Source organism: Salvelinus alpinus, chromosome 12 (assembly GCF_045679555.1).
Source record: "Salvelinus alpinus chromosome 12, SLU_Salpinus.1, whole genome shotgun sequence".
Classification (NCBI taxonomy): Eukaryota; Metazoa; Chordata; class Actinopteri; order Salmoniformes; family Salmonidae; genus Salvelinus; species Salvelinus alpinus.
This window is the reverse complement of record NC_092097.1, coordinates 3,949,897-4,084,434: the sequence shown is the minus strand read 5'-3', so window position 1 is coordinate 4,084,434 and position 134,538 is coordinate 3,949,897. Positions and strand designations below refer to the sequence as shown.

The window sequence follows — 134,538 nt, the reverse complement described above, 5'->3', positions numbered from 1 at the left end:
TGAGATGAACTCTGCCTTGACACCACCTGCGTCACTACCTGTTGACTACCTGTTGAGTCTGCAGACGTGTTGCTGTGCGTTTTGCTGCCAACTTTACTTTACTTTGCTAGCTGACAACTTTACGTTTTTTTTGTTTTGTTTTTAATTACCGTTTATATTTTTAGTTTTTCCATCGCAACTTTCTTCCCTCATTCAACTTTTTCACTCCGGACGCTTTATCTGGACATGGTTCGTCAACACCTTCAACAGCCGAAGCTAAGTACTAACATTAACATGATGTCTTTTAATTGCAGTCGCTGTACTCATAATATACAGGAGAACGATCGCCTTACGGCGAGAATAGCTGTGCTACAAGCCCAGCTTCAGACGCAATCGTTAGGCAAGGGTAATTTCAGTGTAGGAAAGGAAGAAACAGCGTCTGTGCCACCAGTAAGTACAGATAGTAACGTTAGTATAAATCCCCCCGCACAGTCCCCGCAGCCGGACAACTTTCTCATGGCTTCTGGAGGGAAATGCTGTTGGAATGCTCAACCGGTGTCGCTCATTCAGCCGACAGAAACTTTCAACCGGTTCTCCCCATTATGTAGCGAGTCGGAGTCTGAGTCTGAGTTTTCTCTTGTCTCTACTCCTCCCGTTACGGGGTCTGAGACGCCGAAGGCTCCCACCATTAGCTCTGACAAATTGAAAACCCTAGTCATTGGCGACTCCATTACCCGCAGTATTAGACTTAAAGCGAATCACCCAGCGATCATACACTGTTTACCAGGGGGCAGGGCTACCGACGTTAAGGCTAATCTAAAGATGGTGCTGGCTAAAGCTAAATCTGGCGAGTGTAGAGAGTATAGAGATATTGTTATCCACGTCGGCACCAACAATGTTAGGATGAAACAGTCAGAGGTCACCAAGTGCAACATAGCTTCAGCGTGTAAATCAGCTAGAAAGATGTGTCGGCATCGAGTAATTGTCTCTGGCCCCCTCCCAGTTAGGGGGAGTGACGAGCTCTACAGCAGAGTCTCAGCACTCAATCGCTGGTTGAAAACTGTTTTCTGCCCCTCCCAAAAGATAGAATTTGTAGATAATTGGCCCTCTTTCTGGGACTCACCCACAAACAGGACCAAGCCTGACCTGCTGAGGAGTGACGGACTCCATCCTAGCTGGAGGGGTGCTCTCATCTTATCTACCAACATAGATAGGGCTCTAACTCCTCTAGCCCCACAATGAAATAGGGTGCAGGCCAGGCAGCAGGCTGTTAGCCAACCTGCCAGCTTAGTGGAGTCTGCCAATAGCACAGTCAGTGTAGTCAGCTCAGCCATACCCATTGAGACTGTGTCTGTGCCTCGACCTAGGTTGGGCAAAACTAAACATGGCGGTGTTCGCCTTAGCAATCTTATTAGGATAAAGACCTCCTCCATTCCTGCCATTATTGAAAGAGATCGTGATACCTCACATCTCAAAATAGGGTTACTTAATGTTAGATCCCTCACTTCAAAGGCAGTCATAGTCAATGAACTAATCACTGATCATAATCTTGATGTGATTGGCCTGACTGAAACATGGCTTAAGCCTGATGAATTTACTGTGTTAAATGAGGCCTCACCTCCTGGTTACACTAGTGACCATATCCCCCGTGCATCCCGCAAAGGCGGAGGTGTTGCTAACATTTACGATAGCAAATTTCAATTTACAAAAAAAAAAATGGCGTTTTCGTCTTTTGAGCTTCTAGTCATGAAATCTATGCAGCCTACTCAATCACTTTTTATAGCTACTGTTTACAGGCCTCCTGGGCCATATACAGCGTTCCTCTCTGAGTTTCCTGAATTCCTATCAGACCTTGTAGTCATAGCAGATCATATTCTAATTTTTGGTGATTTTAATATTCACATGGAGAAGTCCACAGACCCACTCCAAAAGTCTTTCGGAGCCATCATCGACTCAGTGGGTTTTGTCCAACATGTCTCTGGACCTACTCACTGCCACAGTCATACTCTGGACCTAGTTTTGTCCCATGGAATAAATGTTGTAGATCTTAATGTTTTTCCACATAATCCTGGACTATCGGACCACCATTTTATTACGTTTGCAATCGCAACAAATAATCTGCTCAGACCCCAACCAAGGAGCATCAAAAGTCGTGCTATAAATTCTCAGACAACACAAAAATTCCTTGATGCCCTTCCAGACTCCTTCTGCCTACCCAAGGACATCAGAGGACAAAAATCAGTTAACCACCTAACTGAGGAACTCAATTTAACCTTGCGCAATACCCTAGATGCAGTTGCACCCCTAAAAACGAAAAACATTTGTCATAAGAAACTAGCTCCCTGGTATACAGAAAATACCCGAGCTTTGAAGCAAGCTTCCAGGAAATTGGAACGGAAATGGCGCCACACCAAACTGGAAGTCTTCCGACTAGCTTGGAAAGACAGTACCGTGCAGTACCGAAGAGCCCTCACTGCTGCTCGATCATCCTACTTTTCCAACTTAATCGAGGAAAATAAGAACAATCCAAAATTTCTTTTTGATACTGTTGCGAAACTAACTAAAAAGCAGCATTCCCCAAGAGAGGATGGCTTTCACTTCAGCAGTAATAAATTCATGAACTTCTTTGAGGAAAAGATCATGACCATTAGAAAGCAAATTACGGACTCCTCTTTGAATCTGCGTATTCCTCCAGGGCTTAGCTGTCCTGGATCCGCACAGCTCTGCGAGGGCCTGGGATCGGGAGAGACACTTAAGTGTTTTAGTACTATATCTCTTGACACAATGATGAAAATAATCATGGCCTCTAAACCTTCAAGCTGCATACTGGATCCTATTCCTACTAAACTGCTGAAGGAGCTGCTTCCTGTGCTTGGCCCTCCTATGTTGAACATAATAAACAGCTCTCTATCCACCGGATGTGTACCAGACTCACTAAAAGTGGCAGTGATAAAGCCTCTCTTGAAAAAGCCGAACCTTGACCCGGAAAATATAAAAAACTATCGGCCTATATCGAATCTTCCATTCCTCTCAAAAATTTTAGAAAAAGCTGTTGCGCAGCAACTCACTGCCTTTCTGAAGACAAACAATGTATACGAAATGCTTCAGTCTGGTTTTAGACCCCATCATAGCACTGAGACTGCACTTGTGAAGGTGGTAAATGACCTTTTAATGGCGTCAGACCGAGGCTCTGCATCTGTCCTCGTGCTACTAGACCTTAGTGCTGCCTTTGACACCATCGATCACCATATTCTTTTGGAGAGACTGGAAACCCAAATTGGTCTACAGGGACAAGTTTTGGCCTGGTTTAGATCTTACCTGTCGGAAAGATATCAGTTTGTCTCTGTGAATGGTCTGTCCTCTGACAAATCAACTGTACATTTCGGTGTTCCTCAAGGTTCCGTTTTAGGACCACTATTGTTTTCACTATATATTTTACCTCTTGGGGATGTTATTCGAAAACATAATGTTAACTTTCACTGCTATGCGGATGACACACAGCTGTACATTTCAATGAAACATGGTGAAGCCCCAAAATTGCCCTCGCTAGAAGCCTGTGTTTCAGACATAAGGAAGTGGATGGCTGACAACTTTCTACTTTTAAACTCGGACAAAACAGAGATGCTTGTTCTAGGTCCCAAGAAACAAAGAGATCTTCTGTTAAATCTGACAATTCATCTTGATGGTTGTAAAGTCGTCTCAAATAAAACTGTGAAGGACCTCGGCGTTACTCTTGACCCTGATCTCTCTTTTGACGAACACATCAAGACTGTTTCAAGGACAGCTTTTTTCCATCTACGTAACATTGCAAAAATCAGAAATTTTCTGTCCAAAAATGATGCAGAAAAATTAATCCATGCATTTGTTACTTCTAGGTTAGACTACTGCAATGCTCTACTTTCCGGCTACCCGGATAAAGCACTAAATAAACTTCAGTTAGTGCTAAATACGGCTGCTAGAATCCTGACTAGAACCAAGAAATTTGATCATATTACTCCAGTGCTAGCTTCCCTACACTGGCTTCCTGTTAAGGCAAGGGCTGATTTCAAGGTTTTACTGTTAACCTATAAAGCGTTACATGGGCTTGCTCCTACCTATCTTTCCGAGTTGGTCCTGCCGTACATACCAATACGTACGCTACGGTCACAAGACGCAGGCCTCCTAATTGTCCCTAGAATTTCTAAGCAAACAGCGGGAGGCAGGGCTTTCTCCTATAGATCTCCATTTTTATGGAACAGTCTGCCTACCCATGTGAGAGACGCAGACTCGGTCTCAACCTTTAAGTCTTTACTGAAGACTTATCTCTTCAGTAGGTCATATGGTTGAGTGTAGTCTGGCCCAGGAGTGTGAAGGTGAACGGAAAGGCTCTGGAGCAACGAACCGCCCTTGCTGTCTCTGCCAGGCCGGTTCCCCTCTCTCCACTGGGATTCTCTGCCTCTAACCCTGTTACAGGGGCTGAGTCACTGGCTTGCTGGTGCTCTTTCATGCCGTCCCTAGGAGGGGTGCGTCACTTGAGTGGGTTGAGTTACTGACGTGATCTTCCTGTCTGGGTTGGCGCCCCCCCTTGGTTTGTGCTGTGGTGGAGACCTTTGTGGGTTATACTCGGCCTTGTCTCCGGATTGTAATGTTGGTGGTTGAGGATTTCCCTCTAGTGGTGCGGGGGCTGTGCTTTGGCAAAGTGGGTGGGGTTATATCCTTCCTGTTTGGCCCTGTCCGGGGGTTTCTTCGGATGGGGCCACAGTGTCTCCTGACCGCTCCTGTCTCAGCCTCCAGTATTTATGCTGCAGTAGTTTATGTGTCGGGGGGCTAGGGTCAGTTGGTTACCTGGAGTACTTCTCCTGTCTTATCCAGTGTCCTGTGTGAATTTAAGTATGCTCTCTCTAATTCTTTCGTTCTCTCTTTCTCTCTGAGAACCTGAGCCCTAGGACCATATGTCAGGACTACCGGGCATGATGACACCTTGCTGTCCCCAGTCCGCCTGGCCTTGCTGCTATTCCAGTTTCAACTGTTCTGCCTGCGGTTACGGAACCCCTACCTGTCCCAGACCTGCTGTTTTCAACTCTTAATGATCGGCTATGAAAAGCCAACTGAGATTTATTCCTGATTATTATTTGACCATGCTTGTCATTTATGAACATTTTGAAAATCTTGGCGCTCTCTAATTTTCTCCTTCTCTCTTTCTTTCTCTCGGAGGACCTGAGCCCTAGGACCATACGTCGGGACTACCGGCCGTGGTGACTCCTTGCTGTCCCCAGTCCGCCTGGCCTTGCTGCTATTCCAGTTTCAACTGTTCTGCCTGCGGTTATGGAACCCCTACCTGTCCCAGACCTGCTGTTTTCAACTCTTAATGATCGGCTATGAAAAGCCAACTGAGATTTATTCCTGATTATTATTTGACCATGCTTGTCATTTATGAACATTTTGAAAATCTTGGCTCTCTCTAATTTTCTCCTTCTCTCTTTCTTTCTCTCGGAGGACCTGGGCCCTAGGACCATGCGTCGGGACTGCCGCCCGTGGTGACTCCTTGCTGTCCCCAGTCCGCCTGGCCTTGCTGCTATTCCAGTTTCAGCTGTTCTGCCTGCGGTTATGGAACCGCCACCTGTCCCAGACCTGTTGTTTTTCAACTCTTGATGATCGGCTATGAAAAGCCAACTGAAAATTATTCATGATTATTATTTGACCATGCTTGTCACTTATGAACATTTTTGAACATCTTGGCATAGTTCTGTTATAATCTCCACCCGGCACAGCCAGAAGAGGACTGGCCACCCCTCATAGCCTGGTTCCTCTCTAGGTTTCTTCCTAGGTTTTGGCCTTTCTAGGGAGTTTTTCCTAGCCACCGTGCTTCTACACCTGCATTACTAGCTGTTTGGGGTTTTAGGCTGGGTGTCTGTACAGCACTTCGAGATATTAGCTGATGTACGAAGGGCTATATAAAATAAAATTGAATTGAATTGAATTGAATTGTTGGTATATACAGAGAAAAGAGTCGACCCGAGAATTGAACCCTGTGGCACCCCCATAGAGACTGCCAGAGGTCCGGACAACAGGCCCTGCGATTTGACACACTGAACTCTATCTGAGAAGTAGTTGGTGAACCAGGTGAGGCAGTCATTTGAGAAACCAAGGCTGTTGAGTCTGCCGATAAGAATACGGTGATTGATAGAGTCGAAAGCCTTGGCCAGGTCGATGAAGACGTCTGCACAGTACTGTCTTTTATCGATGGCGGTTATGATATCGTTTAGTATCTTGAGCATGGCTGAGGTGCACCCGTGACCAGCTCGGAAACCGGACTGCACAGCGAAGAAGGTACGGTGGGATTCGAAATGGTCAGTGATCTGTTTGTTAACTTGGCTTTCGAAGACTTTAGAAAGGCAGTGCAGGATAGATATAGGTCTGTAACAGTTTGGGTCTAGAGTGTCACCCCCTTTGAAGAGGGTGATCACCGCGGCAGCTTTCCAATCTTTAGGGATCTCGGACGATACGAAAGAGAGGTTGAACAGACTGGTAATAGTGGTTGCAACAATGGCGGTGGATCATTTTAAAAAGAGAGGGTCCAGGTTGTCTAGCCCAGCTGATTTGTACAGGTCCAGGTTTTGCAGCTCTTTCAGAACATCTGCTATCTGGATTTGGGTGAAGGAGAAGCTGGGGAGGCTTGGGCAAGTAGCTGCGGGTGTGTGGAGCTGTTGGCCGGGGTTGGGGTAGCCAGAAGGAAAGCATGGCCAGCCGTAGAGAAATGGTTATTGAAATTCTCGATTATCATTGATTTATCATTGGTGACAGTGTTTCCTAGCCTCATTGCAGTGGGCAGCTGGGAGGAGGTGCTCTTATTCTCCATGGACTTTACAGTGTTACCAAACCTTTTGGAGTTAGAGCTACAGGATGCAAATTTCTGTTTGGCAAAACTAGCCTTTGCTTTCCTAACTGACTGTGTGTATTGGTTCCTGACTTCCCTGAAAAGTTGCATTTCACAGGGACTATTTGATGCTAGTGCAGTCCGCCACAGGATGTTTTTGTGCTGGTCGAGGGCAGTCAGGTCTGGAGTGAACCAAGGGCTATATCTGTTCTTAGTTCTACATTTTTTGAATGGGGCATGCTTATTTAAGATGGTGAGGAAAACACTTTTAAGAATACTCAGGCATCCTCTACTGACAGAATGAGGTCAATATCCTTCCAGGATACCCGGGCCAGGTTGATTAGAAAGGCCTGCTCGCAGAAGTGTTTTAGGGAGCGTTTGACAGTGATGAGGGGTGGTCGTTTGACCGCAGACCCATTACGGATGCAGGCAATGAGGCAGTGATCGCTGAGATCCTGGTTGAAGACAGCAGATGTGTATTTAGAGGGCAGGTTGGTCAGGATGATATCTATGAGGGTGCCCATGTTTAAAGATTTAGGGTTGTACCTGGTAGGTTCATTGATAATTTGTGTGAGATTGAGGGCATCTAGCTTAGATTGCAGTACGGCCAGGGTGTTAAGCATGTCCCAGTTTAGGTCACCTAACAGTACGAGCTCTGAAGCTAGATGGGGGGCAATCAATTAACAGCGCACAGCTGGGGGCAGAAGGTGGTCTATAACAAGCGGCAACGGTGAGAGACTTGTTTCTGGAAAGGTGGATTTTTAGAAGTAGAAGCTTGAATTGTTTGAGCACAGACCTGGATAGTATGAAAGAACTCTGCAGGCTATCTCTGCAGTAGATTGCAACTCCGCCTCCTTTGGCAGTTCTTTCTTGTCAGAAAATGTTATAGTTAGGGATGGACATTTCTGGATTTTTGGTGGCCTTCCTAAGCCGGGATTCAGACACGGCTAGGACATCCGGGTTGGCAGACTGTGCTAAAGCAGTGAGTAAAACAAACTTAGGGAAGAGGCTTCTAATGTTAACATGCATGAAAAAAAGGCTTTTACGGTTACAGAAGTCAACAAATGAGAGCGCATGGGGAATCCAGGGCCTGGATTAACCTCTACATCACCAGAGGAACAGAGGAGGAGTACGATAAGGGTTCGGCTAAAGGCTATAAGAACTGGTCGTCTAGTGCGTTTTGAACAGAGAGTAAAAGGAGCAGGTTTCTGGGCGCGGAAGAATAGATTCAAGGTATAATGTACAGACAAGGGTATGGTAAGATGTGAATACAGTGAAGGTAAACCTAGGCATTGAGTGACAATGAGAGAGGTTTTGTCTCTAGAGACATAATTTAGACCAGGTGAGGTCACCACATGTGTGGGAGGTGAAACAAAAGGGCTAGCTAAGGCATATTGAGCAGGGCTGGAGGCTCTAAAGTGAAATAAGACAATAATCACTAACCAAAACAGCAATGGACAAGACATATTGACATTAGGGAGAGGCATGCGTAGCCGAGTGATCATAGGGACCAGTGGGAAGCTAGGCGAGCTGGAGACACGGCGATTCAGATAGCTAGCGGGCCGGGGCTTGCAGGCTAGCAGAAGGGCCTTAGGGGGACATCGCGACTGAGGAGCCTGTTGAAACCCTTCGGGCGGATTACGTCGGTAGACCAGTCGTGATGGAATCAGCCGGGCTTCGTGTCGGCAGTAACAGGGGTCCAGGCCAATTGGCAAAATATGTATTGTAACCCAAGGAGTGGCTGATGGACCTCTTCAGCTAGACGGAAGATGGGCCAAGCACGAGGCTAGTTCCAGGCTCACTGGTGCTTGCTTTGGGACAGAGACGTTAGCTAGGGGGTAGCCACTCGGATAGCAGCTAGCTAGCTGCAATGATCCACGTGAAACGGTTCAGAGCTTGCGGTAGGAAACCGGAGATGTGGAGAAAAAGCAGTCCAGTATGCTCTGGGTTGAATCGCGCTGTGCAGACTGGCAGGAGTTGACCGGGTTAAGGTTAGCTGATGTAGTCAGCTAGCAGTGGCTAACTGACTACTAGCTAGTAGCTAGTTAGCTGACTAGCTTCTGTTGGGTTCCGGTTCTAAAGTATAGAAAATAGCAGATCCATACCACAATGGATGAGGCGGGTTGCAGGAGAGTACATTGAAACTGAGGTTAAAAACAAAATAAATATATACGAAATAAATACGAAGGAAAAAAAAGATATATACACGGGACACGACAAGACAAAGACTAAGACGTCTGAACTGCTACGCCATCTTGGAATATCCACTATAAAATGTTATGGTTAAACTCGAATATACTGATTAATAAAAAAACATTCTTTATGGATTTTCTTTTACAAATTGTATTATAATTATTAATGATATTATGAATAGAAACGGAGGAGTTATGCCACATATGCAGTTATCGAAAATAAATAGGGGAATATTTGCCCAATCCAAATTTTCAACCAACTGATTAAAGCACTACCACAAAAATGAGGAGGCAAGTGGAAAATGGAGAAGGTCGGGAACTTGTTAACCTGCCATATATTAAAGATACAAATTGGCTGTAAGGAACTGGCATAATAGAAAAATATACCAGTTTAATTTGAGGACAAAAATGTTGACAGCTGCACCATACAGGTTGCAAAATAAATGGGAAGAGATTTTCGATGTACCAATTCCTGTCACGATCGTCTTGACGTGAATGAATGGACCAAGGCGCAGCGTGATATGAATACATCTTCTTTTATTTTACGACGAAGATGAACATGAAACGAAACACTTATACAAACTATACAAAACAACAAACGACCGTGAAGCTACAAACGAAAGTGCACACACAAGCTACTTACGTTCAACATAGACAATTACCCACATTAACCTAATGCCTATGGCTGCCTTAAATATGGCTCCCAATCAGAGACAATGAATGACAGCTGTCTCTGATTGAGAACCATTCAGGCAACCATAGACTTACCTAGACAACTACACTAGACACTGCCCCATACACATACAACACCCCTAGACACTAGAAAAACACATACATTCCCCATGTCACACCCTGACCTAACTAAAATAATAAAGAAAACAAAGATAACTAAGGCCAGGGCGTGACAATTCCATGGCATATGGTTTATGAACTGGTACAAAAAACTACACTTGTTTCAACACAGAGTTTTTCAATTTAAATTATTATATACAATTATTGCCTCCAACAGAATGCTATATAGTTGGGGCATACAACAATCTCAGCTCTGTAGATTTTGCTGAGAAGAGACATAATCAACAGATCATTTATTCTGGTATTGCCCCTATGTAGCTTGTTTCTGGTCACAGGTTCAGGAATGGTTAAAAAATCACAACATGCACTTAAATTTAACCTTACAAATAGCAGTGTTGGGCAATTTGGAAAGCCATAGTCAGTCAATAAATAATATAATACTCATTGGAAAGGTTTTCATCTTTAGGTTACAATCTGTCGATATTATATACGATTACAAAGGTAAAAATAATTGTGTAAAACATCACAGCATAATTGAAAAATATATGGCACATGGAAAGCAAATGAGGGTGGTCTATGGTGATAGGTGGGATGGGCTGAGAGTGGCTGAGGGTTGGGATTTGAGAGCTTATGTTTGGTAAAGTATTATTGTTATGTGACCGCTTTATATAAAAGTACCATGTATGTAAAATGTATATTTAAAATGTATGTATATGTCGGGAAAAAGCTGTAAAAACAAAAAATATGTGTCCTCCGAAGAGGAGGAATAAATAAAATAAAATAAAATAATAAAAAATTAAATTTAAAAAAAGCTATGATGTTGAAATGCCTATTTACTCTATTCCATCTCACTGTCTCATCAGCCCAGCTAGGCAATTTATAAACTTGATCTCCACTATAAAAAGCATCTAGACATTATCTCCCATTTCCTTTAGACTAGCATTTGATTTTCAATGCCTGGCGAAATCGCACCTCATTAGCTCATTGTTATGGATATATCCAAATAAATGTGACTAGAAAACAGCTTAAACAAACGCAAATGTAGCTACTTTGCTTTTATTCTGGCTGCACTGTTTGACGTGACTGTAAGTTAGCGGTAGTTGGCTAGCTAGCAAGCAAGGAATAAGAACGTTGCCAGACAGTATGGCAATAGAACATTCAGAACGAACAACTGGGTCGCATCCATAGATACAGAACAAAAAGACGACTGTGTCGCATCTCTGGCAACCGAACAGATAGAACGAATGACCAGCTGGATTGGGAAGCAACCCTAGATTTGTATTCAGGACTATATCTTGTGGAAGGATGAAATAGTATGAAAATATGTCAATCATTATTTGAATATGTTTGTAACCCGTTGTATAAAAGGGATAATGCCTTTGAAGCCAGGGTGTTTGGAGGATATATTGGCACAGTTTGTCGGCCCTCGACTTTGTCGTGCCAATCTATCCTCCAAACACTGGCTTCTCAGGATTATCACTTGATTGGCTGATCCCTCCTGATGACATTTGTCTCCATTATCTCCTGTGTATTTATACTTCCGTTTTCTGTTTGTCTGTTGCCAATTCGTCTTGTCCCGTCAAGTCCTGCCAGCTTGTTCCCGTGTTTCCTGTGCTCTAGATTTTGTTTATCTAGTCTTCCCAGTTTTGAACATTCTGCCTGCCCTAGGCCAGCCTGCCATTCTGTACCTTTCTGACACTGCCCTGGATTACTGACCTCTGCTTGGCCTGACCCTGAGCCTGCCTGCCGTTCTGTACCTTACTGACTCTGCCCTGCATTATTGACCGCTGTCTGCCTTTGACCTGCCGTTTGCCTGCCCCCTATTTTGTAATAAACATATGTGATTTGAACTCTCTGCGTCTGGGTCTTATCCTGATAGTATGAACTGGCCATGACTGACCCAACAGGCTCAGCTCAGTGAAACCGTCTCCTCCCACAGAGCCACCATTGGAAGACAAGAGGAGTTACTTCACAACCTTATGGAAGGATTCCAGACCATGGCGCAACCCAATGATGGTGCTTTCCATACATTGCTTGAACAAGTTTGCGGATTGTCTATTAGACAGCCAGCCACTACCGTAACCTCCCAGTAGTGTGTGTGTGTCCCAGCCCATCATGGCTTCCCGAGAACCCTGCTTACCTACTCCGGAACGAGATTCAGGAACATGTTGGACGTTTCTCTCCCATCTTTGAGCTACAGCCCTCTTCTTTTCCCTCGGACTGCTCGAAGGTAGCATACCTTATAACACTGATGTCCAGGAGGGTTCTCACCTGGGCTACGGCAGTGTGAGAGCAACAAGTCACCGTGTATTTCAGTCTAGTGGAGCTCATGGCGGAGGTGAAGAAAGTGTTTGATTCTCCGTTGTCCAAGAGAGAGGCTGCTTGGAAGCTACTCCGGCAACGCCAAGACTCCCGTAGTGTGGCAGACTATGTGGTCGATTTCCGTACGTTGTCGGCCGAAAGTGCCTGGAACCCGGAAGCCCTGTTCATCACATTCCTTCATGGGTTATCGGAGGAGGTGAAAGACGAGCTTGCAGCCCGGGAGCTGCCCATCGATCTCAAATCTCTTATCGCCTTCACCATCCGGATCAATGGGCGACTTCGGGGAACGTAGGAGGGAGAGGAGGTCTGCCGACTCTTCTCTGGAGGCTATAGGGAGAGCTAGACTGTTTCCCGCCGAATGGTTACACAGACTGAACACCAAGAGCTATCTGTATTGTGGGACTACAGCTCTTACATTGCTACCTGTCCTGTAAAAAACCTGGCTCGTCAGGAGGTATGAGTACACTGGTGGGCATTACGGATAATGTCCAGTCACCCCTTACTCATACCCCTCTCCATGCCATATTGCTGTGGGGTGACCGGTCCAAATCTCTCCGAGTAATCATTGACTCTGGGGCAGACAAGAGTTTTATGGACGCTACCCTGGTGTCTGAGCTGGGAATCCCCACTCAACCCCTCTCCATTCCCATGGATGTCAGAGCGCTGGACGGGCATTTGATTGACAGAGTCACCCACAACACCCATCAACCTGTGAGTGTCAGGCAATCACAGCGAGTCGATCCAGTTTCTACTCACCGAATCCCCTCAGCTACCCATTGTGTTGGGGTTTTCATGGCTCCAGAGACACAATCCCCTTGTTGATTGGACTGTTGGTTCGATCAAGGGTTGGCGCCCGTTCGGCCACACTCTTTGCCTGAAGTTGGCACAGTCTACCCCAGAATGTCTTCCTGCGGGCTCAGGAAAAGCCCCGGATCTCCACGTCATCCCGCAGAATACCAGGACCTCCGGAAGGTTTTCAGCAAGACCCGTGCCACCTCGCTTCCTCCACATCGGCCCTATGACTGCGCCATCGACCTTCTCTCAGGCACTACTTCACCTCAGGGACGGCTTTATTCCCTGTCAGGTCCGGAGAACAAGGCAATGGAGACATACATTGAGGACTCCCTGGCTGCAGGGGGTATCCGTCCTTCTGCCTCCCCCGCGGCCGCAGGGTTCTTCTTTGTGGAGAAGGACAAAACCCTGCGCTCGTGTATCAACTACTGGGGCCTGAATGACATCACGGTTAAAGGTTGTTACCCGCTTCCACTCATCGCCTTGGCTTTCAAGCCTCTCCAAGGGGCTGCCATCTTCTCCAGGTTGGACCTCCGGAACGCCTACCATCTGGTATGGATACGGGAAGGGGACGGGTGGAATATCGCTATTAACACGGCTAGCGGGCACTACAAATATCTGGTGATGCCATTCGGATTGCCCAATGCTCCTGCTGTGTTCCAGGCCCTGGTTAACTACATTCTCCGTGACATGTTGAACCGGTTTGTGATTGTCAACCATTTCTCGACTGGCCTGCCAACCTGGCCTTTGCACGACAATGTTTTTGGTGGCCCACCTTGGTTCCTCCGCGCCTGCACCGTGTGTGCCCAGAATAAAACTCTGCTCCGGCTGGCCTCCTTCAACCGTTTCCCATTCCCTAGACTTCATCACGGGTCTCCCTCCATCAGATGGCAACACCACTATCCTCACGGTGGTGGATAGGCTTTCCAAAACTGCCAATTTCATTCCCCTTCCCAAGTTACCTTCAGCCAAGGAAACGGCCCAGCAATGGTGCAGCACCTCTTCCGGATCCATGGACTTCCAGTGGACAACGCGGTCCTCAGTTCTCATCCCGGTTCTGGAAGGCATTCTGCACCTTCATTGTGGCATCAGCCAGCCTGTTTTCCGGTTTTCACCCCCAATCTAACGGCCATTTGGAGCGAGCCAATCAGGACCTGGAGACGATTCTTCGTTGCCTCATCTCCGCCAACCCCACCACCTGGAGCCAGCAACTCGTGTGGGTGGAATACGCCCACAACACCCTTACCTGCTCGGCCGCTGGTCTCTCGCCGTTCGAGTGTTCCATGGGTTATCAGCCTCCGCTCTTCCCTGAGCAGGAGGAAGAGGTCAGCATACCCTCTGTCCAGATGTTAGTCTGCCGCTGTCGCCGTACCTGGAAGAGAGCCCAGTCCGCCCTCCTCAAGACCACCTCCAAGTATCGGCGACAGGCGGTCTGCCACCGGACCCCTGCTCCCTGCTATCGTCTCGGGCAGAGGGTATGGCTGTCCACCCGGGATCTGCCCCTCCGGGTGGAGTTCCGCAAACTTTCCCTCCGTTTAATCGGTCCTTTCCCCATCTCTAAGGTCCTTAGCCCCTCTGCTGTTCACCTTCTGTTGCCCCGCACTCTCCATATACAGTGGGGAGAACAAGTATTTGATACACTGCCGATTTTGCAGGTTTTCCTACTTACAAAGCATGTAGAGGTCTGTAATTTTTATCATAGGTACACTTCAACTGTAAGAGACGGAATCTAAAACAAAAATCCAGAAAATCACATTGTATGATTTTTAAGTAATTAATTTGCATTTTATTGCATGACATAAGTATTTGATCACCTACCAACCAGTAAGAATTCCGGCTCTCACAGACCTGTTAGTTTTTCTTTAAGAAGCCCTCCTGTTCTCCACTCATTACCTGTATTAACTGCACCTGTTTGAACTCGTTACCTGTATAAAAGACACCTGTCCACACACTCAATCAAACAGACTCCAACCTCTCCACAATGGCCAAGACCAGAGAGCTGTGTAAGGACATCAGGGATAAAATTGTAGACCTGCACAAGGCTGGGATGGGCTACAGGACAATAGGCAAGCAGCTTGGTGAGAAGGCAACAACTGTTGGCGCAATTATTAGAAAATAGAAGAAAATAGAAGAAGTTCAAGATGATGGTCAATCACCCTCGGTCTGGGGCTCCATGCAAGATCTCACCTCGTGGGGCATCAATGATCATGAGGAAGGTGAGGGATCAGCCCAGAACTACACGGCAGGACCTGGTCAATGACCTGAAGAGAGCTGGGACCACAGTCTCAAAGAAAACCATTAGTAACACACTACGCCGTCATGGATTAAAATCCTGCAGCGCACACAAGGTCCCCCTGCTCAAGCAGGCGCATGTCCAGGCCCGTCTGAAGTTTGTCAATGACCATCTGGATGATCCAGAGGAGGAATGGGAGAAGGTCATGTGGTCTGATGATTCAAAAATAGAGCTTTTTGGTCTAAACTCCACTCGCCGTGTTTGGAGGAAGAAGAAGGATGAGTACAACCCCAAGAACACCATCCCAACCGTGAAGCATGGAGGTGGAAACATCATTCTTTGGGGATGCTTTTCTGCAAAGGGGACAGGACGACTGCACCGTATTGAGGGGAGGATGGATGGGGCCATGTATTGCGAGATCTTAGCCAACAACCTCCTTCCCTCAGTAAGAGCATTGATGATGGGTCGTGGCTGGGTCTTCCAGCATGACAACGACCCGAAACACACAGCCAGGGCAACTAAGGAGTGGCTCCGTAAGAAGTATCTCAAGGTCCTGGAGTGGCCTAGCCAGTCTCCAGACCTGAACCCAATAAAAAATCTTTGGAGGGAGCTGAAAGTCCGTATTGCCCAGCGACAGCCCCGAAACCTGAAGGATCTGGAGAAGGTCTGTATGGAGGAGTGGGCCAAAATCCCTGCTGCAGTGTGTGCAAACCTGGTCAAGAACTACAGGAAACGTATGATCTCTGTAATTGCAAACAAAGGATTCTGTACCAAATATTAAGTTCTGCTTTTCTGATGTATCAAATACTTATGTCATGCAATAAAATGCTAATTAATTACTTAAAAATCATACAATGTGATTTTCGGGATTTTTGTTTTAGATTCCGTCTCTCACAGTTGAAGTGTACCTATGATAAAAATTACAGACCTCTACATGCTTTGTAAGTAGGAAAACCTGCAAAATCGGCAGTGTATCAAATACTTGTTCTCCCCACTGTACATCCCGCTTTCCATGTATCTAGAATTAAACCCCTGTCTCACAGCACTTTCTCTCCTGTTGCCAGTTCGTCTTGTCCTGTCAAGTCCTACCAGCGTGTTCCTGTGCTCTAGTTTTTGTTTTTCCTAGTCGTCCCAGTTTTGACCATTCTGCCTGCCCTGATCCTGAGCCTGCCTGCCGTTCTGTACCTTACTGACTCTTCCCTGGATTACTGACCTCTCCCTGCTCTTGATCTGTCATTTACCTGCCCCATGTTTTCTAATAAATATCTGTGATTCGAACTGTCTGCATCTGGATCTTGTCCTGATACACGGAGTCACCCACAACCTGCCCAAGGTTCCTAAAAACAAAATGGGCTCATTTATGGTGCCTTTGGTGAATCTCTTTAGTTCACCCAGTTTAACTCAGCCTAAGGACAGAGCTCTCAGAACAGTTTTCTATTCATGGTTAGGCTATGAATGGTTAGGCTAGTAGGTTATGTAGAAAGTATTATTGAGCAATATGGGAGTTTCTATGGGAATAATTGAGTTTGGAGTGTTGGTATGGAATTACTTTTAAGCAGAACAATTGTTTTTTTAAGGTAATAAAACTGAACTGGGTCTATTCCTTCCAAACTAAATGTTTTCTCTCTGTTTTATTCCCTCTATCTTCCTGACCTCACTGACCGATCAGTCTTGTTGTGGTTTGGAGAGGTCAGTTCCCCCTTTTCCGTTCCCCTCTTTCCCCTCTCTCTCAGGTCTTATCTTGTTTTTAACTATAGCCTGGTTGCCTAGCCTACCGTCAACATTCTCCTCCCTCTCTCCCCCTCCAGCCATCACTCCTCCCTTTCTCCCTCTCTCCCCAGCCTCCAGCCCTGTTGATAGACCCTAGTCACACCTGCAGACACCTGTGCCTTTGTCCTGTGTTTAAAACCCCCGGCCCTCTTACACCCAGGGGCTGGGGAGGCTTGGGGAAGCTCTGCTCCACAAGTTCCCATCAGCTTTGTCTGTAAACTCCATTGTTTCAGCAGCTATTCAGCCATGCTAAGATAAAGGCAGGAAAGACTGTGTCATTAACATACGCTGAGACATTCTAACAATCTATATGTCTTTTTAAAAGGAAAACATTGCCACAGGGACAAATCTGAGTGGTGATGATGGTTCATAAAGCTTGGTGAGGTTATTGAACTGTATCTCAGTCCATGTTATTCTTCCATGTTCTATCTTCTTAACTCCTCAACTAAACATGGTTTGATTGAATGTTTGAAATGAGGCCACGCAATGAGTTGGGTGGGGGAATAGACAGTGTTGATGGTTTTAACAGGTTGGTTAGGCGTCATTTGGATATTTTGGACACCCTGTATCCTAGTTGAATCAGGAAATAGAGAATCCATGTTATACGGTTGTGAGTCTGGGGTAGGGGGTAGTAGGAGAGAGAGACATATGGTACAATTTGACCAGATTGTCAGTTTTTCACTTGCTATATATTTATCTTTTTTATGACCGTATTTTAAGCTTCCTAAAAATAAAGTTAAGGTTACCAGCTACCACCACTGCTGCTGTGCTAACCGGCTGGGGTAGCTATATTAAACAGGGAGAAAAATACCAGTTGTACAAGACTACTTAAAAGCCACTGACCCTCCTCTACCCCCTGTCTCCACTCTGCCTTGCCTGACACACCCTACCCTCCCTACCCATTCCCCCACTACAGGCCTTTTATATGTTGTGGACTGGACAGCATAGAGCAGTGCAGCAGGAGCAGTGCACCCACTTCAGACCACTATAAACATGTCACTCCCTGATGACAGACTGGGCCTGGGGATGTTTTATAGAAATGGACCTCAACTACAGCTCATTAGAAGAGTTAAATTGGAACCATGAGGCATGGGAAGGGAAGTGTAAATGGAAGAGCAGGACAGGGGGATCTGTATGGGGGTTGGGAGTTGGGGGTGGGGGTAAGGACAGCTTTGAAGTGCTTGAGGAAAGCTGTCCTTTAATGTGACATGTTCTGAAATGTAATGTTGAAATTGTGTCACTGTGCAAACACATATTTTCTCACTAATAAAATGTGAATTGAATCTCAAATATATCATTCTAAATGATAAGAAAAATTGTTTGGACTCAAATAAGCAATTTTTGTAATCCCATAAACTGCGTTGTGCTGCCTTCCATCCACCAACCACATTACCCTTCCTTTCCTCTCAAAAGAAAATGTATTTAGTACCTTGTCATTGACAACACAAATGTCCATGTTCCTCAGTCTTCTCCCTCAACACCTGTTGTACATAACCTCTCTTGACAATCACTTAATTCTAACTTAACCTCAGTAATCCATACCTTCAGGTAGGTCCTCTCCTATGCAGAAACTATTCCCTCCAGTCCACATCCTCATGTTTTTCGTCCTTTATCTCTCTCTAACTTTAATTTTAGCCTTTTGTTTAGACACCTCCCTCCATAAACCGTGCAATTACTTTCCTCCTCCGCCTCCCTTCTTCCTCCCATTCCCTCCCTCCTTCCCTCACTTAACTGGACCGTTGCTAGGTCTAATTGACTCTGTGAGGCTGAAGAGAGACCTGATTGTCTCCGTGGTAACTATAGTGGTGCAACTACAGTGGCGCTGTCAAAGGGGTTATTGTGTCGACCAGAGAGTAAATCTCAGTCGACCGCTTTGTTTGTGGCGCCTGCAAGAAGATAATGAAGGTATTTTGGTTAAGAGGTGGAGGCAAGGAGATCAAGGTGGAGGGGAATACATGCAGTAAGATTATGGCAATAGAAAGAGGGATTTAGAGGTCAGAGGGATGGAAAGATGAAGGAATGGACAGGAGAGTTTAACGTGTGATTTCTATGCAGCATTTGACCTTAAGACTTTTATTAATACTTGATACCGCTGCAATATAAACCGTCATGGAACTAAGCGTTGAGAGGAGACTTAGGGGGTTGGAAACATGTAAATAACACCAATGGAAGTAAATTGCATCGTTTTTTACTAAAGAACCTTTCCATGTCATGCCTTCCAAACCATGACACTCATACATACTCCTCTACCAAGATCATGCTGAATTATTATGTACGTAATATAATTATTTAGCTCATATCACATTCTGCAAACATTCAAACTGCTAAAGTCTTCTTGACGTTCATGCACAAAATATCCATAGTTGAATATACAAAATATCCATCATGCATTAGTGTGATAAATGTAGGATATGAATATATACCATCTGATCACTATCTAACTTAAGTGTTTTAATATTGTTGTTGCAAGTGTCATTTTCATTACAGTTAACAAAACAGAAAAGGGTAGAAAAATAACACTGCTCTAGAATCAGCCGAGCACAATACACTAAAGGCTTTCATCAACTATCAACGTGGCAGGTGTGCAGACTTCACAATAGAAAGGTCATGTAGAAATAGTCGTTTTCAGAAACAACTAAACCGTCAAACACTACAGCACCAACAACAGCATCTTAGTTATAAATCAATAAATAAAAGAAACAACAAAAATCTTAATTACTAAATTATCAATGGCCAGCTTTAACTTGCCATTTATTAGGCAATTATACGCTGTCTGCACAATGCAAGATCATCTTTAATTCTTAGAATATAAGACATAAATTAGATTATTTGTGTAAATAGAAAATTAAATAATACAGAGGAAGCATACATACACACATTTACAAACCCAAAAACAAAATGTATGCAGCATCAGATTAAACCACTATTTGTCTGTTTCTTACTGAAGTAATAAAGTACAAAATGAAACGTTATGGAGTAAGCAGTACCCCATAAACTCCCTCATACTATCTACACTTATTTTCTTCTTTGGCTTCCTCGTAATTTTACCTCTGCTCTTGCAGAAAATGAAGAAATGTTGTGTATGGTGGTTGTGTGTACATGTGTGTGTGGTCCACAGAATGTGTATTTTCAACCTGCCTGCCCGGTTATCTTGATCTATGTCAAATGCATCCTTTGACAAACAATGTCAGAGTGTGGGAAGCATGTACTAATACAAAAGAATGATGTTTGTTTTTAGATACATAGTTAACTTTGCAGCACAACAACAGTGCCACAACTAACTCTACAAGACAACACATATAATGAAGTTAGATCTCCAGCAGTCCACTGCTTGTTTCCACCCCATTGCCTGAACCAGTTTTCTCTCCTTTGTTAGTAGGGTCACTAGGGACTCCTCCATTATTCTGCACGGCCGTGTTGGGTTTATTGGGGTCTGCCATCTCCTCATTCCTGGGGTCCTGGGCCTCTCCCTCCCCGGTCTTTCCCGGCTGCAGGGCAGACTCTGCGTGCGTCTTCTGGTGCTTGCTGAGGTGGTCACTGCGGGTGAATCTCTTGTTACACAGCAGGCAGGTGAACTTCTTCTCCCGCGTATGTGTACGGACGTGCCTCTCCAGTTCGTCGGAGCGTGTGAAGCGCTTCCCACAGAACAGCCAGTTGCAGACGAAGGGTCTCTCCCCAGTGTGCCAGCGGAGGTGGGCCTTGAGATGCGAGGCCTTCCCATAGACTTTCCCACAACCTGGGATGTGGCAGCTATGGACAGGCTTCTTCCTCAGGGATGCAGCTGAGGCCCCCATCCGCTCCAACTCCTGGCAGTTGGGACAGTCACAGGAGGACCTGCCAGTGGTGGTTCCTCCATACCCGCGTGATCCAGCTGCAGGCTTCAGGCCCATCTGACTCTCCATCAGCCCCCCGCCGGACACGTGCTTGGGCTTGTACATGTCCTGAGGCAGCATGTGCTGGGAGGACTGGAGGAGGTGTGATGAGGAGCCCAGGCTCACTGAGGGGTACTGAGCTGCGTTGATGGAGGTGAAGTCAGAGGCGTAGCTGGGCAGCTGGGGGCTGAGGGAGGCTTGGGGAGGGATGGGCTGGAGGGAGCCCTGGAGGCTGTCGGTCTGGGGCTGGGCAGCACTTAACCAGTTGGTGTTGGGGTGGACTTCCCACCAGGAGGATGTGGCATTGGAGGGGGCGGCGGTGATGCCGGGGTGGATGCCAGCCTTGTACCAGGAGCCGTAGGGGTGGGTCATGTCCAGGGAGGTGTAGACGCTGGTCAGACAGTCGGCTGTGCCGTGGGCCTTGGACACCAGCAAGGACTGCTCCTGGGACATGGAGGTCTGAAGGGAGTGGGAGAAGGGGTTGTACTCAGATGTGTACCCCCCAGAAGACGGTGGTGGACTCTCGGTGGGCGTGAGTAGCCCCCCTCCGGAGCTGAACAACCCAGTGTAGGAGTTCTCAATGCTCTCCCCTCCTCTGCCGTTCTTCTGGAGGTCTAAGGTCATGCTGTACTGCTTCTTGCCTGGAGCGGTGCTGCCGGGGCCGGCCTTTCCAGGTGTGGCTGAGTCCCTCACAGGGCTTCCAAACTTGTTGCAGGTGGCGGTTAGCATAGCAAAAGAACTGGAGCCATAACGAGCTTCCTCCTAGAGAGATGAGGAGACAGGAGGGAATAGACACAGGAAATGGCTGCTACTACTTCTGCTTCTGTCAGTGTCAACACTAATCAAAACAGTATGGCAGGCTGTTTTTTCTGCTTTCCCCTCTCATTCGTTTTTCAGCTGAATTGAAATGAAATGACTGTCTTGATATAGGCTGCTTGTTTTGGCAAAGTGACTGAAGAATGAAAGAAAGTGGAAAATAGGAATTAAATGTGATAAGAATGTGAATTTAAATATCGATTTTTTGCTACTTTGCAACAACTTAGCATGCTAGCTAACCCAAGGTTTCCCAAACTCGGTCCTCGGAACCCCAAGGGGTGCACGTTTTGGTTTTTGCCCTAGAACTACACAGCTGATTCAAATAATCAACTAATCATCAAGCTTTGATAATTTGAATCAGCTGTGTAGTGTTAGGACAAAAAATCTAAATGTGCAACTCTTGGGGTCCAGAGGGCCGAGTTTGGGAAACTCTGCTCTAACCTAACGTAGCATATCATACTAAAGCGGTCGAACGTAGAATATCACACTAAAGCAGTCGAGCGGTCAAGATGTAGGATACTATACGTCCTACAATTCGTATTTTATGATACGACCTCTATTACATTGGTAGTAGGCCAATGTAATGTAATCTAACGTATAGTGACATATCATACTAAATGGAGTGGCACACATTTTAGTAAAATATAATATGTTTTGATCTGAGACCAGGTTGCTCAAGAAACCTCTAGCATGTATAGTGTACATCAAGTCTTAGGACTTTTAGGCTGATGCAGTGCCTTCACAAAGTATTCATACACCTTGATTTATTCCACATTTTGTTGTGTTACAGCCTGAATTCAAATGGATTACATGTATTTTTTCTCACCCATCGACACACAATAACCCATAATGACAAAGTGAAAACATATTTTTAGAAATGTTTGCAAATTTATTGAAAATTAAATACAGAAATATCTAATTAACATATGTATTCACACTCCTGAGGAAATACTTTGTAGAAGCACCTTTGGCGGGAATTATGGCTGTGAGATCAAAGAGCTTTCCACATCATCGATTGTGTAACATTTTCCCGTCATTCTTTTCAAAAATCTTCAAGCTCTGTCAAATTGGTTGTTTGTAATTGCTGGACAGCCATTTTCATGTCTTGCATTAAATGTTCAATTTGCCAGTAGATTGTCAACTTGATTCATGATGATGACTGCTAGCTTGCTAGCTAAGATGTTGAAAGTATGATGTTGACATGATCAGTTCTCATCAAAGCTACTGTAGATATAACGTGATTTGATGTAATTTTATCTGTGGCCAATGACCTTAAGCATTCCTGGATGGGCACTTCTAATGTAACTCTATGGCAGCACCCAAGGGGCTTGAATTTTCGCGCTCCACCCTTCGATTTTGCAGTGATGTAGTGTCGACATGAGTGGCAGAACACCGAGCCAATCACAGCGCTAGACTAATGTTCTATAATAACTAGAGAACGTTACCAAGAGAACGTTACCAACCCCTACACCGCTGGCTACCCCACCACCACAGAAAGCACTAAGCTAGGCTGAAATTTGGAGTTGCCTTACTCAAGAAAGCAAAAAAGAGACTAAGTTTGTATGAGGCTTTATTAACTCAATGATGATTGTATTTACATTGTTTTTTGCAAACTGATATGTGACACGTATTAATGCCCGCCAAAAATGTGGGGCCTGTTTTGCATGTTATTTTGGCATTAATATGTTTCACACATCAGTTTGCAAACAATTTACTATATATATATATATATACAGTATATATATATACACATATATATACACACATACATACATACTGTATATATATATATATATACTGTATATATATATACTGTGTGTATATATATATATATATACATATATATATACATATATATATACACATATATATACACACATACATACATACTGTATATATATATATATATTGCTAAACAGGTGGGGCTCAAAACAGGTGGGGCAGCCTGAATGACGGGTCGCACTGTCCACAAAACTAACCTAATTTACAGTAAAAAGAAGGATGCCTGTACAGAATAAAACATATTCTACAATGTTAATCCCGTTTACAACAAAACAGTAAAGTAGTAATGCAGAACATTAACTTTTTGTCCTAAATACAAAGTGTTATGTCTAGGGCAAATCCAATACAACCCATTACTGAATACCACTCTCCTTATTTTCAAGCATAGTGGTGGCTGCATCATGTTATAGGTATGCTTGTAATCGTTTAAGGACTGCAGAGTTTTTAAGGATACAACATTTATGGAATAGAGTTAAGCACAGACAAAATCCTAGAGGAAAACCTGGTTTAGTCTGCTTTCCACCAGGCACTGGGAGAGGAATTCACCTTTCAGCAGGACAATAACCTAATGCACAAGGGCACATCTACACTGGAGTTGCTTACCAAGAAGACAGTGAATGGTCCTGAGGACTGAGTTACATTTTTTACATTTCAGATAAAGAATGAAGAGAAGTTATAGATAAAATATATCGGTGCTCATTGGCCATTGGACATAAACATTACACAACAAGTTGGAAATCACAAATTCAACAATGAGTGGTTTGAAAGGAATCAGTGGCTAACTGCAAGCACTGCAAAGCAATCAATAGCCTGCTATTCGGTGGAGTGGGTATGTGGTCCCAACTCTGGGTTTAAGAGTCTCTTAAATGGCTAAACATTCAACATTGGCCATGCTGTCAATCCAGCATTACCTCTTCCGCGCTCAAAACAACTGGAAACTTAGAACTGGGAAATCTGACTATAGTGCGTTCAAGACAACTGGGAACTCAGAAAAAAACTAGCTCCGACTAGGAAAATACGTTTTGAACGGTCATCCAACAATGGGAATTGCAAGTCAGGAACTCTGGCCTCTTTCTAGAGCTCCGACCTGAAGATCACTACTGACGTCATCATGATTCAACCTTGTTCTTTTCCGAGTTCCCAGGTGTCTTGAAAGCACCATAAATCCAGAGAATGCCAGACTTTAATGACAAAGTTCGATGACAAAATTTGCCCACGTAGTAAGCTGTTAGCTGTTGGTGGTGCACATGTAGCCTATAGCCTGTTTTAGAGAAATGTCATCTTCGAAAATTGACTATGTCCGTCCTAGCTCGCTCGTTAATGTCTTAATCGAAAATACGGACTGCCTCTCATCCGCTCGTCATCCCCTTATGCCATAGTTTGTACGTGTCAATTGTCAGTAGAAACCACATCTGTTGAAGCAAGTTAGCCATATCATATATATATTTTTTTAAAGGCAGTAAATGAGGCTGAATGAATTGTTTCGCTGCCAGACAAGACTCCGCTGATAGCCAGGTGTAGTAGTGGTAAGGTGTTGGGAGAGCTTTATGTAGGCCCTAACAGTTTGTGGGCACCGTTTGTCACTGTTATAGTGCAATTAATGTATTGTTTAGTGTTGTGTTGTGGCTTTGCTGGCATGCATAATTATTACTTTTTGTTTGCCCAACCAAAATATACAGTTGAAGTCTGAAGTTTATATACACCTTAACCAAATACATTTAAACTCAGTTTTTCCACAATTCCTGACATTTAATCCGAGTACAAATGCCCTGTCTTAGGTCAGTTAGGATCAACAAAACATTTTAAGAATGGGAAATGTCAGAATAATAGTAGAGAGAATGATTTATTCCAGCTTTTATTTCTTTCATCACATTCCCAGTGGGTCAGAAGTTTACATACACTCAATTAGTATTTGGTACCGTTGCCCTTAAATTGTTTAACTTGGTTCAAACATTTCGGGTAGCCTTCCACAAGCTTCCCACAATAAGTTGGGCGAATTGTGGCCCATTCCTCCTGACAGAGCTGTTGTAAATGAGTCAGGTTTTATAGGCCTCCTTGCTCGCACACGCTTTTCAGTTCTGCCTACAAATTTTATTTAGGAATTAGTTCAGGGCTAAGTGATGGCCTCTTCAATTCCTTGACTTTGTTGTCCTTATTAAGCCATTTTGCCACAACTTTGGAAGTATGTTTGGGGTCATTGTCCATTTGGAAGACCCATTTGCCACCAAGCTTTAACTTCCTGACTGATGTCTTGAGATGTTGCTTCAATATATCCACATAATTTTCCTCCCTCATGATGCCATCTATTTTGTGAAGTGCACCAGTCCCTCCTGCAGCAAAGCAACCCCACAACATGATGCTGCCACCAACGTGCTTCACGGTTGGGATGGTGTTCTTCGGCTTGCAAGCCTCCCCCTTTTTCCTCCAAACATAACGATGGTCATTATGGCCAAACAGTTATATTTTTGTTTCATCAGACCAGAGGACATTTCTCCAAAAAGTATGATCTTCGTCCCCATGTGCAGTTGCAAACCATAGTCTGGCTTTTTTTATGGTGGTTTTGGAGCAGTGGATTCTTCCTTGCCGAGCGGCCTTTCAGGTTATGTCAATATAGGACGTCGTTTACTGTGGATATAGATACTTTTGTACCTGTTTCCTTCAGCATCTTCACAAGGTCCTTTGCTGTTGTTCTGGTATTGATTTGCACTTTTCGCACCAAAGTACATTCATCTCTACGAGACAGAACGCGTCTCCTTCCTGAGAGGTATGGTGGCTGCATGGTGTTTATACTTGCATACTATTGTTTGTACAGATGAACGTGGTACCTTCAGGCATTTGGAATTTGCTCCCAAGGATGAACCAGACTTGTGGAGGTCTACAATATTCTGAGGTCTTGGCTGATTTCTTTTGACTTTCCCATGATGTCAAGCAAAGAGGCACTGAGTTTGAAGGTAGGCCTTGAAATACATCCACAGGTACACCTCCACTTGACTCAAATTGTGTCAATTAGCCTATCAGAAACTTCTAAAGCCATGACATCATTTTCTGGAATTTTCCAAGCTGTTTAAAGGCACAGTCAACTTAGTATATGTAAACTTCTGACCCACTGGAATTGTGATACAGTGAATTATAAGTGAAATAATCTATCTGTAAACAATTGTTGGAAAAATTACATGTGTCATGCACAAAGTCGATGTCCTAACCGACTTGCCAAAACTATAGTATGTTAACAAGAAATTTGTGGAGTGGCTGAAAAACGAGTTTTAATGACTCCAACCTAAGTGTATGTAAACTTCCAACTTCAACTGTACATGCTAAAATTGTCACTGATTGTGGAGTAACAACAATGTTGTTGATCCATCCTCAGTTTTCTCCTATAACAGCCATTAAACTCTGTAACTTTTTTAAAGTCAACATTGGCCTCATGGTGAAATCCCTGAGCGGTTTCCTTCCTCTCCGGCAACTGAGTTAGGAAGGACGTCTGTATGATTGTAGTGACTGAGTGTATTGATACAGCATCCAAAGTGTAATTCATAATTTCACCATGCTCAAAGGGATAATCAATGTCTGCTCTTTTTTATCCACCTATCAATAGGTGCCCTTTGCGAAACATTGGTCTTTGTGGTTGAATCTGTGTTTGAAATCCACTGTTTGACTGAGGGACCTTACAGATGATTGTATGTGTGGGCTACAGAGATGAGGTAGTAATTCAAAAATCATATTAAAATCACTATTATTGCACAGAATCACTGCAACTTATTATGTGACTTGTTAGCACATTTTTACTCCTGAACTTATGAAGGATTGGCATAACAAAGGTGTTGAATACTTATTGACTTCAGACATTTCAGCTTTCATGTTTAATTACTTTGACATTATGGGGTACTATGTGTAGGCCAGTGACCAAAAACATCTCAGTTGAATCAATTTTAAATTCAGGCTGTAACACAACAAAATGTTGAAAACGTCAAGGGGTGTGAATACTTTAAGCAACCAGTCTTGCGAGGGCCGTGGGCTTAAATAAACATAAGGTTGACCAGTTTTGTATGGCCTACAGGGAGGTTTTAAACAGCATCAGGGACATCAGGCCAAAAAAGATTTGGACAATAGATGAGACTGGAATACAAAATGTCCAGAAACCATTGCCTGTGGTGGCAACAAGGGAGCAAAATAGGTTGCACGGATGACCAGCACAGAGAGGGGCTTCACAGTAATTTGTGCTATCAGTGTAGCGGAGCAGTACGTACCGCCCCTCTTCCACCGGAAGAAGATGAATGAACAGCTGCTGGTTAGAGCACCTCCAGGGTCCGTTGGAAGGGTAAGTGGCTCAGGCTGTGTCGACAGTACTATCTTTGACGACTTTGCCCACAGTGTTGGTCGCACCCCTGAGGAACCCCACATCCTTATCATCGATGGGCACCACTCCCATAAGACCATGGAGGCTTTCTTGACAGCAAGAGGCCAGGGAGTTATTCTCATCACTCTGCCACCCCCACTGCAGCCAGAAGATGACCGTACCGTCTTCAAGGGTCTGAAGGACTTTTACAACAGGGCAGGAGATCAGTGGATGATGACGCTTCCTGGGAAAAAGATAGTTATAAACCAAATGGCTGGCCTCTTCGCAAAGGCCTATACCAAGGTGGCCAGTGTGGAGAGAGGAGTAGAGGCTTCCGGGCCAGTGGGCTGTGGCCTTTGAAAAGGACATCTTCACAGAGGCGGACTTCTTGGCCACTGAGGTTATAGAGCAGCCTGAGCCCATTGCCGGTAAGAAAAAGTAATCTAAATGAATGAAGAATAGCAGAAGCAGCATGTACGTGGTAGAACGTGTTTATTGTACTAACACCGATGTATTGTTTTTGTTGTTTATTTTCAATGCATAGTCTCCATTCAACCACAGTGCTCTACCGCCACCGCTGCCACCTCTACCGCCACCATCACTAGCTCTACAGTGCCTCCACCAGCTCTAACACCAAAATCTCTACCTCCACCACATCTACCTCTGCCACAACCTCCACCCTGCAGCCTACCCTTGTTCCAAATGTTGTTAACAAAAAATAAAGTCAGCACTCATTCTAGGGAATATATATATTTCTATATAGTGATTAGAAGTGTTTAATGTACCAATCCTCATGTGTTCTTGTTTGTTTTTTGTTTTTTTGCTTAAACCAATAGCTGCAGCAGTTCTATTGGAGTTGTCCCTGAGGAGGCCGAAGCTCCAGGAGGAGAAGCCGAAGAAGAGGAAGGCAGAGTCTGTGGCTGTGCTGACAGCCTCGCCTTACAAAAGGTTGATGGAGGAAAACGCTCGACAGAAACATCAACAAGAAGAAAAGAGAGAGAGTAAGAAAACGGATCAGGTTCTTTAAAAAAGGGTTGTCTCAAAGAAGGTTGTTGCAACACAACAAGCCACATCAGCCACTAAAGAAGGGGATGCAGAGTGTATTTTCTGTGAGGAGCTGTTTTCAGTCACAGGTCGGGGACTGGATTAGGTGTGAGCAGTGCAGGAGATGGTTTCATGAGTAGTGCTCCAATTTTACTGGGCATAGCTTAATTTGTGACCTACGTACAAATTAGCATTGTGCAATAGCAGAGCATGAGAGATGCGACATCAATGTTACACTGAATTAGTTGAGATATGATTTATTGTTATTAAATGTTATATTCCAATGTTATTAGTTATATTCTATTCTAATATTATATATATTTTTTTTTTAGGAATTCAAAACAAGTATTGAAAACCTTTTGCTCCTGAATGTCATTTTAAAGACTGCTAGGATTTAAAATCTTGCATTATTTCAATAATATTTAGTGCAATTGTACATAATGGATTACATGGGAAAAGAACAACAAAGAAAAAACAAAGAAAATTAATGTGCAGGTGAGTTAAAACCTTTTAAGGATCTACCACTTTTTTTCATTTTTCGCCTAAAATGACATACCCAAATTGAACTGCCTGTAGCTCAGGCATTAAAGCAAGGATATGCATATTCTTGATACCATTTGAAAGGGAACACGTTGAAGTTTGTGGAAATTTGAATGTAGGAGAATATAACACAATAGATCTGGTGAAAAGAAAATACAAAGAAAAAACAACTGTTTTTTGTATTTTTTTTTGTACCATCATCTTTGAAATGCAAGAGAAAGGCCATAATGTATTATTCCAGCCATGGCACAATTTTGATTTTGGCCACTAGATGGCAGCAGTGTATGTGCAACGTTTTAGACTGATCCAATGAACCGTTGCATTTCTGTTCAACATTTTGTATCAAGACTGCCCAGATGTGCCTAATTGGTTAATTAATAACTTTTCATGTTTATAACTGTGCACTCTCCTCAAACAATAGTATGGTATTATTTCACTGTAATAGCTACTGTAAATTGGACAGTGCAGTTAGATTAACAAGAATGTATTATTTCTGCCAATATCAGATATGTCTATGTCCTGGGAAATGTTCTTGTTACTTACAACCGCATGCTAATCGCATTAGCCTACGTTAGCCCAACCGTCCCGTGGGGGACCCACTGATCCTGAAGAAGAATTTCTAAATAAAATGTATTAAATGGATTAACCCTATGCCATAATCTTCTGCAATAACCACCATACTTTAAAAACGCCCCTTTTCAAAAACAACAATTAATGACATTCTTCTTAGTGGAGGCTAGTTACCCCCTAGTACCATATAGCCTACTCGATTATTGGGCAGATTCAAGTTATTACACTTAAGACCATTTAGGTCTCTAGTCTCCTCCTTACAGAAGCAACAAAGTCCCCAGGGCTGGTGAGGGTGGATTTACCCGTCTCCCTAATAAACGCCTACTGTCGACTTGGCGTATCCTGTTGCCTTAGCTCCCGTTTCCAGGTTAATTGCTGTCAATCTATTTTCAATCCCCTCCCCGTTGAGTCTTAACTTTTTATGTCCCCTGCTTTAGTTTTGATGACCGGCAGAGATGTAGGCTAATACTTTAATTGCAGCGGAATCTTTTTGGAAGGGTTGGAGAGAGATTACGTAGCGTGTAACTGAATGTAGCGTTTCTTGTTGATTTTGTTGTTGACTGATTTGCCAAGCATGTGGGCTCCAAGCTGTCGTCCAAGCAGTAGGCCTAACCAAACTTTTCAGTAAGAATCTTCGGTCATATAGAGCTTTATGTTGGCCGTGTTTTCCTATGTCTGCGATATCATCCAACGTGCCTAACGGTAACATTATCAGTTTGGATAGGCTAAACCTAAATATTACAGCATTGGCCTATGACTGACATTTATAACACGCATTCCAAATGGTAATTATACTACCTACACTTTAATGCTGTTGTGGACCATCAAAAGAAAGTCCCTTCAAAAAAAAGTCCCTGCTTTTGACCGAATTTTAGTCAGAGAATGCAGTTACGCACACCAATTCTGACAGATGGAGAGTCAACCGTTATATTTAGGCCATTGCCTATAGGTTTCACAATCTAATATTGTCTTATAAAAGCCTATTTGTCGAATGTCAACAGTGCAAAGTTCTTTCTCATTTTCTCCATTACCTCAAGAACATACGCTAACGACATGACTGATCGTTCAAGGAGCGCACCGAACAGACAGATATAGTAGCCTACCAGTGCGCATTAAGTTGACCTCGACACTCAGTTCATGAAAAATACAGCAGCAATTGGCGCCTAACTGTAAAACAACTTAAAAGTTCATTCAAAAACACATTCAAGTATATTCCATACCTCCAGGATAGATGCAGCCATCCCTGAGAAACAAAGTCCAAAGAGTCGAGAGGGAAGTTGGATAGACTGTTCTCTTCTCTGCTCGTGGTCCCAGGACAGTTTGGGAGAACTCCGGCACGAGCGCACAGACCTCTTTGGAAAGAGAGAGCCCGCCCCTTAATTATAGGGTCCGCGCGCTTTGAAGATTCGCTGAGAGGCAATAAAGGAGAGAGGGAAGGAAAAAGGACGGAGGGCATTGGAGGAGAAGAGAAGACATCCCACCTCCCAAAATTCAGATTGACAAATCCAGATTAATCTTGGGGATATGGGTGGTTGGCTATTAGGGGGGCTATTATGAAATAATAGATAAAGACTTCAATTGTCAGGTCATTTACACCCTGCTTGCATCAAAGCCACCACCATGCTCATTCAGGTTCACAATATAGTAACGCATGCGTTCTGTCAGCGTCAACATTATATAGGTAGCCTATTTATAGCCTACCTGCTAATATTAAGCCTAATAATGTTGAACATCTTTGGCACTAATGATGCATTGATAGAAAATATGTTTAGTGGCAAAAGCATGCGTTATGGTCTCCATATAGGCCGAATCTTCAAATATAACACAATAATACCATAATAGTAAAACTCCTACTACTTCAACTGTAGCCTACCCCGAACAATGAATAATACATTTGGGTCTAAGCTACTATGGTCAATAATAATAATGTTGTTATTAATAGCAGTAAAGCTGCTTGCTTTCGATATTGTTGTTGTGACACTCATCCAGAAAGCAAAGGAACATGCAGGCCATGAATAAATCAATAAATTAAGCCGGTCGGGTTTACGATTTCCTTCACAGGTTTTATTGTTGGGTTTTTAACCCGCTTTCTGTTTTCAATATTCTGAAACGCAGTTAAATGCTTTTGTAGGCATGATCTCTAATGATTGAAAGGATTCAACTGCTCGAAATTACAACAACAAAATAAATACTGCCATCAAATAAAATACATTCAGAACACGGCTTTTAAGCTAGTGGTTGGAGTAAAAACAAGAGTTTGTTTCCTCGTTTAGGCCCAAGTCTCCAGAAAGAAAATGCCTGACGATTTTAATAGATAGACCTACATGCGGAAATATTTACTATACTCCAACACAGCTGTAGGCCTACTTAAATCCATCTCCAGATCTGTTACGACATTATTTCTCCATTATTTTATTTTTCAAATAGCTGTGATTAGTAGGCTACCTCATACAAACCCTGTGTCTTTCTTGAAAGGTATATTTTATAGAGCATAATTTTCACCACCTGTCCTCCTTTATTAGTGGCTCTATTAAATCACATCCGCTCTTGCCGACATCTGCAGAGTGGTTGGGTGTCGGAGGTGGAACTGCGTTATAGCTAGCTGTCAAATCCACAAGCCGCTCCTGCCATCAAAGAGGACACTGCATTGCATTAAGAGAAATCCAACATCACCAAAATATCCGCTGTGTGGTTGTCTGATATCGCCGGTTAACGCTTGATCTGAGGTCCAACTTCGATTTCTATTCATACTTGAATGTAATGATTTACGGTTTCAGGCATACAAATAACGATAGCGACAGAATTATGTAGGCTGTAGAAGATTGAGAATATGTTTTCAGATTAGCACATTTGCATTTGAAATGTAGGCCAATCACCAGTACAGGTCACTCAGAGTGCAATGGCCTACATAACTTAAATTGTTCCTAGCAAGGGAGAAATTGTGTAGTTATTGGGTGGATGAACACTAGACAGTGTGTCCGGGGTCCTCACCTGATATAAATATATATATATATTACATTTTAAAACGCATTTCCTGCAATTCTACACAGTTTGACTACTTATTATGCCTCTCTTGAGGGGTATTTGAGTAGTATTTTGAAAATACAGTATAAGTGGAAGGATAAGTGGAAGAATAAGTCATCACCATCATTAATTAATGTATTTCAAGGCAAATATTAAGACAAAATATGAAGACTGATTTGTATTATAGTTGGAGTTTGCCTACCTTATGTCCAGTCCACTTTTTTTTAAATATAGTAATTGAGTGTAAACATACCATGGACAAGGACTGACACTCAGTGACAGAAGTATAGACGACGTGGTACTGTTTTGGTTCCTTCGTTTTAGGGGTGCCGGGTCAGTGCCAGTGGCGTATTCATCTGGCTAACCGCCTCTCTCCATATACAGAACGTCAGAGTGGAGGAGACGGTGCATGCGAACAGAGCCGGACTATCGTCCCCCAACCCCACCAACATTTTTTTTAACAATATTTTGTAGGAAAACCGCTAACTTTCTGCATTTCACTTTTTTTGCAATGGGCAGAGAGCAAAATGTGCTGTTTTATAATGCTATTCTACAAATTTTGTCATTGAGAATTGTTTTAGCCGTTTTTAAGCAAATTTCCTGCAAATCTACACATTTTGCCATTGATTATGAAGTGTCCATATGCTATCTGCGGCCCCCCGACCACCAGGGGACCCCAAACTCACAAATATACACAATAATATTGTATATATTTTCGCCTATGGTTAATAGTATTTTATACCCATCAGAAAAGTGTTTTAACTCAACCCCCTTGTGCTCCCTCCATTCCTCAGTGCACGTGCTGTGTTGCTGCAGGTTGTAACTCTACACTAGATATCCAACATGTCTTTATCATTCTCCGACCAGTGTAGTTGGTCAAATGCAATGTCATTTTTTCATTCGAGATGACCACTTTGTCAACATAAGCATTCCTTTTTTTCAAAATGAATTAATATGAATATAAGAAAAAAACATGCATCACTTAAATCAGAAAGCAGTGCAATGCGGACAGCATATAACAGTGCCGTCAGAAATGATTCAATACCAGAGCAAGTGAGCAGAGTTCAGCGGTTGCAAAGCCTGCTCATCGCTCATGGAGCAGTCTTTGCACACCGCCCCGGCGCTCCATGTGCTTTTCTACTGCATTCCTACAATCCGCTCTGTGCTCACAAGGGGAAAAAAACTGCCGCTCCAAATTCGCTCTATACATTAAAATCACAATTTAACCAACACCCATCTATATTTGTGACTACCTGGACTTAACAATTGTTTTTTAAGTATTGAAACCAAACGGATTTGAATGCAAGGTATTTGAACAAACATGAAAAGGTGAATGTAAGAAGCGAACATATGTCATACTAAATATGTCATACCATGTCATACTAAAAAGCATATAAGCACTAAATATGTCAGGAGCCAGACAGGGAGCGTAAGAAGGAACGGAAATGAATTATTTAGGCTATATTATTTCAAGGTCTAAAAGAAATACATTGTGAAGCATTGCTAGTGCGACACAATAGGCTGGTAGGGACATAAAGAGCTCAGTATTTAAACATCATTTTGTTGTATTAAATCATTATAGTCTATAAATTGCGCATATAGGCTGTGACTTGCTTAGAATTAAATACACATTAAACGAAAAATGACTTATTAGTGCCTTTGATACATTTTTAGAAACAATGAGTTTGGCCAGTCTGTGGCTTCAGGCTCTTGCAATGGTGCCTGGAGAGCCGGCCAGCAGCGGAGAATATGCCTCAGAGTTTTTACAATTTAATTTTTATAGGTAGGCCAATAGGTTTTTAGGGAAAATAACCCAATCAAAAACGGGAAGTGGGAATATGCCAGGCCTATTCGGCTAAAACCGATTATTGCCTATTATATATAGACTAATATATAGACTAAAATATACATATAGACTAAAATAAACGAAACATTTAAGAGATCTGATTTTTAGTTTATAAATACTTTGCTACAATGACACGCGTACTTATCTACCCACCTCCTTCCTTTATTTTAGCATGTGCACATAGTATAAGTACACCATCATGCTTTTGGGATACGTGTCTTTTCTGATTCCACAATGATTATTTAGTTGTGGACACTACATTACTGCCCTCTCTTGCTCTTGGTCTACATCTTTGTAAGTCACCTAGATTTAGCAACTGTGTGTTTTATCAGTTTTTTTTATGAAAATATTTTGCGAACTTCATGACAGTAGCTAAAGCAAAGGGCTATAGCAGCACATAAGTAGACTACAAATGCATCCTGTGGCGGGCAAGCCCTGAGCTCGTGAAGTGAGTGCTACTGGAGCGAAATTAGAGCGGGGCGAGAAGGCCGACGCTCCAGCCTTTGGGAATCTCGCTCCACGCTCCAGTAAAAATGGGCAAGCTCCGCTCCAGCACATACTCTGATTTATATACCTTGACTTATTCCACATTGTGTTGTGCTACAGCCTGAACTCAAAATGGGTTGAATATATTTTTCTCTCTCACCCATCTACACACACACAATAATACACCATAATGACAAAGGGAAAATATGTTTTTAGAAATTTTTGCAAATACATTGAACAAGAAATACAGAAATATATAATTTACATAAGTATTCACAACCCTGAGTCAATACGTGTTAGAATCACCTTTGACAGCGATTACAGCTTTGAGTCTCTAAGAGCTTTCCACATCTCGATTGTGTAACATTTGCCCATTATTCTTTTCAAAAGTCTTCAAGCTCTGTCAAATTGGTTGTTGATCATTGCTAGACAACCATTTTCAGGTCTTGCCATACATTTTCAAGCCGATTTAATTCAAAACTAACTCGGCCACTCAGGAACATTCACGGACTTCGTGATTAGCAACTGTAGATTTTGCCTTGTGTTTTAGGTTATTGTCCTGCTGAAAGGTGAATTCATCTCCCAGTGCCTCGTGGAAAGCAGACTGAACCATGTTTTCCTATAGGATTTTGCCTGTGCTTAGCTCCAATCCATACATTTATCCTGAAAAACTCCCCATTCCTTAAAACCTCTTATGGCTGCAATCCCGTTAACAGGATCGATATGACAACAGCCAGTGAAAGTGCAGGGCGCCAAATTCAAACAACAGAAATCTCAATTAAAATTCCTCAAACATACATGTATCTTATACCATTTTAAAGGTAATCTTGTTGTTAATCCCACCAAAGTGTCCGATTTCAAATAGACTTTACAGCGAAAGCACCACAAACGATTATGTTAGGTCACCGCCAAGTCACAGAAAAATTCAGCCATTTTTCCAGCCAAAGAGAGGAGTCACAAAAAGAACAAATAGAGATAAAATGAATCACTAACCTTTGATGATCTTCATCAGATGACACTCATAGGACTTCATGTTGCACAATACATATGTTCTGTTCGATAAAGTGCATATTTATATAAAATAAAAAAATCTCAGTATACATTGGCGCGTTATGTTCACTAGTTACAAACCATCCGGTGATATTGCAGAGAGCCACATCATTTTACAGAAATACTCATTATAAATGTAGATGAAAATACAATTGTTAGACATGGAAATATAGATACACTTCTCCTTAATGCAACCGCTGTGTCAGATTTTTTAAAAACTTTACAGAAAAAGCAAACCATGCAATAATCTGAGTACAGCTTTCAGACAACAAAGCAGCCAAAAAGATATCCGCCATATTGGGTAGTCAACAGAAGTCAGAAATTGCATTATGAATATTCACTTACTTTTGATGATCTTCATCAGAATGCACTCCCAGGAATCCCAGTTCCACATGAAATGTTTGATTTAGTTCGATAATGTCCATAATTTATGTCCAAAGAGCTACTTTTGTTAGCACGTTTGGTAAACAAATCCAAAGTCATGAAGCGCGTTACCTAGTTGCAGACGAAATGTCAAAAAGTTCCGTTACTGTCCGTAGAAACATGTCAAACGATGTATGGAATCAATCTTTAGGATGTTTTTAACATAAAACGTCAATAATGTTCCAACCGGAGAATTCCTATGTCTGTAGAAAAGCAATGGAACGAGAGCTAACTCTCTCGTGACCACGCCTCAGAGCCTGTGGCAATCTGCCAAACACCTGGCTCAGTCCTCTCTCATTCGCCCCCACTTCACAGTAGAAGTCTCAAACAAGTTTCTAAAGACGATTGACATCTAGTGGAAGCCATGGGAAGTGCAACGTAACCCATATCCCACTGTTTATTCAATAGGGGCTGGGTTGAAAATCGACCAACCTCAGATTTGCCACTTTCTGTTTGGATTTCTTCTCAGGTTTTTGCCTGCCATATGAGTTCTGTTATACTCACAGACATCATTCAAACAGTTTTAGAAACGTCAGAGTGTTTTCTATCCAATAATAATAATAATATACATATATTAGCAACTGGGACTGAGGAGCAGGCCGTTTACTCTGGCCACCTCTGTGCACCTTTCATCCAAGCTACTCAATACTGCCCCTGCAGCCATAAGAAGTTTTAACAATTACAAGCATACCCATAACATGATGCAACCACCATTATGCTTGAAAATATGGAGAGTGGTCCTCAGTGATGGGTTGTATTGGATTTGTACTTGGTGGCAAACAGGATGCATGTTTGGAATATTTGTATTATGTACAGGCATCTTTCTTTTCACTCTGTCAATTAGGTTAGTACTGTGCAGTAACTACAATGTTGTTTATCCAACCTCAGTTTTCTATCACAGCCATTAAACTCTGTAACTGTTTTAAAGTCACCATTGGCCTCGTGGTGAAATCCCTGAGCGTTTTCCTTCCTCCCCTGCAACTGAGTTAGGAAGGACACCTGTATTTTTGTAGTGACTGGCTGTATTGATACACCATCCAAAGTGTAATTAATAACTCGCCATGCTCAAAAGGATAATCAATGTCTGGTTTTTTTACCAATCTAACAATAGGTGCATTTCTTTGTGGCAATGGAAAACCTCCCTGGTCTTTTTGGTTGAATCTGTTTGAAATTCACTGCTCGACTAAGGGATCTTACAGGTTCATGTATGTGTGTGGTACAGAGATGCGGTAGTCATTCAAAACTCATGTTCATGCAACTTATGTGACTTGTTAATCCATTTGTTAATCACATTTTTTTACTCCTGAACTTATTTAGGCTTGCCATAACAAAGGGGTTGAATACTTAGACTCAAGACATTTCAGCTTTTCATTTTTAATTAATAATTCCACTTTGAAATTATGGCGTATTGTATGTAGGCCAGTAACAAAAAAAGTGATTTAATCAATTTTAAATTCAGGCTGTAACACAATAAAATAGTCAAGCGGTGTGAATACTTTCTGAAGGCACAATAACATTTCTCAATTCACCTGTGCAAGGAATAGCTGCAGGCTAATTATATTAGCCTAGAGTATTATGCTCAAGAGCAAAGACGGAGGTTAAAAAACTGAATGAACTAAGCCACAACACAGGCCAGGGGCAAAACACAATGTCACAAAAGTATAATTGGGATTCAACATAATAGATAATAATAAAGGACTTGTCAGTGCAAACGTAATACACTCCTGTCACCCATTCCAAAAATCTGTACTACTGTTGAACATTGGAAATCTCCCAATTCAGTATGTTTCAGATCATCAGCACAGTTGAAACCGGGATTCATCCGTGAAGAGCACACTTCTCCAGTCTGCCTATCAGGGCACAAAGCGAGACCCAAATGCAGACACAGGAGGCAGATGGTTGGAGTCTTACAATGTTTATTAAACCAAAGGAGTAGGCAAGAGAATGGTCGTGGACAGGCAAAAAGGTCAAAACCAGACCAGACTCCAGGAGGTACAGAGTGGCAGACAGGCTCGTGGTCAAGGCAGGCAGGTAAAAAGTCCAGAAACAGGCAAGGGTCAGAACCGGGAGGACTAGAAAAAGGAGAATACAAAAAGCAGGAGAACGGGAAAAATGCTGGTTGACTTGGAAACATACAAGACGAACTGGCACAGAGAGACAGGAAACACAGGGATAAATACACTGGGGAAAACATGCGACACCTGGAGGGGGTGGAGACAATAATGAGGACAGTTGAAACTGATCAGGGTGTGGCAGTGCCAGTGGCCATCGGAGGTGAGCATTTGCCCAATAAAGTCAGTTACGACGCTAAACTGCAGTCAGGTCAAGACCCTGGTGAGGATGAAGAGCACGAAGATTAGTTTCCCTGAGACTGATTCTGACAGTTTGTGAAGAAATTCTTTGGTTTTGCAAACCCACAGTTTCATCAGCTGTCCGGATGGCTGGTCTCAGACGATTCCTACGGTGGAGAAGCCAAATGAGGAGGTCCTGGGCTGGCGTGATGACACGTGGTCTGCGGTTGTTCGGCCTGTTGCACGTACTGCCAAATTCTCTAAAACAACGTTGGAGGCAGCATATGGTAGAAAAATGTACATTACATTCTTTGGCAACAGCTTTGGTGGACATACATGAAGTCAGCATGCCAAATGCACGCTCTCTCAAAACTTCACATCTGTGGCATTGTGTTGTGTGACAAAACTGCACATTTCAGTGGCCTTTTATTGTCCACAGCACAAGGTGCACCTGTGTAATGATCATGCTGTTTAATCAGCTTCTTGATATGCCACACCTGTCAGGTGGAGGGATTATCTTGGCAAAGGATAAAAGCTTACTAACAGGGATGTTACCAAATTTGTGCACAAAATTTGAGAGCTTTTTGTGCATATGGAACATTTCTGGGATCTTTCATTTCAGCTCATGGGACCAACACTTTACATGTTGCGTTTATATTTTTGTTCGGTGTACAGTACCAGTCAAAAGTTTGGAAAAGGGGTTCTCTTTATTTTTACTATTTTCTACATTGTAGAATAATAGTGAAGACATCAAAACTATGAAATAAGCCATATGGAATCATGTAGTAATCAAAAAAGTGTTAAACAAATCAAAATATATTTTATATATGAGATTCTTCAAAGTAGCCACCCTTTGCCTTGATGACAGCTTTCCACACTCTTGGCATTCTCTCAACCAGCTTCATGAGGTAGTCACCTGGAATGCATTTCAATTATTAACAGGTGTGCCTTATTTCTTAATGCGTTTGAGCCAATCCTTTGTGTTGTGACAAGGGTAGGGGTGGTATACAGAAGATATCCCTATTTGGTAAAAGACCATGTCCATATTATGGCAAGAACAGCTCAAATAAGCAAAGAGAAACGACAGTCCATCAATACTTTACGACATGAAGGCCAGTCAATTCAGAACATTTCAAAAACTTTACAATTTTCTTATAGTGCAGTCGCAAAAAACCATCAAGCGCTATGATGAAACTGGCTCTCATGAGGACCGCCACAGGAGAGGAAAACCCAGAGTTACCTCTGCTGCAAAGGTTACGTTCATTAGAGTTAACTGCACCTCAGATTGCAGCCCAAATAAATGCTTCACAGAGTTCAAGTAACAGACAAATCAACATCAACTGTTCAGAGGAGACTGCATGAATCAGGCCTTCATGTTCGAATTGCTGCAAAGAAACCATTACTAAAGGACACCAATGAGAAGAAGAGACTTGCTTGGGCGAAGAAACATGAGCAATGGACATTAGACCGGTGGAAATCTGTCCTTTTGTCTTATTTGAGATTTTTGGTTCCAACCGCTGTGTCTTTGTGAGACGCAAAGCAGGTGAGCGGATGATCTCTGCATGTGTGGTTCCCACCGTGAAGCATGGAGGAGGTGTGATGGTGTGGGGGTGCTTTGCTGGTGACACTGTCAGTGATTTATTTCGAATTCAAGGCACACTTAACCAGCATGGCTACCACAGCATTCTGCAGCCATATGTCATCCCATCTGGTTTGCGCTTAGTGGGACTGTCATTTATTTTTCAACAGGGCAATGACCCAAAACATGGTTCCAAGCTGTGTACGGGCTATTTGACCAAAAAGGAGAGTGATGGAGTGCTGCATCAGATGACCTGGCCTCCACAATCACCCAACCTCAACCCAATTGAGAATAGTTTGGGATTAGTTGGACTGCAGATTAAAGTAAAAGCAGCCAACAAGTGCTCAGCATATGTGGGAACTCCTTCAAGACTGTTGGAAATGCATGCCTCATGAAGCTGGTTGAGAGAATGCCAAGAGTGTGCAAAGCTGTCATCAAGGCAAAGGGTGGCTACTTTGAAGAGTCTATATATTTTCATTTTTTTACCACTTTTTTGTTTCTACATGATTCCATGTGTGTTATTTCATAGTTTTGATGTCTTCACTAATATTCTACAATGTAGAATAAAGGTTAAATAAAGGTAAAATATATATTTTTTAATTAAATGTAGAAAATGGTCAAAATAAAGTAAAACCCTTGAATTAGTAGGTGTGTCCAAACTTTTGACTGGTACTGTGTATCAAATTCGACAACATCCGGTGAAATCGGAGCGCACCAAATTCTAAATTGTAAAGCGTGCGTAACTGGTGGCAGGGAACTCAAACGCAGGAGAACAGAACGTGGTGAATAGCCGGAGCAGTTTAATATATAAAACTAACGGCATATAAAACAACAAACTCATGGGTACAAAACCCGTAGCGCACCAGTAACACATAGCACAAGAACTTACAAATAAACAATTCCCGACAAGGACATGGGGGAAACAGAGGGAACATATACATGTAATTAGGGAATTGAAACCAGGTGAGTGTGAAAACAAGACAAAACAAATGGATCGGCGATGGCTTGAAGACCGGTGACGTCGACCGCCGAACACCGCCCGAACAAGGAGAGGAACCGACTTCGGAAGAAGTCGTGACAAAAATACAAAATCGTAATATTAAACATTCATGAAAATACAAGTGTCATACATGATTCTTTAGCTTAGAATCTTGGTAATCGAACCGCGTTGTCTGATTTACAATAGGCTTTACTGGCGAAAGCATAGCATTCGATTATCTGAGGACAGCGCCCCACAGCAACATATGTTTTCAAACCAGCAAAGGCATCACAAAATCATAAATAGCGATAATAAAAAAAAATCACTTACCTTTGAAGATCTTCCTCTGTTTGCAATCCCAAGGGTCCCAGCTACACAATGAATGGTCGTTTTGTTCAATAAAGTCCTTCTTTATATCCCAAAAAGTCCGTTCAGTAGGCGTCATTGAGTTCAGAAATCCACCCGTTCAACATGTAGACAAAGACGTCCCAAAAGTTACCGGTAAAGTTCGTCCAAACAAGTCATACGACGTTTCTAATTAATCGTCAGGTAGTTTAATATCTAAATAAATGATCATATTTCATACGGAGACTAGTATGTTCAATAGGAAAGGAAAATAGCGAAGAGCGCTCCCTCGTACACAAAGAGACTACTTTTGCCTTTGTGCACCGCTTGGATAAACTAGTAGTAAATGACTTAAAATGACTTAAATGTAGTAGTCCTCATTGGTTTTTCAAAAAACAAGCCTGAAACCATGTATAAAGATTGTTGACATCTAGTGGAAGCCATAGGAACTGCAATCTGGGAGACGGAAGTCTTAGTTTTCAAAAGCTTCACATTTGAAGTGGCTGGGAGTTGGAAAAAATAATAATTCCCGATGCATTTTCCTTGGGTTTTCGCCTGCCATATCAGTTCTGTTTTACTCACAGACAGTATTGTAATAGTTTTAGAAACTTCAGAGGGTTTTCTATCCAATTATACCAATTATATGCATATCCTAGCTTCTGGGCCTGAGTAACATGCAGTTTACTTTGGGTACGTCAGACAGGTGGAAATTCAGGAAACTAGACCATGCGCTAAAAAGTTAATTAACTTGTTATACCTGGCATGATTTAAGTGGAGAGAACACAGGTACAGTATACTTTTTGTATTTAAAACATATAACCCTGTGTTTATACTGAAGGCTACAATAGCTGATTTGATTAGTCTATACATTTCTGAATAAATAAAGAAGTCTTAGTTTCAGTATAGTCTTCTACAGGCTAGTCACGTTTCCACCGTCATTGTGGCCGTCTCTTTTCTCAAGAGAGGACAGAAGATTAAAATTGTTGTAAAAAATAAACATAGAATTTGAGTCCTTATTTTCAATTACAAGGCATGGTCTGAAGAGTCTGGCCCTCACATGAACACACCACTATGTTAAGCAGTCTGTTCCCCAACTGACCTTCACTCCTTATTTTCTCATACCAATCAGAGGCAGTGCATAGAAAGACTGGGATGTATATGAACACACACACTGTCACGATCGTCGTTAGGTGAAAGAGAGGACCAAGGCGCAGCGTGATATAAATACATCTTCTTTTTAATAGAAGAAGAAACAAACACGAACACTAATACAAACTAGACAAAACAACAAACGACCGTGAAGCTATCAAACGAAAGTGCAGACACAAGCAACTAACGTCAAGACATAGACAATTACCCACAACCTACCTAATGCCTATGGCTGCCTAAATATGGCTCTCAATCAGAGACAACGATAGACAGCTGTCTCTAATTGAGAACCAATCCAGGCAACCATAGACTTACATAAACACCTACACTGAACACAACCCCATGAACTCTACAAAAACCCCTAGACAATACAAACACCCTAGACTAGACAAAAACACACAAACATCCCCCATGTCACACCCTGACCTAACTAAAAATAATAAAGAAAACAAAGATAACTAAGGCCAGGGCGTGACACACACACACACACACACACACACACACAGTTACCTATGATTTGCTTGAAATACTTGCTATGTGTCATAACATTAGTCACAGTTTGACACATAGTAGTGCACAAATAATTTGAAGAATCTCGTAAATAACATTATAATGCCACACAAAGAGAGCAAGCTGGAGTCGAACTAAAGGCTTGAGAAAAAGTGAGGGGAATTTTCCTGCATATATTTATTTCACTCATATGTGCTCTACAAACAAACAGTATATCCATCACGTGGCAAACAAACTCCTGACACTGAGGGATTCTCCTCTTAGCAGTGTTTCTCATATAACTTAGTTTTCCTTTTCCTTTCTGTTTCCATTAATACTAGACATTTTACATTAAAGTCAAATGATAGGGTTAGGTACAGCATCTATACCAGACGACGTGTTGCTAAGTTGACTCAATGGTCTGTTTTCTGCACATTTATACAAGTTCTTAGTCATCTAAAATCTCTGGCGTGTTCTCATTTAAAGTTCCCAATCAGTCACGGCTATAATTAGACATTGTGTTAAATACTTAACAGCTCTCCAGAAAGCTGTTTCAGTTTTATTTTCTACTTTTGTTTTGAGGTTTGGCTTTTAGGGGTAGGTTTAAGGTAGGCAATGGGGACTGGGGAGAGGTCGGGACACATCATTAGAGAGTTGGATTTCTACTGAAAATATCTGTTTGATGTGAACAGTTATTGGTAATCATAAAAACCATCAATGAGAAAATGTCGAGTTCCACCCAAATTCAAAGCAACTTAATGCTTCTTATTGCTTTTTAGAAAGTGGGCAGTGAACGTTAGATCTAGTCTTTATCATATGCTTGAAGCCCCATCTATGTATGCAATGCAGGATAATCAGGTTACGAAGGGTAGATTATGGATTTTCAATATGCCACTCATTTAATCTATCGTGACTCCCAAACTAACTAAAAAGTGATGCCAGTCTGTCTGTCTGTATGCTTGGCCTTGCGTCTGCACCTTCCATGCTGCATGCACCAAATGGCTTTAACTGTCTTTTGAATTGGCTCCCCAATGTAATTATGACATTAGGAAAAGCAGTTGGAATCATAATTGATTCCCCCCATTATGATTCCAAATGAACTGATGGAATCATAATGGGAATCAATGGAAGCTCTCTCTCTCTCTCTCATGTATTTTCCTTTACATTCCTCGGCCTACCAAACCCTCTCCTAACCCGGACGACGCTGGGCCAATTGTGCGCCGCCTCATGGGTCTCCCAGTCATGTGACATAGCCTGAGGTCTGTAGTGATGCCTCAAGCACTGCGACGTGGTGCCTTAGACCGCTGTGCCACTCGGGATGCCCCCGCAAATTGATAATTTTAAGGGCTAGGCCCCTTTTTTCTCAATTTCCGCCTGAATTATGTGCCCAAAGTAAACTGCCTGTTGCTCAGGCCCTGAAGCCAGGATATGCATATAATTGGTACCATTGGAAAGAAAACACTTTGAAGTTTGTAGAAATGTTAAAATAGTGTAGGAGAATATAACACAAGAGATATGGTAGGAGAAAATCCAAAGAAGAACCAACCAGAATATTTCTTTTTGAGAGACCATCCTCTTAGAATGGCAAGTATAAGGTCATATTGAAGATTTGCTCCCCAGCAGTCTATGTTCAAAGTTTCAGGCTTGTAACTTCAAAAACAAATAAGAAATATCAGTTTTAGTACAGGGACACAGTCTTGGAAATTCGTGTTGGCGTGAGCCATGAAGACAGGACGCACCTGCTAAAATTGGTTTCCTATTGAACATACTTCTTTCCGTAAGAAATATTATAGTTTGATTACATTTTAGGGTATCTGCGGAGTGGATAGAAACATATTTTGACTTGTTGAAACAAAGTTTAGGCGTAGCATTCCTTTCTCTGCATGTTGAACGAGTGGATTACTCAAATCGATGGTGCCAACTAAACAGACATTTTGGGATATAAAGAAGGATTTTAGGTAACAAAACGACACTACGTGTTATAGCTGGGACCCTTTGGATGACAAATCAGAGGAAGATTTTCAAAAAGTAAGTGAATATTTAAATCGCTATTTGTGAATTTATGAAACCTGTGCCGGTTCAAAAATATTTTGATGTGGGGTGACGTCCTCAAACAATCGCATGGCATGTTTTCGCTGTAATAGCTACTGTAAATCGGATAGTGCAGTTAAATTAACAAGAATGTAAGCTTTCAGCCAATATATTAATATGTACCTAAATGTTTAATATCCATAATTTTTTAGATTATTTATTTGAATTGGGCGCCCTCCAGCTTCACCGGAAGTTGTCCCGCTAGAGGGACGCTTAGCCCTAAAAGGTTTTAAACAATCTCCTCAGACATCACTAAACTGATGTCTCTGAAACTTGGTTTACAGCATCTATAGACCAAGATCTTTTTGTGTTCCATAAATTAAGTTGATATCTTAAACACCCATGAGGCCCAGGTTAAAATCCCACCATTGTCACTTTCAGATAGACATCCCTAGAGAGTGAGGGATTGTTGGTTTTGTATCTGAACCTAATTTTATGAAATAAAGCATTATATTTGAGAAAGTGAAAAGGACTCGGGTCGTTGCTGCTTGCAACTATTTTTAGGGTTCCAAGCCCGTTTCTCCCTTTCTGTCCTTATTATAGGAATTATTATTGCATTTTTTTTTTTATCTTTGGAGAGCTATAGCTCAGAAAAGTCAAGACTGACAGAGACCAGAGGATATGAGCCAAGTGGAGCTGGAGTGAAGCGAGTAGCGGATCATGCGCAATTTGTCCGGCTCTGGTGCTTCTCAGCCATGAGTTCTAGTCATGCTTTTCCTAGCATTTTTCATTTCCTTCATCACTGTTCTTTTAATTAGACCTATTCTGTTGTATTTATTTAGCCTACCCAACCTCAAATGTGCAGAGATGTTGATATGAGTCGACCAAGAAATAGGTCACACAGCCCGTGTAATTGATAGAAAGACAAAGAATGAGGCCACGCATCAGCACCGGAGATGCTTAGATTTTTATATAGGCCATTGTTAAAAAAAGAGGAGTGCAAGTTTGTAACTGTGCTAAAGTTGTCTATTAACTGTCAAATGTGAGAGCAACAGAGCCACAGTTACAACTGAAGTATCTGATCATCAATAGATTAGAGAAAAAGCTTGTTGTTTTTTAACACAGCGGCCGCATATCAGCAGATATGTCCTTGTTTACCACGTTGAAATGTTGAAGCTTCTTACAATAGCTTACTTCAATATCAACTGTTACATGGGGTGGTTGTTCAATTATATTTTTTAACAAAAAATGAATGAATTTGAAGCGGCAAGTTTTTTTTCCTGTGAGCGCTGACTGATTTTTTTTGGCGATGAGTGGGATTTCCAGCCGCTCAACTCCGCTGACATACTCTGACAGAGACCAAGCTTGATGGTATGGTTAAGTTGGTGGGCAATTATATCTGATCACACGTGGTGCAACTCGGCCCAATGGGGGCGCTTTAAACTCCCTTTGACTTCATAAAGTCAGCCCCGCCTTCTCGCTTGACTTAGAAAAACTTTTTTTTTTAAACTTTAAAAAAAAAAAAAAAAAAAATTTGAAAAATTGAATTGAATAGAGTCTCGAAATTTGATACATAGGTTCATTTCTACCCATGGAACAAATTTGCCTCTAGGACCGTTGATGCACACATGTTGGTAAGTTGCTTTGGATAAAACTCACAAGCATTTTGCTACAGCTGCAATAACATCTGCTAAACATGCGTATGTGACAAATAACATTTGATTTGATTTAAATGGCATCTATTACATTATTATACAGTATGTTATACGATTTATGTAAGTGCAAGAGATTGAGTCAAGACTGGAACCTGCAATACATACATACCTGTACATACATACATACATACATACATACATACATACATACATACATACATACATACATACATACATACATACAGTCCCTTCAGGAAGTATTTAAACCCCTTGATTTTTTCCACATTTTGTTGTGTTACAACGTGCGATTAAAACTGATTTCATTGTCTTTTTTTCAACCATCTACACAAAATATGAATTAATGTCAAAGTGGTTGAAAATGTTTTGTAAAAAAACCCACTAATATCCTGAATACATAAGTATTTGACCCCCTGAGTCAATACATGTTAGAATCACCTTTGGGTCTTTCTGGGTAAATCTCTAAGAGCTTTCACTTCTGGATTTTACAATATTTTAAAATGATTCAAGCTCTGTCAAGTCGGTTGTTGGTCATGTCTTGCTATACATTTTCAAGCCGATTTAAGTCAAAACTGTAATTAGACCACTCAAGGACATTCAATATCATCTTGCTAAGCAACTCCAGTGTATTTTTGGGTTATGTGTTTTAGGTTATTGTCCTGCTGAAAGGTGAATGTGTCTCCCAGTGTCTGTTGGAAAGCAGACTGAACAAAATTTTCCTCTAGGATTTTGCTTGTGCTATTCCATTTATTTGTATCTTTAAAAACTCCCTAGTCCTTGCCGATGACAAGCATACCCATAACATGATCAAATCAAATCCATTTTTATTTGTCACAGACACATGGTTAGCAGATGTTAATGCAAGTGTAGCGAAATGCTTGTGCTTCTAGTTCCGACAATGCAGTAATAACCAAAGAGTAATCTAACCTAACAATTTCACAACAACTACCTTATACACACAGTGTAAAGGAATGAAGAATATGTACTTAAAAATATATGAATGAGTGATGGTACAGAACGGCATAGGCAAGATGCAGTAGATGGTACAGTGGGGAGAACAAGTATTTGATACACTGCCGATTTTGCAGGTTTTCCTACTTACAAAGCATGTAGAGGTCTGTAATTTTTATCATAGGTACATTTCAACTGTGAGAGACAGAATCTAAAACAAAAATCAGGAAAATCACATTGTATGATTTTTAAGTAATTAATTTGCATTTTATTGCATGACATAAGTATTTGATACATCAGAAAAGCAGAACTTAATTTTTGGTACAGAAACCTTTGTTTGCAATTACAGAGATCATACGTTTCCTGTAGTTCTTGACCAGGTTTGCACACACTGCAGCAGGGATTTTGGCCCACTCCTCCATACAGACTTTCTAAAGATCCTTCAGGTTTCGGGGCTGTCGCTGGGCAATACGGACTTTCAGCTCCCTCCAAAGATGTTCAATTGGGTTCAGGTCTGGAGACTGGCTAGGCCACTCCAGGACCTTGAGATGCTTCTTACGGAGCCACTCCTTAGTTGCCCTGGCTGTGTGTTTTGGGTCGTTGTCATGCTGGAAGACCCAGCCACGACCCATCTTCAATGCTCTTACTGAGGGAATGAGGTTGTTGGCCAAGATCTCGCGATACATGGCCCCATCCATCCTCCCCTCAATACGGTGCAGTCGTCCTGTCCCCTTTGCAGAAAAGCATTCCCAAAGAATGATGTTTCCACCTCCATGCTTCACGGTTGGGATGGTGTTCTTGGGGTTGTACTCATCCTTCTTCTTCCTCCAAACACGGCGAGTGGAGTTTAGACCAAAAAGCTATATTTTTGTCTCATCAGACCACATGACCTTCTCCCATTCCTCCTCTGGATCATCCAGATGGTCATTGGCAAACTTCAGACGGGCCTGGACATGCGCTGGCTTGAGCAGGGGGACCTTGCGTGCGCTGCGGGATTTTAATCCATGACGGCGTAGTGTGTTACTAATGGTTTTCTTTGAGACTGTGGTCCCAGCTCTCTTCAGGTCATTGACCAGGTCCTGCCCTGTAGTTCTGGGCTGATCCCTCACCTTCCTCATGATCATTGATGCCCCATGAGGTGAGATCTTGCATGGAGCCCCAGACAGAGGGTGATTGACCGTCATCTTGAACTTCTTCCATTTTCTAATAATTGCGCCAACAGTTGTTGCCTTCTCACCAAGCTGCTTGCCTATTGTCTTGTAGCCCATCCCAGCCTTGTGCAGGTCTACAATTTATCCCTGATGTCCTTACACAGCTCTCTGGTCTTGGCCATTGTGGAGAGGTTGGAGTCTGTTTGATTGAGTGTGTGGACAGGTGTCTTTTATACAGGTAACGAGTTCAAACAGGTGCAGTTAATACAGGTAATGAGTGGAGAACAGGAGGGCTTGTTAAAGAAAAACTAACAGGTCTGTGAGAGCTGGAATTCTTACTGGTTGGTAGGTGATCAAATACTTATGTCATGCAATAAAATGCAAATTAATTACTTAAAAATCATACAATGTGATTTTTTGGATTTTTGTTTTAGATTCCGTTTCTCACAATTGAAGTGTACCTATGATAAAAAATTACAGACCTCTACATGCTTTGTAAGTAGGAAAACCTGCAAAATCGGCAGTGTATCAAATACTTGTTCTCCCCACTGTATAGAGTACAGTACAGTATATACATATGAGATGAGTAATGTAAGGTATGTAAACATATAAAAGTGGCATTGTTTAAAGTGGCTAGTGATACATGTATTACATAAAGATGGCAAGATGCAGTAGATGGTATAGAGTACAGTATATACATATGAGATGAGTAATGTAGGGTATGTAAACATTATATGAAGAGTCATTGTTTAAAGTGGCTAGTGATAAAAAAAAATGACATCAATTTTTACATTATTAAAGTGGCTGGAGTTGAGTCAGTATGTTGGCAGCAGCCACTCAATGTTAGTGGTGGCTGTTTAACAGTCTGATGGCCTTGAGATAGAAGCTGTTTTTCAGTCTCTCGGTCCCTGCTTTGATGCACCTGCAATGACCTCGCCTTCTTGATGATAGCGGTGTGAACAGGCAGTGGCTCGGGTGGTTGTTGTACTTGAGGATCTTTATGGCCTTCCTGTGACATCGGGTGGTGTAGGTGTCCTGGAGGGCAGGTAGTTTGCCCCCGGTGATGCGTTGTGCAGACCTCACTACCCTCTGGAGAGCCTTACAGTTATGGGCGGAGCAGTTGCCGTACCAGGCAGTGATACAGCCCGACAGGATGCTCTCAATTGTGCATCTGTAAAAGTTTGTGAGTGCTTTTGGTAGACAAGCCAAATTTCTTCAACCTCCTGAGGTTGAAGAGGCGCTGCTGCGCCTTCTTCACCACACAGTCTGTGTGGGTGGACCAATTCAGTTTGTCCGTGATGTGTACGCCGAGGAACTTAAAACTTCCTACCCTCTTCACTACTGTCCCGTCGATGTGGATAGGGGGGTGCTCTGATGCAGCCACCACCATGCTTGAAAATATAAAGAGTGGTACTCAGTGATGTGATATTCAGGACATAAAGGACATAAAGTTAATTTCTTTGCGGTTTCCTTCTACTCCAACAACTTAGTTAGGAAAGACATCTGTATCTTTGTAGTGACTGAGTGTATTGATACACCATCCAAAGTGTAATTAGTAACTTCAAAATGCACAAATTTCAAGCACAGATTAAACCTCAAAGATCAGGGAAGTTTTCCAATGCCTCGCAAAGAAGGGCACCTACCAAAAATGCAGACATTGAATATGTTGAATATGAATATTGAATATGAATATTCAATGTCTGCTTTTTTGGTAGGTGCCCTTCTTTGCGAGGCATTGGAAAACTTCCCTGATCTTTGAGGTTTAATCTGTGCTTGACATTCACTGCTCGACTGAGGGACCTTACAGATAATTGTATGTGTGGGGTACATAGATGAGGTAGTCATTCAAAAATCATGTTTGTGTCCTTGCAATTTACTATTTAAATGGTCAAGCAAATTTTTACTCCTCAACTTATTTAAGCTTGCCATAGCAAAGGGGTTGAAATCTTACTAATTTCATTTCAGCTTTTCATTTTTTATTAATTTGTAAAAACGTAATTCTACTTTGATGTCATGGGATATTGTGTGTAGGCCATTGACAAAAAAATATATATATTTTAAAAAATCTTAATTTAAAATTCAGGCTGTAACACAACAAAATGTGGAAAAAGTCAAGGGATGTGAATACTACCTGAAGGCACTGTATTCCTCGTGTTACCCTTCAATAATTTGTATATTTCTCTTTCTGCATTGATGGGAAGGGCCCGTAAGTAAGCATTTCACTGTAAGTCTACATCTGTTGTTTACGAAGCATGTGACAATTTTATTTTATTTTGATTCATTGTTTGGTACTAACATTGTAAATAACATCGTGTGTGTGTGTGTGTGTGTGTGTGTGTGAGAGGGAAAGTGTGTGTGAGAGGGAAAGTGTGTGTGTGTGTGTGTGTGTGTGTGTGTGTGTGTGTGTGTGTGTTTGACAAAGTGTGAGAGTGTGTGTGTGTTTGATTTCACTAGCCTTGTGCTGTCCAAAAGTCCTCACAAAGATGGTAAAACAAGGACAATTTGGACAAGTGTAGACATTTTTCTGGTCCCCACAAGGGAAAAGGCTATTTTAGGCTTAGGGGTTAGGTTTACGGTTAATGTTGCAATTAGGGTTAGGGGTTATGTTTAGTAGTTAGAGTTAGAGCGAGTAAAAAGTTAAACAAAACTTGAAATCACTCACTCACAAATATAAAAACATTGGAATGGTATCATATCTTGGGTTCTTAGTTTTCATTTTCATTTCATCTTTGGCGGTTTGAATTACTGTATTTTACAACAAACCACACCACTAAAATAGACAAACTTCAATAATGTGGATGTGTGGGGTACTTTTGAACGGCTTGTAAACGACACATACAAAATTATCACAAAATAATATGGAGAAATTACTTGTTTCCCTCATCAATCTACACACAATATCCCTAAATGACAAGCGAAAACATGTTTTTCGAAATGTTTATTAATTCACTAAAAATAAAAAAAAACATACCTTATTTACATAAGTATTCAGACCCTTTGTTATGAGACTCGAAATTGAGCTCAAGTGCATCCTGTTTCCATTGATCATCCTTGAAATGTTTCTACAACTTGATTGGTGTCCACCTGTGGTAAATTCAATTGATTGGACATGATTTGGAAAGGCACACACCTGTCTATACAGACAGATTATTTCATTTATAATTCACTGTATCACAATTCCAGTGGGTCAGAAGTTTACATACACTAAGTTGACTGTGCCTTCTTATGGCTGCAGGGGCAGTATTGAGTAGCTTGGATGAAAGGTGCACAGAGGTGCCCAGAGTAAACGGCCTGCTCCTCAGTCATAGTTGCCAATATATGCATATTTTTATTAGTATTGGATAGAAAACACTCTGAAGTTTCTAAAACGGTTTGAATTATGTTTGTGAGTATAACAGAACTCATATGGCAGGCAAAAACCTGAGAAGTTCCACTTCCTGTTTGGATTTTTTCTGAGGCTGGTAGATTTTCAACCAAGCTCCCATTGAAATTACAGCAAGATATGGATGAGTTTTCACTTCCTACGGCTTCCACTAGATGTCAACAGTCAATAGAACTTGTCTGATGACTCTACTGTGAAGGGGGGCCGAAGGAGACAGGAATGAGTAACCACTGCGATGAGGTGACCACGCTTTGACCACGCGCGTTCACGTGAGAGGCAGCTCCGTTCCATCGCTCAACTGAAGTCAATGTAATTCTCCAGTTGGAACGTTATTCAAGATGTATGTTAATAACAACATTCTAAAGATTGATTCAATACATCGTTTGACATGTTTCTACTGACTGTTACGGAACTTTTGGACATTTCGTCACGTTTTAGTGAACGCGCTTTGTGACTTTGGAATTGTTTACCAAACGCGCTAACCAAAGTAGCTAATTGGACATAAATAACGGACATTATCGAACAAATCAAGCATTTATTGTGGACCTGGGATTCCTGGGAGTGCATTGTGATGAAGATCATCAAAGGTAAGGGAATATTTATCATGTCATTTCTGGTTTTTGTTGACTCCAACATGGTGGCTAATTTGACTCTTGTTCTGAGCTCCGTCTCAGATTATTGCATGGTTTGTTTTTTCCGTAATTTAAAAAAATAATCTGACACAGCGGTTGCATTAAGGAGAGGTATATCTATAATTCCATGTGTATAACTTGTATTATCATCTACATTTATGATGAGTATTTCTGTTGAAACGATGTGGCTATGCACTATCACTGGATGTTTTTGGAACTAGTGAATGTAAACTCAGATTTTTTTATATAAATATGAACTTTATCAAACAAAACATGCATGTATTGTGTAACATGAAGTCCTATGAGTGTCATCTGATGAAGATCATCAAAGGTTAGTGATTAATTTTAACTATATTTCTGCTTTTTGTGACTGCTATCTTTCGCTGGAAAAATGGCTGTGCTTATTGTGGTTTGGTGTGACCTAACATATTCGTTTGTAGTGCTTTTTCTGAAAAGCATATTTGAAAATCGGACACTTTGGTGGGATTAACAACAAGATTACCTTTAAAATGGTATAAGAAACATGTATTTCTGAGGAATTTTAATTATGAGATTTCTGTTCTTTTGAATTTGGCGCCCTGCACTTTCACTGGCTGTTGTCATATCATCCCGTTACCGGGATTGCAGCTATAATAAACAGCTTGGAAAATTCCAGAAAATTATGTAATGGCTTTAGAAGCTTCTGATAGGCTAATTGACATAATTTGAGTCAATTGGAGGTGTACCTGTGGATGTATTTCAAGGCCTACCTTCAAACTCAGTGCCTCTTTGCTTGACATCATGGGAAAATCAAAGAAATCAGCCAAGACATCCTTGGGAGCAATTTCCAAACGCCTGAAGGTACCACGTTCATCTGTACAAACAATAGTACGCAAGTATTAACACCATGGGACCATGCAGCCGTCATACCGCTCCGTGAGGAGACGCGTTCTGTCTCCTAGAGATGAACGTGTTTTGGTGCGAAAAGTGAAAATCAAACCCAGAACAACAGTAAAGGACTTTGTGAAGATGCTGGAGGAAACAGGTACAAAAGTATCTATATCCACAGTAAAACGAGTCCTATATCAACATAACCTGAAAGGCCGCTCAGCAAGGAAGAGGCCACTGCTCCAAAACCGCCATAAAAAAGCTTGTTAAAGTTTTGCGACCAAGTTAAAGCTTGGTCGCAAATGGGTCTTCCAAACGGACAATGACCCCAAGCATAGTTCCAAAGTTGTGGCAAAATGGCTTAAGGACAACAAAGTCAAGGTATTGGAGTGGCCATCACAAAGCCCTGACCTCAATCCAGAGGAACTGAAAAAGCGTGTGCGAGCAAGGAGGCCTACAAACCTGATTCAGTTACACCAGCTATGTCAGGGGGAATGGGCCAAAATTCACCCAACTTATTGTGGGAAGCCTGTGGAAGGCTACCCGAAATGTTTCACCCAAGTTAAACAATTTAAAGGCAATGCTACCATATAATTATTGAGTGTATGTAAACTTCTGACCCACTGGGAATGTGATGAAAGAAATAAAAGCTGAAATAAATCATTCTCTCTACTATTATTCTGACATTTCACATTCTTAAAATAAAGTGGTGATCCTAACTGACCTAAGACAGGGAATTTTTACTAGGATCAAATGTCAGGAATTGTGAAAACTGAGTTTAAATGTATTTGGCTAAGGTGTGTAGAAACTTCTGACTTCAACTGTGAATGTGATAAATATGCAACAATTTCTAAGAATCTGCTTTTGCCTTGTCATTATGGGGTTGTGTAGATTGATGAGGGGGGGAAATAATTGAATACATTTTACAATAAGGCTGTAATGTAACAAATGTGGAGCATTTTTCAATTGCACTGTAAATAGAGAAATTCTCCCAAAGCCATGCTGTGCTACGCAGCTAATTCTCCAGTGTTAAATCAACACTGATGGTGTTACATTGAAAACTGGGCCAGTGTCTATACGGGTCCACACTTTTCAGTGTTAAATGAACACTGTGCTTAGTTATGCAATAACATCTCAAAGTTTTTTTAACACTAGAAAGTGTATATACACCGAGTTTACAAAACATTCTATGACATAGACTGACCAGGTGAATCCAGGTGAAAGCTATGATCCCTTATTGATGTCACTTGTTAAATCCACTTCAATCAGTGTAGAATGATGAAGGGTAGGAGACAGGTTAAAGAATTATTATTAAGCCTTGAAACAATTGAGACATGCATTGTCTGTGTGCCATTCAGAGGGTGAATGGGCAACGCAAAATATTTAAGTACCTTTGAACAGGGTATGGTAGTAGGTGCCAGGCGCAACAGTTTATTTCAAGAACTGCAAAGCTACTGGGTTTTTCATGCTCAGCAGTTTCCCGTGTGTATCAAAAATGGTCCACAACCCAAAGGACATCCAGTCAATTTGACACAACTGTGTGAAATATTGGAGACAACATAGGCTAGCATCCCTGTGGAAAACATTCGACACCTTGTAGAGTCCATGCCCCGACGAATTGAGGCAAATTAAACTAGAACAACCATTTCACTATCAGGTGCAATAAATATACTGTAATTAACTGATTGGATTAGTTTAGAACAGTTGAGCATGCTGGGAAATCTAATAATAATGGGGTTGGTTTTGATGGGAATGGTTTACTCTCCACAGAGTAAAACTGACACAATCACACTCACACTCAACACTGGTTATTAGCAACAACACTGTGGTTATTTTACACCACTGAGTGCTAATTGAACTCCTGAATCAACACAAAAAATGTTGTACTGAAAAATCAACACTAGGTTGCACTGGCCAATTTGCTGTGTAGGACTAGGCCTACTACTCTTCTGAAAATATAGAAGACAAAACTTCCTTCCCCCATTTGCCTAAACCTAAAGCCACAGCATGTGGTCTCTCTAAAAATGTCTGTCGTCGGTAGTTCTCGGGAAGGAGAGCCCAGAACAGCCCTCCACCATAATGGGCCTGTGGGTGTGGCCCCTCGTAGATGGCTTTTGACGGGGCCCCTCACGGCTGGCCGCACCCTTTGCCAGCTCCCAAGGGCTCCAGGCTGCCTGACCAGAGACACCACGAGACGGGACGATGCGCCCACGCTAAACCAACGCGGTCCTGGCCTGGAGGACCTGATGCTACTGCCCGTTGTTGGAGCTATGGGGTATGGCTTGCTCGCTGGTGAAAAATGATACAGCTACTAACTACAAAAACCCTGAGACTCTAACTATGACTGAGCTCACTATACAACATGTTTGAGGCAAACAGTTGGAGTAATACAGGCAAGGCGTAGAATCGCTTATCTTGATCACATAATGAGTAGTTATTTGGGATGCAAGATGATTTGTAGATCAGTGATTCTGTAAAGTCAAACTGCAACATAGCCGAATCATAAGCTGATCTTACACATGCTCCCTCACTTAATTTGGAAAAGGCCCTAATTCTACCGACAAAGCAAACACATCACCTTCTTTTTTTCACCCTTATTGTTTCTGCACTTTTGTCAGTTTTTGACTTACTCTTTTGTAGCATTTTCATGACTTTACTGTACAGTTGAAGTCGGAAGTTTACATACACTTATGTTTGAGTCATTAAAACAAAATTTTCAACCACTCCACACATTTCTTGTTAACAAACTATAGTTTTGACAAGTCGGTTAGGACATCTACTTTGTGCAAAATAAAATAAATTTTTCCAACAATTGTTTACAGACAGATTATTTCACTTATAATTCACCGCATCACAATTCCAGTGGGTCAGAAGTTTACATACACTAAGTTGACTGTGCCTTTAAACAGCTTGGAAAATTCCAGAAAATGATGTCATGGCTTTAGAAGCTTCTGATAGGCTAATTGACATCATTTGAGTCAATTGGAGGTGTACCTGTGGATGTATTTCAAGGCCTTCCTTCAAACTCAGTGCCTCTTTGCTTGACATCATGGGAAAATCAAAGAAATCAGCCAAGACATCCTTGGGAGCAATTTCCAAACGCCTGAAGGTACCACGTTCATCTGTACAAACAATAGTACGCAAGTATAAACACCATTGGAACACGCAGCCGTCATACCACTCAGGAAGGAGACGCGTTCTGTCTCCTAGAGATGAATGTACTTGAAACGAGTCCTATATCGACATAACCTGAAAGGCCACTCAGCAAGGAAGAAGCCACTGCTCCAAATCTGCCATAACAAAGCCAGACTATGGTTTGCAACTGCACATCAAAACAAAGTTTGTACTTTGTGGAGAAATATCCTCTGGTCTGATGAAACAAAAATAGAATTGTTTGGCCATAATGACCATCGTTATGATTGGAGGAAAAAGGGGATGCTTGCAAGCCGAAGAACACCATCCCAACCGTGAAGCACGAGGGTGGCAGCATCATGTTGTGGGGTTGCTTTGCTGCAAGAGGGACTGGTGCACTTCAAAAAATAGATGGCATCATGAGGCAGGAAAATGATGTGGATATATTGAAGCAACATCTCAAGACATCAGTCAGGAAGTTAAAGCTTTGTCGCAAATGGGTCTTCCAAACGGACAATGATCCCAAGCATACTTCCAAAGTTGTGGCAAAATGGCTTAAGGACAACAAATTCAAGGTATTAGAGTGGCCATCACAAAGCCTTGACCTCAATCCCATAAAAAATTTGTGGGCAGAACTGAAAAAGCATGTGCGAGCAAGGAGGCCTAAAATCCTGACTCGGTTACACCAGCTCTGTCAGGAGGAATGGGCCAAAATTCACCCAACTTATTGTGGGAAGCTTGTGGAAGGCTACCCAAAACGTTTGACCCAAGTTAAACAATTTAAAGGCAATGCTACCAAATACGAATTGAGTGTATGTAAACTTCTGAACCACTGGGAATGTGATGAAAGAAATAAAAGCTGAAATAAATCATTCTCTCTTCTATTTTTCTGACATTTTACATTCTTAAAATAGAAAGTGGTGATCCTAACTGACCTAAGACGGGGATTAAATGTCAGGAATTGTGAAAAACTGAGTTTAAATGTATTTGGCTACGGTGTATGTAAACCTCCGACTTCAACTGTGTGTCTGAATGAAAATGGAGAGTTAAGCTGACAACACCTATTTCACTGATCTGTAGTTTGACCATGTTGTTTCCAGTACTAAGATAATTCATAATACATATTCTAGCTAAATGCTCTTTACTCATTTAATAATTACTGCCTTATGAGTGCCTATAATTTGTGTTGGGTGTTCAGACCACGAGAGTGACTGAGTGAGTGGTTGTTGGGTGAAACTGGTGAAAACCTGGTTTGAATCAGTGGAGGGGGACCTCTTCTCTCCTCCTCTCCTCTTCTCCCCATCCCAGTCTCTCCTCTCAGTATAGGTTTGTTTTATTGCCTCTCTCCTTTGCTTTTAAAACAGATCTGCCTGTTTCTGGAAGTGTGGCTGGCGGTTGGCTCCTCAGCGAGAAAGGCAGCGGCTCTTAATTGCTCTTTGTTGTGGTGGGTTGGCGGGGAAGTAGGGCCTGTGGTTCAGCTGCTGCACAACGACGCTCTGGATTGCCAGCACACAAACACACATGGAAGAACGTACAGGCACACGCTAGGTCTGTGACAGTCATGAAATTTAGTCAGACGGTTATTGTCATGCAAAAGACTGCCGGTCTCACAAGAGCATTCAAGAGCATTCAAGAGCATTCAAGCCGCTAATGCGGCCTTTGGCGCATCTACATTTAAAAAGTATAATAAAATCAATTTAACATACACCATCACAATACATCCATTATTTATTTTAGGCAGGTCTAAAGAATATGATATGAAGAAAATCTATTTCAGAAGACCAGTACATGAGTTGGCTTACTGTATGTTATCTGGCTATGCATCATGCCATAGGCGTTGGCTTGTTTAAGAGACAACATATGCTTATAAATCCCATGCCATTATTTTTATATTACATGATTTTATAGTACGAAGAATATAATTGAACTTAGCTGAAATAAAATATGAATTATATTTTTTGCATTCTGGCACAAGTGCGGTTGGTCTAAATCTAGCGTATAGAACCTGTTTCAAGTTAAAAAGTGATCATTTGAAACGGGTCCTATACGCTAGATTTAGAGTTACACTACATGGCCAACAGCATGTTGCTACAAAGTTGGAAGCATTAAATTGACTTGAATGTCATTGTATGCTGTAATATTAAGATTTCCCTTCACTGGAGCTAAGGGGCCTAGCCTGAACCATGAAAAACAGCCCCAGACCATTATACCTTCTCCACCAAACTTTACAGTTGGCAGTATGCATTCGTGTAGGTAGTGTTCTTCTGGCATCCGCTAAACCCAGATTTGTCTGTCGAACTGCCAGATGGTGAAGCGTAATTCATCACTCCAGACAATGCGTTTCCATTGCTCCATAGCCCAATGGCGGTGAGCTTTACACCACTCCAGCCAACACTTGGCATTGCGCATGGTGATCTTAGGCTTGTATGCGGCTGCTCGGCCATGGAAACCCATTTCAGGAAGCTCCCGATTAACAGTTATTGTGCTAACGTTGCTTCCAGAGGCAGTTTGGAACTCAGTAATGAGTGTTACAACTGAGGACAGACAATTTTTATGCGCTAAGTGCTTCAGCACTCGGTGGTCCAGTTCTGTGAGCTTGTGTGGCCTGCTACTTCGCGGCTGAGCCGTTGTTGCTCCAAGACATTTACACTTCACAACAACAGCACTTACAGATGACCGGGGCAGCTCTAGCAGGGCAGAAATATTACACACTGACGACTTGTTGGAAAGGTGGCATCCTATGACAGTGCCACGTTGAATGTAACTGAGCTCTTCTGTACGGGCCATTCTACTGCCAATGTTTGTCTATGGAGATTGCATGGCTGTGCAAATTTCAGGTCTGCTGAGTGCACACTTGAACATTGTGAAAATTCTTTGTAACTTCCGGCGCGCGTTCACTGTGAACATTGAGGCTGTACCCGCTTTAAGTTAGTTTTAACAGTGGTCAAGTAGGTTACTGTGGCTATTTGATCACAATGTAGGCCTACCATCAAAAACAATGGAGAAAAATGAAATGCATAATTATTCCCATACCATTATTATAGAGAATCAGACAAATTATGCTATCTGCCTATTAGCTACTTAGCTTTTTCAAGCCTGTCTCAAAATACAACACCTCCCCTTAAAGACAAAAAAAAGCTCTTTACCTGACTCACTTTTCAATTTTCAATGTCTAAAAATGCACACGTTTTGTGCTGTTGTAGGAAGTAGTCACTCCACCATTGCTGTTTACAAAGTATCTATAACTGGGCAAATAACTCACTAACTAGCAAAAGATATGAACAAATGTACAAATGTGATAACGTCACTTCACTACATGTAGCTCTCACTTTGATCTAAAAACAAACGCATCTACTCACGACCGCTCATACTGTAAAAACAGTCCAGTTCAAAGTGAATGGCACAGATCCATATATGGCAATGGTCTATTTGCATTTAGGCCTACTGCATGTCTGATTGGTTATGGCCCACTGGTCTGTGTAGAGTAAGGGCCTGAGTCATGCCTATCAATGCAATAGAATCCTACTCTGATGCGTTCTGCCTACAACAACATCTCTTGCATAGTTAGTTTTGTTTCCGGTATGTTGCATATATAGGGGCTAAAATTGCAATTCAATCACAATTCCCACAGTAAAGCGAAATGTTGATAGTGTTAACTAATGGGGAAAACTCTAGAAAGTTGAGGTTAAATCTCATGCTTCTCTGCACTGGCATCCAGGGTTGGGTAGGTTACTTTCTAAATCTAATCCGTTACAGTTACTAGTTACCTGTCCAAAATTGTAATCAGTAACGTAACTTTTTGGATTACCCAAACTCAGCAACGCAATCTGATTACGTTCCGTTACTTTTAGATTACTTTCCCTTTAAGAGGCATTAGAAGAAGACAAACATGTATGTTACGTGTTGGTTATGTAGGCTTCTTCTAACCCATTGCTTTCTACTACATATAATAATATGATTAAATGATATTGTTACATTAAAAACCAAAGTCTATCAGAATTCCAGTCATTCCAACAAATGTTATGCCCCTTAACCTTCAAGAATAGGACTTTGAAATATGGTATAGATTAGCCAATTTGTTTTACCTGAGCATGACCCCAAAACTAAGGACTTATTAGCCAACCCTACTCTGTTGTTTATGATTTTGTTGTCATGGAATACTGATTGGGCTCATTGATTTGAGTTGAAAAAGAAATGCTCCACTCATGGAATGACAGGCTTTGAGCACTACTGAAAAGTAGTGAAAAATTAATGCCATATACTGCATTTGCTATAGGTCTATTGTTGACCTTTTTGTTGGTGACACTTTGATATCTTGATAATATGCAACTGTTTAAAGGGCCGCCCGCCCCGCCTCCGTTTTGGTAAAAAGTTGAGGGATGGGCCTAGAGAAATGTAACCACTCTCAGATTAATAGACAGAGCTATGGATGCAAGGACTGACCATCCATGATATAAAAAGTATTGTTTAAACCATGTTATGAGGCTATACAGTGTTTGTTTACAAACAGTGGAGTAAAACAAGCTTATATTTTGGGTTCTCGTGGAGTGTGACAGTTGAACTAAACTCATGAGGCATTTATAAATTATAGTCCAAAAATTGATGTAGCAACTACAGATTACCCCTTTAAGTCTATCAAAAGTGCAAGTTTGAGCATGTGTCCATTAAGCCTATGTTTTTTTTGTTATCAGCTTAAATTAGATTAGATTAGATTGAATCCGGACTTAGCAGCTGTTGCAAGATGTCACATGTGCTCCCTCTGACCTCTAGCTCACATGGCTGCTCATTATGGCGCACACCTGTCACCATCGTTATGCACACCTGCGCGTCATCAGACTCACCTGGACTCCATCACTTCCCTGACTACGTCACTCCCTTTGGTGCCTTCCCCAGGCATCGTTGTTTCTGTTCCAGTGTCATGCCTGTGTGTTGTTTGTGGTTCTTGGTTTGTATATAGTTGTGTTTATTTATTAAAAACACTCACTCCCTGAACTTGCTTCCTGACTCTCAGCACAGACATTACACAAGAGCACTTTTTTCACTGGCTGGCCACTGGTTTCAAAAACAATGAATGATAGGCAGCTTAAACGTCATGAATTCAACCATTATTGGGTTCAAATACACATTTAGATTTGTGAACAGCCATCCACAACAACCACAATCCGTAAGGTGCAAATAGCTGAATGAGAGAGCAGCAGCGTGATTCACATCAATACTAATAATGTAGATATCAATAATAAGTGATATCCGTATCGTCGTAGACTACACCACTGCTGTCATCCTTACCTTCAAGTGTTTATTCAAGTTGGATCATATTTGTTTATGCTGACAGCAATGTCACCATTGGAAGACATAGCTTGGACTGTAGCCTACAAAAGCCTACTCCAGCAAACACATTTTTATTTAACTAGGCAAGTCAGTTAAGAACAAATTCTTATTTACAATGACAGCCTAGGAACAACTTCCTTGTTCAGGGGGCAGAACAACAGATTTTTACCGTGTCATCTCAGGGATTTGAACTAGCAACCATTTTGGTTACTGACCCAACGCTGTAACCACTAGGCTACCTGCCGACACAAGTTTGGTGTGTCTTCATAGTGGTCACTGACTTGTGGTCAGACTCGCTCAGGTGGAACAAACTTAATAAACTTGCCCCTTTTGTTAAATCTGATTTTAATGTCATTGAGAAAACAGGGAAGTGTCAACGAATTATATAGTAAGTACTGTAGTATTCTATAGTAAACTGTTTTTTTTCTTCATGTGGGTGAACACACACACACGAGGCACACACCGAAGCATGCATACAAAAACAAGCAGGCTCGGAGACACACGCACAATCACACCTATATGTGTTATTTGACAATCCTCTGTAATGCCACTCTATGCTAAACAGCCGAATGGTGTTTGGGAATTCCTATGGGGGTTTGTGTTTTCCCGCTGAATGGGGTTTGTGTATTCCTACTGTTCTGTGACGCTGGAAGCGTATAATTATCACATTTACAAGGAAGAACGGGCAAATAATAGTTTTGAAGCCTGAGAAGGCATAGTGTGTGTGTGTGTGTGTGTGTGTGTGTGTGTGTAAGAGAGAGAAGCGAGGGAGAGGGAGATTGACATAGTGATGTGGTGTGCATGATCTTCTCATTCGTTACCTCAAATAAACTGTGTGTGTTTTGTTCAGCCCCTCTAAGTTGTTTCTTCTTGACTCATGAACATTGTTGATCTTTGGTAGAAACAGCCCGGTCAGATTTACACAGATATTTGTATAAGAAAATGCACTGCGATATAAAAAGTATAATTGACCCCCCCCCCCAACTTATTGCATATGCTCAATATTACAAAGTCCCTGAACATTGCACACACTGTTATTGCACAACCCTGTAATCTCAATATCCATGATGAACGTTGTGCGTCCCTTTCAAATTGCACTGTTAGTTACATTTCACATGTTCATTATTGCACGTTCTCGAATGAGTGAGTCCATCCCCATACCCCTAATGTCCTCCTTATTTGTTCATATGGGTCAATGCACGTGGCAACAATTGTATTTGTACCTGACCAGTTTGCCCTGGGGGAGTCTGTCGTGCTTCCTGGATGGCAGGAGTACACACTTTGAGCACATGATTTGAAAATGCATGGCCAATTGTATTAGAATAACTTCTCACAGTAAGTTCAAATATGGCTAACAAATATTAGGTAAAAGTATCCTCTCCTCTCCTTCCTTTCTCTCCCATCACCTCCCCTCTCTTCTCCTCTCCTCCATTCTCCTCTCCACCCTTCCCCTCTACTCTCATCCCCTCTCCCTCCTGAAGTATCCCTCTGCAGATAATTTATTTGTTTTGTTTATTTTCTCAGCAGCCATGCACATGTGTTTATCCAAAAGTATTATTTTTCTACTCCTCCGTAATAGTGGCTTTGTGCTCTCTGTGGTCAGTTGGTGTATTTTTGTGCAATTTACTCCTACATGTGGAGACTGATGTGCTGGTCCCTTCAGCCCCCCCCCCCCCTTTCTTCAGGGGTTGGAACCCAAATTATTTTACAATCGTTTCAGAACTTTTTTTAATTTTTTTTTTAGATAAGTTCCACTGCTCCGACCAGCAAAATAAAGTTCTGAACTGGTTCGAACCCCCAAAAGGTAACAGTTTATATCGTTCGTTCCTGTCTGTTCTTTTTTAAACCTCTGAAATCAATTATTTTGTTTACATTTAACTCAACATTAAATGACTTCACCAATCAGTGCAGATAGAGCAGTTTGCGATGGATCGGATAAGTGATTTAAATCTCTACAGGAAAGTTGTTTAGAGAAATTGTATTTTGCCGTAACATCATTGTGTTAATCATAAATGAAAGACAAACACACACTGTGCTGCTAGTCACAGTGTAGGGCGCGAGATGTAACAGAAATGTTGCAGGTGAGCAGAGAGCGAGAGAGGATGGAGGAAGCTTGCCTTGAAGCATTTTGTTATGACATGCGTTATCTGAATTAGGCCCACAGAATTATACCTACGGAGGAGAGGCTTCTATGGAGGAACTTTGAATGTCTTTGAACTTCCGAGTTGGTTTAGCTAGCTAGCTAACAAGCTTTGTGTGCGGAGCAGCATTAGAATTAAAAACATATCTTACCTTTTTGTAGTTAATAAATCCAATGTGAAACGTGGTAACTATAGTATCCTTAACTAGGATTGAAAAAGTGAATCCATTCTTTTAAATCTCTCCCTAATTTCTGGATAACGCTTGCAGTATCATCAGTAGGCTACAGTAGCCTATGCTTCAGAGGGGAGGGGCAGGCAGCTTACACACACATGCACACCCACTGGCAAAGATTTCCAGCTGGCAGGCAAACGCTGGAATAAGTTTCTGAGTGACAGAGAGTGAGGACTTTCAATATGCGCTTTGTTACGATTTTTGTAGACTGAAAAAATACGAACCGGTTCCCATGCTTTTAAAATAATGGTTATTTTCCGGAACAGTATAGATCACTTTCGTTTCAAGTTCGGGTTCTGTTCCTCAAATAATCTCGGTATTTTGAACCCGTTCCAACCCTTGCCTATCCTGTCTATTAAAAAAAAAACTCTGCGTTTTTCCATTGACAGACAGACTGACAGTAAAGACCACAGCTTCAGGTATGACGGGTGACTTATCATACACATGTCTCTCATGCACACATAATAAATACAGTACACACATGCATGCATGCACGCCCTAGCACACACACACACACACACACACACACACAAAAGTAACATCCACGGACACAAAAGCAAATGCACTGTAACTATTTTCGGAAATAAAAATGGGAAGTGCCACCAAATAAGGGAACCAATAAAGAAACCTCAACACATCGACGTCTGCCAAGAAGCAAAAGGGATTCAGTTGAGAGTACAAGTCAGAATACATCCAGGCTGCAGGTTGCCATCCAGATAAGATAATCCGTTTATATAGTACTTTAAAACATGCATCTGAACTTGTAAAGTTTTCCAGTTTTTGTTCTTTACAATAAGGCCTGTTTTATGGCCTCGACATGCAGGGAAAGATTTTTGATTGTTAATTTATTTGGGATCAATATTGTAATTAGATTAAAGTTTAAAATATAAATATATAACTGATTGTCTTTATGTGCTGGTGTTTTTGACTTTCTGTTTGGGGAATATACTGTGGAATGTTTAATTGTTGTAGCTCACTGATCACAAAAACACATCTTAACATATCAATTCAACTCATTTGAAAACACATAATTTCAATGAAAAGTTATATGGATGGTTAAGTCAGGAATAACAGCCTGTTCAGAAATAGGCTATAGGCTTACATGAGATGGGGAGCAGACCCTACAGTTGAGCGCAGGGGTGGACAGGCATTTCGGGTAAATGCCAGATGGGCTAGTCCATTTTTAGCCCAGTGGGCCTGTCATATTTGTCAGTTTTTTTGCGCAAAATTATCATCATCTGGCTAATAGGGGGGAAAAATTGCTGGTGTTGGGGCCTCAAGGAAAAAAATTGCTGGTGTGGGGGCCTGAAGGAAACAAAATGGGCCTGTTTGTTAGAAATGCCTGGGATGATTTCTGGGAGAGCAGGGAGATGTTTAGATTTAGTTAAATGCGTACTAATTATGCACTTAACGAGAGAAGCAATTCATTACTTCCTGCCGAATGGTAACTTTAAATAATGAAGGGAAGAGGGAAAAGGAAGAGGGTGGTGACTCATGAGACTCCTGCTGCGCAGTACTGTAATGAGGTAACGATATTGAGCTGCTGTCGACTTGGTAAGGCGTCTGTGTGTGTTTGTGTGTGTGTGTGTGTGAGAACTTTTCAGAAGAATCACTAAATGGGTGCCACATTCACCCAGCACAATGATGCCATGCCACATGCCTGTCAAACAGCGCAGTCCAGGTGGCACACACACAATGAAGTTACTGTACATGTAAACTCTCACATGCAAACATATGCATAGTCACACACTCACACCTAGTCAAACATCCTGTCAAATATCTATAATTATGTACATAGTACAGTACTGTATTGAGAGGTTAAGTGACATTCTGGGTTCTGTTTTGACACTTTTCTTCCTGTGGACTACAGGAAAAGGAGGACCGAGCACGCCCTCATTCTCATCGAGGGTAGGGCGTACGGCCCAGTACATCACTGGGGCCAAGCTTCCTGCCATCCAGGACCTCTATACCAGGCGGTGTCAGAGGAAGGCCCGAAAACATTGTCAAAGAATCCCGCCACCCTAGTCATAGACCGTTCTCTCTGCTACCACACGGCAAGCGGTACCGGAGCACCAAGTCTAGGTCCAAGAGGCTTCAAAACAGCTTCTACCCCCAAGTCATAAGACTCCTGAACATCTAATCTAATGGCTACCCAGACTACGCTGCTGATACTCTCTATTGTTATATATGCATAGTCACTTTCATAACTCTGCCTACATGTACATATTACCTCGACTAACCGGTGCCCCCGCACATTGACTCTGTACCGGTATCCATTGTATATAACCTCGCAATTGTTATTTACTGCTGCTCTTTAATTATTTGTTACTTTAATTTCTTATTTTTTTTAGGTCGTTTTCTTAAAACTGCCTTGTTGGTTAAGGAAGTAAGTAAGTAAGCATTTCACTGTAAGGTCTACACCTGTTGTATTCGGCGAATGTGACAAATAAAATTAGATTCCTATAAACCCCCCCTCTCTCTCTCATGTGGGACTGGTTGAGCTTGAGGATTCAGCCCTCATCAAAGGCAGTATGTGGTTGAATGCGAGCCACTGGGACTCCAATCTCACCCTAGTTAATGAGCCCGCCCCAAACCCACCAACCCACCCCGGCACTTTTAAACATAACACAGCTAGCCCTGTTCCTCTCTTTCCTCCTCCCCTTCCCGTCTTTCTCCCCCTCTCCTCTACCCTCAGCCCAGCCACACTCCATCGGCCACAGTCACTCCACAGGATCTGTTCCAAACCCAGCCTGGCGTCTGTCTCTCTATGTCGGACCCCCTCCTTCCGACCACCACCATCACCACACTGATCATACATACTCCTTCACTTTGCAAACACACTCTCACACACGCACACCGGCACGCAGGCACACATACATCTTATGCAAGCAGAATTATACACACACTCCAGACACATAAGCACAGACAGATTCACAGTCCATTCCTTCCCCAAAATTGCTTTAATATGAAACTTTGAAAGGTCCTTCTTGTCACTTAGGTTTTTTTGCAATAGTGATGTGGCGAGTATTTTGATGTTTTCCTTGGAGTAGTTCTGGGTAGTGTTGTGTTATGGTAGGCGTGCTGTCCCTAAATAAGATATTCCTAGAGTTTTCTCCATCCGGGTCATGAGAGAATAAAACAACAATATAGAGCCAGGGAAGATCTTAGTTAAAGGAGGAGTTCCGGTTCCAGTTCCGGTGACATGTATTGAAATGCTTAGTTTTCTTGTGGCTTTCTTTTGCAAGAACGGGCTGGCTCCAGGCATAAATTAGATTAGCAGTCGCTTAGGGCCCCAGGCCACTAGTGGACCCCAAACCAACAAAAAAACTCAGGGTCTCAACTTACTGTTGAGAGTTAGAAAAGTAGAAAACACAAGGTGCAAGTTGAAAATGTGGTTGTGAATAAGCAGTCTTTCTCTTGTTACGTCAGTCACTGACAGTCATGTCAGAAAAATATGAATGTATGCTATCCACGCACAACCATGCAGCCTAGCCTATGGCTGTGATGCTGCCCTGAGCATGAAACAATGAGGACATCCCTTCAATTGGGTGAAAAGAAAACAATTTTTATTAATGCTGACTTTGTTATTATTATATTGCCTATGGTCCAGGGCATTTAGACAATGATGACGCCACGCCAATTAATGAGCAATGGGCAATACACTGGGTATACCAAACATTAGGAACACCTACCTAATATTGAGTTGCACCTGCCCCCTTTTTGCTCTCAGAACAGCCTCAATTCGTCAGGTTATGGACTCTACAAGGTGTCGAAAGTGTTCCACAAGGATGCTGGCCTATGTTGACTCCAATGCTTCCCACGGTTGTGTCTAGTTGGCTGGATGTCCTTTGTGTGGTGTACCATTCTTGATACACACAGGAAACTATTGGGTGTGAAAAACCCAGCAGCTTTGCAGTTCTTGACACAAACCGTTACGCCTGACACCTACTACCAAACACCGTTCAAAGGCACTTAACTATTTTGTCTTGCCCATTCCCCCTTTGAATGGTACACATAGATGCCAAGGAAAGCCAGGCTTCCCCAAAACATTAACAAATAAAAAATATTTGATATTTTGTCTCTGTGTTTCAGAATTTTCCTTCAATTCGCAAGAAACTGAATGTACTGTATCTCACCAGAGAAAGCATTCAACCAAGCGAAACAGCGCCCCTCTGATGCTGTCTGGTCAAAAAGGTTACGCTATTGTTGCAGCCCGTAGCATTGAACGCAAGGGAAGCCAGCAAGCATTTGGCCTCCTTTGATACATTTTTTAAATAATAGCCAATCAGCATTGAGCTGAACTGAGTGTCAAGAGAAGCCAGTTTGGATTTTGGCTTCACACCAATCACATCGCATTAAATACCAATACCATTGTCCCTTTCCTAAATTAGCCAAGGATGGAGATAGGGATTTGAATTTGTGGTTTTACTTAATTCTCCATACTGTCCAACGATTATAACGACGATTCTGATCCAACCATAAATTCATACATTGTGCCTAGGTCTGTGGCGGTCATGACATTTTGTCAGCAGGTGATTGTAACTGACGGTCTCACGGTAATTGACCGTTATTTAACATAAACACATTTAGCATCTCCTGTCTTCCACATAGCCTACGGTCACGATCGTCGTAAAAACTGGACCAAGGCGCAGCGTACGTAGAGTTCCACATCTTTATTACTAAGTGAAACTTCAGCAAAAACAAAAAACAATAAACAAAACGTGATGTCACTGGAGTGCTCACAGGCAACTACACATAAACAAGATCCCACAAAACACAGTGGGGAAATGGCTGCCTAAATATGATCCCCAATCAGAGACAACGATAAACAGCTACCTCTGATTGGGAACCATACCAGGCCAACATAGAAATAAAACAAGCTAGATTACCCACCCTAGACACACCCCGACCTAACCAAAATAGAGAATAAAAAGGCTCTCTATGGTCAGGGCGTGACACCTACAAACCACTGACCTTTAGAACATCTACATTTTAAAAAGTCTAAATTCCATTTAATATAGCCTACACGTCACAATAAATCCATTATTTATTTTAGACAGGTCTAAAGAAACATCATATGAAGAAAATGTTGTATATTTCAGAAGAACAGAATAGCATACTCTGCATCCATATGTTAGGGCCTGATCTGGCTCCAGACCTGAACCCAATAGAAAATCTTGCATGCGCTGCAGGATTTTAATCCATGACGGCGTAGTGTGTTACTAATAGTTTTCTTTGAGACTGTGGTCCCAGCCTTGTGCAGGTCTACAATTTTATCCCTGATGTCCTTACACAGCTCTATGTTCTTGGCCATTGTGGAGAGGTTGGAGTCTGTTTGATTGAGTGTGTGGACAGGTGTCTTTTATACAGGTAACGAGTTCAAACAGGTGCAGTTAATACAGGTAATGAGTGGAGAACAGGAGGGCTTCTTAAAGAAAAACTTACTGGTTGGTAGGTGATCAAATACTTATGTCATGCAATAAAATGCAAATGAATTACTTAAAAATCATACAATGTGATTTTCAGGATTTTTGATTCTGTCTCTCACAGTTGAAGTGTACCTATGATAAAAATTACAGACCTCTACATGCTTTGTAAGTAGGAAAACCTGCAAAATCGGCAGTGTATCAAATACTTGTTCTCCCCACTGTAGCTCCCGGGGAGGAGAAAATGCAAGGTGGGCTCGGAACAGAACCCAGAACACCTGTTTCAGCTGCAAGCGACTTGTTTGTGGGAAGTGTTGCAATCAAGTGAAAGTGACTGAGATTTGTGGTGAGTGTTAGGACAAGGGATAGCAGCTAAATGAGATCCAACGGTTCCAGTTTGGGTTTTTCATGAAAATAAGATTTTACTGTGTTACAACTCACATGGTTTTGGTTTCATAGTTGTAACAAAGGCACTCCACAAATAAAATGTATTTTACACAATTCTGTGTTTTTAGTTTTTACATATAGCCTACAGTGACATAAACTAATGAAAATGTTATTATGTTCTTTCAAATATTTCCATTCGTATTCTAATGTTACCTGAGACCTTCATAAACACAACCAAATGGCATTGGCTCAAAGGGGGTCCAACGAGGCCAGGCTTTTCTATACTGAACAAAAATATCAACGCGAACACGCAACAATTTAAAAGATTTTACTGAGTTACAGTTCATAGAAGAAATCAGTAAATTGAAATAAATACATTAGGCCCTAATCTATGGATTTCACAAGACTGGGCAGGAGCACAGCCATTGGTGGACCTGGGAGGGCGTAGGCTCACCCACTGGGAAGCCAGGCCCAGCAAATCAGAATACATTTTTCCCCCCAAAAAATGATTTATTACAGACAGAAGTAATCCTCACCGTTCCCTCACAAAATGTTTATTGTTCCCTAGCAAAATGTAGCACGTTCCCTCGCAAAAAGTTTTGCGTTCCATCACAAAATAATTTGTTGAAAAGTACTTCCGGCAAAGCCAGAGTGAATCCTGCTACCTATACAGTCGACCTGATTCAAGTAAGTAAGAACCTTGTGTAAAGTTGATTTGAATGCTATCAAATCAAATTTTATTAGTCACATGCGCCGAATACAACAGGTGTAGACCTTACAGTGAAATGCTTACTTACGAGCCCCTAACCAACAGTGCAGTTTCAAAACATATACGGATAAGAATAAGAGATAAAATAACAAGTAATTAAAGAATAGCAGTAAAAAAAGGGGGGTGCCGGTACAGAGTCAATGTGCGGGGGCACCGGTTAGTTGACGTAGAATATACATGTAGGTAGAGTTAATTAAAGTGACTATGCATAGATGACAACAGAGAGTGGCAGTGGTGTGGAGAGGGGGGGGGAAATGCAAATAGTCTGGGTAGCCATTTGACTAGATGTTCAGGAGTCTTATGGCTTGGGGTAAGAGGCTGTTTAGAAGCCTCTTGGACCAAGACTTGGCGCACCGGTACCGCTTGCCGTGTGGTAGAAGAGAAAACAGTCTATGACTAGGGTGGCTGGAGTCTTTGACAATTTGTAGGGCTTTCCTCTGACACCGCCTGGTATAGAGGTCCTGGATGGCAGGAAGCTTGGCCCCAGTGATGTAATGGGCCATTCGCACTCCCCTCTGTAGTGCCTTGTGGTCGGAGGCCGAGCAGTTGCCATTCCAGGCAGTGATGCAACCAGTCAGGATGCTCTCGATGGTGCAGCTGTAGAACCTTTTGAGGATCTGAAGACCCATGCCAAATCTTTTCAGTCTCCTGAGGGGGAATAGGTTTTGTTCGTGCCCACTTCACAACTGTCATGGTGTGCTTGGACCATGTTAGTTTGTTGGTGATGTGGACACCAAGGAACTTGAAGCTATCAACCTGCTCCACTGCAGCCCCATCGATGAAAATGGGGGCGTGCTCGGTCCTCTTTTTCCTGTAGTCCACAATCATCTCCTTTGTCTTGATCACGTTGAGGGAGATGTTGTTGTCCTGGCACCACATGGCCAGGTCTCTGTCCTCCTCCCTATAGGCTGTCTCGTCATTGACGGTGATCAGGCCTACCAATGTTGTATCATCGTCAAATTTAATGATGGTGTTGGAGTCGTGCCTGGCCGTGCAGTCATGAGTGAACAGGGGGTACAGGAGGGGGCTGAGCACGCACCCCTGAGGGGCCCCTGTGTTGAGGATCAGCATGACGGATGTTTTGTTACTTTCCCTTACCACCAGGGGGTGGCCCATCAGAAAGTCCAGTATCCAGTTGCAGAGGGAGGTGTTAGTCCCAGGGTCCTTTGATGGCACTATGGTGTTGAACGCTGAGCTGTAGTCAATGAATAGCATTCTCACATAGGTGTTCCTTTTGTCCAGGTGGGAAAGGGCAGTGTGGAGTGCAATAGAGACTGCATCATCTGTGGATCTGTTGGGGTGGTATGCAAATTGGAGTGGGTCTAGGGTTTCTGGGATAATGGTGTTGATATGAGCCATGACCAGCATTTCATGGCTACAGACGTGAGTGCTACGGGTCGGTAGTTATTTAGGCAGGTTACCTTAGTGTTCTTGGGCACGGGCACTATGGTGGAGCTTCTTAGGGCTAGGCCCCTTTTTTCTCCATTTCCGCCTGGAGGACGTGCCCAAAGTAAACTGCCTGTTGCTCAGGCCCTGAAGCCAGGTAATGCATATAATTGGTACCATTGGAAAGAAAACACTTTGAAGTTTGTAGAAATGTTTAACTAATGTAGGAGAATATAACACAATAGATATGGTAGGAGAAAATCCAAAGAAAAACCAACCAGAATGTTTTTTTTCAGAGACCATCCTCTTACAATGGCAAGTATAAGTATATCATACATAAAATTACCTCCCTGGATGCCATTCCTATAGTTTCCACAGGGTGTCAGCAGTCTATGTTCAAGGTTTCAGGCTTGTAACTTCAGAAACTAAAAAAAATGATCAGTTTTAGTACAGGGACACAGTCTTGAAAATTTGTGTTGGCGCGCTCCATGAAGACAGGACGTACCTGCTAAAATCGGTATTTGTGAATTTATGAAACCTGTGCCGGTGGAAAAATATTTTGATGTGGGGCGCCGTCCTCAAACAATCGCATGGCATGTTTCGCTGTAATAGCTACTGTAAATCGGACAGTGCAGTTAGATTAACAAGAATTTAAGCTTTCAACCGATATAAGACCTAAATGTTTAATATCCATAATTTTTATGATTATTTATTTGAATTGCGCGCCCTCCAGTTTCAACGTAACTTGTCCCGCTAGCGGGACACCTATCCCTAATTAAAACCTGTTGAGGATGGGGGCGCTGTTGTGGCTATTTATGCTAATCGTGTAATTTTTTGAAACGGCTTCCCACAAAGTTCTTGATCGTACAATATGCATATTATTATTATTATTGGATAGAAAACAGTCTATAGTTTGTATAGGAGTTGAAATTTTGTCTCTAAGTGGAACAGAGCCCATTCTACAGCAATTTCCCTGACATGGAGTCTTATTTCAGAAATTTTGGCCACTGTTCTGGAGTCAGTTAAAAGGGCACTGTTATTGCTATGACTATACGGACACTGCTTACGTCTTCCCCTGGATGTCTTTACGTGATGACGATTTGAATGGGGTCGATTGCGCGTTCACAGGCACTATAAATTAAAAAACCCTGAGGCTAGTCACTCTTTTGGAGCTGCGTCATGCGCCTAGAGGACACCGACCCGCACCTGTTCCAAGCATTAGTGGAGGGAGTAATATTACTCTGGTCATGTTTCTACTCGTTATGGGAGTTAAAAACATCATAAGGTAGTTAATTTAAAGCGTTTTATAGCAATTTATATCCGTTTAGTGCGATTTTGGGACATTTATTTCTGAAACGCTGTGAATTGCTGGGCACGCTTCCAGTTCATCCCGAACGCAGTTGGGATTTCCACATGGCAAGAGGACAGCTTTCCACCAAAAGACGATTGGACCCAAGAAAGGATCCTTTGCCCAAGATACTGATGGAAGAACAGCTCAAAGTAGGACATTTTTATTATGATAAATCGTGTTTCTGTCGAAAAATGTTAGTGGCTTAGGACGCCATGTTTTTTGACGTAGCTTCGCTTGGCGCAAGCTGTATTGAAAAGTAAGGATAATTTAAAAAATGTAATTCCGCGATTGTATTAAGAATTAAATTGTCTATCAATCCCTGTCCACCCTATATTTTTTAGTCACGTTTATGAGTATTTATGTATAAGAGTAGATCACTGTCTAAGTGGCGCACAGACTTTTTCTGACCAGCTGAGCTACATTTCACATTGTCTAACCATGATTTTGGTGGCTAAATATAAACATTTTCGATCAAACTCTATATGGATTGTGTAATATGATGTTACAGGAGTGTCATCTGAAGAATTCTGAGAAGGTTAGTGAAAAAATTAATATATTTTGGCGATGTTTACTTTTATCGCTCACTTTGGCTAGAATCAATGCTGGGCTGCTATGTGCTATGTGCTATGCTAATATAACGATTTATTGTGTTTTCGCTGTAAGACACTTAGAAAATCTGAAATATTGTCTGTATTCACAGGATCTGTGTCTTTCGATTCGTGTATGCTGTGTATTTTTACGAAATGTTTGATGATTAGTAAGTAGGTAAACACGTTGCTCTAAGTAGTTTTTCTATTCCATTTGTGACGGTGGGTGCAATTGTAACCTATGCCATCTACCTGAAATATGCACTTTTTTCTAACAAAACCTATCCCATACCATAAATATGTTATCAGACTGTCATCTGATGAGTTTTTTTATTGGTTAGGGGCTATAAATATCTTAGTTTAGCCGAATTGGTGATAGCTACTGGTGTTGGTGGACAAATAAAAGATGGTGGATTATGCTAATGTGTTTTTAGGTAATAGATGTACATCTTTACATATTGTGTCTTCCCTGTAAAACATTTTAAAAATCGGACATGTTGACTGGATTCACAAGATCTGTGTCTTTCATTAGCTGTATTGGACTTTAATGTGTGAAAGTTAAATATTTTAAAAAAATATTGTTTTTGAATTTCGCGGCACTGGTTTTTCAGTGGGGGTGGGGGGGGAGTGCCGCTAGCGGCACTCTCATCCTAGACAGGTTAAAATATGTTGGTATTACAGACTCACACAGGGAGAGATTGAAAATGTCAGTGAAGACACTTGCTAGTTGGTCAGCGCATGCTCGCAGTAAACATCCTGGTAATCCGTCTGGCCCTGCGGCCTTGTGACCTGTCTAAAGGTCTTACTCACATCAGCTGTGGAGAGCGTGATCACACAGTCCTCCGGTACAGCTGGTGCTCTCATGCATGTTTCAGTGTTATTTGCCTCGAAGCGAGCATAGAAGTAGTTTAGCTCATCCGGTAGGCTTGTGTCATTGGGCAGCTCTCGGCTGTGCTTCCCTTTGTAGTCTGTAAGGGTTTGCAAGCCCTGCCACATCCGGCGAGCGTCAGAGCCGGTGTAGTACGACTCGATCTTAGTCCTGTATTGATGCTTTGCCTGTTTGATGGTACGTCGGAGGGCATAGCAGGATTTCTTATAATCTTCCAGGTTAGAGTCCCACTCCTTGAAAGCGGCAGCTCTAGCCTTTAGCTCAGTGCGGCTGCTGCCTGTAATCCATGGCTTCTGGTTGTGCTATGTATGTACGGTCACTGTGGGGACGACGTCATCGATGCACTTATTGATGAAGCCAATGACAGATGTGGTGTACTCCTCAATGCCATTTGAGGAATCCCGGAACATATTCCAGTCTGCGCTAGCGAAACAGTCCTGTAGCTTAGCATCTGTTCATCTGCCCACTTTTCTATTGATCTAGTCACTGGTGCTTCCTGATTTAATTGTTGCTTGTAAGCAGGAATCAGGAGGATGGAATTATGGTCAGATTCTCCAAATGGAGGGTGAGGGAGAGCTTTGTATGCATCTCTGTGTGTGGAGTATAGGTCGTCCAGAGTTATTTCCCTCTGGTTGCACATTTAACATGCTGATAGAAATTTGGTAAAACTGATTTAAGTTACCCTGCATTAAAGTCCCCGGCTACTAGGAACGCCGCCTCTGGGTGAGCGTCTTCTTGTTTGCTTGTGGCGGAATACAGCTCATTCAATGCTATCTTAGTGCCAGCCTCTGACTGTGGTGGTATGTAAACAGCTACAAAGAATATAGATGAAAACTCTCTCGGTATGTAGTGTGGTCTGCAGCTTATCATGAGAAACTCTACCTCAGGTGAGCAATAGCTCGAGACTTCCTTAGATATCGTGCACCAGCTGTTGTTTACAAAAATACATAGAACACCGCACCTTGTCTTACCAGACGCCGCTGTTCTATCCTACCGGTACATAGCATAACCAGCCAGCTGTATGTTGATATTGTCGTGGTTCAGACACGACTCCGTAAAGCATAAGATGTTACTGTTATTAATGTCCCATTGGTAATTTAATCTTCCCAGTAAATAGTCAATTTTACTATCCAAAGATAGCATGTTTGCTTGCAGAATTGAGGGAAGTGGGGGTTTATTCGATCGCTCTCCGACCTCTCTTTCCATGCCTCCTCTTCACGCAAATCACTGGGGTCGGGTCCTGTTCCCGAGGGAGCCGTATATCCTCCGGCTCGTCAGAGTCGTGAAAGCTGAAAAAGGTTTCTGCTCCTCCGTGGTGAGTAATCACAGTCCTGATGTCTAGAATTTATTTTCGGTCATAAGAGACGGTAGCGGAAACATTATGTACAAAAAGAGTAAAAAAATGTGTTACAAACAACACAGATAAACTAACAAAACTAACAAAAAAACACAATCGGTTGGGGGCACGTAAAACGTCTGTCTTCTGCTCCGGCGCAATCTTACATTAGCAAATGCCAAGCTAGCGTTAGCAATAGCTCAGCTACTGGGTGTCACAGAGTTATTTACCTATATACTTAGTTGGCAAGCTGAAGATGTTGATATAAGTCATGACAGTTGGAAAAGGGTTTATTTCCTGCGATTTGTTTCTGTTCTTGTTAGCTACGGTTGGCTATTATTTGGAAACGGTACATTGATTACATTTTTGTCCAATGGATGGGTAATGCAGAATAGCTCCAGGCGTTCCATGCTTTTCTTAACTCTTGTTCTGAGCCCATGAGATTCTCTATACAATCTAACACAAGTCAAGTCAGTTTCCTTGATCTTTGATTATTTGTGATGATAATGTTCTATGCACAGCTCTTTACAAGAACCCCACTAATAGTGTGTTGAGGGCTGATAGCTTTCAACCAATTCCCTTGAAAAACAGCCATAGCTGGATTTGTCTCCCGCTTCAATCTTGGGGGTGACTGAAGCCTGCTTGATTGAAGCGGGGTACATGGGTCCCCCTCCACTCCCGCCCCCCTCCTCATCAATCTCTGTAGTTGAAACATTTCCTAAAGCCTAAGTCATTTACTTTTACGTGATATGACATCACATTTTGTTACTTTGTATAGTCTTTTTTTTTTCAAGCATTCGGACGGTAGATGAGTGTTTCAAATTGTAAGAATCAATGAGGTCCTGCAAACTGTGCCTGTATTAGGCTTATGGCTCTGATTATTATCTAATTATGTCAAATAATGTCTCATTTCGATCATTATTTCGGCTATGCTAGCCTATTGTAAATGATCAAATAAATGTCTGATCAATACATACAATTCTGAACATATTGTCATTTATAATGCGAATGCAGATGCACCAATAAATTGTCCGGTACACTTGCTGTATCTGTTTTCATGTACATTCCCTTGTGTCTAAGCTTCTAAGGTGACTCAAGCTTTACTAATTCTTGAGAAGAAGTGTATCAGTCAACTGTATTCTATTGGTTACAAAACAATATAAATGCAATTGTGTATTGCTGCCGTTTGTCTGATATCCAACAGTCCATGATCAGATCTGTTGACCATGAGAGCATTTTGCAGAGAAAATAGGTTGAATCAAACTATTTAGGCTCGGAATGACATGTGACAAGTAGAAATATTGTCTAAACTGTTTTCTGTGTTCGTAGGATGAGTTGGATGGCACATCACATGTTTGGGATTCACACATCATCTGGGCCCAGTTTTTCAAAAGTTACCTATCCGGATTCCGGCTATCGGATAGGACTCAATACATAGAAATGTAATGAATAGAATGGAAGTCCCCATTCAAGTCAATGATTTGTCCGTTCTATTCTTTATATTTCTATACATTTAATCCTATCCGATAGGCAAAATCCAGATAGATAAACTGGGCTCGGGCCATCAAAGAATGTCGACAAGCCCAGCGGTCGGCCCAATGTAATGTCTGGGTTTACATAACTTTACACAACCACAGATTTCCTTTCCCAAGTTGAAAATGAAGATCTTCAGATGTGCAGGACAGAATGTACTTTTCGCCAAACAGTGCCATGTGACCCATACGAACTATGCAATATTATCATGGCTAAATCTTCCAAGAGACCCATACCAACCTGTTGATTTATACATTTAAGAGATGCTATCAATGCATCTCTGTAATCTGCTCTGTGGTTGTCATAAAATTGCATCAGCAGAGATGACTGTATATATAAGATTAGTATAGTGAGACCTTTGAAACTGGGCCTGATGTGGGCCTTGGTACCTAAGCTCTTGATCTGAATTTGAAACTCAAAGTCATGGGCCTGTATCTGTATTGTTTTCACTCACGAATGATGATATAAACTTCATTAAATAAAATGGAATAATATTGAGGACGTGTGGACGAGCTTACTTCATTTGTACCATTTTCCTGTATATTAATTGTCAAGGTGGTGCCTTCAGAAAGTATTCAAACCCTTTGACTTATTCCACATTTTGTGTTACAGCCTGAATTCAAAATGGATCGTATCTAAGGCATCTACACATAATACCTCATAATGACAAAGTGAAAACATGTTCTTAGAAATGTTTGCAGATGTACTGAAAATGAAATACATAATTATCTCATTTACATAATTATTCACACATCTGAGTCAATACTTTGTAGAAGCACCTTTGGCAGCGATTACAGCTGTGAGTCTTTCTGGGTAAGTCTCTAAGAGCTCTCCACACCTGGATTGTACAACATTTGCCCATTATCCTTTTCAACATTTTTCAATCACTTTCAAATTGGTTGTTGATCATTGTTGGTCTTGCCATTGATTTGTAAGTACTTTTAAGTCAAAACTGTTACGTGGCCACTCAGGAACATTCACTGTCTTCTTGGTAAGCAACTTCAGTGTAGATTTGGCCTTGTGTTTCAGGTTATTAACCCGCTGAAAGGAGAATTAATCTCCCAGTGTCTGGTGGAAAGCTGACTGAACCAGGCTTTCCTCTGCGATTTTGCCTCTGTTTAATATTTTAAATTCAGGCTGTAACACAAGAAAATGTGGGAAAAGTCAAGGTGTGTGAATAATTTCAGAAAGTACTGTATTTGACTAGAAGCTGCCCTATTGCATTATATGCCTAGAAACGTATTCACCTAGTACGGGTTTCACCCAGACAGTTATACAAATCAACTTCTTGTTTTGAAAATGGCTTGTGTGGCATCGATATGAGTGAGAAACATTTATTCTAGTGACTACAAAGTGTAAATAGGATCATTTCAGTCTCATCCAAAACTGAGATTAGCGAGATAGGAAAAACTTGTACGTCATGGGGAATAAAGGGTATCATAACAGTTTTCCGTGGGTTGGGTTTATTTAAATCGTCCCCACACGGCATTTAAGCACCCAAGCTAACTGTCTAAGGTTTTCTAGCTTGCTAGCTACTTCCAGACACAAATGAGAGAACACCTCACTCTGACCATTTTACTCGCCCTAGGCTGTTTTCATGTTATCTAGAGCGTTGGTGATCAATTCAGAGCACAGCTGCACGCGAATCGATATCCCTGTGGGGCTAGTTAGGGATCATCAGTAAATTACACAACGTACAGTACATGGGACAATATTTTATAAGGTCAATAGCTCCACATTTCTATGAATTAAAAACCTCAAACCAACTATAATTTGCAGAAATTCATATACAAATATTGAAAGCATTTAATGACACAGCTAAAAGATGTGCACCATGAAATGATTGTCCCATTTACATTGGGTAATTTATTGACAGTCCCCAAACCAACTTTGCCACAGTTGGGCTACAGCCGACTGAAGCTAATTGGCGAAATAATTTGTCTAACTCTTACTACCTGCGAAAACACACAAGAGACACCCACATCAAACCACACCCCGAAACCAACTCAATTTTCAATTCAGTCAGTGCCACTAACATTTAGCCTACCTCTCTCATTCCATCTGTACCAGTAGGGACTGACAACCGGCGCCATTTCCTTTCGATTGCACTCGACAAGTCATAGTCGATTATAGATACTTTTCTGCCGGAACACTCCCAGCTCACATCTGAACAGAAGAGGCCGGTGGGAGGAGCTATGGGAGGTCTGGCTCATTACAATGAGCGTCCTCCTATAACTCATCCCCCCCACCAGCCTCCTCTGCATCTGAACGATTTGTTTCACTATTGTCCCCCACTAGCTCTTACTACAAAGACAATTGAAAACGTGAACTCTCATCAATAGATATTGGCCTTTATTGATATCAGATCATGTTATTTGTGCCACTATCCCTTGCCTCTTCATTTGTCTTGGTTTAATTACCGTATCAAGCCTTGTTGATTTGACTAATTTAGTTGTTTGAATTTATTCCCTATTTTCCTATTATCGTTTATTTTTTATTTAATATTATTATACTCCTTTGCTTAGTTCTATAGCAGTTTATCGTGATTTTGTTTAATCCTTTTGGAGAGATATTGTGGACGGTTATTGTACTTGGCCCTTTGGTGCCTCAGCGCAACAGCGCCATCTGCTGACAATCTGTCTTTCACTCAGTACAACAGGACTGGGAACACCGGATTGGAGCCCTCAGAGTGTGCCTGCCGTGGGGGGACCACGTGTCACGTCTACTCCTGCTCCAACGCTCAACAGTCACCGATTTACAAACCACCGGTCCTGGCAACCCTTCATTAGGCACACCTGGACTTCATCACTACACTGTTTACTCCCCCTTTATCTAAATCAAATCAAATTTTATTGGTCACATACACATGGTTAGCAGATGTTATTGCGAGTGTAGCGAAATGCTTGTGCTTCTAGATCCGACAGTGCAGCAGTATCTAACAAGTAATATCTAACAATTCCACAACAAAACTTAATATCTAACAAATTCCACAACAAAACCTAATACACACAATCTAGTAAAGGAATGGGATGAGAATATATAAGTATAAAATATATGGATGAGCAGTGACAGAGCAGCTAAGATGCAATAGAGTAAAGAATAGATAGTGAAGGATACAGTATACATTATATACATATGAGATGAGTAATGCGAGATATGTAAACATTCTTAAAGTGGCATTATTAAGGTGACAAGTGTTCCATTTATTAAAGTGGCCAATGATATCAAGTCTGTAGGTAGGCAGCCTCCTCTCTGCGCTAGTGGTGGCTGTTTAACAATCTGATGGTCTTGAGATGGAAGCTGTTCAATCTCTCTGTCCCAGCTTTGATGCACCTGTACTGACTTCACCTTCTGGATGGAAGCGGGGTAAACAGACAGTGGCTCGGATGGTTGTTGTCCTTGATTATCTTTTTTGCCTTCCTGTGACATCTGGTGTTGTAGGTGTCCTTGAGGGCAGGTAGTTTTCCCCCGGTGATGCGTTCTGCAGACCGCACCACCCTCTGGAGAGCCTTGCGGTTGTGGGTGGTGCAGTTGCCGTACCAGGCGGTGATACAGCCTGACAGGATGCTCTCAATTGTGCACATGTAAAAGTTAGTGAGGGTTTTCGGTGACAAGCCACATTTTTTCAGCCTCCTGAGGTTGAAGAGGCGCTGTTGCACCTTCTTCACCACACTGTCTGTGTGCATGGACCATTTCAGTTTGTCGGTGATATGAACACAGAGAAACCTAAAACTTTCCAACTTCTCCACTGCTGTCCCGTCGATGTGGATATGGGGGTGCTCCCTCTGCTGTTTCCTGAAGTCCACGATCCTCTCTTTTGTTTTGCTAACATTGAGTGAGAGGTTATTTTCCTAACACCACACTCCGAGGGCCATCACCTCCTTCCTGTAGGCTGTCTCGTCATTGTTGGTGAACAAGCCTACCACTGTTGTGTTGTCTGCAAACTTGCTGATTGAGTTGGAGGCGTGCTTGGCCACGCAGTCGTGGGTGAACAGGGAGTACAGGAGGGGGCTGAGCATGCACCCTTGTGGGGCCCCAGTGTTGAGGATCAGCGAAGTGGAGATGTTGTTTCCTACCTTCACCATCTGGGGCCGGCCCGTCAGGAAATCCAGGACCCAATTGCACAGGGCGGGGTTGAGACCCAGGGCCTCTAGCTTAATGATGAGCTTGGAGGGTACTGGTACTATGGTGTTGAATGCTGAGCTGTAGTTAATGAAAAGCATTCTTAAATAGGTATTCCTCTTGTCCAGATGGGATAGGGCAGTGTGCAGTTGCATCGTCTGTAGACCTATTAGGGTGGTAAGCAAATTGAAGTGGGCCTAGGGTGGCAGAAAGCGTGGAGGTGATTTGATCCATGACTAGTCTCTATAAGAACTTCATGTTGACAGAAGTGAGTGCTACGGGGCGATAGTAATTTAGTTCAGTTACCTTAGCTTTCTTGGGAACAGGAACAATGGTGGCCATCTTGAAGCACATCAGACTGGGATAGGGATTGATAAGCATAGCGGATGTGTTGTTACCTACCCTTACCACCCGGGGGCGGCCCGTCGGGAAGTCCAGGACCCAGTTGCAGAGGGAGGTGTTTAGTCCCAGGGTCCTTAGCTTATAGATGAGCTTTGAGGGCACTATGGTGTTGAACGCTGATCTGTAGTCAATTAATAACATTCTCACATAGTTGTTCCTTTTGTAAACTTGTTCAGTTTATGTCTCAGTTGTTGAATCTTGTTATGTTCATACAAATATTTACACATGTTAAGTTTGCTGAAAGTGAATGCAGTTGACAGTGAGAGGACGTTTCTTTTTTTTGCTGAGTTTACTGCACTCTGGCTGCAATCTTTTTTCGTAAGGGCAAGATCCGGTGTAGGACTAAGGAGAGAGCAACCAATTTAGTTTGGATGCAGTAATTGCAGAATACCTGCAGTGTACTACAGTTGAACTGCAAAATTACTGCATTAAAAAAACTGTCATTTGGATGCAGTATTAGCAGCATACTGCAGTTATACTTGACTCTAACTGCAGTTATACTGCACTCTGACTGCAATCTTTTTTCGTAAGGAGGTAGAGCAACTGGGGAGACAGGTGGAGGAAACGTCTGTCCCTCACCGATTCTGTTTGGAGCGATTTGCTGCATCCGACACGTCATACGGTTGGTTCAACACAAGGTAGGTCACGATAACGGTGATAATAATACAGAGAAGAGAGGATAAAGAGTGCTGCTTTACTTCTATAAAAACAACAACATATGGTAGCAAAAGGATGCTCCTTGAAAATAAGGTCTATAAATCGACTGAGAGCAAAACTATGTTGTGGCTTGAGTAGAAACGTTTTGTAACAATAAGCATGCAACAAAATAAGTCAAAATCAACCTAAATAAAGGCTTTTTTACATTTTTAATTTTTGCACAAAAGGAGTGTCTTGATCTTTATTGCAGGCTTAGAAGTTACACGTTGATTCTACTCAGGCAAGACAGCTTTGCTCTCAAGTAATACAAATATTTGATTTTCTCATCATGCCTAAGTGTACATGCTTGCGGGATCTTGTCTTCTATACTGGAGGCAGTGAATGGTACCTAGGATTGATACAAATACATCTTCTCTCATCATTCATCATAACATTTGTTATTTCTGACATAGGCTTGCCACATATACCCACCTAATGGCTTTCTGGAAGCTCATCGAACCGGCATCCCACAACATGGTACGTGTGACCAGAGCAAGGGCAGCTGCAAAGAGGAATGAGGAGGTCACACTACCCGGAATTACAATGGTAAATTAAAGTAATGTTAATTATCAAAGTATCTGAATGTCCAAGGAAGCAGTTAAGCACTCACTTGCCAGAGGATTTCAAGGAATACCCAGACACACAAGTGGTGATAGACTGCACAGAGTTGTGTTGTCCCACTGCACCTTCAAATGGATGATTGGCATGGCACCACATGATGGATTCACCTTTGTTTCAGCCCTTTATGCTGGGCCTGGCTTCAACCCCTAGGAATAGCAAGGGGCACTTAGATCATCACATCACTCATATACACTACCGTTCAACAGTTTGGGGTCACTTAGAAATGTCCTTGTTTTTGGAGGAAATTTTGAAAGAAAAGCAAATTGTCCATTTTTTGTCCAATAAAATAACATCAAATGGATCAGAAATACAGTGTAGACATTGTTAATGTTGTAAATGAATATTGTAGCTGGAAACGGCTGTTTTTTAATGGAATATCTATATAGGCGTACAGAGGCCCATTATCAGCAACCATCACTCCTGTGTTCCAATGGCACGTTATGTTAGCTAATCCAAGTTCATAATTTTAAAAGGATAATTGATCATTCGAAAACCCTTTTGCAATTATGTTGGCACAGCTGAAAACTGTTGTACTGATTAAAGAAGCAATACAAATGGCCTCATTTAGACTAGTTGAGTATCTGGAGCATGAGCATTTGTGGGTTTGATGACATGCTCAAAATGCTCAATGCTGTGTACTACTCCCTTCACAGAACAGCACAAACTGGCCCTAACCAGAATAGAAAGAGGAGTGGGAGGTCCCGGTGCACAATTGAGCAAGAGGACAAGTACATTAGAGTGTCTAGTTTGAGAAACAGACGCCTCACAAGTCCTCAACTGGCAGCTTCATTAAACAGTACCTGCAAAACACCGGTCTCAACGTCATTAGTGAAGAGGCGACTCCGGGATGCTGGCCTTCTAGGCAGTGTCCAGTGTCTGTGTTCTTTTGCCCATCTTAATCTTTTATTTTTATTGGTCAGTCTGAGATATGGCTTTTCTTTGCAACTGCCTAAATATTCCATAAAAAAATCTGCCGTTTCCAGCAACACTGTATTTCTGATCAATTTTATGTTATTTTAATGGACAAAAAATGTGCTTGTCTTTCAAACTTTTGAACGGTAGTGTATATTATTCATATTAGCCTTCAATAACCATTCATACTTCCTTACCATTGTTCTTGGCTTGTGCAACCTCTGCTCACTCTCAGTGCAACTATAGATGGGGAAACTGCACCAATCCCAAATTGGGAGTAGTTTGCTGTCTGGTTGAGCAGTGAAACTGTGTGGTTGCACAAAGTAGTCCCAGCAACACAGGAGCAGCGGCAGTGGGCCAGGATTACAGGGAGTGACTCCTTTAACACAACAGTGCTGTTCAAATGTAGGTAAGTAAACAAACCAAGAACAATAGAAACAGACTGACAGCTCAAAGAAGGAAATCCTCAAACTAGTTTCTGGGGAGCCTATTCTAAATTCACACCTTAAGTGAATTATTTATAATATTACTGTTAAACTGTGCTATGTTGACTACACTATCTAGCTAATCAATTTCCAAGTAGCCTCGCTGTGCTGCCATCCTGTTAGAAGGTAACAGATCATTTTATTACAATGGTTAAGATGGATTTTCTTTGTGTTCCATGGTGTTTATCGCCCCCTAGTGGAGCTTTCTGGTACTTATAAAGACTGTAAGGAAACAGGAAAAGACACGCAGAGAAGCAGCTAAAAACAACGCTACGGTGTCCCGCTTCAGCCTCGGAAAATATTTGTTTGTAAATTAGATTCAAGCATATTGCTAGTGATGATAATCTTGTTATTGATAGAATTGCTTACTTATCAATGTTAGTTGGTTGCATTTACTCACACAAATTGCCTTGCCTGTCATGTATGCCGTCAGCTGTATTATTTTGCTCGTGCGTCATGTAAACGAATTGTAAAACATACAATACTGTAGTTTTGTTACTGTTTCTATCGTAATATGCTTTGTTATTGTACAGAGGTGGTTGCACATTATTAGAGTAATGAAAGGAGTTAGCCAATTACCATATGAGTAACAATTAGCAATATTGTTTGGCATCATGCCAGATATATGGTACCTTGGCACATGCTTTGTATTTATGCAACTTTAACTTGAAATGTATTATGTACAGCTACAGTATGTCGATGTGAATTGAATACTAAAGTATATTATTTTCTGTATTTTGCAGTTTCACAACATAAACGTTTTCAATATATTCATTCAAGAAAAGTCACGCCTTGGGAGTTTTATTGAAGACTTAGTTGTTAGCTATCTGTCTAGTTTTTATTGAAGACTTAGTTGTTAGCTATCTGTCTAGTTTTTATTGAAGACTTAGTTGTTAGCTATCTGTCTAGTTTTTATTGAAGACTTAGTTGTTAGCTATCTGTCTAGTTTTTATTGAAGACTTAGTTGTTAGCTATCTGTCTAGTTTTTATTGAAGACTTAGTTGTTAGCTATCTGTCTAGTTTTGCATGGGAACGCAATTCCAGGACAGAATACTCAGCATTATTTTGAGGGATTTATTAATCCCAGGGAACTTGTTTATAACAACCCAAACAGTAAAACGTTGTGTTTTCTATATTCATCCTACTCTCAAACTGTGTAACTTCTCGGATTTCCTCATTGACCTGTAACAAGTCACCCTCATGCTGATCTATCCTGTCACCTGATCTTTGTTGGAAACTGATAAATACAAATAAAACAACTTAACCTTTTAGAAAAATGACTACTTAAAAACCTCTAGAGGATCTGACCCTTTTTTTTTTTTTTTTTTCGCATAAAATGACATACCCAAATCTAACTGCCTGTAAACTCAGGCCCGGAAGCAAGGATATGCATATTCTTGATACCATTTGAAAGGAAACACTTTGAAGTTTGTGAAAATGGGAAAGGAATGTAGGAGAATATAACACAATAGATCTGTTAAAAGATAATACAAAGGAAAAACCAACCATTCTTTTGTAGTTTTTGTACCATCAACCTTGAAATGCAAGTGAAAGGTCATCATGTATTATTCCAGCCCAGCTGCAATTTAGATTTTGGCCACTAGATGACAACAGTGCATGTGCAAAGTTTTAGACTGATCCAATGAACCAGTGCATTTCTGTTCAACATTTTGTACCAAGACTGCCCAAATGTGCCTAATTGGTTTATTAATAACTTTTCATGTTCAAAACTGTGCACTCTCCTCAAACAATAGCATGGTATTCTTTCACTGTAATAGCTACTGTAAATTGGACAATACAGTTAGATTAACAAGAATTTAAGCTTTTGCCAGTATCAGATATGTCTATGTCCTGGGATATGTTCTTGTTACTTACAACCTCATGCTAATCGCATTAGCCTACGTTACCCACCAATCCTGAAGAAGTTTTAACCTCTCTGGGATAGGGTCTAGTTTCTTGAATTTACGCCTGACTGACGTGCCCATAGTAAACTGCCTGTTATTCAGGCCCAGAAACCAGGATGTGCATATAATTGGTAGCATTTGATAGAAAACACTTTGAAGTTTCTAAAACTGTTAAAATAATGTCTGAGACTATAACAGAATTGATATTCAGCCCCCTCCTGTATTCCCTGTTCACTCATGACTGCACGGCCAGGCACGACTCCAACACCATCATTAAACAGTGGTAGGCCTGATCACCGACAATGACGAGACAGCCTATAGGGAGGACGTCAGAGACCTGGCTGTGTGGTGCCATGACAACAACCAGACCCTCAACGTGATCAAGACAAAGGAGATGATTGTGGACTACAGGAAAAAGAGGAAAGAGCACGCCCACATTCTCATCGACGGGGCTGCAGTGGAGCAGGTTGAGAGCTTCAAGTTCCTTGGTGTCCACATCACCAACAAACTAACATGGTCCAAGCACAACAAGACATGTAAAATGTATGTATATGTAGATTTTTGTTGTTGTTGATATTTGTCCTTCAAAGAGGGGGGGTTATTAAAAAATAAAATAAATTAATAATTTATACAAAAATCATAAAAATAGTCAAAATACAATAAAATATTAAAAATATAGAACTAACATGGTCCAAGCACACCAAGAAAGTCGTGAAGAGGGCACGACAAAACCTATTCCCCCTCGGGAGACTGAAAAGATTTGGCATGGGTCCTCATATCCTCAAAAGGTTCTACAGCTGCACCATCGAGAGCATCCTGACTGGTTGCATCACTGCCTGGTATGGCAACTGCTTGGCCTCCGACCGCAAGGCACTACAGAGGGTAGTGCGAACGGCCCAGTACATCACTGGGGCCAAGCTTCCTGCCATCCAGGACCTCTATACCAGGCGGTGTCAACGGAAGGCACTAAAAATTGCCAAAGACTTCAGCCACCCTAGTCATAGACTGTTCTCTCTGCTACCACACGGCAAGCAGTACCAGAGCACCAAGTCTAGGTCCAAGGGGCTTCTAAACAGCTTCTACCCCCAAGCAATAAGACTCCTGAACATCTAGTCAAATGGCTACCCAGACTATTTGCAGTGCTACTCTCTGTTGTCATCTATGCATAGTCACTTCAATAACTACTAAGTATTCAGACCCTTGGCTATACAACTCCAAATTGAGCTCTTGTGCATCCTGTATCCATTGATCCTCTTTGAGATGTTTCTACAACTTGATTGGAGTCCACCTGTAGTAAATTCAATTGATTGCACATCATTTGGAAAGGCACACAACTGTCTGTATAAGGTCGCACAGTTGACAGTGCATGTCAGAGAAAAAACCAAGCCATGAGATCGAATGAATTGTCCATAGAGCTCCGAGACAGGACTGTGTTGAGGCACAGATCTGGGGAAGGTTACCAAAACATTTCTGCAGCAATGAAGGTCCCCAAGAACAGTGGCCTCCATTCTTAAATGGAAGATGTATGAAACCACCAAGACTCTTCCTAAAGCTGGCAACCCGAACAAACTGAGCAATCGGGGGAGAAGGGCCTTGGTCAGGGAGGTGACAGAGCTTCCAGAGAACCTTCCAGAAGGACAACCATCTCTGCAGCACTTCACCAATCAGGCCTTTATGGTAGAGTGGCCAGACAGAAACCACTCCTCAGTAAAAGGCACATGACATCCCCCTTGGAGTTTGCCAAAAGGCACCTAAAGACTCTCAGACCATGAGAAACAAGATTTTCTGGTCTGATGAAACCAAGGTTGAACTGGCGGAAACTTGCACCGTCCCTACAGTGAAGCATGGTGGTGGCAGCATCATGCTGTGGCGATGTTTTTCAGCGGTAGGCACTGGGAGACTAGTTAGGATCGAGGCAAAGATTAACAAAGCAAAGTAGAGAGTGTTCCTTGATGAAAACCTGCTCCTGAGTAATCAGGACCTCACCTTCCAACAGGACAACGACCCTAAGCACACAGCCAAGACAACGCAGGAGTGGCTTCGGGACAAGTCTCAATGTCCTTGAGTGGCCCAGCCAAAGCCCGGACTTGAACCCAATCAAACATGTCTGGAGAGACCTGGAAATAGCTGTACAGCAATGCTCCCTCTCCAATCTGACAGACCTTGAGAGGATCTGCAGAGAAGAATGGGAGAAACTCCCCAAATTCAGGTGTGCCAAACTTGTAGCGTCGTACCCAAGAAGACTCGAGGCTGTAATCACTGCCAAAGGTGCTTCAAAAAGTACTGAGTAAAGGGTCTGAATACTTACAGTTGAAGTCGGAAGTTTGCATACACTTCGGTTGGAGTCATTAAAACTCGTTTTTCAACCACTCCACAAATTTCTTGTTAACAAACTATAGTTTTGGCAAGTCGGTTAGGACATCTACTTGGTGCATGACACAAGTAATTTTTCCAACAATTGTTTACAGACAGATTATTTCACTTATAATTCACTGTATCACAATTCCAGTGGGTCAGAGGTTCACATACACTAAGTTGACTGTGCCTTTAAACAGCTTGGAAATTCCAGAAAATTATGTCATGGCTTTCGAAGCTTCTGATAGGCTAATTGACATCATCTGTCAAAATGGAGGTGTACCTGTGGGTGTATTTCAAGGCCTACCTTCAAACTCAGTGCCTCTTTGCTTGACATCATGGGAAAATCCAAAGAAATCAGCCAAGACCTCAGAAAAAAAAAGTAGACCTCCAAAAGTCTGGTTCATCCTTGGGAGCAATTTCCAAACGGCTGAAGGTACCACGCTCATCTGTACAAACAATAGTACGCAAGTATAAACACCATGGGACCACGCATCCTTCATACTGCTCAGGAAGGAGACGTGTTCTGTCTCCTAGAGATGAACGTACTTTGGTGCAAAAAGTGCAAATCAATCCCAGAACAACAGCAAAGGACCTTGTGAAGATGCTGGAGGAAACAGGTACAAAAGTATCTATATCCACAGTAAAACGAGTCCTATACCGACATACCCTGAAAGGCCGCTCAGCAAGGAAGAAGCCACTGCTCCAAAACTGCCATAAAAAAGCCAGACTACGGTTTGCAACTACACATGGGGACAAATATCGTACTTTTTGGAGAAATATCCTCTGGTCTGATGAAACAAAAATATAACTGTTTGGCCATAATGACCATCGTTATGTTTGGAGGAGAAAGGGTTAGGCTTGCAGGCCGAAGAGAACCATCCCAACCGTGAAGCACTGGGGTGGCAGCATCATGTTGTGGGGGTGCTTTGCTGCAGGAGGGACTGGTGCACTTCACAAAATAGATTGCATCATGAGGCAGGAAAATTATGTGGATATATTGAATTTGGTGAAAATCGTATGATTTTTAAACGGCCTCGTACTCAATTCTTGCTAGTACAATATGCATATGTTTATTACTATTGGATAGAAAACAACCTCTAGTTTCTAAAAACGTTTGAATTTTTTTTCTCTGAGTGGAACAGAAGTCATTTGGCAGCACTTTCCCTGAACAGGAAGTAGAATGCAAGATGTCTATGCTCGCTTCAACGCTCTGCCTATACATGGTCATGCCACCTATGACCCGAAACACACCTCATACGCCTTCCTCTGGGTGTCAAGAGGACGTCAGAGGAGAAATTTTGTGTTTATCTTGTTCTGACGTGAAATAAGACCTATTTCTTTGACGTGACCGTCCATTTCCGGAAGTCTGAAGCGCGCGACTTGGAAGAGAGATTGTGTTTTGTTTTGCTGCCGTTTCGGATGTCAACTATCTCCGGCTCGGATTTGATTTGATAAATGAGACCATATCATCGTAATGTATGTTTTTTCAATATAGTTTAATCAGATTATTTGAATTTTTTCGGGAGTTTTCCCGTGTTCCGTTCTGTGACTTTGTTTACTTGGAGAGATCCGTGCCACTCGACTAGTACCCATGCTAAATGAAGAGGGAAAGGTACCATTCTGAATGGAATGAACGACTCATCTGGACTAAGGACACCTTGATCAACATTCTGATGAAAGATCAGCAAAAGTAAGACCCAATTTATAATGTTATTTCATATATCTGTCGTGCATGTGAACTGGTCGTGGGCGCCCAGCTGGTTCTGGCTGGCGTGGCTATGCTAATTTAGCGCTACATTTTGTTTTCGCTGTAAAACATTTAATAAATCGGAAATATTGTCTGGAATCACAAGAATCCTGTCTTTCAATTGCTGCACAGTATGTATTTCTCAGATATGTTTTATGATGAGTAATTAGTTATTTGACGTTGGTGTCTGTAAATGTTATGGCTGCTTTCGGTGCAATTTCTGATTGTAGCTGAAATGTAATTTATGATTTATACCATAAATATGCACATTTTTCAAAAAAAGCATATGCTATACAATAAATATGTTATCAGACTGTCATCTTATGAAGTTGTTTCTTGGTTAGTGGCTATATATATCTTTATTTGGTCGAATTAGTGATAGCTAGTGACGGAGTAAAAAACTGATGGAGTTAGAAAAGTGCTCTCTTTTGCTGACGTGGTTAGCTAATAGATTTACATATTTTGTCTTCCCTGTAAAACATTTTAAAAATCGGACATGTTGGCTTGATTCACAAGATGTGTACCTTTCATATGCTGTATTGGACTTGTTAATGTGTGAAAGTTAAATATTTCTAAAAAACATTTTTTTGAATTTCGCGCTCTGCCTTTTCAGTGGAATGTGGGAGGAGTTCCGCTAGCGGAACGGGGGAGTGAGACAGGTTAAAGCTTGGTCGCAGCATGGTCGCAAGCTTGGGTCTTCCAAATGGACAATGACCCCAAGCATACTTCCAAAGTTGTGGCAAAATGGCTTAAGGACAACAAAGTCAAGGTATTGGAGTGGCAATCACAAAGCCCTGACCTCAGTCCTATAGAGAATTCATGGGCAGAACTGAAAAAGCATGTGCGAGCAAGGAGGCCTACAAACCTGACACCAGCTCTGTCAGGAGGAATGGCCCAAAATTCACCCAACTTATTGTGGGAAGCTTGTGGAAGGCTACTCGAAACGTTTGACCCAAGTTAAACAATTTAAAGGCAATGCTACCAAATACTATTTGAGTGTACGTAAACTTCTGACCCACTGGGATGAAAGAAAGAAAATGTGAAATGTGATGAAAGAAATAAAAGCTGAAATAAATAATTCTCTCTACTATTATTCTGACATTTCACATTCTTAAAACAAAGTGGTGATCCTAACTGACCTAAAACAGGGAATTTTTACTTGGATTAAATGTCAGGAATTGTGAAAAACTGAGTTTAAAAGTAATTGGCTATGGTGTATGTAAACTTCCGACTTCAACTGTATGTAAATGTAATATATATCTTTTTTTATAGAAACAATTTCTAAAATCCAGTTTTTACTTTGTCATTATGGGGTATTGTGTGTAGATTGATGAGGGGGAAAAACAATTTAATACATTTTAGAATAGGACTGTAACCTACCAAAATGTGGAAAAAGTCAAGGGGTCTGAATACTTTCCAAAGGCACTGTATTGAATTGACTATCGTCGCATCTACAATGTAACCACATGGACTTGGATGAAATACCTCATCTAAGTCTGTGGTTCCTCCTTCTGAAAAGACTGTGGCACATCCTCTTCCAGGTCCTAATAATTATAATATGGTTATTATGTGCTAAAAGAGCAAGGATTTCCTTGTTACTAAAACCAATTCTAATGTATAGTTTCACTAGTCATTTAACGCAAGCATTTCAACTGTGGCGTTCACAGTAACAGGGAGACATGCAAATAATTACCAAATCCCATACTTTAATATTGAAATATAATTTACTTTATTCTCAAAATACTTCCACTATTCTGAAAATATTTCCACTTTATTCTCTAAATATTGCCACTTTTTTGAGGCACTATCCATGCAAAAACAATTATACAAGTACCACCACCCATCTGTTTATTCATTTTTTCTCTTCGCTTGGCCCTAATACTCTTGCGTACTTCCAATTTGACATAACTATTGAACATTAAAATGAAATGTGTGTGAGCCTGTGTATTTCGGACTTATTTGTTTCACTAGGCTATTGCATATCGCAGGCAATTATGACCGCAACACAGGAAGAATAGCTTTACGTTACTTCAATGCTCACATGAAAATCTTCCCGCCAGCCCGCCACTAATTGTTACTGGGCAGATTTCTGCTAACAAATCCAAGCCAAATCAATAGAGGCGCAAATCTAGCAACAGACGAGCATCAAGCCAGCAAACCCGGCAATACAAGTGACCAAAAAAAGCAGTATCCAAAATACCAAATATGTCTAAAGACCCCCAAATCATTTGTTTTGCTTTCAAAAGTATTTTTTTAATTTGCACATAAACCAATATTAATGTGATATTTTTTGTTAAACTCAGACCCAGTGACTCAGACTTAAGCACTTGGATCAGTACTCAAGTAATGGGATTCCAGCCATATGGACCCTTGTCTCAACTCGTGTCCATTGGTGACTCGGACTCGAATCAGACTTAGCCATAGGGACTCGTGACTCGACTCAGGCACAGGGGACTTGGCACTTAGCACTAACATCCATCCCCTTGCTCCCACAGGCAGTGGCAAGAAGAAGCCAGTCAAGCGGAACGCGGCAGCTAAGATGTTGTCCAGGCTCCATGATGTTCCTGTGGACCTGAGGAGCAGCCGTGAGACGGAGGCAGAGGACGATACTTTTACCATAGTGAGACATGGGTTGTGTTCATTAAGGCACAAAATAGGTAAATAATTTTACCTATGGTGCTCGTTGATGGCCTCTCTAAGCAAATAGTTTTTCCAAAAAATAATTACTGCTGTGCTCGTCTCTTGATAGGTCGTCATTGTAAATAAGAGTCTGTTCTTAATTGTCTTCCCTGTACATATAAAGGTCAAATAAAAATAAAACATTTGCATGTGTTTGTATGTGAGATTCTGACTCCATCGTACCTATCACTCCCTGACCATAGAGAGCCTTTTATTGTCTATGTTAGTTAGGTCAGGGTGTGACTAGGGTGGGTTATCTAGGTTGTTTTATGTCTATGTTGGCCTGGTATGGTTCCCAAACAGAGGCAGCTGTTTATCGTTGTCTCTGATTGGGGATCATACAGTATATAGGCAGCCATTTCCCCATTGTTTTTTTGTGGGATCTTGTTTTGAGTTAGTGCCTGTGCACCTCTTATGTTACGGTTCGTTGTTTGTTTCTTTTTTTGTTTTGTAAGTTTCACTAAATAAAGATGTGGAACTCAGAGCACAATGCGACTTGGTCCTTTTACTCAAAAAATTATCGTGACAGTACCGTTGTCTCCTCTGTTGGCAGCAGGGGGGAGGCAGAGAAGTGTAAAGGTTTGGGCTGTACATCTGAGGAACATCTGAGGGACTCTGAGGAACTCAGCAGGAGAGACGATACTGCAGCTGAGGAGCCACCCTCTGGGCATACCCAGCTCTAACTAACTGCTCCACGACCCCGCTGAGGGACAGCGCTTCAACGTCAACTATCTCGACATAGGTAAATATCCCCCATTTTACTGGGGTCGGGAGTTTTCCTTTCCATGACCTGATTAGGAAAACTAGGCCCTGGTGCTGTTCCTCATTTATCCATCACCACTCACTACTGCGTTATCTCTATAATTCACTCCTCAGCAATATTCCTTCTAATTTTGTTTCAGCAATGAGCAAATTCCAGGTCTGCTGAGTGCAAACTTGAACGTTGTGAAAATTCTGTGCACCTTTTCGCGTGTGTTTACTTTGAACACTGAGACTGTACCCGCTTTAAGTTACAATTTTAACAGTGGCCATGTACAGCATATGATCAGACCAATAACAGATTAGTTGTTGTATTACTTGTGATGCACAGCTGAGTGAGCATACATTTATTTTACTGGCTGATGGTGCCAGCAACAGATGGTCAGTCTCAGCGGCATGAGAGCAGCAGACTGAAGGTCCGCCTCTCAACATCCCTCTGCTGTCCCTTTCCTCCACTGACACTGACCAAAAAGGGACACAGTCTCCCAGATGATGGCGAAACTTGATTCGTACCGCATTATTTCTGCCTCATGCACAAGTTCATGTTACTCCTATGAACAGAGAAAGTTAAATATTCCTCGCTATTAAAAAAGACCCAGGCTTATCTACAAGACTCACCCGGTCTGTCTTACATGCCTTGTCATTAGTTGGATTATACGGAACTATGTAGTAAGGCCTTTCGAAAAGTAATCGGATAACTATTAAGGTCTACCTTTTACATTTGAATTGTTTAACATCTGAAGTGCAAAATTTTATTTTATGATGATTGGAACTCCATTTTAAACATTGGCTATTGAATTTGTTAATTTTCAGACCTCACAAACCCCACTTTTAAATTGTGTGACAAGATCGCTACTGTGATTAAAATTGGTAATTTTAGGGCGTCGCAAGTTTTAAATAGCTGCAATGTTATCTTGTGTTTTGTGTGTTTGAGTAGCTGGTTACTCTCATAAAACCATGTCCATGGTCCTTAATTAACTTCGGTAACACAACTACTATCATTTTGAATTGATAATATTACATGCCTCAACTGTGGTTGTGTTCATAATGTCTGAAATAGAGCATCAAATTGAGATGGAACTACATATTTACTTCCTGAATTGACTGTCATTTAAATCGAATTCACCCCAACCTTGTTGCTGACTAATCTTTTCTTCATCTTCCGTTATATGCTAATTGTGTAACCTGAACTCAATATTCTCCCATGTTTACTCCCAAGAGTTCAGATACAGATAGTCAAACCATGTTTTTGTATAGGAGGTAAAGTAAGGATAATTTTGGTAGTAAGTGTATCTAAAGTAAACTGGCCATAGTAGGCTATCTACCTATAAGGGATTGCTGCTACATCTCCTGATGATGATTATGATATGATTAGCAGAGAAGTTTAGCTGAAATTGACATAGCCCAATGTGTGTGATGTTGTGGAATGTGTTGCCCAAATACAAAGTAGAATTGGAACTGAAATGTTGCCTATTATCATGTCCCTATGGCGGCTATAAACTGTTTGATTTGTTCCTGTTTTAATTAAATTAATTAAATTAAATATTTGTGCTATTTCAGTGCAGGTTGATGTTAATTGAAGTCACTTAACATTCATATAATGATCATCTTAAATGTGTTTAAATTATCTTTATTAACATCCAATAAATAAATACCAACTTTCACAAAGCCACAGCAATAGTATCTTATGTACAGTACATCTGTCAAGGCTCAGGAGAAGACCTAGACGCAGACAGTTTCGAAGTAACAAACGTCTATTACAATAACAGAGAGGCAGGCAAACGACAGGTCAAGGGCAGGCAGAGGTCAGTAATCCAGAGCAAAGTCTAAAAGGTACAGAACGGCAGGCAGGCTCAGGGCCGGCAGAGGTCAGTAATCCTCGGTGGTGTGACAAGGTACAGAACGACAGGCTGGGTCGAGGCAGGCAGAACGGTCAAAAACCGGGAAAGCTAGAAAACAGGAACTAGAGACAGACGGGAAAACACGCTGGTAGGCTTGACAAAACAAAACAAACTGGATACAGACAGAGAGCACAGGTATAAATACACTAGGGATAATGAGGAAGATGGGCGACACCTGGAGGGGGGTTAAGACAAGCACAAAGACGGGTGAAACAGATCAGGGTGTGACAACATCGATTTAATGATTGTCACCAAAAGGAACACTATACATGGAGATAGGACAATCTCTCCACAATTAAACAGTATGTGTGGACTATACCTCCAGGGCAATGCTTTCTCTCAAATTACGCAACTCTGTCTGCACTCAGTCAAAGGACTGGTGTCGCATAGGAGTGGCAGCATTCAGAATGCACCGACTGATCCCACCTGATTCATAATGTCATTGACGCTAACATGAACAGAGAGCCAAATCTCTTCATACTTCATAATCAAACAATCAGTATCTGTTGAATATTCCTACAGTGGATGAACATGTGTTCTGTGTGACTCATACAAATAATACTCAGAGTTCCCCGAGTCTAGTTCCCAGAGGGCCTTGGTCAAGTTCCTGCCCGACCACAACGCCCTGGTAGGTATTTAACATATCACCTAACCACATCGTATGATATAGCAATCTGATGCCCGACTGCACAGTCGATGACATGGCACGCGACCACTGGTTGACGCAATGCGATGCCTGCGCGTCGAGTCAGGCAGGAACTCAACCGTTATTGGCCTGTCAGCTCTTGTCTCTGTCAGTGGAGTAGACGTCTTCATCAGCGTAGCCACTACTGTCCGACTGCATGCTGTCCCCTCGAACCACCAGACCTACACAGCGACAAAGACACTGACACTGTCAGGTCTACACAGAGAGAAACACAACCACCCTCCTACTCCCAGGCCTGCATACTGTACAGGCAGATAAACACACAGTCAGGTCGAACGCGGGTTTAGTTACACAGTCATACTCATGTCACTTAACCCTTGAACCACCACCAGGCCTACAACATACACACACAGATGGACACACAGTTATATTCTATTCGTGGATTTAACACGTCAGGCCTGCAGTACAGTACTTCCCAGAATAAAACATGCAAGGTTGGCCAGAAATCAGCCCGCACTTCACTCAACATTTCCAGTTAGCTGACAAATCTTAAAGAACAAGAACGTAAGAAAAGGTGTGAGAACAAGTGGTGAACGCACCCCTTTCTTCACACACACATGCATGCACAGATGCACACAGCGACTCATTCACAGCTAACATGATGACAGCACTGCCCATTTGAGGAACAGTATCAACCACATTCACTTTCAAACTGTAAATTGAAACGGTTGTGTGTTCCTGTGAAATTAAACAGAAGTCACATTCGGCACATTGGCTGCTCCGAATCGCGGTAGTCAGTCACCGTTCACTAAACAACTACTTTGGTAGCAAGCAGATTGTACACTGTTAATATCACTCGGTTCAGCTGAATATGACCATGATGTGTCAATCAAGACTATGAACTCACCTGTGTTTTGATTGACAGTAGACAGTGACAAAGATGCTGACCGTACGGTTTCTTGCTGTCCAAAGTCTTCCTCCCCTGCACTATGTACCTGTTGTTAAACAAAATTGGAAAACAGGTGGTCAGGAAAACTCCTGGCTCCAAGTATATGTCAGGCAGCCATGGGTGGATAGGTAGTCGACTACGCCACCTAGATGTGTCAATAAGCCCTAGGAAGTCAGACTGGAGTAGATTGTGCCATATAGGTTAAATCCCCAAAAATTCTGTCATTTACCTCCTCTAGCTCAAAGGAGTTGGCCTGTTGAAGACTGTGGGAGGCCTCCCCTTGGACCTGGATTGGTGTCGGTTTCAGAGGACTCAGGCACCACTTGTTCTCCCATACACCTGGATAATACTGGGCTGCTGTAGGCACCTCAGTGGTACCACCACTGGGAGTGAGAACCATCTCCGGTGTGTCTGCAGAACTAAAACTACAAGCCACATCAGTTACAGTGATTAGACAAGGGGACGTCTTTCCACTAGGGAGCTTTATGGGCACGAACGTTGACTCCACCAGTGTCCCAGTTTCTCCCAAACGGGAGTCCCCCTCGGGCTCAGCCTTTGGAATGGGAGTTATGACAACCTTTAAACTCTTGGCTGAGTTATTGGTAGTCAAACACTTCTCCTCCCTGGGTTCGTGTAGTGTGTCTGATGTGGTGAAGGACCGGTCAGATCTGACATTCTCACAGGACACAACAGACGACAAAAGGTTCGCCATCTGCGTGTTATTATTCCACTGTTGTAGTTGACTGCTGTAGAGTGCCTGGTGCACACTCTCAACGACCTGAGGACATATGACGTCATGGGTAACCTTGGCAACCGGTGGTGCCACCACCGCTGCCCAGTCTGTGGGATGAATTGTGTTTTGAGTTTCTCCAACCTCACAGGTAGGACTTGGCGTGGTAAGGCAAAAGTCCAGCTTCGTTCTACTACTGGGTTCTCGCTGACCTGATTCTGAAAGTGATGATGCTCGAAGATTTGGAATTCCGTCGGTGTCTCTCTCTAAATCAGCCCCGTCCCCATCTGATGACAATCCCTGGTCCAACCCCTTGCCTCTGACTGTGTCTCCATGTCCCTGTGTCTCTGTCGCTCTGTCCTTGACCAGATGTGGCTCCACAGAACTAATCAAACTACTATGCCCTGTGTCCATATCCTGTACATCTGATAACAAACCCTGCTCCATCTCCTTGTCACTGACTGTGTCTATGTGTCCTTGTGCCTCTGTCTCTCTATCCTTCACCATAGTACTCGTGTCCACAGCAGCACTCGTCCCATTACTGTCCCCTGTATCCTGATTATCCTCCTCCGTGTCTCTGGATACAGCCTCTGCCTTGGCATTCTCCAGGACCAGTCCCACCAAGTCAGGCAGGCTGCTTCTCTTCTTGGGGGACAACCCAGACCCAGGTCCGAAAGAAAATCCCAGACCGTGGCAGGCAGAGTTCGAGCCTGGCTGGGTGGAACCACCAGAGCTAGTATACAGGCACATCTTAGAAACCGTGTCCTTGAGTCGCTCCACTGGAGACCTCGGTTCGCTGCGAACGCTTCCCATGCAGCGCCGTCCAGTCTGCTTGTCGGCGGTGGGGGAGAAGCTGAGCTCGGGAGGGGAGAGCTTCTGAAGGGGCATGCGGGACACATGGGAGTAGAGGGAGTAGAAGGCATTGGCCATGGCTGTTAGCACCTCTACCTGCCTGAAACGACCTGCAGGGGGGAAGGTACGTTCATCAGGACAATTGAAAGAGAAAACAACAATTTGTTTTGAATGTTCTGGCTGCCTAACGCACAGGACAATGAGAGATGCATTAACGTTTTTTGTTCATAGCAGACGGAGTATGATGCATTTATTGTATGTTAGTGTCGTGTCTTTGGCATCATTAAACTGAAGACGTATTTATCAAATAACTCTCTGTAATTATTATTACGCGATTAAACTGATTAATCATGTAACTGTAATTAACTAGGAAGTCGGGGCACCAAGGAAAATATTCAGATTATAAAGTTATAATTTTCCTAATATAACTTTCAGATATTTGAATATCTGATCACTTAGTCTTCGATTTAATGAATTATTTACCCCATGTTAGTCTCATTCCAAACGTCGTAAATTGTTGGTTATCTGCACGAACCCAGTCTTCACTATGAGTCATCCATACATCAATTGTCTTAAATCATTTATTTACTAAGTAATTCACAGAAATGCATAAACAAACAGTAGATAGTTGCAAGGAAATGATAACGGAGTGGGATAAACCAGTATCGCGGCTTGGTGGACAAAAAGGGAAGTGGGGGTCAACTGAGATGAGACACTACAAAGTTGATAATTATAACAATTGAAATACTAATCCTTTGCACATGAACGCTCACTCATTCGGGAATAATTGCAATCAATATATATATTTACGCTCAGTGTGTCGTCGGGATCTCTGTTGAAAAGTTTGTTTCTTTTGGAGTCTGTCCGCCCTCTCTCGTGGTTAGAATGGATAGTTCAGAGTGACATTCATTCATGTCGTAATAGAATAGATGTTTCGGCGGTTGTCAGTCTTCGCGTTCAATGATACCGAATTCCTAGCTGCAGACTAGTAATTAATATCAAAGACTTGTTCTTATTCTGTCGGTATCGATAGTCTAAGAGTTTAACCACGTGGTATGGTTAAAAGATTCAGCCATCTACTCAAACCTTAGCTTATACTCAGGTTTATGGTCTCCTATCAAACCTTGGCCCTCTCGTTATCGAGGAAAGCTGGTCTGGTGATAGAAAACCCGGGTGGGGGTTTTATTCGGAAGAGCAGAAAAGGGCCTGTCCCAGGACGCAAGACCATAACTGTGCTCATGGGCGGTCCTCTGATTTAGTTAAACTCCAAAGGGAATTGGAGTTTCCTTCATTAAATAGTCCAAAATCACATTACACAATTTCACAAACAGTATCATCCTCACTCATTCATCTTATACAACAATTAGATGTAAGCCTCATAACTGAGGCTATTATATAAACAGCGTTATGGTAATGCAGCCGTATTGTCTCCCATGAGTTTCACAAAATTGTACCAACGGACCAGTTCGTAGCTGGATTCTTCACTGATCTTTTATACCTTCTCCAGAACATAAATCTTGTTCGAACCTCAAGTTCTGTGAGGTGGAAGAAATTCCTTTGTTCTCTCTATGAAACTCACTCTCTCTATACTGTGGCCATGAGGAGATAATCTCCTCCAGGAATTTACAACCTGAGGTAGCAGCAGCCTGAGTGTAGGAGACAGAGAGAGGGGGATGGTGCTCGCTGTACCCAAAGAGGGCAACGTCATGACATTAGGATGATTGGTGGAGAAACATACTATACTGACAGTGCTATGTAAATGTAGACCGAGTCATATAGACACTGTCTGTGGATATAGGTGTCTATTTAGAGATAAAGCTCTTTAAACCATTTGAACTGCATAAAAAGTGCTGCATAACTAAAGTTATTATGTAAATGAAAGTTGACTCATGTACAGAGACTCTCTATACCTGGTTGTGTTGTGGGTGGGTGTTTATGACAATGATGATCATTACCACAGTAATGTGTGGGATTCCGACACATTGGTGTGTGGGATTCCGACAATGGTGTGTGTACGTGGTGTGTGTGCGTGCGTGCGTGCGTTTGTGTGTGTGCGTGCATGCGTTCGTGTCTTACTGGCCAGAGAGAGTCCTGGGTCCTCCTGTCGGAGGCGGTTCAGTTGGGACTGGAGGAAGAGGCGGAAGTTGATACCGTGAAGCTGGGAGGGGAAGTTGAGGAAACGGGTGGGGATGCGGTCTGTAACCTCAGGCACGTCACATCCGAACCCCAACTCGTACAGAGTCTCCTCTGCATCCTCTGCACACAGTTTCAGCACCTCAGACACACTGGGGTGTGTGTGTGTGTAGGTGAGTGGTGGGGATGGAGAGATAGAGGGAGATAGAGATGTCCTGACAGATTTTATATACTATATGACTGACATAAGGTTGATAGTGGTTGGTCCTAACACACCTTGATGCCTTACTGGTGCTGTTGGAGAAGCCACTGGAGGCAATACTGTAACCGAGGTGGAGTAAGGGCAGAGCCAGCCTCTGACGGGGAGTACTGCAGGAACAAAGACATGAGATCAACATGCGACAGGTGAAAAATAAGCAATGAAACAACTTCAAAAAACAAACCAGAATTATTATAGTAACAGTGTAATAATGGTTGAAGCATGCCTGTATTCAACAGATATCATATGTTAATGTAACCGTATTTAATGTACTAGTAGCTGGGAAAATGCATCAGGAGGGATAGTCGAAATAAACTCTAGAATATAAATATAGCTTGCCATATGTCATAGTTTGTGGGTTGCTCTAACTGACCTGGTGGTGACTCCACCTCTGTGAAGATGTTCGGGTGGCGGAAGCAGCACCCTACACAGGCACCAGTCAGCAGGCACCACCGTGGGAAGATAAAAGCAGGTCAAGCTCAAGTCATGTCAACCAGACTTGACAAATCTAAACCTCCCTCTGAATAGGAAGGAATTTGGGGCATAATTTCTGTCATGAAACCACACATTCTTCATGTTTATATTCCATTTATCTTACCTCAGTTCTGAGACTCCTTCGACATTTAATGCTGTAGCTGTAAAACATAAAAGTTTGAGTGAAAACAGAACACTGTGTGTGTGTTTGTGTGTGCGAGCGTGCGTGCGCATTTGCATTCATGCTTATGTGTGTGCGTAATCCTCCCAGATCTCTGTGACATTTGGCCCTTTGTGTTGTGAGGCTCCAGTGAGTGGTGGCTCCTCTTTTTGCAAACATGCTATTATTATTTGCTTTGTATATTGGGCCAATCTTAGGGAGAGTTTCCGTCAGTCAGCAGCTAAATCACACGCACCAGGATGTCAGTCGCTCATGGAAGAGGTGAAGGCTTAAGGTTTGATGCTACAATGAGTACATGTTCCTGGTGTACTATCAGTGGAGAAGCAGTCCTTAGACATGAGGACGGGGTATGTCACCAACATGTACAGACTTCTACTCTGAATTTAAATGGAAAATGTAAAAAATGAAAGCGTCCACTATTCAAACCGGTATAATAAATGGATTAAAGGCCTATGTTCTTTAAACATATTCAGTAATGGAAAACGAGTTTGAATAGGAATAGCAAAAACAAAGAGGAAGGCGCTCACTCAGAGGCAGGAACAAAGATGAAAATAACCTTTTCCAAAACATCCATGATGCTCTCCTACGTTTCCTACAAAGCTAGTTCCTGCTTTGATTATTTACTATGGTATGCGTGTCATTGGGTTTATGTTCTCTTTCATCCTCACCATCGGCACCCAGACTCAGGTCATCTTCAAAACTGTTCGCTTTCAGCAGAGACTCTGGAAGAGGAGAATAAATGTAAAAAAAATAGGAAGAGGAGAGACTATAATCAGTGTTTTATGCCGACCAGTCGGTAGATTGCAGTGACGGTGGCTTTCTTGTCAGACTTACCAACAGTCAGATGATTGCTAGAGTTCTCTGCGCCTGTCTTCAGCCTATTAAAAATATATAACGTACACCAAAACAACATTTTAGGATTCTGTATGGAGGAATGTGTAAGCGTGTGAACTGGCGGCAGAGAAGTCAGACGCGGGAGAGAAATAACTGTGTTTCCAACGACGCAGTTTATTTACAAAAAAAACACCGGAAAACATAATAAAAATCAATGGGTAACATAACCCGACGCACACCAGTACAGACGTACACATACACTTACAATAAACAATCACCGACAAGGACATGAGGGGGAACAGAGGGTTAAATACACAACATGTAATTGATGGGATTGGAACCAGGTGTGATGGAAGAATAGACAAAACCAATGGAAAATGAAAAATGGATCAGCGATCGCTAGAAGGTCGGTGACGTCGACCGCCCGAACAAGGAGAGGGACCAATTTCGGCAGAAGTCGTGGCAAAATGGTCTAAGATCACTCCAAATGTGTTCTCCAACTCATAAAACTAAAAATAAATGTTTTGAAAAAGGCTCAGGGCCGATATCTTCGCAAGGTCAATCATTTTGGAGGACTTGTTCAACAAAACCTCTTTCTCTGAGCAATTGTATTAGTATAAAATAATATCCCACTTTTTTTGACCATACTATATAAAATAACAATTTGGTGTGTGCTTCTATTTGTCCTATTTCACACAAGTACATGTGTGTATTAATACACATGTGAATTAGAAATTTGTTTTCCTGCATATCCCAACTCTTCCTGAGATACTCTTGGAGAGTGGGGTCACAGCCAGGGTCTGCCATAATCAACGGTGACCCTGGAGCAATTAGGGTTAAGTGCCCTATTTCTTTTACAGATTATTTTGACAGAAGTTCACTTTGTCGGCCCGTTACTGGCCCGATGCTCTAACCGCTAGGCTACCTGCCGTCCTATATATCTATTTTATACAGTCATTTTTAGCTCATCTTTATCAAGGGTGTCAATTTCGCACACCACAGTGTACTATACAGCTCTGGATCAAACCTATAGGCATCATCTCTAGCTAGCTATCCTCCCAGTCTGTTCAGTAAAGCTGAACAGCTTTTAAAAGTCGGTTCACTTCCTACATAGGAGATGCTCTCAGGCTGAGTGGTTAGCAGTCAGATTGTCAAGTCACGTTAACCACAGATGTTTTAAGAACGCCTCAACATTTCTTATCTGACATTATTTTAAATCAGATTCTATAAAACCCACAAAATAGCCTGATCATCCAAGTTCACACACCAGTTTAGCCACATTTTCAGACTCAACTTGATCAGCCAAGTTAGCCATGATCATTAGTAATACATGTGTAATTGCACAATAGTAAAGCTTGCATCCAGTGATGGAACAATTGCTTTTCTGTGCTTACATGACTATAATTTTCTGGTCAACACATAACTGGAGGAATCAACAGAACAAACCGTACTTTTGTACCATTTCCTATGATGCAAACTTGGGACTATAAACGCCAAAATAATTCAAATAGAATGTCCTCTAGTATAAACAGTGCCAAACTAGTTCTAGAACCAAGGTGTTTTGGAACAAGAATCCACTTTGGGCATTGCCATTGACCTGTATCCATATTCTAAACAGAATTCACGTCTGTAACATTTCCCCAAACGGTGGGTGGTTTACCTAGACAATTTATTTGTATTGTTTAACTTACCAGTTGCCACTGGCTGACACATCATCCTATTACGAGTCTGTCTTGTAAATGTAATTTCAAAGTCAAACCTTGCACGGAATGTTCACTCACTCACCCACAGCCCAGAAGCCAGCTCTCAATCTTTCCTGCGGAGCATCCTGTGGAAACAGTGGACATAGAACAGTCTGGGTGAGCATTCAGCATTCAGAAAATTCAAACTTCTTACACTGTTTCTTTCTGTGCTTTGTCGCAAAGATGTGTGATGCATCATGATGTGGCCAACCGCCCACATATGAGTTATAAATATACCAGACTAAGCAGAGTTTTAACCCCCTGCATGTTGTTTTCTTTATCACACAGATATCTTACAGTAATAAATCAATGTCACTCAAATGTAAATTCTTAATCAAGCTACCAAAATGAGAACTGACCATCTGAGAAGACGTCATCCTCTGATGCAGACTGGTGTTGATCAGAGGGGTGGGTGTACGGTGGTCCATGTGGGGCAGAAGGATGGGTATATCCTGGCCGTTGTAGGGTAGATGGGTGGGCAGAGGGGTGGATGTATGGTCCTGGTACCTGTGGATCTAGTTCTTCCAGGGTTAGCCACTGTCGACTGGTCTGGACCCAGGCCTGACGCCTGGTCGTAGAAGACGGGCTCTCCATCAGACCGCTCACCTATTCACTCAACAGCTCACCTATGCATTGAATAGCCTACTTCAATAATTATCAACTGGGAGAACCTAAATCATGAAGTAAGTGCTATATCATCAGTAGGTTTATATAGACACAATACTTCCAAACCAGGACCATCCAAATGATAGTTTCAGTGAAACTACAGTTGCCTACAGGGCATGCCATGCAGGAACAGATAACCCCCTGATTTATAATCTAGTACATCTGGTTGGAATAGCAAATTATTACATTATTGAAATGAACAGCTGTAATTTGAAACGAATTCACACCATAAGTAGATAATCATCATAATAGTCACAAACTCACAAAATACTTGCAATTATGTTAATGTTGTGCTGAAAAATCATAGCCTTACATGACAATCACATTAGAAGTTCCCTCTTAGAAAAATTAAGTTATTATATTATATAGCCTAGCAAATGCCAATATTTGTAGAAAGCTTTTCAGTGCACATAATTACTCATGTCAAATGTGATCAAACTTTATTTCACTGCTCAAGCAAAAACAAGGACATATATAGAAAACATGGCTGAAAATCCAAACGCATGCAGATGCTGATACCAAAGTAGGCCTACAGTATTCTATTTCAAGGACTAATGTAGAGACAAGCAAATGTTCATTTCAAGCCTACCTTCACTGGCGCACCGCAGGTTTCAATTCTGGTTTCTCCCACTGCGCTCACCAGTCTCGCCTCGCATCTTATTATCAGAATAGCACTGCATGACGTTACATCATCCAGGTTTTCTTCAGTTTTTCTCATGACAATTTACTTAAACTGTTTATCAAGTACAAATGTTGAGACTATCAACGCATTGCCTAGGCTACATGTTCGCGCCTGTCTCGTTCAACTGTCTCTTTAGGCGCAAATACAAAGAAGATAAAAAAAAAAAGGAAGTGTGGCTTCAACTGAAAGAAATTAACATTGCGACACATCCTCCCGGCAGTAACAGAAGCAGACACAGACACACTGTAGAATAGCTAGTCTAAAGAAGAAGAGTTGACGGTAGCCCTCTTTATACCTGCTGGTGCTATGCGCCCTGATATTTTCGTAGCAGGTTCAGGAGAATTTACGCCGCAGGTTAGGATAATTAGGTTAAGGAAAGGGTTAACTAAAACGGGGGGGGAATTGTTTACTTTTGAGGTCAATTTGACAAAAGCTGTATCATCTAAACATGACCCTCGAAGTTGGAGAGACACAGACAGTTGCCCAACCTGGTCTCAGTGCATTTTGTATTCTGGATGTAAATCCGAGACACTGTTAATTATGATATGTTATGTTTCGTTTGGTATGCATTAATTTGTGGATATCCATCACCCATTCGTATGATACGTTACAAATTAGTTTTCGTATTATATGTTACGAATTTAGAAAGTATATAATATGGTACGAATTAGGCAAACGTTTGAAATGTTACGAATTCTAGCTAGGTGGCCAGCTGGCTAGCGTTAGCTAGGCTAGGGGTTAGGATTAGGGGAAGGGTTAGCTAAAATGGTTAGGGTCAGGGGAAATGTTAGCTAGCATGCTAAGTAGTTGAAAAGTTACTAATTTGCTAAAATGCTAAACGTGTCCGTGATGAGATTTGAACTCTGGAACCTTCAGGTTGCTAGACTTAAAGTTATAGGCCCACCCATCCACCCAAAACAAGTAACCATCTGTCTTATCTAACCATGCCAAATGTAACATAGCAAACAAAGTTTTGTGATTTACGTTTACTATGCTACGTCTAGTCTATGAGACCAGGCTGGACAGACAGACACCAGACCACAGGCTCTCCGTCCAGTGTGGGCCAAGGCTGAGCAGTCAGTGCAAACAGGTTATCTATTATTTATCCCTTCAATTCCTTTACGTTCCTCACAACTAAGCAAAATTGATTTTTATTATAATAAATCCCTTTAATAACAGCAATATTTTGATGATCCTGAAACAAGACTGAAATCTGAGTTAGGCCGATGCTACTGGAGCCATAATCTTATGAAAGTTGTATTTATTACATTTTTTTACATTAAAATCATTGCCTGCAGTAGGGTTAGACATGCAGTACCAGTCATAAGTGTAGACACACCTACTCATTCCGGGGTTTTTCTTTATTTTTACTATTTTGTACATTGTAGAATAATAGTGAAGACGTCAAAACTATGAAATAACACATGAAATAATTTAGTAACCAAAAAGTGTTAAACATATCAAAATCTATTTTACATCTGAGATTCTTCAAAGTAGCCACCCTTTGCCTTGATGACAGCTTTGCACACTTGTTAAAAGTTAATTTGTGAAATTTCTTTCCATCTTAATGCGTTTGAGCCAATCAGTTGTGTTGCGACAAGGTAGGGGTGGTATACAGAAGATAGCCCTATTTGGTAAAATACCAAGTCTATATTATGGCAAGAACAGCTCAAATAAGCAAAGAGAAATGACAGTCCATCATTACTTTTAAGACATGAAGGTCAGTCAATACGGAAAATTTCAAATTTCTTCAAGTGGCTTTCCACCTGGCTACCCCTACCCCGGTCAACAGCACTGCACCCCCCGCAGCAACTCGCCCAAGCCTTCCCCATTTCTCCTTCTCCCAAATCCAGTCAGCTGATTTTCTGAAAGAGCTGCAAACTCTGGACCCCTACAAATCAGCCAGGCTAGACAATCTGGACACTTTCTTTCTAAAATGATCTGCCGAAATTGTTGCAACCCCTAATACTAGCCTGTTCAACCTCTCTTTCGTGTCGTCTGAGAATCCCAAAGATTGGAAAGCAGCTGCGGTCATCCCCCTCTTCAAAGGGGGGGACACTCTTGACCCAAACTGCTACAGACCTATATCTATCCTACCCTGCCTTTCTAAGGTCTTCGAAAAGCCAAGTCAACAAACAGATTACCGACCATTTCGAATCCCACCGCACCTTCTCCGCTATGCAATCTGGTTTCAGAGCTGGTCATGGGTGCACCTCAGCCACACTCAAGGTCCTAAACGATATCTTAACCGCCATCGATCAGAAACAATACTGTGCAGCCGTATTCATTGACCTGGCCAAGGCTTTCGACTCTGTCAATCACCACATCCTCATCGGCAGACTCGATAGCCTTGGTTTCTCAAATGATTGCCTCGCCTGGTTCACCAACTTCTCTGATAGAATTCAGTGTGAAATCGGAGGGCCTGTTGTCCGGGCCTCTGGCAGTCTCTATGGGGGTGCCACAGAGTTCAATTCTTGGGCCGACTCTCTTCTCTGTATACATCAATGATGTCGCTCTTGCTGCTGGTTAGTCTCTGATCCACCTCTACGCAGACGACACCATTCTGTATACTTCCGGCCCTTCTTTAGACACTGTGTTAACAACCCTCCAGACGAGCTTCAATGCCATACAACTCTCCTTCCGTGGCCTCCAACTGGTCTTAAATACAAGTAAAACTAAATGCATGCTCTTCAACCGATCGCTGCCTGCACCTGCCCTCCCGTTCAGCATCACTACTCTGGATGGTTCTGACTTAGAATATGTGGACAACTACAAATACCTAGGTGTCTGGTTAGACTGTAAACTCTCCTTCCAGACTCACATCAAACATCTCCAATCCAAAGTTAAATCTAGAATTGGCTTCCTATTTCGCAACAAAGCATCCTTCACTCATGCAGCCAAACATACCCTCGTAAAACTGACCATCCTACCGATCCTCGACTTCGGCGATGTCATTAACAAAATAGCCTCCAATACAGTACTCAATAAATTGGATGCAGTCTATCACAGTGCAATTCGTTTTGTCACCAAAGCCCCATATACTACCCACCACTGCGACCTGTACGCTCTCTTTGGCTGGCCCTCGCTTCATACTCGTCGCCAAACCCACTGGATCCAGGTCATCTACAAGACACTGCTAGGTAAAGTTCCCCCTTATCTCAGCTCGCTGGTCACCATAGCAGCACCCACCTGTAGCACGCGCTCCTGCAGGTATATCTCTCTGGTCACCCCCAAAGCCAATTCCTGTTGGCCGCCTCTCCTTCCAGTTCTCTGCTGCCAATGACTGGAACGAACTACAAAAGTCTCTGAAACTGGAAACACTTATCTCCCTCACTAGCTTTAAGCACCAGCTGTCAGAGCAGCTCACAGATTACTGCACCTGTACATAGCCCATCTATAATTTAGCCCAAACAACTACCTCTTCCCCTACTGTATTTATTTATTTTGCTCTTTTGCACCCCATTATTTCTATTTCTACTTTGCACATTCTTCCACTGCAAATCTACCATTCCAGTGTTTTACTTGCTATATTGTATTTACTTCGCCACCATGGCTTTGTTTTGCCTTTACCTCCCTTATCTCACCTCATTTGCTCACATTGTATATAGACTTATTTTTCTACTGTATTATACGTATGTTTGTTTTACTCCATGTGTAATTCTGTGTTGTTGTATGTGTCGAACTGCTTTGCTTTATCTTGGCCAGGTCGCAATTGTAAATGAGAACTTGTTCTCAACTTGCCTACCTTGTTAAATAAATGTGAGAGAAAAAAAAATGAAATAAATAAGTGCAGTCACAAAAACAATCAAGTGCTATGATAAAACTGGCTCTCATGAGGACCGCCACAGGAAAGGAAGACCCAGAGTTAAAATCAAATCAATTGTGTTTGTCACATGCGCCGAATATAACAGTGAAATGCTTACTTACAAGCTCTTAACCAACAATGCAGCTAAGAAAATACCTTTAAAAAGTAAGAAATTGAAGTAACAAATAATTAAAGAGATGGTAGCAGCAACATTATCTACGAAATAAGTTACAAACAATGCAAAAAAAATAAAAGAAATAGCACAGTTGGTTAAGAGCCTATAAAACGGCAACCATCCTCTCCGGCGCCATTCTGTACAGATGATCTGTGTACTGTGTATCCAAGCAAACTATGGAACATTCTAATTCATCATAAACCCAGATTTTAGTCTGTAACCTATGCCTATCTTAACATCTGGCACATAACAACAGCACAATTGCCAGAAAATAGCCTAACATTTCTTGCTCAGAGATTTCAAAATCCTCTCTCCAACTTTTATCACTCAAACTCTCCTTTCTGATTTATCTATAGTTATGCAAATGCGCAAAGGGGATTTATTTACAATTATAAACCTGGTTCGAGCCCTGAAAGCCATGGTATATCAGACCATATACCACCGGTATGACAAAACATGACTTTTTACTGTTCTAATTACGTTGGTAACCGGTATATAATAGCAATAAGGCATCACATGGAAGAACTCTCTGGTAGCCTATTCCCTACATAATGCACTACTTTTGACCAAAAGAAGTGCACTATGTAGGGAATAGGGTGCCATTTTGGACACCAATCTGAAATCCTAATTTGATATATTTTTGTTGTTGTTGCCATTTATGATTAATTATAGGTATACATTCAAGCTATCATGCTTTGATAAGTTTACTATCATAGCAAAACATGGTCTGAGGTTTGAACTAGGTCCCTTAGTTCCAGTGAAGGGAAATCTTAACGCTACGGAATACAATGACATTCTCGATGATTGTGTACTTCCAACTTTGTGGTAAGTTTGGAGAAGGGCCTTTCCTGTTTTAGCATGACAATTCCCCCGTGCACAAAGCAAGGTCCGTACAGACATGGTTTGTTGATCGGCGTGGAAGAACTTGACTGGCCTGCACAGAGCCCTGACCTCAATCCCATCAAACACCTTTGGGATGAATTGGAATGCCGACTGCGAGCCATCCCTATTTGCCCAACATCAGTGCACGACCTCACTAATGCTCTTGGGGCCGAATGGAAGCAAGTCCCCGCAGCAATGTTCCAATAGGGGAAAGCCTTCCCAGAAGAGTGTAGGCTGTTATATCAGCAAAAGGGGGACCAACTCTATATTAATGCCCTTGATTTTGGAATGAGATGTTTGACGAAAAGGTGTCCATATACTTTTGGTCATGTAGTGTAACGTAGGCTAACGTGATTAGCATGAGGTTGTAAGTAACAAACCCAAAAATCCCAGGATATAGACATATCTGATATGGGCAGAAAGCTTAAATTCTTGTTCATCTAACTGCACTGTCCAATTTACAGTAGCTAATACATTATTACAATAATGCCATGCTATTGTTTGAGGAGAGTGCACAATTATGAACTTGATCATGTATTAATAAACCAATTAGGCACCTTTGGGCAGTCTTGATACAACATTATATAATGGTACATTGGATCAGTCTAAAACTTTTCACATATACTGCTGCCATCTAGTGGCCAAAATCTAAATTGCGCCTGGGCTGGAATACATTATTGCCTTTTTCTTGCATTTCAAGAAATAGTATTAATTTTTACCAGATCTAATGTGTTATATTCTCCTACATTCATTTTAGATTTCCACAAACTTCAAAGTGTTTCCTTTCAAATGATATCAAGAACATGCATATCCTTGCTTCAGGTCCTGAGCTACAGACAGTTAGATTTGGGTATGTCATTTTAGGCGAAAATTGAAAAAAAGGGTTGGATCCGTGATTTTTATTAAAAAACCTGTTTTGGTGGGATAGCGTTTTGGCCTGTCTGGTGTCATCCCCAGGAGGTAAATTGGTTAATAGACATACCAATAAGAAAGAGTTACAAACCTCTTTGTCAATAATAGTTTGTTTTCAGTTTTCCCCTCCTCGCTCAGACCACCACGACAGTCCAAGCTAAATTCTTGCTTGAGAAATTGCTCTTTGCTAAGAATCTACTGTATTTTTGTTTCTTTTTTGTCACTTTTTAATTGTTACACAAATTATTTGATATTGAGATGATGGCTGCATTGGACCTTTTATATTGAATATGTCCTGTTGGGGCTTGAGGTTTAGATCAACTACAAGTTGTATGGGAAATGTATTTCAAGTGTTTTACAGTATTTGGTTGTCAACTCCTATCCTTCCTAGCAATTGTTAATCGTTTCTTTTCATTGGCCAACAAGTGCCCTTTACTTGGTTTTGTATTTGTGAATATTATTATTACTAATGCCAACAGCTGGATTAAAATGAATACAAAATATGTATGATCTATTCTTTGTGATACAAGTTGATTCTTTCACTGTTATGTCTGTAATGCTTTCTCCCCGCTGGCAGTCACTGAGTTTGAGGTGCCTAAGGAGCTCCTTTAACTTGACCCCCAAAAAACATCTGGGTCAGATGGTTTAGACCCTTTCTTCGGTCCACCGGCTGAGATCCTCTTTTTTTATTTCACCTTTATTTAACCAGGTAGGCCAGTTGAGAACAAGTTCTCAGTTACAACTGCGACCTGGCCAAGATAAAGCATAGCAGTGTGACAAAAACAACAACACAGAGTTACGCATAAACAAACAGTCAATAACACAAAATAAAATAAAAATAGAAAGATCTATGTACAGTGTGTGCAAATGTAGAAGAGTAGGAAGGTAGGCAATAAATAGACCATAGAGGCAAAAATAATTACAATTTAGCATTTATACTGGATTGATATATGTGTAGATGATGATGTGCAAGTAGAGATACTGGGGTGCAAAAGAGCAAGAGGGTAAGTAATAATATGGGGACGAGGTAGTTGGGTGTGCTATTTACAGAATGGCTGTGTACAGGTAAAGTGATCGATAAGCTGCTCTTACAGCTGATGCTAAAAGTTAGAAAGGGAGATATAAGACTCCAGCTTCAGAGATTTTTGCAATTCGTTCCAGTCATTGGCAGCAGAGAACTGGAAGGAAAGGCGGCCAAAGGAAGTGTTGGCTTTGGGGATGACCAGTGCAATATACCTGCTGGAGCGCGTGCTACTGGTGGGTGTTGCTATGGTGACCAGTGAGCTGAGATAAGGCTGGGCTTTATCTAGCAAAGACTTATAGATGACCTGGAGCCAGTGGGATTGGCGACGGATATGTAGTGAGGGCCAGCCAACGAGAGCATAGAGGTCGCAGTGGTGGGTAGTATATGGGGCTTTGGTGACAAAACGGATGGCACTGTGATAGACTACATCCAGTTTGCTGATTACGGTGTTGGGGGCTATTTTGCAAATGACATCGCCAAAGTCAAGGATCGGTAGGATAGTCAGTTTTACGAGGGTATGTTTGGCGGCATGAGTGAAGGAGGCTTTGTTGCGAAATAGGAAGCCCATTCTAGATTTAATTTTGGATTGGAGATGCTTAATGTGAGTCTGGAAGGATAGTTTACAGTCTAACCAGACACCTAGGTATTTGTAGTTGTCCACATATTCTAAGTCAGAACCGTCCAGAGTAGTGATGCTAATCGGGCGGGCAGGTGCGGGCAGCAATCGGTTGAAGAGCATGCATTTAGTTTTACTAGCATTTAAAAGCAGTTGGAAGCCACAGAAGGAGTGTTGTATGGCGTTAAAGCTTGTTTGGTGGTTTGTTAACACAGTGTCCAAAGAAGGGCCAGATGTATACAGAATGGTGTCGTAGGCGTAGAGGTGGATCAGAGAATCACCAGCAGCAAGTGTGGCATCATTGATATATACAGAGAAAAGAGTCTGCCCGAGAATTGAGCCCTGTGGCACCACCATAGAGACTGCCAGAGGTCCGAACAACAGGCCCTCCGATTTGACACACTGAACTCTATCTGAGAAGTAGTTGGTGAACCAGGTGAGGCAGTCATTTGAGAAGCCATGGCTATCGAGTCTGCCGATAAGAATGCGGTGATTGACAGAGTCGAAAGCCTTGGCCAGGTCGATGAAGATGGCTGCACAGTACTGTCTTTTCTCGATGATATCGTTTATGATATCGTTTAGGACCTTGAGCGTGGCTGAGGTGCACCCATGACCAGCTCTGAAACCAGATTGCATAGTGGAGAAGGTACGGTGGGATTTGAAATGGTCGATGATCTGTTTATTAACTTGGCTTTCGAAGATTTTAGAAAGGCTGGGCAGGATGGATATTGGTCTATAACTGTTTGGGTCTAAGGCAGGGGTGTCAAACTCATTTCGCATCGTGGGCCACATACGGCCTAGGGAGATGTCAAGTGGGCCGGACCATTAAAATTATACCATACTCTGCTATAAATAACCAAAATATCATGTCTTTCCTTTGTTTTGGTGTAAAGAAGCACAAGAACATTAGGAAAATATTGAAATTTAATGAACTATCCTTTTACAAAACATTTAATGAAACACCTCATATTTCCTTAGACAAATGTGCAATTTACTTTTATCATTCACAAATATGCATTGCAACTGATCCCACTGATTGTACAAAGGCACAAAACTTTAATTGGTACTGAAAAATATAGTAATGCACTTTAAGATTAAATGAGACTTTTAAAGAAAGGAATTTTTAAACCACTTACACATACGCATATAAAATCTAAATGTAATCCCTGCGTACACCTTACAAACTAAGGAGAGTGATTTTAAATGTGTAATGAAGAAAGTGTTCGCCTGTCCTGTAAATCTGTAAACTTCATACATGAAACATACATACACATACAATACATACTGAAAATTTATGGAGTTGTATGAACAGTAGAATTCCATCACACAACTTTTGTTTTGAAGCTGCTGACTAACATTAAAGTGCACATTTTTTTAAATCACCACAGTAAGGATTCATCTTCACAGAGCTGTATTCTTTCAATGCAAACAGTATCTAAGGCAGCATTTTAAAGGTGTTAGTCTAGTCTGGACTTGTATTTGTTCCTGAAACTTGGCATCTTTTGGCCTGTACAAGTGCATCAACACCAGGTGTCATGTCCTGACTAGCTGTCACTTTCAGAATGTCATTTAAGTGCTTGTTTGTGAGCCTTGAACGCATTTTTGTTTTATTGATATTCATCACTGAGAAAATTTGTTCACAAAGGTAGGTTGTCCCAAACATGCACAACATTTTAGCAGCCAGGGCTGTTAATTTGGGGTACCCTGGTAGTAGATACTGATAAAATCTGTCCAGACCTACAGAGGCAAATTTGCCCTTCAAATCTGCATCACACTGCAAATCAATTATCTCTAGCTGAATTTCGACCGGCAGATCAGAAGCTTTAACTGTGAAAGGTGAGCGAAAAACTGAAAATTCTGTCTCAAGTTCACCAAATACCTGAAAACGTTTCTCAAACTCCCGCAGTAGTCCTGCAATTTTGTCTTTGTACCGTTTCATGTCCGCATCAGGTCTGGTCACACACACATCTCTCAGACAGGGGAAATGAGCAGGGTTGCCATTTGCCAGTTGCATCTCCCACAAAGTCAGCTTCAACTTAAATGCATGTATGTTGTCAGAAAACTGTGTGACAACTTTTTTGCGGCCTTGCAACATTTTGTTCAGATTGTTCAAGTGTTCAGTAATATCAACCAAGAATGCAAGGTCCCGTAGCCATTCCTGAGATTGTAATTCCAACACCGGTTTTCCTTTTTTCTCCATGAACTGTCCGATTTCCTCTCGTAGATCAAAGAAATGCCTCAGCACAGCGCCTCGGCTTAACCATCTCACTTCAGTGTGGTATGGCAGGCTGTGGGTAATGTTGCTGTCGCTGAGAAGTTTGTCAAACTGACGATGGTTCAGACCTCTGGACCGGATGAAATTTACAGTGCGAACAACCACCTCCATGACGTGGTCCATTTTCAGCGACTTGCAACACAATGCCTCCTGGTGCAAAATACAGTGAAATGTCCAGAAACGATCTCCTCCATTAAGGGCTTGAACTTTGTCTTTGAACTTTGTCGCGACACCTGCTTTCTTTCCGACCATGGATGGCGCGCCGTCTGTAGCCAGGCTGACAGCGCGGGACCAGTCCACTCCAACTCTGTCCAATGCAGCAACGACAGAGCCGAAAATGTCCACGGCTGTTGTGGTGTCCATCATTGGCACCAACTCAAGAAACTCTTCAGTAACAGTCAATGTCTCATCAACTCCTCGAATAAATATGGCCAGTTGGGCCACGTCTGTGATGTCAGTGCTCTCGTCAATTGCCACGGAAAATGCAATAAATGACTTGACTCTCTGTTTCAATTGACTGTCTAAATCTGCCGATAGTTCCGAAATCCTCTCTGCTATAGTATTCCTCGTCAGGCTAATATTGGCAAAAGCTTGTTGCTTCTCGGCACATACAAGTTCAGCCGCCTTCATCATGCATCGTTTAACAAAGTCACCGTCGGAATACGGCTTCGATGCTAATGCTATTTCGCTAGCAATTAGGTAGCTGGCTTTTACCGCTGCTTCACTGACTTCTCGGCTCTGGATGAAAGTTGACTGCTGTTTCCTCAGACCCGCCAGCAATTCGTTAATCTTATCTCTTCTCAGTTGTCCTTGCAAGCCGTCATATTTTTCGCTGTGATGAGTCTCGTAGTGGCGTCGAATATTATATTCCTTCAATACCGAAACTTGTTGCAAACACACCAAGCACGAAGGTTTTCCGTGCATCTCTGTAAATAAATAGGACGTGGTCCATTTTTCTTTGAAAATTCTACACTCCTTATCTACTTTTCTCCGTTTGGATAACGACATTTTGGCTAATGAGGTATTAAGGTATTAACAACGTCGTAACAAGCAGCAGATGGCGCATTGATACCGTCTGCTGTTTTCAGTCTGTCTCAGTGATGCAGCTTGTCTTCTACTCTGATGGAAAGAGTGCGCCCCTTAGCGGATAATCCATGAATTGCAGCGAATTAAAAATATTAATTCCATGTCTTTTATGCATTTTTTCCACTTTCAAATTATCCTGCGGGCCTGATCGAACCTCCTTGGGGGCCGGTTCCGGCCCGCGGGCCGTATGTTTGACACCCCTGGTCTAAGGTGTTCCCCCTTTGAAGAGGGGGATGACCGCGGCAGCTTTCCAATCGTCTTTAAAGGTTGCTGCCCCTATCATCTCCAAGCCTTTCTCTCCTTTCTGGGGAGGTTCCCGTTGCTTGGAAGGCAGCCACAGTTTGTCCTTTATTTAAAGTGGGAGATCAAAGTGTTCCTAACTGTTATATGCCTATTTATATTTTGCCCTGTTTATCAAAAGTGTTGGAAAATCTTGTCAATAATCAACTGACTGGCTTTCTTGATGTCTATAGTGTTCTCTCGGGTATGCAATCAGGTATCCGCTCAGGTTATGGATGTGTCACTGCAACCTTAAAACCTGTTTAGGCCAGGGGTGCCGCTAGCGGCACTCCTCCCACATTCCATTGAAAAGGCAGAGCGGCAAATTAAAAAAATAATAATATTTGAAATATTTAACTTTCACACATTAACAAGTCCAATACAGCATTTGAAAGATAAACATCTTGTCAATCCAGCCAACATGTCCGATTTTTTTAATGTTTTACAGAGAAAACACCACATATATTTATGTTAGGTCACCATCAAATAAAAAAAGACAGACAGACATTTTTCACAGCACAAGTAGGCTGCAGGTAGCATGCACAAGCCAACCTAACTAACCTAGAACCAACCTAAATAACCTAGAAAAAACTACCTCAGATGACAGTCCTATAACATGTTACACAATAAATCTATGTTTTGTTCAAAAAAATTGCATATTTTAGCTATAAATCAGTTTTACATTACTGCTACCATCATAGCTACAGTCAGAAATCGCACGGGAGTAGCCAGAGAAAATACAGACACCAACGTCAACTACCTAATTACTCATCATAAAACATTTCAGACAAATATATGGTGGATAGCTAATGAAAGACAAATATCTTGTGAATACAGACAATATTTCCGATTGTTGAAGTGTTTTACAGCGAAAACACAATATATCGTTATATTAGCTTACTACAATAGCTAGCACACAGCAGCATCGATTCTAGTCAAACGGTAGCGTTAGCACAGTTCGACAGATATATGAAAAAGCATCCCAAATTGGTTCCTTATCTTTGTTGATCTTCAATCAGAATGTTCTCCAAGGGGTCCTTTGTTCAGAAACGTCTTTATTTCGATCCAGAACGAACAATTTCCCTCTTGAATTAGCAAGCACACTTGCCGTGCGATGCTAACCTCTCATTCTTGAACCAATTCTTGCGTCGCATCACGTCTAAAGTCCAGAATAAATTTCAATAATATAATTAAACTATATTGAAAAAACATACTTTAGGATGATATTGTGACATGTATCAAAGAAAATCGAAGCCAGAGATCATATTCACCTTTAAAAAGGTTCTTCCATGAGCCGAGTACAGATCCAACTTCGCGCCTTCCAAAAAAAATTAAAGTGCGCACTTCTCACTCCAAGATGTTGTATACAACCCCTGAACGAGATAATCAACTGATTTCTGCTCTCACTTCCGCATGACACCCAGGGGAAGGTGTATGACGTGTTTCTACAGTCATAAGTGACATGCCCTTTTATAGACAAGGTCTTAAAGAGAGACTTCGCATTTGGAAATCTCACTTCCGGATAGGGAAATGTCTGTAAAAAGAGTTCTGTTTCACTTAGAGAAATAATTCAAACACTTTTAGAAACTAGAGACTGTTTTCTATCCAATAGTAATAATAATATGCATATTGTACAAGCAAGAATTGAGTACGAGGCCGTTTAAATATCATACGATTTTCTCCAAAAGTGAAAACAGCACCCCCTTGTCCTCAACAGGTTAAAGGTCCTGAATGATGTCACCATTGCCCTTGATTCTAAGCAATATTGTGCTGCTATTTTTATTGACTTGGCCAAAGATTTTGATACGGTAGACCATTCCATTCTTGTGGGCCAGCTAAGGAGTATTGGTGTCTCTGAGGGGTCTTTGGCCTGGTTTGCTAACTACCTCTCTAAGAGTGCAGTGTATAAAGTCAGAACATCTGCTGTCTCAGCCACTGCCTGTCACCAAGGGAGTATCCCAAGGCTCAATCCTAGGACCCACGCTCTTCTCAATTTACATCAACAACATAGCTCAGGTAGTAGGAAGCTCTCTCATCCATTTATATGCAGATGATACAGTCTCATACTCAGCTGGCCCCTCCCTGGATTTTGTGTTAAATGCTCTACAACAATGCTTTCTTAGTGTCCAACAAGCTTTCTCTACCCTTAACCTTGTTCTGAACACCTCCAAAACAAAGGTCATGTAGTTTGGTAAGAATACCCCTCTTCTCACAGGTGTTATTACTACCGCTGAGGGTTTAGAGTTTGAGGTAGTACTTGGGAGTATAGGTTGACGGTGCACTGTCCTTCTCTCAGCACATATCCAAGCTGCAGGCCAAAGTTAAATCTAGACTTGGTTCTCTCTAGCGTCATTTCTCCTCTTTCACCCCAAACTAACCCTGATTCAGATGACCATCCTACCCATGCTAGATTGCTAGACAAAATGTATAGATCGGCAGGTAAGGGTGCTCTCGAGCGGCTAGATGTTCTTTATCATTCGGCCATCAGATTTGCCACCCAATGCTCCTTATAGGACACATCACTATCACTATTCCTCTGTAAACTGGTCATCTCTGTATACCTGTCGCAAGACCCACTGGTTGATGCTTATTTATAAAACCCTCTTAGGCCTCATTCCCCCCTATCTGAGATATCTACTGCAGCCCTCATCCTCCACATACAACACCCGTTCTGCCGGTCACATTCTGTTAAAGGTCCCCAAAGCACACATCCCTGGGTCGCTCGTCTTTTCAGTTCGCTGCAGCTAGCGACTGGAACAAGCTGCAACAAAAACACAAACTGGACAATTTTATCTCAATCTCTTCATTCAAAGACTCAATCATGGACACTTTTACTGACAGTTGTGGCTGCTTTGTGTGATGTATTGTTGTCTCTACCTCCTTGACCTTTTGTGCTGTTGACTGTGCCCAATAATGTTTGTACCATGTTTTGTGCTGCTACCATGTTGTGTTGTTACCATGTTGTTGTTATGTTGTGTTGCTACCATGCTGTGTTGTCATGTGTTGCTGCCTTGCTATGTTGTTGTCTTAGGTCTCTCTTTATATAGTGTTGTCTCTCTTGTTGTGATGTGTGTTTTGTCCTATGTTTTTATATTGTATTTAATTTTTTATTTTAATCGCAGGCCCCCGTCCCCGCAAGAGGCCTTTTGGTAGGCCGTCATTGTAAAGAAGAATTTGTTCTTAACTGACTTTGTAACGATCTGGGTGTAGTGGGTGCGAAGTCAGGCGCAGGAAGCAGAGAGTTCAGTGGTAGTGCTATTTAATGCACAAAAGCGGCAAACATTTACATTTACATTTACGTCATTTAGCAGACGCTCTTATCCAGAGCGACTTACAAATTGGTGCATTCACCTTATGATATCCAGTGGAACAACCACTTTACAATAGTGCCATTAGCATTACTCAGGCTATGGTCTTAGCTTTAAGAAGCTAGACCTCTGATACAGGTACTCAGCGGTCAGGTAATCAGCAAGTTCAGAAAGAGTTTTCATGGGTTTGTTTTATTAAGAGCGACTGCAGATCAGGGTAGCAGGTAAAAGGAAAGTGCCTTAGTATAGAACACTTCCATCACAGTGTGTTGCTTTTTTAGTTTGTTGATTTTGTAGATAAAAGCCTCATATTACTGAAACTCCTTATTTTGCCCCCTCAGTGTCTTTGCATTGCCCCAACGTACGAGCTAGCCTTGCAGACTGGTAAAGTCATTGAACAGATGGGGAAATTCTATCCTGAGGTCAAATTGGCATATGCCATTCGTGGCAATAAATGTAAGTGTCAAAACATTCATGCTTTTTTTATTCTGAATACAATCTGTAATGTTATGGTGCATAATTTCACTGGGGAAATTGTAATCAATGCCGGTGCTCTCACACAAATGTCATGGCGGAAGCATAACTTTCAATGAAGCGAATGCCACATCTTAAGTTGTATTATAAAGTGGATGTTCTGTAAAAGATGCTAATGAGAATCATAATTAACTGCCCTATATGTCTCTGGGTGCTGAGCAGTGGACCGAGGGACGAAGATTCAGGAGCAAATTGTCATCGGGACACCTGGCACGGTCCTAGACTGGTGCTCCAAACTGAAGATCATCGACCCCAAGAAGATCAGCGTCTTCGTCCTGGACGAGGCTGACGTCATGATTGCCACACAAGGTCACCAGGACCAGAGCATCCGGATCCAAAGGTGAGTTTTCTCATAAGTTGAAAGTTGTAAATGTACAGTACTCTCATCTAGCATAACCTAAGTTCTACAAGACAAGCTCGTCTTGCAGGCCAGTAATTACATGAGTGTTGCTATTAAGTATTGCTCCCGAGTGGAGCAGTGGTCTAAGGCACTGCATCACAGTGCTAGAGGCGTCGCTACAGACCCTGGTTTAATTCCAGGCTGTATCACAACCGGCCGTGATTGGAAGTCCCATAGGGCGGCGCACAATTGGCCCAGCGCGTTAGGGTTTGGTCGGGGTAGCCCGTCACTGTAAATAAGAATTTCTTCTTAACTGACTTGCCTAGTTAAATAAAATAAAACATTAACCTCTTGAATGATAGGGCAACATTTTTATTTCTGCCTAAATATACATATGCAAATACATTCTTTCATGAGATGTCCATAAACAATAACTGGTAATGTTGCATAGTTTTAGAAAGTTTGGGAACTCACCTTTCTGGTAAAAATAGTTACAAATTGTTGAGGTGTACTCACTTTTGAGGACACAACCTCAAGTACATAGTACAAATATATTAGGAAAATATGAAAAATCAATTTTTTCTATTCAACAAAAGTGGGGCAATAGGGCTTGATATGATACTTTCTAAATAAAGTACTTTGTAAACAACTTACTATAGATTTCACCTTTTCTTATAACTGTCATATAAATATGATCGTACTTAGTGACAGTACAATATTGGCACTATTTTACATAACTGACAAGAATTCTAAATGTCCACTGAGGGGCACAGAGACACCATTCAAATTTGTGCAGACTCGTTACAACTTCCGCTTGTCTGTGACCTATAGAAAGTGGTCTTGTTTAAATTCTATGACATGATTTGGTATTTTTTTCATGTTGAGAGCTCAATCTGTCTGAGAATATCACAGCGAGATAGAAGTTATATTGTATCCGCTAGTCTCCCACTTCATATGTGCTATTGGAAGCATAGCTGTGAGTTTCACAGGCACAGGAAATTGTTCCTTTGCCTGGATAGGCCAGAAAATACTGCACCATTTTCCCAACATTTTGCCCCACGTCGGCCAGCCCCCTAGCAATTAAAGTTCAACCAAAGAGCTTCAGCCCCTCGCCATTTGAGTGACAGCTAGGAAGACGCACACACAGTAGAACGAGAGGGAGAGCAATGACGTGGTGCACATACTGTATCTGCACATGTGACCTAGTAAGCAATTTTCGGGGACCACTTATCTTGTGAGCACTACTTTCAGAACTACTGTCTGAAAAGTATACAAAAGTAATGGAGCATCGGCTTCCGGTGACGTAACTTAAGAAATGGCTGCCTAGTTTTTCGTACTGCACATCATCAACATCAGCCAACCCACAAAACACACACAAAACAAATGCCCCAAACCAGGGACTGAAACAGTCCAGCAAAACCCACGAAATGAGAAACACGTAACCCTCAAACATGCACCCTAGTCACACAAACAATCCCACACAAATAGCAGGTGGGCCTACTGGTTAATATAGCCTGACTAATCAACCAAACACAAAACAGGTGAAACCAATAAACAGAAAAGGGGAAAAAAGGATCAATGGCAGCTAGTAGGCCCCGCCACCCGAACAGGAAGGGGAGCCACCATCTGTAGGAATCGTGACAGACTTGCCTAGTTAAAGGTTAAATACAATTTTTTTTAACAACGCTGTAATGATAAGTCAAATTGGTGATGTCATCAGATCAATTATTTTTTTCTCCCTCTCTGCCGGCTACAGTATACAGCCACAGTTCACCTGTTGAACCAAGACCTCAGTAAAATAAATGACAAGAATACTGAACATTCCATTTTCAATATAGCTTTCAAATAAGAACCATTGACTAAACTCAAACATGGATACACAGCTTAGTCAAAAGTTGATTTATTATTCAAATCTGATTAATATCCACAATATTAAAATCAACAACAATATTGCAGAATATAGAACAGAACAATATAGCAGCTTCCTCATCTGAATATGAGCCACAAAAACTACCTGTAATCCCAGGCCAGTGATTCACAATATGGGCAACAGCTCCCTCTAGGAGAAACTCATAATATGGGTAAAAGTAATGTACAACAATCCTTTTTATATAAAATAATACACTTTTACTTCTCTGAGAACTTTGACATGTCAAGCGGTGTAAAACAATGTTGCTGTCACCATACTCTTATTATGGCCATTTAACTGTAAGCTATACAGATTTAATGCTAACATTTAACTGTAAGCTATACAGATTTAATGATAACATTTAACGGGCAAAAAACATAGAGACAAAGTATCAATTCATGCCAATCAACCTTGAAGGGCCTTATTGAAGAACTGGATCATTTCAGTTTTTCTGGACTAAAACCCAACGATGGAAAGTGTGCTTGTGTCTTTTTGTAGAGTGAAACTTGTTATGGAAGGTACTACACTGCACGCACAGACCCCCTCGCGCACTCAACGTTGTCGAGAAACTTTTGGTCATGTAGTGTATGTGGACACCTGCTAGTCGAACATCTCATTCAAAAATCATGGGCATTAATATGGAGTTGCACCTCCCCCTTGCTGCTATAACAGCCTACACTCTTCTGGGAAGGATTTCCACTAGATGTTGGAATATTGCTGCAGGGACTTGCTTCCATTCAGCCATAAGAGCATTAGTGAGGTCGGGCAATAAGCCTGGCTCGCAGTCAGTGTTCCAATTCATCCCAAAGGTGTTCGATTGTATGCTGTAGCGTTAAGATTTCCCTTCACTGTAACTAAGGGGCCTCGCCCGGACCATGAAAAACAGCCCCAGACCATTATTCCTCCTCCGCCAAACTTTACAGTTGGCGCTATGCATTGGAGCAGGTAGCGTGCATCTTTGTAGAAAATAAATGGATGCATATATGATGCATTTGTTTTAGTTTTTATTCTGAAGGAAACATTTTTAGGGAGCTGTGCCTGATTAATAGATAGAGCCTGGACTTTCTCCCTGATATAACCTAACCAGGAAAAAAGTCCTCTATTTATAGGACATGTATTATTCTATTCTATCCTAGTTAAAGCAGTGATGTGTATATCCTTTCTTATAGGATGTCTTTTAGTGTGTGTCCTGGCTATAGACGTGCAGCAGGGAAGTGTGTTCCAGACTACTCAACGATGGAGAGGGAGGCAGGCCAGGTCAACGGGACACTCACTATTGTGTTGGGTTCTTCCAGCTTATCAATGGCTAGCCATTGCAAAACTACAAGGTAATAGACCCAGACACACACACAGAAGATGTCCCGATAGACACGGCAGCTCTGTTTCTACTGTAGCTCCTAAGCAACTTTGCAGTATTTAAAAAAAAAATACATACACAACCGTTCAAAAGTTTGGGGTCACTTAGAAATGTTATTGTTTTTTAAAGAAAAGCACATTTTTCGTCCATTAAAATAACATAAAATTGATTAGTACAGTGTAGACATTGTTAATGTTGTAAATGACTATTGGAGCTGGAAACGGCCAATTTTTTTAATGGAATATCTACATAGGTGTACAGAGGCCCATTATCAGCAACCATCACTCCTGTGTTCCAATGGCACGTTGTGTTAACTAATCCAAGTTTATCATTTTAAAAGGCTAATTGATCATTAGAAAGCCCTTTTGCAATTATGTTAGCACAACTGAAAACTGTTGTTCTGATTAAAGAAGCAATAAAACAGGCCTTCTTTAGACTAGTTGAGTATCTGGAGCATCAGCATTTGTGGGTTCGATTACAGGCTCAAAATGTCCAGAAACAAAGAACTTTCTTCTGAAACTCGGCAGTCTATTCTTGTTCTGAGAAATTGCCAAGAAACTGAATATCTTGTACAACACTGTGTACTACTCCCTTCACAGAACAGCGCAAACTGGCACAACCAGAATAGAAAAAAGTAGTGGGAGGCCCCGGGGGCACAACTGAGTAAGAGGACAAGTACATTAGAGTGTCTAGTTTGAGAAACCTAGAAGGCCAGCATCCCGGAGTCGCCTCTTCACTATTGACGTTGAGACTGGTGTTTTGCGGGTACTATTTAACGAAGCTGCCAGTTGAATAGGATTCTTTGTCCGTACCCCCCAAGGCGAGTGAATTTATCGCAGAGGATGCATTATCTTCGGTTATCATCACAGCCATCTATATTCCCCCTCAAGCCGATACCACAACGGCTCTCAAGGAACTACACTGGACTTTGTGCAAACTGGAAATTGTATATCTTGAGGCCGCATTTATTGTAGATGGGGATTTTAACAAAGCCAATCTGAGGAAACCGCTACCAAAGTTTTATCAACACATTGCCTTAGTCTTCGTGCTTCAAAAACTCTCAACCGTTGGTACTCTCCCTTCCGAGATGGCTACAAGGCCTTCCCCCGCCCTCCCTTTGGCAAATCAGATCATGACTCCATTCTGCTCCTCCCTTCCAATAGGCAGTAACTCAAACAGGAAGTACCCGTGCTAAGCTCTAGTCAACGCTCGTCTGACCAATCGGAGTCCATGCTTCAAGATTGCTTTGATCACGCGTACCGGATATGTTCCGGGTTGCCTCTAAGAATACCATTGACGTATACACTAACACTGTGACTGAGTTCATCAGGAAGTGTACAGGGGATGTTGTTCCCCCTGTGATGCTTAAAACCTATCCAAACCAAAACCGTGGATAGATGGCAGCATTCATGCAAAACTGAAAGCGCGTACCACTTCATTTAATCACAGCAACATGACTGGGAATATGGTAAAATACAAACAGTCCAGTTTTGGCCTCTGTAAGGCAATCAAACAGGCAAAATGTCAGTACAAAGTGGAGTCACAATTCAACGGCTCAGACATTAGATATATGTGGCAGGGACTCCACACAATCACGGATTATAAAGGGAAAACCAGACGCGTCCGGGACGTCTTTCTCCCGAATAGCCTAAACACCTTTTTCGCCTACTTTGAGGATAACACAGTGCCACCAACCCGAGGACTATGGGCTCTCATTCTCAGTGGCCGACGTGAGTAAGACATTTAAGCGTGTTAGCCATCACAAGGCTGCCGGCCCAGACGGAATCCCTAGCCGCGTCTTCAGAGCATGCGCAGACCAGCTGGCTGGTGTGTTTACAGACATTAAATTTCTCCCTATCCCAGTCTGCTCTCCCCACTTGCTTCAAGATGTCAACCATTATTCCTGTACCCAAGAAAGCAAAGGTAACTGAACTAAATTACCATCATGAGAGGCTAGTTAAGGATCATATTACCTCCACTTTAACTGATACCCTAGACCCACTGCAATTTGCAATTTGCATACCGCCCCAATAAATCTACAGATGATGCAATCGCCATCTGGATAAGAGGAATACCTATGTAAGAATACCGTTCATTGACTACAGCTTAGTCTTCAACACTATAGTACCCTCCAAGCTCATTATTACGCTTGGGGCCCTGGGTCTGAACCCCGCCCTGTGAAACTAGGTCCTGGACTTCCTGATGGTCCGGTAGTGAAGGTAGGAAACAACACCTCCACTATGCTGATCCTAAACACAAGGGCCCCACAAGGGTGTGTGCTCAGCCCCATCCTGTCCTCCCTGTTCACCCATGACTGCATGGCCATGCACGCCTCGAATGAATCATCAAGTTTGCAGATGATGGGGCCTCCCGAGTGTCAAAGTGGTCTAACACACTGCATCGCAGTGCTAGTGGGGTCACTACAGATCCGGGTTCGAGAACGGGCTGTGTTGCAGCCGACCGTGACCGGGAGAACCATGAAGCGGCACACAATTGGCCCAGCATCGTCCGGGTTAGGGGTGGGTTTGGCCGGCATGTCCTTGTCCCATCGCAATCTAGCGACTCCTGTGGCGGAACGGGCGCATGCACGCTGACACGGTCGCCAGTTGGACGGTGTTTCCCTCGACACATTGGTGCGGCTGGCTTCCGGGTTAAGCGAGAAGTGTGTCAAGAAGCAGTGCGGCTTGACATTCCATGGTTTCTCTTTATTTTTACTATTTTCTATATTGTAGAATAATGGTGATGACATCAAACTATGAAATAACACATATGGAATCATGGAAGGTGTGTCCAAACTTTTGACTGGTAGTGTATGTACTTTGAAGAATGCCAAGAGTGTGCAATGATGTCATCAAGGCAAAGGGTGGCTACTTTGAAGAATCTCAAATCTCAAATATATTTGGATTTGTTTAACACTTTTTGGGGGTTACTACATGATTCCATGTGTGTTATTTCATAGTTTTGATGTCTTCACTATAATTCTATAATGTAGAAAATAGTACAAATAAAGAAAAACTCTGGAATGAGTGTGTCCAAACTTTTGACTGGTACTGTATATATATACACAGTGCATTCAGAAAGTATTCAGACCCCTTGACTTTTTCCACATTTTATTACATTAGCCTTATTCTGAAATGGTTTAAATAGTTTTTGCCTTCAATCTACACACAATACCTCATAATGACAAATCAAAAACAGGTTTTTGGAAATGTGTGCAAATTTATAACATTTAAAAAAACTGAAATTCAGACTCAGTACTTTGGCAGCGACTATAAATCAAATCAAATCAAATCAAATTGTATTAGTCACATACACATGGTTAGCAGATGTTAATGCGAGTGTAGCGAAATGCTTGTGCTTCTAGTTCCGACAATGCAGTAATAACCAACAGTAATCTAACCTAACAATTCCACACTACTACCTTACACACACACACAAGTGTAAAGGGATAAAGAATATGTACATAAAGATATATGAATGAGTGGTGGTACAGAACGGCATGGCAGATGCAGTAGATGGTATAGAGTACGGTATATACATATGAGATGAGTACTGTAGGGTATGTAAACATAAAGTGGCATAGTTTAAAGTGGCTAGTGGTACATGTATTGCATAAAGATGGCAAGATGCAGTAGATGATATAGAGTACAGTATATATACATATGAGATGGGTAATGTAGGGTATGTAAACATTGTATTAAGTGGCATTGCTTAAAGTGGCTAGTGGTACATTTTTACATAATTTCCATCAATTCCCATTTTTAAAGTGGCTGGAGTTGGGTCAGTATGTTGGCAGCGGCCGCTAAATGTTAGTGGTGGCTGTTTAACAGTCTGATGGCCTTGAGATAGAAGCTGTTTTTCAGTCTCTCGGTCCCTGCTTTGATGCACCTGTACTGACCTCGCCTTCTGGATGATAGCGGGGTGAACAGGCAGTGGCTTGGGTGGTTGTTGTCCTTGATGATCTTTATGGCCTTCCTGTGACATCGGGTGGTGTAGGTGTCCTGGAGGGCAGGTAGTTTGCCCCTGGTGATGCGTTCTGCAGACCTCACTACCCTCTGGAGAGCCTTACGGTTGTGGGCGGAGCAGTTGCCGTACCAGGCGGTGATACAGCCCGACAGGATGCTCTCGATTGTGCATCTGTAGAAGTTTGTGAGTGCTTTTGGTGACAAGCCGAATTTCTTCAGCCTCCTGAGGTTGAAGAGGCGCTGCTGCGCCTTCTTCACAACGCTGTCTGTGTGGGTGGACCAGTTCAGTTTGTCCGTGATGTGTACACCGAGGAACTTAAAACTTTCCACCTTCTCCACTACTGACCCGTCGATGTGGATAGGGGGGTGCTCCCTCTGCTGTTTCCTGAAGTCCACAATCATCTCCTTTGTTTTGTTGACGTTGAGTATGAGGTTATTTTCCTGACACCACACTCCGAGGGCCCTCACCTCCTCCCTGTAGGCCGTCTCGTCGTTGTTGGTGATCAAGCCTACCACTGTAGTGTCATCCGCAAACTTGATGATTGAGTTGGAGGCGTGCATGGCCACGCAGTCGTGGGTGAACAGGGAGTACAGGAGAGGGCTCAGAACGCACCCTTGTGGGGCCCCAGTGTTGAGGATCAGCGGGGTGGAGATGTTGTTACCTACCCTCACCACCTGGGGGCGGCCCGTCAGGAAGTCCAGGACCCAGTTGCACAGGGCGGGGTCGAGACCCAGGGTCTCGAGCTTGATGACGAGTTTGGAGGGTACTATGGTGTTAAATGCTGAGCTGTAATCGATGAACAGCATTCTCACATGGGTATTCCTCTTGTCCAGATGGGTTAGGGCAGTGTGCAGTGTGGTTGCGATTGCGTCGTCTGTGGACCTATTGGGTCGGTAAGCAAATTGGAGTGGGTCTAGGGTGTCCGGTAGGGTGGAGGTGATATGGTCCTTGACTAGTCTCTCAAAGCACTTCATGATGACGGAAGTGAGTGCTACGGGGCGGTAGTCGTTTAGCTCAGTTACCTTAGCTTTCTTGGGAACAGGAACAATGGTGGCCCTCTTGAAGCATGTGGGAACAGCAGACTGGGATAAGGATTGATTGAATATGTCCGTAAACACACCAGCCAGCTGGTCTGCGCATGCTCTGAGGACGCGGCTGGGAATGCCGTCTGGGCCTGCAGCCTTGCGAGGGTTAACACGTTTAAATGTTTTACTCACCTCGGCTGCAGTGAAGGAGAGCCCGCAGGTTTTGGTAGGGGGCCGTGTCAGTGGCACTGTATTGTCCTCAAAGCGGGCAAAAAAGTTGTTTAGCCTGTCTGGGAGCAAGACATCCTGGTCCTCGACGGGGCTGGTTTTCTTTTTGTAGTCCGTGATTGACTGTAGACCCTGCCACATACCTCTTGTGTCTGAGCTGTTGAATTTCGACTCGATTTTGTCTCTGTACTGAGACTTAGCCTGTTTGATTGCCTTGCGGAGAGAATAGCTACACTGTTTGTATTCGGTCATGCTTCCGGTCACCTTGCCCTGGTTAAAAGCAGTGGTTCGCGCTTTCAGTTTCACGCGAATGCTGCCGTCAATCCACGGTTTCTGGTTTGGGAATGTTTTTATCGTTGCTGTGGGTACGACATCGTCAATGCACTTCCTAATGAACTCGCTCACCGAATCAGCATATTCGTCAATATTGTTGTTGGACGCGATGCGGAACATATTCCAATCCGCGTGATCGAAGCAGTCTTGAAGCGTGGATTCAGATTGGTCGGACCAGCGTTGAACAGACCTGAGCGCGGGAGCTTGTTGTTTGAGTTTTTGTTTGTAGGCTGGAATCAACAAAATGGAGTCGTGGTCAGCTTTTCCGAAAGGGGGGCGGGGGAGGGCCTTATAAGCGTCGCGGAAATTAGTATAACAATGGTCTAGTGTTTTTCCAGCCCTGGTAGCACAATCGATATGCTGATAGAATTTAGGGAGTTTTGTTTTTAGATTAGCCTTGTTAAAATCCCCAGCTACGATGAATGCAGCCTCAGGGTGTGTGGTTTCCAGTTTACAAAGAGTCAGATAAAGTTCGTTCAGGGCCATCGATGTGTCTGCTTGGGGGGGAATGTATACGGCTGTGATTATGATTGACGAGAATTCCCTTGGTAGATAATGCGGTCGACATTTGATTGTGAGGAGTTCTAGATCAGGTGAACAGAACGACTTGAGTTCTTGTGTGTTGTTATGATGATCACACCACTTCTCGTTAATCATAAGGCATACCCCCCCGCCCCTCTTCTTACCGGAAAGATGTTTGTTTCTGTCGGCGCGATGCATGAAGAAACCAGCTGGCTGCACCGACTCCGTTAGCGTCCCTTGAGTTAGCCATGTTTCCGTGAAGCAGAGCACGTTGCAATAGCCTTGAGTCTTCTTGGGTATGACCCTACATGCTTGGTACACATGTATTTAGGGAGTTTATCCCATTTTCTCTGCGAGTCCTCTCAAGCTTTGTCAGGTTGGATGGGGAGCGTCGCTGCACAGCTATTTTCAGGTCTCTCCAGAGATGTTCGATCAGGTTCAAGTCCAGGCTCTGGCTGAGCCACTCAAGGACATTCAGTCCCGAAGAGACACCTGCGTTGTCTTGGTTGTGTGCTTAGGGTCGTTGTCCTGTTGAAAGGTGAATCTTCGTCCCAGTCTGAGGTCTTGAGTGCTCTGGAACAGGTTTTAATCAAGGATCTCTCTGTACTTTGCTCTGTTCATCTTTCGCTTGATCCTGACTAGTCTCCCAGACCCTGCCGCTGGAAAACATTCCCACAGCATGATGCTGCCACCACCATGCTTCACCGTAGGGATAGTTCCAGGTTTCATCCAGACGTGATGCTTGGCACTAAGGCCGAAGAGTTCAATCTTGGTTTCATCAGACCAGGAATCTTGTTTCTCATGGTCTGAGAGTCCTTTAGGTGCCTTTTGGGGGAACTCCAAGTGGGCTGTCAGGTGCCTTTTACTGAAAAGGCCTGATTGATGGAGTGCTGCACAGATGGTGGTCCTTCTGGAAGGTTCTCCCATCTCCACAGAGGAACTCTGGAGCTCAGTCAGAGTGACCATTGGATTCTTAGTCACCTCCCTGACCAAGGCCCTTCTCCCCCGATTGCTCAGTTTGGCTGGCCGGCCAGTTCTAGGACGAGTCTTGGTGGTTCCAAACTTCTTCCATGTAAGAATGATGGCCACTGTGTTCTTGGGACCTTCATTGCTGCAGAAATGTTTTGGTACCCTTCCCCAGATCTGTGCATCGACACAATCCTGTCTCCGAGCTTTACAGACAATTCCTTCAGTCTCATGGCTTGGTTTTTGCTCTTACATGCACTGTCAACTGTGGGACCTTTATATAGACAGGTGTGTGCCTTTCCAAATCATGTCTATTTGATTGAATTTACCACAGATGGACTCCAATCAAGTTGTAGAAACATCAAGGATGATCAATGGAAACAGGATGCACCTAAGCTCAATTTTGAGTCTCATAGCAAATGGTCTGAATACTTATGTAAATAAAGTATTTCAGTTTTTATCTTTGCAAACATTTCTAAAAACTTGTTTTCGCTTTGTCATTGTGGGGTATTGTGTGTAGATTGATGAGGATCTTATTTTGTTTGATCCATTTTAGAATAAGGCTGTAAAACGTAACAAAATGTGGAAAAACGGAAGGGGTCGATACTTTCCGAATGCAGTGTACATACTCTATACATTTTACAGACACAATGTATTTTACAATAGTTATCTTTTTTTAATTTTATGTGTGATATCAGTTATGATTCAGAATTGACCATTATCATGCACCTGTCTCAGAACAGGGGCATGGGAAAAAAAGACATGTCATCTATGGACTTAAATAACGAATGGAGGACGCTTGTCCCATGGTTCATTTTCATGCCAGTCAGGTAGGCTATACTCCTGTTGCAAAGCAATGTGCTTAATATTAGAAAAGTTGATAAATAAATATAGTAAGCCTATCCTATAGAATGCTGATGGAACCCTCCTCTTTTTAATAGAGGCCATCAAAACTCTGTTTTCTCATGCATTTGCATAGCCTATGAGCAACGTGAGCTCATGGGCACTCGTGTAGTGTTTGATTTGATTTTTGAAACATTTGGATTGATGTCAGAATGATTAGAGGAACAATAGAGTGCTGAGTATCAGGCAGTTAGCAAGTTTCGTAGGCAACTAATGACCATCAGCAGCATCAGAGTTTGGAGAAGCCCAATTTCCGTGATTAAATTGTCACGTGGAATTTGACTGCCGTTATGACTCGTGACCGCCGATGTGGCAGTAATATGGTCACCTTAACAGCCCTAGTTGGAGGTTGGCACTTCTGTGGTGATAGGGAATGTTTCTCCTTGGTTACTCCCAGATTCCGTTGTTGATTTAACCTTGGTAGAGAAAAGAAAAGATTGGCCAGATGTCAGTGATATTGGGAAACTGGTTGACAATTACATTAGTATAAGTTTTTTTTCTTCATTTTTACCACTTTTCACAGATGATACAAGGACCAAGATAGTGGGCACACAGGAGCAGGCTTTTGCATTTATAAATTTGATATGTAGAAAACTAACAGATGAACTGTCAGTATAC

At 42.1% G+C, this 134,538-nt stretch overlaps 3 protein-coding genes across 5 annotated transcripts; 1 reads left to right on the top strand and 2 right to left on the bottom strand.

Moving 5' to 3' along the window:
• Positions 1-18,975: 18,975 nt before the first annotated feature.
• LOC139535371 (transcription factor Sp7-like) lies at positions 18,976-80,907 on the bottom strand. 2 transcript variants are annotated; one of them, XM_071334714.1, is made up of 2 exons: positions 80,789-80,907; positions 18,976-21,570 (listed from the first exon to the last, which is right to left on the bottom strand). In XM_071334714.1, exons 1-2 carry the CDS (start codon positions 80,795-80,797, stop codon positions 20,245-20,247), a joined length of 1,335 nt encoding a protein of 444 aa, XP_071190815.1. In that variant the 5' UTR covers positions 80,798-80,907; the 3' UTR covers positions 18,976-20,244. The 2 variants fall into 2 exon arrangements, with proteins under 2 accessions (XP_071190815.1, XP_071190814.1); XM_071334713.1 differs by lacking the exon at positions 80,789-80,907 and adding an exon at positions 31,117-31,225.
• Positions 80,908-97,040: 16,133 nt separating this feature from the next.
• Positions 97,041-107,758, bottom strand: LOC139535370 (uncharacterized). Of its 2 annotated transcripts, none has more exons than XM_071334712.1 (12): positions 107,383-107,758; positions 106,487-106,740; positions 106,171-106,213; positions 104,386-104,429; positions 104,220-104,273; positions 103,495-103,531; positions 103,270-103,320; positions 102,914-103,006; positions 102,581-102,789; positions 99,152-100,614; positions 98,881-98,968; positions 97,041-98,194 (listed from the first exon to the last, which is right to left on the bottom strand). In XM_071334712.1, the coding sequence occupies exons 2-12, from the start codon at positions 106,719-106,721 to the stop codon at positions 98,106-98,108; spliced, it is 2,406 nt and encodes an 801-aa protein (XP_071190813.1). In that variant the 5' UTR covers positions 106,722-106,740; positions 107,383-107,758; the 3' UTR covers positions 97,041-98,105. The 2 variants fall into 2 exon arrangements, with proteins under 2 accessions (XP_071190813.1, XP_071190812.1); XM_071334711.1 differs by having other exon boundaries at positions 106,487-106,753; positions 107,383-107,757.
• Positions 107,759-121,852: 14,094 nt separating this feature from the next.
• On the top strand, positions 121,853-123,188 carry LOC139535213 (ATP-dependent RNA helicase DDX19A-like). Its single transcript, XM_071334561.1, has 2 exons — positions 121,853-122,293; positions 122,534-123,188. The coding sequence occupies exons 1-2, from the start codon at positions 122,239-122,241 to the stop codon at positions 122,713-122,715; spliced, it is 237 nt and encodes a 78-aa protein (XP_071190662.1). The 5' UTR covers positions 121,853-122,238; the 3' UTR covers positions 122,716-123,188.
• Positions 123,189-134,538: the final 11,350 nt, after the last annotated feature.

Coding starts and splice junctions, on each gene's coding strand:
- LOC139535371 (XM_071334713.1), bottom strand. CDS start 31,137: ATGGCTGCATCTATCCTGGAG. Junction 21,571..31,116: donor TGGCTGCATCTATCCTGGAG/GTATGGAATATA, acceptor TCATCTCTCTAG/GAGGAAGCTCGTTATGGCTC.
- LOC139535370 (XM_071334712.1), bottom strand. CDS start 106,721: ATGGAGAGCCCGTCTTCTACGACCAGGCGTCAGGCCTGGGTCCAGACC. Junction 106,214..106,486: donor GGATGACGTCTTCTCAGATG/GTCAGTTCTCAT, acceptor CTGTTTCCACAG/GATGCTCCGCAGGAAAGATT. Junction 103,007..103,269: donor AGAGGTGGAGTCACCACCAG/GTCAGTTAGAGC, acceptor TTGTTCCTGCAG/TACTCCCCGTCAGAGGCTGG.
- LOC139535213 (XM_071334561.1), top strand. CDS start 122,239: ATGGGGAAATTCTATCCTGAGGTCAAATTGGCATATGCCATTCGTGGC. Junction 122,294..122,533: donor TGCCATTCGTGGCAATAAAT/GTAAGTGTCAAA, acceptor GGTGCTGAGCAG/TGGACCGAGGGACGAAGATT.